Source organism: Tasmannia lanceolata, unplaced genomic scaffold (assembly GCF_043159265.1).
Source record: "Tasmannia lanceolata isolate RefF3 unplaced genomic scaffold, GAP_Taslan_0.1 ptg000023l, whole genome shotgun sequence".
Classification (NCBI taxonomy): domain Eukaryota; kingdom Viridiplantae; phylum Streptophyta; class Magnoliopsida; order Canellales; family Winteraceae; genus Tasmannia; species Tasmannia lanceolata.
Window position 1 is genome coordinate 13,459,574 of NW_027518700.1, and position 136,881 is coordinate 13,596,454.

At 38.4% G+C, this 136,881-nt stretch overlaps 5 protein-coding genes, 1 long non-coding RNA gene and 3 pseudogenes across 7 annotated transcripts; all 9 read right to left on the reverse strand.

The window, feature by feature from the left end:
* Nucleotides 1-5,520: 5,520 nt before the first annotated feature.
* Nucleotides 5,521-63,818, reverse strand: LOC143856410 (disease resistance protein At4g27190-like). Its single transcript, XM_077366611.1, has 2 exons — nt 60,757-63,818; nt 5,521-5,611 (listed from the first exon to the last, which is right to left on the reverse strand). Exon 1 carries the CDS (start codon nt 63,645-63,647, stop codon nt 60,795-60,797), a length of 2,853 nt encoding a protein of 950 aa, XP_077222726.1. The 5' UTR covers nt 63,648-63,818; the 3' UTR covers nt 5,521-5,611; nt 60,757-60,794.
* LOC143855813 (disease resistance protein At4g27190-like) lies at nt 5,617-8,804 on the reverse strand (annotated as a pseudogene).
* LOC143855814 (putative disease resistance protein At1g52660) lies at nt 55,138-55,548 on the reverse strand. Its single transcript, XM_077365876.1, has one exon. It carries the CDS (start codon nt 55,546-55,548, stop codon nt 55,138-55,140), a length of 411 nt encoding a protein of 136 aa, XP_077221991.1.
* Nucleotides 55,569-55,955, reverse strand: LOC143855815 (putative disease resistance protein At3g15700). Its single transcript, XM_077365877.1, has one exon. It carries the CDS (start codon nt 55,953-55,955, stop codon nt 55,569-55,571), a length of 387 nt encoding a protein of 128 aa, XP_077221992.1.
* Nucleotides 63,819-66,623: 2,805 nt separating the features above from the next.
* On the reverse strand, nt 66,624-86,121 carry LOC143855686 (uncharacterized). 2 transcript variants are annotated; one of them, XR_013238057.1, is made up of 4 exons: nt 85,957-86,121; nt 78,103-78,262; nt 77,962-77,998; nt 66,624-66,703 (listed from the first exon to the last, which is right to left on the reverse strand). It is a non-coding gene; the product is annotated as an uncharacterized LOC143855686 (long non-coding RNA). The 2 variants fall into 2 exon arrangements; XR_013238058.1 differs by having other exon boundaries at nt 78,103-78,274.
* A 2,768-nt stretch (nt 86,122-88,889) lies between these two features.
* LOC143855816 (disease resistance protein RPS2 pseudogene) lies at nt 88,890-89,285 on the reverse strand (annotated as a pseudogene).
* Nucleotides 89,286-92,989: 3,704 nt separating this feature from the next.
* LOC143855817 (disease resistance protein At4g27190-like) lies at nt 92,990-94,426 on the reverse strand. Its single transcript, XM_077365878.1, has one exon. It carries the CDS (start codon nt 94,424-94,426, stop codon nt 92,990-92,992), a length of 1,437 nt encoding a protein of 478 aa, XP_077221993.1.
* Nucleotides 94,427-94,610: 184 nt separating this feature from the next.
* LOC143855818 (putative disease resistance protein At1g12290) lies at nt 94,611-95,165 on the reverse strand. The gene has a single exon (XM_077365879.1). It carries the CDS (start codon nt 95,163-95,165, stop codon nt 94,611-94,613), a length of 555 nt encoding a protein of 184 aa, XP_077221994.1.
* Nucleotides 95,166-103,365: 8,200 nt separating this feature from the next.
* On the reverse strand, nt 103,366-112,621 carry LOC143855819 (putative RNA methyltransferase At5g10620; annotated as a pseudogene).
* Nucleotides 112,622-136,881: the final 24,260 nt, after the last annotated feature.

Consider the following 136,881-nt stretch of genomic DNA (forward strand, 5'->3'; position numbering starts at 1 on the left):
AAGGCAGAGTCTGAGTCTGATCACTCCTGGGTGGGCCAATTTGTCTGCCTCTATGTTAGCGGATCCCTAAACATGTCAAAACCTTAGTTTTTTTTTTTAATGGTTCAACACCTTACTTGGTCCTCTTATCTGTTTCAGAATCTCCTCAATGGTATTCGTAGGCTAACCTGCAAGGGAATTTATAACTTTAGCAAACTAATTTCATTTCTATAATCTCTTACAATAAGCTGGTCTAAATTCCCGGTTTCGATTAAGGGCCTGTTTGGATACCTCCCATTTTGTATTTGGATTTGGAATTGAGTTTTGAATGCAAATTGACGAGATCCGGCAGCTCATGTAGAGGGAGACAGAGAGGGAAGGGGGTACTTCCTAGTGGAGGGGAGAGGTTGAGGAGCAAAGACGGTGAAGGAAACTGCCAGATCTGTGGATTTCCAATTTCTTATTTCCACAGCAAATTAGAAATCTAATTTTTCACTATCAGCTGCCAAATTAGAAATCCAAGAATTTGATCCGATCCAAATTACAGAGCAAAAAGGGCTGCAAATGTGAGAAATCCAAATCAAAATCTCAGCATCCAAATGGGCCCTAAGTGAATTTCAGTTAAAGCTACCTGCACCTTAGCATTTGTAGCATGTCACACCAAGTAGACCTAAGTATGCTTTTTTAGGAGGCCTTCTGACCTGAGAAAGAGACTCCCCCCACCCACTCATTTTTGGACGTAGGTTTCCTAAACTGGATCCGCCAAATTTCATCTTGATGAAACTTGAGGGAGGGGCTTCCTTCTAGAGACCTCGTACTTGTATGAATGAAATTTCTTCGACCCAAGATCTTCTCATAGAGGATTAAGACACCCCACTAAAAAAATATAGACAACCCACTTAAGAGCAATCTCCTTAAACTTCCTTTGCAAGGTCAAGACTGATGCAGATGTAATTGCGTGAAAGCACACGCTCTTGAGTTGCGAGATGTGGTTTCAACCACTAGCTCAGTTAATACACAAGTATAGGGAAGGATACGCTTCTTTGAGGAAGTCTATCGAACACCCTATGCAGCATCAATTTTCAATAAGGATTTTATTCTAGAAGATATCAACCGGTAAAAATCGTTTAGGTCTTGGATATTGTTTGAATAAAATCACCGAAACCACTAAGCTCTACAGATAAACTCCAAGGTCAGATTTGAAGAATACAAACTTCCTGGACATTTCACTACCCATAGCTCAATTGGAGACATATCATGTCCAGTTTTGGTTCTGTTACAACCACAAGGCTTCATGTGATGATCTGAATCGTCCAATTCATGCCAAGGGTAAGCCGAATGCCGTATGGAGTGAAATTAATTCACTTTGGGTTCCATACATGAAAAGCTTAATCCCATGACCAACTGTTAGTGGAAATTTGGGTGACCCTTTACAATTCATTTCGTTATATCCAAAGGAGACATTTAAATTAAGGTTGCTTCTCTTAAACAAATGGCTAGGGATTCGGTTATCTTCAAGACAGTTTACATATTTTTGAAGCAAAGTCTTAGCATTAACATGAAGATTCTCTTAAAGCGTAGAGAGATGTGAAACAAAGTGGATGAAATGAAATGAAACTTAGAGTTACAGTGAAATCTAAAAGATACCACATTTGATTATATTGACCAAAAATAGCTTAGAATTTGATTTTCTTTCTTTATTCGCTTCAACTTTAAGATGATCAAATTAAGAGGATCTTGACCATCCATATAGTGGGCCATCAACACTGACCGGATGGGTTAGACATGTTTGATCATTGCAATTTTTGGGCTAAGGGTGGGGCCCTACTAGTATGTACTTTTCAATGATCTGGAAATCATATATATAAGAAAAGAGCCCATACAAGAAGATACAAGACAACCTTGTATATGCTATTTTTTACTATAGACAATCCTGAGTGTTGGGATTGAACGATTGAGATTATCTTTGGATTACAGGCCATAAGTAGACGGTTCAGATCAATTGTTGGTGTGGTCCACTGTTCCTTAGTGAAGGCTCCATAAGTATTTTTCCATTTACATTTTATTGAGATTTTGATAAGATTTATTGAGTATTTTGCGGAGAAAATCAAGGTATTCTTAGTAATCTCACATTACATAGATGGAAAGAGATTGTATAGTCGTATCGCCAGTGTCTCTACATTTTCCTTTTTTTAGAAAGCAAGAACTTTATCGGTCGAAAGGAATTGAGTTGGCGCGGGGACGAACTCGATGGGCTGTCTCTCGAATCGTTCCGAGCTAACTCGTGCCCAAGAGATTGTACTGAGCAAAAAGTTTCCGGAATAAGCGGGGTCGGTTCATTTGCAGCCCTACATGGCTTATGACTTTAGAAAACATATAAATTATTTGTTAAAAGAAGAATGCTGAAGTTAAGGGCGTGGTTTCAAGATCCTTGCGGCAAGTGCATCCCATTGGATTCGTATTACCAAACTGTACTGATCATTCTTTTAATTTTGTATTTTTCAATCGAGTTATGTTGTAGTTGGATGAGATGGATCCAATCGGGCGCCCTTGTGGTCCGGCATTTGCAAGGGCAACCTTCACTTAGCATTATGGGGTCGTGCCCATTATTGGGGCACAAATGGATACTACAAAACATTCCGAGGGTAGGCAAGTGGGCCCAATTATTCCATCAATTGTACTGTGTAATCTTTTAAAAGCTATTATAAGGCTATGAGTGGTGTGAGAGGCTAGAAAGTGTTGGGTTTGGAGAGACTAGAAAGTGTCCCTCGTCCTCTCTCAATACCTTTGAAAAACTATTTTTTCATTAAAAAACATTCATATATGGTTGCCAAATATGACCTAATTCTATATTTTTTTGGCAATAACTAAGAGCATGTTAGGTCATATTTGGCAACAATGGAAAAAAACTCATGGAATCTTGATTTTCCTAGAGAGAGAGAGAGAGAGAGAGAGAGAGAGAGAGAGAGAGAGAGAGAGAGAGAGAGAGTGTGTGTGTGAGTGGTGGTTGAGGAGTGCGTGTGGAGCTGAAAAAAGGAAAAATAAGACACTACTCTAAACAAGGCTCTAATTTCAAGCCTTATATCATGATATCCTAACTCATCTCCTCCTCAAATCTCTCTCTCACCAGCCCTCTACATCCCCCTCTCACTCGATAAGCAAATATCCAAAGTAATTTATTTTCATGGTTGCCAAATATGCACTAATTCTATATTTTTTTTCTTTATCCCAATGGAAAAAGGCACAGAAGTGGCCAAGAGAAACGTTAAAGAAGACAGCCAAAGGAACTTGGTAGTTATTCCTAAACTCAAGACCACATCTTATAGATAAGGTACATGTTTAAATAGAATCAGCTGAACAGGACAACCTACCTGAATTGATAGTTCAAATAGTACTTTCCTTTCTTCCAATTGGTCCCTCCCTGATTGATATATCCCTGATAGCGCACTTGTTTGGTGAGCAGAACCACCTACCAGATAAGCTACTACGGCTTTGGACCATAGCCCATTTATCACGACTGGTTTTAGCTACTCTGTGGCATGCAAACAGACAATCTAAATACCGACCATTGCATACGCAGAAGTTGGACTGATCAGATTGTTCTGATCACGGATATTTTTTTTCCCCTTCTTTTGCTATGGAATATTGGGTCCCGCAAGGAACATGCTTGTAGTCTTAACATCGATCTGGTTGATCACCACATGGGGCCCACGTGTTCGTGTTACCGTTCTCACTTACATAGGGCTGTTGAGGTGAAAAAATAGTAACAGTGACTTTGTGTTGGATTAAAATCCAATGCAAAGGAACTTTAGGGGTTGTTGTAGATGAGGACACAAACACAAAGCGTGGTTGCTATACCGAGGTTCGATACATACAAAAGAAGAGGAAAATCACACCTTGAAAGAGAACCAAACTAGTCTCACATCCAATCTTCGATTGAGGGAAGAAAGACCAACTATGGTCTCTCGTCCAAAAGCCACCCATTTTAATCACAAGTTAAAAAGAGATTCATTTTTCCCATAAAGGCTTGGTTTGTAGGAAAGGCAACTGCCTTGATCGATCATCGGAACAATTAAAATTGCCTTGCTTGCCCATGACCAATCCAAAATTGCTTAAAATGTAAATGTGGCCCCTATGTCTGCCCTCAAATATAAACTGGGGGTTCTAGAGGAATGTTTGGAACCATAAAAAAAATCATGGAATCCATGTTTTTGGACGTCGCGCGATTCCATGGAATTTTGTTTACATGGTTGCCAAACATGATTGGTGTTGTTGTCCTTCAAAAACAAGGAGCACAAATCTACATAGAACTCAAGTGCCTTATGCCCAACTAGCTTATTAGGGAGCTTCCAAAAAGCCATCCCTAATAAGCTACTTAAATACCCTTGTGTATTTGATCAGGGGAGGGTACCCTAGCAAAAATCACCAAAGAGCATTTACTTTTACATTTTTCAGTGCTAAATGTAAAAGGCGCGCTTCAGTTTAGTATTCCTCATTTGAAAAATGATAAACATATCCTTAAAAAGATTGTGGGTTCCAACCGCTCTCACACCCACTGTTTGAGAGAGAGAGAGAGAGAGAGAGCAAAACTCCATTCATTTTATGAGAGAGAACAAAGCTCCATTCATTTTATTTATAAAGACATACATATAAGCTAAGAAACAAGAGCACCCACATCATCTAAATAAAAACAAGCTAATTCCCTTCAAACAAGAGCACCCACATCATCTAATTCCCTTCTTATTTTTTTATTAGTAATTCCCTTCTTATTCTTACCTAAATAAAAACCAGCTAAGAAAGGCTCCTCTATATTTCACTTCACCCTGCAAGCCATATTCAAGAAAAAAACACATATATAGAAATTAGTAAGCTATTCTATTGGAATTAAACAAAATAAAAGAGCTAATAGATGTCAGCTGATAGAAGAAAAAAATTGTGGAAACTATGTCGAAATTCTCCCACCATACTTTATTTAGTTAAGCAATTGATTGGGTCATCCTTATGGCAACAGATCATGCTAATCCAAAAATTCAAAAAAAGAGACACTGACGAATTATGCCCATCTCTCCTACTTTCCCCCTTTAAATAAGATTAATAGGGAAATATCTCTCTTTACACTACCATTTAGGAATTTCCTATTAGAAACCTGCAGTGCCTTACTAATCCACCTAAATTGAAATCCCTAAAGAGCATAAATCTCATTAATACTTTATTTAGGACCTTTGCTTAGAAGACTTAGTTACTAATAACAAAACATCATATATATAAGATTTTGATAATGGCACCCAACTCAGAAAATAACACTTTCAAAACTACCCTATTCTAAAAGCATGGGTTTTGGCAAAGGCATCCATTCCAAGCAGTTAGTTATAAGATAAATTTTGATAATGACACTCATTAGAAAAAAAGTAGCCATAAGTTCAATTTGATAAGGACACCTATTTTAAAAAATTTCACAATGGGCCGGGCATTACAAAACACATCTCAATTTTTTTGGTCTCATGGAAAAATACCCAACTAAATTTATGTATCACAACTAAATTTACAAGCACTAAAATAAAAGAAAACAAAAGGAGCCATTCGAAAAAATAGAAAAAAAAAAGGGAACATACAAAATGAAAGAGCTGTGCACCTGTTCTATAATTCTTCAAACCAAGGTAGCTCTTTGAAAGCATTGGTGAAGAGGGACTTGGTATTCTCGCCATCTTCCCAATTTAATTCTTCAAACCATTCCCTTCCCGCTTTAAATATTTGAATGCTAGGGCAGGAAGGGAGCTTCTCCAATATTGTACATCTTTCTATATGCATCGTTTCCAAGGAAGTGAAAGACACCCTCGGACTACAAATGCTTCTTAATCCCTTTAATTGGTTAAGCTGTAGGCAGCGTAAACTTGGGAGTGCATTGTTGAGAACTAGCATGCTATCCCCCTCTTCTATAATTTCCTCAATTTTATCACAATCACAGATGGTAAGTTTCTCCAACTTATCCAGTTGATGTACAAGGTTAGAGGAGAAGAGAGTACCACTCAACTGTTCACAGCAACCAATAATCAATATTTTCAATTGTCGAAGACTTAGGCTTCCATGTCCCATGATTAGCTTCTTCAAATTTGATAACCCATAGAGATTCATCGACTCAATATTGTGTCCTACGTCTCCGTTGTCTATAATACAATCCACTTGAGGACAATTGGCAATCACAAGGTTTCTTAAGGTCAGAGAATGGCCTGCTATTTCAGAAATTCCTTGTTTTAGACCATTACATGCATAAATACCTATGCCTTCTGCGTACTCTTGTATTATCTTACAGCAAGGAGGGAAATACTCACATGCATAGATGCACAATTTTTTATCGCTGCTACGTAGCTTAATCATAGGTGGAATGTTTTTGCCAAATTGAAAATTGAATTTCCTCAGACTTGAAAGTTGTCGTCGATGAAAAGAATCTTGAGAAAGACAATCAATATCCGTTACTGTGATATCAAGTGAGTACAGGTGTGTTAACGTTGCTAGCTCCGCTAAGCTATAACCAGTGCCTTCATTCACATCTTCTAGCCTTCCTTCCTTTGCCCATTTTATAGGTGTCCCGATCATGCTTAGCTCCTCTTGACTAGATAAACTACATATCGTTGTCCATGGAATTGTTGTCACACGATACAAATATGATAAATCCAAACTCTCAAGGTTAACCAATTCTCCAATGCCTTGAGGTAGTTCTCTAATGCTTTTACATGCTCTGAGATTTAGAAATTGTAGTTGTTTTAGATGTCCCAATGGTGGTACCTCTATCAAATCGCGACAAAATTTTAAAATGAGTGCACGTAGATTCACTAATGAAGATAAGGACATTGGAAGAGATTCAATATTGGTGTCACTAAGATCAAGAACCCTAAGCTGTGGCATAAGTTCAAAGAAGCTACTAGGAATGGTCCTTAAGACATAGTTTTGTTGGAGGAATAAGGACACCAAAGTAGGGCAATTTGGCCCAGTTGGAAGCCTTTCTATTTGGTTTTTCATCAATGAAACCCTCTCAACCCCTTCCCACATATTTTCTTTGGGTGCCTCCTTTAGTCCCATCCCAGCTTTTACCAGGAATTTTGGGCCTTCTTTCATCGACGATGATGTGATCCATATTGCCAAGTCACGGATCAAGTCGTGCATCTTGACATAATTTTCACCCAACACCTCCAAGAGACAAGCGTCGTTTAATCTTTCAATGATGCGGTGCCATTTATTTGATGCATCCTCCAAGTTATCAACATTATTTGCAAATCCTTCCATTGTCCAATATTTTACCAGCTCAGGTACATCTATCTCAGTTTCTTCTGGATATAGTGCACAATACAAGAAGCAGGGTTTGATGTTATCTTCCTCCAAGCAGTCTAACTGAGTTTCAAAGATCGAAAAACTTTAGGCTCCATACCTTCAATTTCTGGGACCGCCGATTCCTTCAATGCCCTTAAAGCATCCAGCCACACCTTTCTCCTTTCCTTTCCTCGCATAGCTCTCCCTACAGTGATAATTGCTAGAGGTAAACCACCACACTCTTTCACAACCTCGACCGCCAAGGCTTGGATGTCCGGCAAAAGCACTACCTCCCCTGTTTTCTCATGGAACAAATTCCAAGCTTCCTCGTCCCCAAGTATTTTAAGTTTAAACTGCATATCAACGTCCATGGCATTAGATACTCAAAGGAAACGGGTACTCAGCACGATTTTGCATTTATTTACTTTATCTGGCTTTGGAATTCCGACATCATCCAAGATAATTTCCTCCCAAAGATCGTCCAACATCAGCACATACCTCGAATTCTTAAACCTTGCAAATATTTTCCTTCCTCTCGACTCTTGATCTTCATCACCACCAAAAAGCAAACCCAATTTGCTTCCAATGGCTAGTTGGGTCCTTTCTATATTCAGATCCTTGGACACAGTTACCCAAATCACCACATCAATGTCTTGGGTTCCAACGAGTTTATTGTTGATGGTTTTCATTAGAGTTGTTTTCCCAACTCCCCCCATGCCGTGCACACAAACCATTGAGTAGTTCTCGTCATGTAAGCAACCCCATAAGGTTTCTTCATATGACTCCTGACCATGTGTTGATGTAGTGGGCATCTCCAACACCCTCGGGGGTGAAGGGCACACAGCAACCTCATCGAAAACACCCCTGCCTTTGAGGTTTACAACAATTTCGGTCATTCTAACGACCTTACCCAATTCGTAGCGAGACTTCAAGTTGAAGCGTGACATGTTGTCGAACTGTGACTTTATGGAATTGATGTCCGCTTCTATGTTGTCCACCTCTGTGACCCAATTCAATACATGATTCTTGGGTCTCAACACTCGTCTTTCAGCTTCCCGTATCCGTGCTTTGATGTCAAGCCACTTGCTCTTTAATTCTTTCATTTCTCTTTTGAGATTCTCAACATTGTCTGAGAGGTCCCTGAACGAACGGACTCTTTGTGCAATAGTCTCGCCAGCAACTTGAGCTACAGCCTCCATGGTAGTGTGGATGAAATGGGCAGCTCCTCTTTGAACGTAAAAGAAGCTTACCAGAGACTCAGAGATCAAGGAAGCTGTGATCTCCAACAAACGTGTTTGGAACTTTAATTTTCCTTCCTCAAACAAAACTCTGAAAACAAGTCAAAAAGGAGATTCCTCAAAGTATGAATTGAGTAAAAAAGATAAAGCATCAGAGTGTTGGTTGGAAGTATTGATCCACATTTTCTTCCTTTTGGGCAACACTTCACATGAAGTGGTGGGGCCCAAACAAGGAATCCCAAGCTGTGATTTTATTTTCAAAGGGCAAATCCAGAAAGTGACATCTCACCAAACCATAATTATTTCTCACAGAAACATTTAAATGGTGATTTTATTCGTTTAGGGCGGAAATACATTTCCCTTTATGAAAATCTTCAGCTTTTTTTGTTTTTTTTTTTAACCAAGAGTCCTTTGTTTGGAATCAATTATAGTTGGGTTCATTACTGGTTTTGTGGCATAATTGATCCGGACCGTCCATTTAATAGTGTCTGTAGTGGATCTCCATTTGTCCGAGGATCACGTTAAATAGAAGGATGTTGGCTCTCAAAATCACACATACGACCATAGATACATCTATCTATAATCTATTTATCTAGGGATTTGTTAGGGAATTTCGCATAGGCATTTGGTGCAGACTATTGCATGGTAGAACAGCCACCTTGGATGAATTAAATGAATAAGACGAAGTCTGTTCATAAGTGAGCATGAGTGGCTGTTCTCTCATGCAAAAGTCAGCCGGCAAAATGCCTTTCTGTAGAATTCCCTAGCAAATCCCATTTATCTATTTATCTATCTATTATACAGGGTAGTGATATTGGAAGTACCATGTTTTAATAATTGAACCAACTCAGCTTGTCTTTTATAATTTGTACAGATATTTGCACTACCATGTTTTAATTAATAATTGCACTAACTCAGCTTGTCTTTTATGATTTAAACAACTCTCAAATGTTATTACAGTTCCCAAAAGCTCTTAAAGGCCAATAAAAAAAAGACAAATTGAGTTTGTGCAATTATAAAAATATGATGGTGCTAATAGAAGTAGCATGATATATACTAAGCATTTCTTTTCATCGTCATTCGCTTTTCTCTTAATAAATATTTTTATTAGAAAATCTTTTCCCCATAAAAAACCATATTCCTAATCCTAACATTCACAATCCTAATAATGAGATAATGCTTCAGTCTCTTTCCTTCCTATGAATTAGGTTTTCCACTCTCTCTCTCTCTCTCTCTTTTGCATAAATTACCTGTTGCTTTTACGAACCACGGTTTTATGGATGCCACCACCATCGTCACCCAAACCATGCATAGGGTAGGGCCCACTATTTTTAACTCATTTTATGGATGGGTCCCTCACTTTAAACCTCATACTTTGATGCGTAACTCATTTTATGGGATGATCCCCAATTTACACCTCATAATTTGAGGGATGGGCCCACCATCTCCATCCTTACGCATGCATTAGGGTGGGGTCAACCATTTTGCAAAAATGTTTTGATGCAGTGGAGCCCACCATCTCCACTCAAATCATTTTTAGGGTAGGGCCCACTAGTTCACACCTTATTCTTTTTTGGGCAAATGATGAGAAAAATGCAATGTTTATTCGAAATTATGAAAAAAGGGTAGTAATTTGTAAATTATTAAAAAAGGGTGTGAGGTGAGAGAAAAAATGTATAAAGACAAAAATACCCTTAGTTTAGGTTTTTACCTTTTACACTGTTTATACTTTTGTTTTTTACTTTTCACACGGTTTTTTTTTTACCTTTCTCTTCTCCGACGAGAACTCTCACCGCCGGTGGAGAAATGACCGTTGTCACCGTTGTACGTCCGCGTGAATCTCGGTGACGCACCACCTACTCGCCAGAAAACATCCCCTCTCGCCGGAAATCTGCTTCGTCCACTATTCAAAGGTAATTTTTAAACATTTGATGTAGGGTTTTCTTAAATTTGGGTTTTTTTCGTGATGGGTTGGATCTCACGTATCTGAGGCTGTTTTAAGTACCTCTTTGGTAGTTTGTGAGAGGGATTTGCATGAGTATGTAGTTTTGAAGCCTTTGAAATGCTTTGCAAGGGGTTTCATTTGTATGGATTTTGAAATTTTTGGATTTTAATGGGTTTTGATATAGGGTTTATATCAAAGGGTTTTGTTGGGCTTTGATTTTGTGTTTGAAAGGGTTTCGTTGAGGGCTTAAAATGGGAATAATGAGTAGAAAAATCATAGGAGATCTAAATCCCAAGGGGCATTGCGAATCTTCCGCCATTTTTCCTTCGCTAACGATTTGGGAGTATTTTTGAGAAGCAATTGCATTTTGAATCTGTGTCCTTGTATGTTCATTCACTTTTGGTAAATGAACTCAACACTAGTTATCTACAAAGCACCTACATGCAAATACACAGATATGTTAAATCAATGGGTTCTGGTTTTTCTATTATTTATACCCAGTTGCTATCTGATATTCTGTAACTTGGGATGGTTTAAGGTTCTCTACAGAAGCACATACATGCAAAAAAAATTTTGCTTTTAGAGTTTCATATTGGAAATGTTATTTTTAAAATGTTAAATCATGAAAGCCCAATATTTAATTGTAGGGATTTATAAGTCAATACAACTTTCCCAGACCTACTTACTTTTAGAAGCATTTACCAAAATTTTCTTGAGAGAGATGTCTTCACTTAATATCAGTTCCAAGATTAGCTTACGCTTCAAGTAAATATAAGAAAAAAAGGAATATTTTCCATCTCAAACTTATGACAACCTATGCAACAATTTAGCACTCTAGCAAATGGAAACTGAAGTAGACAAGAACCATCTCAAAGTTGTTCTATATTGCCCCCTCTCAAACTTGTTCTGTATTACCCCCTTCAATTCCATTAAATGTTTAATCCATGCCATAGTTTCAAAACTCCCCCACATCATCATGGACTCACCCAAGTCAACTCTTTTTAACTTGGCTGTGTTCTTGGCCGAGTCCGCGTTTTATCCTACAAAGTCCATCAAAGCTCCTCTGATTCTCCTGATTTATGTGGGGGAGTCAACCGATTACACAGTCTCATCAACCAAGTACTCAGCCGCATCAACCAAGTCGACTAGGATTCACTTTCGCTGCATTTTCACCCCATCGGCATTTTGAAAAACTGATCCATACTGAGTTACAGAACAACCTGCTAATCATGGAGCAACTTTGCCTGTATTTTTTCCCTTTTAAGATTCCCTCCTGTTCTTGAATTTCTTTTTGTTGGTTAAGGTAATGCTAGTAGACCCCCGCTGTCGACGGTCCGTTAGTTTAACCTGACGGAATGAGTAAAACTAAACATGGTTAATATATTGAGGACAGAAATACCCTTATCACTGGTTTGAAGCCATTTGCAGAGGGATTAGGGTTACGCCATTTGCCACCGCCACCTCCTTCCACCGCCACCTTCGCCATCTCCGGCCACCGCCGTCACCTCCACCACAGACAATGAAACCCCACCCCATGGCTACATTAAACCCACATTTTAAGAAAGAGAACATTGATAAAAACAAAAAAAGCCCTAAAATATTAGGGTTTTTGTGGAAATCATGATATTTGGACGTGCTCATTAACGGGAAGACCACGAGGCTTCAGTGTACATATGCATAACTCGCAACTTCGTGTTGGAGGATGCTATGCCGTTAGGCCTACAATTTGCGAATGACTTTACACCCGTGAAGGTCGTAAACTTGGAGGCCCACCCTAGGGTGGAAAAGGTGTGGATGTAAAGTTCGTAGAGTTCCATCAACCTCACGACAATGCCCTTGTACGACTACCAGGTGATACAAGGAATGGAGTTCTCATGTGCAGCAAAGGTAGGTAGTTCCCATACCTTATCTTGTAGTGGTAAGTACCATGGGCGAGTGGTTCCCATACAAGTTCCCCATTGTACATACGAAGAATGGCAAGGATGGGAGAGTCTCAACCTTACAATTAGTTGAAGGCCCTATGATGGAAAGAGCAATATGGGCAAGAAGGAATGGGCGCTTGGAGTGTCCCAGTCGGTCGAAGACTCGATGGGAGGATCGAGCTCCTCATCGGAAGAATTGATGGAGGAATCGTTGAAGGAGGTGGTATGCTGAAGGAAAGAAAAGGACGTCAACGAGATTTGGTAGGGGAGGATTGTCCTGCGATGACAATTGGTCTCCCTTCATATCATTTTATAGGCCTAAACGAGGCTCAACCAAGGTTTTAAACTTCAGTTTTGAATTCGGTTTCAGTTGTGAGAGAAACAGAAATGTTTCGGTTCGGAATTTTGCTGGAAATCCTGTAAAATCATGAAAACCTATGGAAATGCTGGACATGTAAGATGAGATTTAGGAAGTGCTAGAATAAGCACAAATATCTAATCTCTGCTATTACGTCATCTTGCTTCCAAGGTCCTGACGATTTACTAGCAGCCCAAGCGATGGCGTTAGAGGAGTCCCCTTCGATGATCAGTGGCTCTAGTCTAGCATTTGAATACCATTTCAGCCCCCATAGTAAGGCACGGGCTTCTCTTGTTTTTCTGTCCTTGTAATCTTTGGAGTTTCGACCATCTTGGTCTTCTTCCTTTTAATGAAAGCTTCAACATTCAAAAAAAAAAGAAGAATTAAGGCATGGGTTTCTACTTCATTTGCATCACATATGCCCAGTGGTACAGAAAAAGATAAGATTTTTAAAGATATTTTTTTAATGGCATGGGATTGTTTACCCATCGTAGTTACGGAAGATTACCCCAATCCTTACCCAGCCCGGGCTTCCTTTGTAGCTTCTGTCAAAATTGAATTTGATTGATCCAAGGGGTGGGGTGTACCACTTTAGCGAGGTTTTAGGTTTTTCACTCTTCTCCATGATAATCGTTGTCCGACCCCTTAGAATATCACTCACCGTGTTTGTGGCTTTGAGCTTGTTCCCTCTTCCCCATAGTATAACAATCTTGATATCCAGCAGTATTCTTCCTATTTCTCTCTCGCGCTCCTTCACTATTCAGTTGTTCCTTATTTCCAAAGTTGACATATCAAAACAAATGGGACATTCTTCCATGTGATTCAACCAGCTTCGCCGAAAGGGCCTATACTCCAATTAAGAATGACTTTCTTGATTGATCCTTGAGATACCCTAGCTATGCCAAAACTCTTGATAACGTGCATCCACAGTTGATAGGAGAATTGGTAAGTCAGCAGGAGATGATCTTAGGATTCTTCACTTTTGTTGCATGCCACATACCTGGTGGTGTCGTTGGTAACTTCCAAACCACGAGGTTAAAAGTGGGAAATGGCCAAACCACAGGCTTCTGTCTTAACTCCACCAAAAACAAGAAATGTAACACCAAAATAAGAACTCTTTATGCTCTGTATGGTTGCCAGGTTTTTTTTGTTCCTGGGAGTTATGTGGGAGAAAAAAATACCCTGGGAGATAGGTGGGAAAAAAAAAGTCGTAGAAGTATCCCGGTAAAATAAAAATCCCATGTTTGGTTATGTGGGAGAAAAAAAAACCCTGGGAGATATGGTGGGAAAAAAAAAAAACCTTTGTTTGGTTGGTTGCACTGTTGGGTAGAAAAAAAATCTTCACAAGCTTATTTTTGGTTCCTGAGTTTATTTTTGTTCATGGGGTTATCTTGGGATGGGATGACATTTCAATCATTACAAAAGTGGGATTAAAAATTTCACCCCAGAAGTAATCATTACAAGAGTGGGATTAAAAAAACCCTAGTGCTAAAAGGCAACCAAACATGGGATGGGACCAAAATTTAACTTACTCTCCATAACTGACACCACAATCACTCAAAACCAACTCCAATACATAGATGGGAGTGACCCTACGGGAAAATTAACATAAAGGAAAATAACTAAATAACTGGTACAGATTCTGCACGTAACAAGGATCCTCTATTTCGGCATTTTTCAATAGGTTCATCTGGTTTCTCTTTTTGTATATAGTTCGAACCAATTTTAGTTCCAAAGGATTTCAATAGTTTAATTTTTGGTTTTAAAGGGTTTCAATGGTTTAGGCTCGCATTTATGGTTTCAATGGTTTGCCTGGTTTCATTTAGGGTTTAAATGGTTGCATATAGGTTTTCAATGGTTTCAAGGGTTTCATTTGGGGTTTCCATGGTTTTCAATGCTTTTCAATGGTTGCATTGTTTTGAATTTGTTTGAAGGGTTTCAATTAGGGGTTTGAAAGTTAGAACCGTTATTCCATGGAAGTTGCATCCATGAAACCACTTATTCTGCCGAAGTTGGAACCAGTATTCCATGGACCCTGTATCCAGTATTACTGGTTCAAACTGTGTAATTTGTGGTTCTGTACTTCCTCTATCCAGTTATTGTGGTTTGAACTTTCTAATATGTGGTTCCACTAATCATATTTGTGAACTTTCTAATATGTGGTTCCGTAGTTCCTCTATCCTAACATTGGTTTCAAGTGGTTCGAAGTCTCTAAATAGTGTGTTTGTACAAACTTTCTGAAACATGGTTTTCTTTGAAGTATCTTTAATTTCAACTTTTCAACTATCTCCTGCTTAAAGTATCTTCCCCTCCAAGTTATTCTCCTGCTTTGTGCAGATAAGGACCGGAAGCGGCTCCCCTTTTACTTTGTGAACCCCACTAACCACCTAACCCAAAACCCCTATAGTCATGCATCGCACGAAGCAAAGAAAGAAGAATGTGAATGTAGATGCAGGGTCTTCCACCCGCAAACGGCGTGGGAAGGCTATCCGTGAGCCCTCCCCTAGTCCTCCTGCCTCTGATGAGGATATGGGCAATGAGAATGCAGATGTAGAGGTTGGGTCCCTCGGTCGTATAGAAAGGAAGGGCATACTCCGAGGTAGGAAAGTCATTTTTAAAGATGTCGAAGTTTATAATGTGAAACCCTTATTTCTGGCCTTTCGATGGGTCAATTTTCTCAAAATTCACTGTGACTCGTACCCGACTCTCGTCAAGCAATTCTATGCCAATTACAGATTCGACAGAGATTTGAAGGTCTTCCAATCCAGAGTAAACAACAAAACCATCCATATGACAGTTCAAAAGTTTTGTGAAGTTGTCTTTCTTCCCACCACAGGCGACGAAATCTACTTTTGGCCCGGAACCATGGAGCCTGTATAGATGATCCGGTCGCCGCCTATGGGGAGCTTGGTTGCGAAGGCCCACCTACTGACGGGTCAACCAACGTATCCTACAATTCCCTGACCCCTATGTGCAAAGTCCTACACAAAATTCTGACGAGCAATATCACGCCTCGCGGAGGCAATGCTGACATGGTCCGGCCTTTTGAGGCTTTTATTATGCACCGACTTCTTCGCGGCACGCCCCTTCACCTTGGCTATATCCTCCTTAGGTTCATGGAGGACACGAGGACGAAGGCCTTGGCTAGTCTACCATTCGGGATGCTTCTCACGCATGTCTTCAACCATGAGAAGTTGATACAAGGTGGTGAAGAACGCCTTAGTCCCGCAACTGTGTTCAATGCTAAAACTATAAAGGCCATGCGGCTTGATATACAGGGCCCTGAATATTTCCACAAAATAAGTTTTGTTTACATCGAAAGTGAATTATATATTTTATAAAATTCCTAAGTCGCACGTGCATTTTTTACTAGTAAACCAGATAAAAGACCGAGAAGTGAATCCAATGTAGATGCAAATATTGGCATTGAACCATTTTTTACTAGTAAACCAGATAAAAGAACCATGTTTACAATGTCTGATATTCTGATCGCCATTGTCTCACTTGTAGCAGTTCCTTGACATTGTTACTGATGGAAGCAATGCCACGATCATGTCACTTTAAAACCTTCAATAACAAATAAATCGGGATTCGGGAGAAGGCTCCAGCTCTTCTTCTAGAACATCATTCTATAGAGTAGGTCAAGCATAGAGCGCGTACAAATCTTTAAGATTCCAGAAAGAAAACCACACTTCCAAAGCATCCATTTAAGTTAAGAGAATACTCAGGCACAAAATCTTTTGTACCTAGACACAAGAAGCAAAGCAATTACAGTAGGAATAAAGGAAACTTTTCAGGCAGCATACATATTTTACTTATCACTTTGACAGGCTCAATCAGTTAAGAGAATGCAGAAAGAATCACAATAAATGAACATCAATTAACATAGATATAATTGACAATCCTCTGGACCACATTAGATCGTTCCTCTTCTATATATCGATGTTCTTTATCATCTTTGATATGTTACTCACGCCGAATACTTTGTACGCCTGCTTGAACTCTTCACTCTTATCTGCTGGGAGGTATGGAGCCAATAGGCAATTCAACTCACACTTCTTCCTCTGATGTTTGCATGAGGAACATCATGGCCTATTAGTCAACATCTTAACACAAAGAATTAAACCCACCAAAACCGGTTTTGTTCTCAGTCTATCTAACAATTGTTTATCAAAGAAATCTTTGGAAACAATGAAAAACAAACAGAAAATAAAGAGAGTAGTCTTGTGCACTAGGACGAAAAGGAGGAGAAAGATAAATAAGGGTTTACGAGAAAAGTTTGATATGAGTATGGGCTTTATAGGTACTTCATAATAAACGAAATTCTAAAGAGGATAGGACATTCGAGAAAAGTCTCATCTTTCCTTACGTAAACCAATTTGGTGCCCTTGCTGTGTGATTGATTTATGCATGTCACTTTGCCAAAGATGCCCTTGTTGAGTATCGTTTTATGACAAAATAGCCATATCTCTTTAACAAAATGACAATCATATCCCTATTTTGATACACGAGCTTGTCTTACTGTGTGTTTGGCAACATTGAATATTTTTTCCGTGGAGAGTTAATTTTCCAAGGTTTGGAAAACTGTAATATTTCCAGATGTAAGAGTTGACGGGACTTCACGGTCGGCCACCATATAATTTCTCAAACAAAACGGCCGTTCAACAGGGTAAGCTTTTCGATCCTCCACACCTTTCTCAAGTCCAAAGGAATTTGGCAAAAAGAAAGATTCATCATTTTTCAATGCTTTTCCCGCATGGATGTGATAGGGCAGAAAAGACGAGTTCGTCTTTGAGCTCAGGTACGAGCACACACTTGAAATGAATTTCGGGAAGCGGAATAGATAGCACCTGAAAGAAATCATCGTAGGGTTAATCTAAAGGAAGTACCACCAGCCTTAAAGAAGAGAACACGTATGAAGAAGATCTAATATGCTTTTGGATTGCTTCCACATCCGACTTCTTCAATTCTCAACATGGAACAGGGTTCAAATAGAAACCATTCTCTATCTCTAGTGATAGTGCTACACTTTATTTTCCCTGTTTTTTTAGCCACTTCTCACCCTCTCCTCACTCATACCCTCTCAAGTCTCTCCTTCTTGAGAGGGTATATGTCATACATTCCCAGCATATAATTTCTCAAACAAAACATGATAGACTTGAGACGGTATGAGTGAGGAGAGGGTGAGAAGTGGCTAAAAAACAGGGAAAAATAAAGTGTAGCACTATCATGTTTTGTTTGAGAAATTATATTGTGGCCGACCGTGAAGTCCCGTCTAAAAAAGGAAGAACGAATTTGGGAAGATTTCAGCTCTCACATATTGAGAGGGAGAGAAGCATTGATTCATAGTTATAATAGTTTACAATCCCTGATTTAGGAAACTCAAGAGTCCCTGATTTAGGTAACTCAAAAAAAGAATAAAAGAAAGATTACACTTTGATACATATTGCTAACTGTCCTCAATATAGGAAACTCTTAGTAAAAGAAAGATTACATAGTGGGTGATGATGAATTTGAGGGCTCAGATTTTATATTCTTGGATAGATCTGAACTTTCTATTTTTAAATACATCTTCATTACTCTCCCTCAAAGTGGGCTGCGGAGCTGGCCAAAGTCCTAGTTTGACTCGCAATTTATGAAAAATATCGCAAGCTAGCGGTTTTGTGAAAATATCAGCAACCTGTTGTGGAGAGGAAACAAACTTTGTAACCAACGATCCAAGGGCTACCTTTTCTCTGACGAAATGATAATCAATCTCTTCATGTTTTGTACGACCATGGAAAACAAGATTAACGGTCATGTAGAGCGCACTTAGTTATCACAGAAAAGTGCGGTTGGATGAGAAAAAACAGCACCAAGTTCTCGAAGTATGAATGAAATCCATGTTAGCTCTGCTGTAGTGGATGCCATGGCTCAATACTCGGCCTCAGCACTGGAACGCGAAATTGTTGGTTAACTTACCAACTTCTCCACAAGCTTTAGCTATTGGAGAAAGGCGTTATTTATCTTTTATACTTTAACAGTCCCCCGCACGTGTGGCCCACTTGGCAACACGTGGCACATGTGGTCTCACTTTGGGTCGACCATTGCTTGTGGATTTTTGCTATCTGGGAGGTTTGAACTCGAGACCTTTTGCTCTGATACCATGAAAAAGGAAGAACGAATTGGGAAGATTTTCGCTCTCACATATTGAGAGGGAGAGAAGCATCGATTCATATTTATAATAGTTTACAATCCCTGATTTAGGAAACTCAAGAGTCCCTGATTTAGGTAACTCTAAAAAAGAATAAACGAAAGATTACATTTTGGTACATATTGCTAACTGACCTCAATATAGGAAACTCTTAATAAAAGAAAGATTGCATAGTGGGTGATGATGAATTTGAGGGCTCGGATTTTATATTCTTGGATAGATCTAAACTTTCTATTTTTAAATCTTCATTACCGTCAACTCTTGCATCTAGAAATATTACAGTTTTCCAAACCTTGGAAAATTATCTTTCCATGGAAAAAATATTCAATGTTGCCAAACATACCGTAAGACAAGCTCGTGTATCAAAATAGGGATATGATTGTCATTTGTTAAAGAGATACAGCTATTTTGTCATAAAAGGATACTCGATAAGGGCATCTTTGGCAAAGTGATGTGCGTAAATCAATCACATATCAAGGGCACCAAACTGGTTTACGTAAGGAAAGATGAGACTTTTTTCAAACGTCCTGTCTTCTTTAGAATTTCGTTTACTATGAAGTACCTATAAAGCCCGTACTCATATCAAACTTTTCTCCTAAAACCTTATTTACCTCTCCCCTTCTTTTCACAAGACTACTCACTTTTTTTCCCTTTTTTTTTCACTGTTTCCAAAGATTTCTTTGGTAAACAATTGCTAGATAGATTGAGAACAAAACTTTTGGTGGGTTTAGTTCTTTGTGTCGAGATGTTGACTAATAGGCCATCATGTTCCTCATGCAAACATCAGAGGAAGAAGTGTGAGTTGAATTGCCTATTGGTTCCATACTTCCCAGTATATATATATATATATATATATATATATATATATATATATATATATATATATATATATATATATATCTGTGTGGGCGCGCACGCGCGTACAATGACCAATATACCCTCAATAGTGCATCTAAATCTCCCCCTCAAGCTCAAATGTATTTGTCATACATTCCCAGCTTGTTACAAATGTCGCTGAACTTTGCCCGACTCAACGGTTTAGTAAACATATCAGCTAGTTGATCCCTTGATCGAGTAAACATTGTGAATATCTATCCCTTCTGAATATTTCGACGAATCAGTCCATTTCGATGTGGGCGTGTGGCGCTGTCACAACGGTTCTGATTTGGGGCATGAGACTTTTCCTTTTTAATTGGCTTTTGAGAACTTTTTGGGAACTGTAATAACATTTGACAGTCGTTTAAATTATATAAGACATGCTGAGTTAGTGCAATTATTAAATACATGGTAGTGAAAATATTAGTACCTTGTATAATAAATAGATTGATAGGTAAATGAGATTTGCTCTCGAGAACTCATTTTCTAGAAAATATTTTTCTTAAGAAACCTTTTTCCGCCATATAGATGGCCCCCAAGACTCCATCTGGAAAGTGACCGCCCACAGATAAATCAGGGAGAACAGAGGGATTTCCCCATGCCACGTCCGACCCCATAAACGGTGAGGGGCAGTAGGGATAGTGACCACTGGGTGAGGAGTGTAAAAAAAGGTTTCCCCTTGTCAAAATACAGTTTATTTTGGTAAAAATTACCAATGGGTGACACAAAAATGAAGAAATTGTAACAAGACCCATTTCGTTAAATTTGCTTCATGTATTACATCCCAATTCGTGTATTACAAAAAAATTTAAGTTCATCAAAAAATATGTAGCCGGATATTCATGTATTACATCAGATATTTCTTTTTCTTTTTTGAAATAGCACATCAGATTTTTCTTATACAACCAATTGTCTTACAAAAAGGGAATGAAGTCATCCATACATTATCCCCAGAACACACCCTAATATACAAACTGCTTAAACCGTAAACAAGATAAATAGAAAAACAGGAATGAAAAATGGTGCAAAACCCTAAAAAAAAAGAAAAAAAAAAAGAAAACCTAGGTATAGAGAGATAGACGGTAAGAACTCAAATTTCAAGTTTTCAAGACTTGCCAGCAACAATGGTGGCTGACTGAGGAGGAAGATGACTAGTAGGGTACAAAAGGAAAAGGTGAAAATGGAAAAGTAAAAGAAGAGTGGAGAAGGAAAAATACAAGGTGAAAACGTGTTGTAAATGCCAAAGGGCATTTTCGTCCAGCTAATACTGACAAGACCTCTTTCGTCCCTGGTTGATAATTTCATAAAAGCATGGGTCATGTTGACAATTACGTCATTTTTTGTCCCTCATGGGTAATTGTTCCTTTTTTTTGGTTATAGATATTGGCACTAACTTGTTTGAATAATTGCACAAACTCAACTTGTCTTTTCTTTTTAAAGGGATTCAAGAGCTTTTTGGGAACTGTAATATTTTCCAGAAGCAAGATTTGCGACCAATTAAAGCGGGAGATTCAAGATAGAGGCCTGTAGAGGCTTACCTTTGACAGCTGTTTAAATAATAAAAGACAAGATGAGCTACAGCCGTATCAAAACATGGTAGTGCTAGACTCTATTTTCCCCTTTTTTTAGCCACTTCTCACCCTCTCCTCCTCTCCTCACTCATACCCTCTCAAGTCTCTCCTTCTTCCCCGCCCTCCCTACTACTCTCACCACTTTATAAACTAATATTTTCCTTGAAAAGAAATTCATGGGAGCCAAACATGGCCTTGCTTGCAAATTACTCTCAACACTTGATAAACTAATATTCCTTGAAAAGAAATTCATGGTTGCCAAAGAAATTCACCACTCCACATAGGATTCCTTTTCTTTTCCACTCTATTGACTTCTTTTTTGTCTTGTTGTATCTAAAAATCTCCACTCTCATATGTTGGGTGGAGATGGTAGGGTCCACCGCATCAAAACATTGGTGTAAAATGGTGGGCCCTACACTAATGCATTGGTTTGGATGGAGATGGTGGGCCCCAGGCACCAAAGAATTCAATGCCCCTGATTGCCACAAACATTGACATGGGGTGTTCCTGGTGATCAAAAGAGTAAGATATATCATTTCCCTTTTTTAATAAAATCCATACTTCTTTCCGGGAAATGATATTTACGCCCCTTTCATCACCAGGGACACCCATTTGCCAGTGTACTTTGCAATCAAAGCCACTGGATTTTTTTGACATAAAGTACATCATCTCCCTTTTTGCCATTGATACACTGACGTTGGGTGTCTCTGGTGATCAAAAGGGGTGTAAATATCACTTCCCTTCTTTCCCCGAAGAAAAGAAAATGAACTATTATGGACCTTGATCCGAGGAAAAATTTAAGGGAAAAAACAAGTCAAGGTCTAGCAGGGTTGAAATTTTCTTAAAAATATAGGAAATTTCGATTTTGAAGAAAAGGAAATACATAAAAACTGATTTAGCTGTACACTGGAGACCTCATTTTCTAGGAAATATTTTTCATAAGAAACTTTTTTCCGCCATATAGATGGCCCCTAAGACTCTAGCCAGAAAGAGCTACCTCACTCCGACCCCAACAAACGGTGAAAAACAATGCGAAAAAGTAGGGCTGCAACTCGGGTCGAGCGGGTCGGGTTTTGGAGAACCCAACCCTACCCGAGAAATATCTCGGGTCAGATCGGGTCGGGTTTTTTTTCGGAAAACCCACGATTCCCAAACCCGGCCGTACCCATGATAAATCTCGGGTCGGTTCGGGTCGGGTCGGGTTTTTTCACGTTGACGCAATTTTTTAAGGAAAATTCTTGTTTGGCAAGGCAACTCAACTCATAGAAGCAAAAATTACACTCACATTACACTGGAATCAAACAATGATGTAATTACACTCACATCACACTTGAATCAAACAATGCTGTAATTAAACAATGTTGTAATTACAATCAAACAATGCTGAATCAAACACTTGAATCAACTCAACTCATAGAAGCAGAAATTACACTCACATACACTAACAGTGGGTGCGTGGGTTTTCACTTTTAACTTTTAACTAACAATAGAAAAAAATGTACATACTATAACTTATGTAACTCGGGTCGGGTCGGGCCCCTTGAAACCCGGCTCGACCCGAGATTCATGCGGGCTTTTGAATGCTTAACCCGGCTCGACCCGAAACCCATGAAACCTGAACCCAACCCAGGCTATTTTCGGGTCGGGTCGATGCGGGTCGGGTAAAACCCGGCTCGAGTCGCAGCCCTAGGAAAAAGCTCTAGTCAAAATACAATTTATTTTGGGCACCGATATTGGCACTAACTTGATTTAATAAAATACAAGATAAAGGACTCTGAGAGCTTTTTGCGAACTGTAATATTTCCAAATGCAAGATTTGCGACCGATTAAAAAGAGAGAGATTCAAGATGGAGGCCTGTAGAGGCTTACCTTTGACAGCTGTTTTAATAATAAAAGACAAGATAAATTAGTGCATTCAGTCCCTTTTCCGCGATAAGCGAGATCCATATTCCCACTATTCTAGTCACAAACCAAGCAACCCCTGAAGGAACAAGGAATACGTCCAGCCAACCTCAACGGTAATAGTACAATGAGGCAGGCCACTATTACATAGTGATTCCAACTTATGATCAATCAAAATCGTTCACCTAGCTGGCCCAACCTTCGGTCTTTAACAAATTTAAGAGGATGCCGATCAGATGATCCTAATCGTCCAATCAATAGTTAGACTTAGGATTATCCGATTGGTATCATTTTTGGGCTGTTGGACCCCATACTTGATGCTCATCTATGGATCTACCAAAGGTGGAGCCCACTAATGTATTACAATGAGTTCGATCTCTACTCTAGCATCCTTGATCTACAGTTGAAACATGAAAAACCAAAGAGATAAAATATAGATTAAGTGTAGAAATTAAGGAGAATATACCGCACATATCCTTTTCTGTACATGTAGAAACCTGGGGAGTCTCAGATTTTCCATTCCCATATTGAATTTGCCCAGGCGTTGCATCTCCACTAACCCAAGTTAATCTCATGTGCAGTAATTCTATTAAACTGTCAAAAATTTTTAAAGTGAAGAAACTACAAGCTATAGTGTATGTCCCGTTGGAGCTGTTTGGCAGATAACCCCAGAATGAACCCAATTCATGTATTTCACACTCATATGTTGGGTGGAGATGGTGGGGTCCACCGCATCAAAACATTGGTGCAAAATGGTGGGCCCTACACTAATGCATTGGTTTGGATGGAGATGGTGGGCCCCACCCACCAAAGAATGAGGTGTAAAATGGGGGGCCATCCCATAAAAAGGAAAAAGGAAAATGTTATCAGCACTACTGTATTTTGATGATCGCCCTCCTCAAGTTATTAAAAGTATGGTATGGCCCACACCCATGGTTTTAAATTTCGGCCGAAATCCAAAATTTCGGATTTCGGTGGAAACCGAAACCGAAATTTGCTGTAATTCCAAATTTCGCGAAATACCAAATTTCGGCAGGTCCGAAATTTCGGAATTTCGATAATTTCGGTCTGAAATTACTAGAAAATGTCAATTTCACAAAATTTTGGAATTTCGATAAATTCGGTCCGTAATTTGGAGAAAATGTCAATTTTAAAAAATAAAAATAAAATGTTACAAAATTTCGGTCCAAATTTTCGGAATTTCGGTCCCGACATTTCAAGAAGAAATACCAAATTTCGGATTTCGGTGGGGTCCGAAATAGGTACCGAAACCGAAATTTAAAACCTTGCCCTCACCATAGGATGATCCAAACCGTCCATTAGATGGGCCACAACCTAAATAGGCTGTGCCCTAAAAATCATATCCATAGGTTGAACCTAATCCTCCGATCTGAATGTTAGTGGTTGGTACTAACCCTCTATAGATCGGAGGGTTAGTATCAACCTATGGGAATGATTTTTGGGGCGCAACCTATTTAGGATGTGGCTCATCTAATGGACGGTTTGGATCATCCTATGGTGCTGGCCATACCGTACTTTTAATAAAGGGAGGAGTGCGATCATCAAAATACAGTAGTGATGATAACATTTCCCAAATAATGCTGATGATTTCCATAAAATGGAACAGAGATCTCAACTCAACTCAACTCAACTCAACTCAGCCTTCCATAGGATAGTGGAGAAATAATGGAAGAGAGATAGTAGAGAAATAACGTTTGTGACTTCGTGAGATGTCACTTTCTGGATTTGCTTTTGTAACCTATAGTGTATGTTCCCAGTTATGGTGAGAGTAAAATCGCAGCCTGGGATTCCTTTTTTGGGCCCTACCACTACATGTGAAGTGCTGCACCAAGAATGAGAGATGTGGACCAAAACTCCCCACATTCTGAGTGGGCAGATGCTTTTCTTTTCCACACTTCTTTTTTGTTTTGTTATATTTGTCGAACTACCAATTACTTCACAAGCTTTAGCTGTTAGAGTTTGTGTTATTTGATCATTTATAATTCAACACTTGCTGTGAGGCAATGTGAGGCAATTGCTCTGTTGCCATATCAAACTACCAAATACTCCAAAAGCTTAAGTCGAAAAAAGCTCAAGCTGTTAGAGTTGGTGTTATTTGTGTTGGAGAAAATTGAATAGTGGATCTAGAACAGAAATGATAATAAGATAAAAGATACTTCAAGGTGCGTAAACGCTTCCTTAAGACGATATTTGCACCCCATCACTATTGTGCAAAGGAGACCACGAATTTTCCTCCAAGATACAATGAAGCTCGGCTCCAAACCGAATGCTTGATGACATTCTACACTAAACGGCACCAAACCTAAATCATCTTCAGATTTGTCAAGTATTTGAGACCCAAGTCTTTGTTTCTGCATAAAAACTAAACACTTGACGAGGTTCCAAAAAAGACAGTAGAAAATAATGTAGCCAGGGATTTAAGAGAGTAATATTGCTTAATCGAACTGTGTCTTGGATGGGCATTTTATATTGTTTTTATAGTCTCCCGCAGGTCCATTCAATGGCTAGGACCCAATGCGTAATGGAACAAAGAAGAGATGTGTGTAAAGCTATATAAGCCCATCTTTTTCTTTCTCCACTTCCTATGTGCGACTATCTTTTTGAAACTACACTTCTACAACCTCTACAAAAAGCAAGTTATTCTAAAAGAAAAGTTTTTCTTTTCCAAAACACACTTAGAAAATATTTTCCAAATACTCTATTTTGACTCCAAAATTATGATTTTGAAAATCAAAATCCAACAATTTGATCATTTATAGTTCAACAGCAGTAACTCACTGAGGAAGTGCAAGTTCCAAACAAGTTTATTGGCGACCTTCATTGGTCTCTCCACCTTTCATTCACAATATAGCCAACTATGGCAGATGTGGCTCAAGTTGCTGGCCAGGTCGTGGGTCTAATTCTGAGTTTGTGCACCCCAATGCATGGGTGTAAAATGATGGACCTCACCTTATCAAAACATGTGTTCTAAAATAATGGGCCCCACCAATGCTATGCATAAGGTGTGAAAAAATCTACCGGTGGTGCTCTCTACCGCCCAGCTCCTTCACCTCATTGAGGAAGACCGTAATGAAGTAAAATATGCCTGCATTGTGTCCAGTCTGTGTATTTTTCTTCAGATATGGTGCTGGTGGTGTAAGTGGGAGATTGTTCCCGTACTGTTGGCCTTTGAGCCCCCCTAAAATGTTGATCTCCTTTTTATTTTAATGATATCTGGTGGGGTCCTACGTAACCCCAGCTTACTTATAAAAAATATAAAAAAAATCTACCATAGAAAAAATTCCATTAAAAATTCTCCATAGAAAAGTTTTTGTAATAAAAAAAGGCCAGTGATAAATCGACTCCCTAGATGGATAAATCGACTCCCCATGTGTCTACCTCTCTCCTCTTTCTCTCTCTAACCTAAAGGACAGAGAAAGACACATGGGGAGTCGATTTATCAATTTGAGGAGTCTATTTATCACTCCCCTAAAAAAAGGGAAATGATTTCAGCGCTCAAGTGTTTTGATAAACATGCGCTTCACTTGTTTCTCAAAAAGCTCTTAAAACCCTTTAAATACTACCCGACAAACAAGTGGAGCGCATGTTTATCAAAACACTTGCGCTGAAATCATTTCCCTAAAAACATTTCTTTGAAGATGAGGTACAAAAATAGAGAGCCCCAACCTTTGCATGGGTTTTGCGGAAGATTGTGGGACCCGCCCATCACCACATGAGGTTTGTATTGGTGGCCTAACCGTCAAAAAAAAGAAGGGCAAATGATGAAAAAAATGCAATGTTTATTGGAAATTCTGAAAAAAGGGTAGTAATTTGTAAATTATAAAAAAAGGGTCTGAGGTGAGAGAAAAAATGTATACAGACAAAATTACCCTTAGTTTAGGTTTTTACCTTTTACACTGTTTAAAAAAAGGGTGTGACGTGAGACGAAAATCTCCTTCCCTCCCTCTCTCTCTCGTCCTCACCCCATTGAACAAATTCCCCATCCAGGAACCATCGCATTGCAGATATCCCCTAGTATATAACCTCTTTTGTAAAATAAAGTTTCAGGAAACTCACTCTCACCAATTAATGACTCCCTAGCTACAGCTGATGGAAAACAAACAAATTTCTTTACAAGAAAAAACATTATGCGGGAGAATTCCTTCCTTTCGACTCCCTATTTGCTTTCTCTTGCCATAGAAACAGCACCTCTGCAACATCTTTAAAATACAAGGTGACAGAATCCCTTTCTCTTGACTAGGTTTGTTCCCTTCTTTTATCTCATAATGTTCCAATCATTGAATGGATTGTGGCCGCATATGGGTATCCTATATTCCTTGTAATATTCAGATTGTATCTAGGTTACCTATTGGTGTTTTTGTGGAGTTTATTTGAGATTGTGACCACTTCTTCACTATTTTTGGGTTGTAATGTTTTGAAGTTGAATATGTATGCTTGGGAACTTGATTTCGGACAATATAAGATCTAGTGTCAATCTTTTTTAGTCTTTTTTTTCTGCTTTGCAATGTTTTTATTTGCTATCAGTATCAGTTTCTTGAACTTCAATGGACATGGACAATTACATGTTCTACTTTGATAAAGAAAAGAAATGTATGTTTTTAGCAGCATGCTCTGTTTTTCTGTGCTCTTGTTCTTTAAAACCTTGCCATATTATGCCATACATACATGACAGACTCATAGAGTGATACAGATGAATTCATGCATGAATTTCATTCAAATAAACCCATAAAAATATCCATTAACCACATAATTCATGGTCTTGAAATTTTATTTTTCTAAAAACATGCTACAAGCAGGTTGACATATGTTAGTCATAGCACTGTCAAAGCATCAAACAGATAAGGGAAGCAATGACTCCAGTAGATACAAATACAATCCAAGAAAAGCGCATAACCACAACCAACATAACTTTCCAAATGTGAAGGATATCATGCTGAAAATACAAACCAAACAATAAGAAAGCCAAATAATGCTAGCATATTAAGTGAACATTGATTAAGTTTAAGTTTTAAATATAAAAGGTACAACAATGCAAAAGGCATTCCAAGTTCCGACTGCTGGTTAGTTGTTAAATGTTATTATATGAGTAGCTTTCTTTAATTTCATCACACAGACCAATAAAAAGAACCAACATATTTGGAAGAACTTTTTCAATCTATACAACATTCTCATTCGTAACAGTTAAGATATAGAGCATAAATCTGTAGTACGAGTGGAAATCACCGTAAATTCATGTCAGATACCAATAAAAAAGAAACGAAACAGTTAGGAAGAACATTTTTTCAATCTATATAACACTCATTCCTAACAGATAAAGGTATAAAGCATAAATCAGTAATAAAAGCTGAAATCATCGTAAATTCATGTCAGTTAACCCTCATGCCACATCGTTCACTCAATTAAGGTGAGCATCTTAATTTGGTACACATTAATTTTACAGAAATAAATCCTGAGTACAAAACAAATGATACAGTACGAAGATGATAACTTACAAGCTAACCAAGAACTTTAGTTTGGTAATTGAAGGTGAGAATGTTCCTGAAAAACCATTTGATGCCAAACTCCTGCAAATATCAGTCACAAACTAAAAGTACTGCAAAAGATACACAGATTGAGACCACAGAAGAAAAAAAAGGGGCAAATGATGAAAAAAATGCAAAGTTTATTTGAAATTGTGAATAGAGGGTAGTAATTTGAAAATTAGAAAAAATGTGTAGTGAGGTGAGAGAAGATGGGATGTAGGACAAATATACCCCTCTTCCTCTTTTTTCCCTCCACTATTTCCCCTATCCCTATACGTTCTCACCTACCATCTTCTCCCTCAACCCATCTGTAACGTGGAAAACTCCATGGGAGGGTTTTTTCTTCGTCAAGGCATTTGTAACGTGCAAAACTCCATGAGAGGGTTTTGAAGGTTGCCATTTACCTATCACCTTCTTCTTCCTCAAGGCTTGATGGAAGGTTTTTGAAGCTTGCCATTGCCATTGAAGTTTTGGAAAAAAACTCCATTGCCAACGTTTCCAAGCTCCATTGCCAATGTTTCCAAGCTCCAGTAGCATTTTAGTGTTGAAAAAGAAACTCCATTTGGAACGTGATAAAGGTCCATTGCCATTGTACTTTTCGAAAGAAGGCCATTGCCAACGTGATATAGCTCCAATGGCGCCATTGAAGTTTGGGAAAAAAATCCCCATTGCTTATTTGGGTGGTCAACATAGCTTCGGTTAGGTTTAACATCTTCTGTTAATGTTTTCATGTTTTTTGTGGTTAGGTTTTTTCACCCTATTTATGAGACTCTTTGTTTGGTTGCAATGTTTATCTTGACCTCTCTCTATCTCTCTCTATGCATACAATCATGTTTGGTTACATGTTAGAATGTAGTGGTTCCGGGGTATAAAATGTGGTTCGAAAGGGGTTCCGGAGTAGAAAAGCCCAATTGTTTTGTGTTGAAAAAAACAGAGATATTACCGAAGTTGTTGTAGGTTGTATAATTGTTGTCATTCTTTTCTTGGGTTTTAAAAGAAAGTCAGAACCACCATTTTCTCTGTTGGAAAAAGACCATTACTTGTTTCTACCCAATTTGGTTCGTACTGGTTCTGGGGTAGAAAATGTCGCTTCGTACTGGTTCCGGCGTATAAATGTGGTTCCCAAGTGGTTCCGAGGTATAAAATTTGGTTTCGTACTAGGTTCAAGGGTAAAAAATGTGGTTCCCTAGTGGTTCTGGGGTATGAAATGTGGTTCCCTAGTGGTTCCAGCATATAAAATGTGGTCCCGAAGTGGTTCCAGGGTTGAAAATGTGGTTCCCTAGTGGTTCGAGGGTATAAAATGTCGTTCCCTAGTGGTTACGAGGTATAAAATGTGGTTCCGTAATGGTTCTGGAGTATAACATGTTGTTCCCTAGTGGTTCCGGGGTATAAAATATGGTTCCCTAGTGGTTCCGAGGTATAAAATGTGGTTACCTAGTGGTTCGGAGGTGTAAAATGTGGTTCCGTAGTGCTTCAGGGGTATAAAATATGGTTTCGTAGTGGTTCCGGGGTATGAAATGTGGTTCCGTACTGGTTCCGGTGAATAAAATGTGGTTCCTAAGTGGTTCCGGAGTATAAAATGTTGTTCTATACTAGGTTCAGGGGTATAAAATGTGGTTCCGTGGTGGTTCTAGGGTATGAAATGTGGTTCCCTACTGGGTCTAGCGTATAAAATGTGGTTCCCAAGTGGATCTGGGGTATAAAATGTGGTTCTGAGGTATAAAATGTGGTTCCGTAGTGGTTGTGGGGTATAAAATGTGGTTCCGTAGAGGTTACGTGGTATAAAATGTGGTTCCATAGTGGTAGTGGGGTATAAAATGTGGTTCCGTACTGGTTCCGGGGTATAAAATGTGGTTCCCTTGTGGTTCCGGGGTAGAAAATGTAGTTCCGAGGTATAAAATGTGGTTCCGTAGTGGTTCCGGGTAGAAAATGTGGTTCCGAGGTATAAAATGTGGTTCCGTAGAGGTTATGTGGTATAAAATGTGATTCCATAGTGGTTGTGGGGTATAAAATGTGGTTCCGTAGTGGTTCCGGGGTATAAAATGTGGTTCCCTAGTGCTTCCGGGGTAGGAAATGTGGTTCCGTAGTGGTTCTGAGGTATAAAATGTGGTTCCGTAGTGGTTACGTGGTATAAAATGTGGTTCCATAGTGGTTGTGGGGTATAAAATGTGGTTCCGTAGTGGTTCCGTAGTGGTTCCGGGGTATAAAATGTGGTTCCCTAGTGCTTCCGGGGTAGGAAATGTGGTTCCGTAGTGGTTCTGAGGTATAAAATGTGATTCTGTAGTGGTTATGTGGTATAAAATGTGGTTCCGTAGTGGTTCCGGGGTATAAAATGTGGTTCCGTAGTGGTTCCGAGGTATAAAATGTGGTTCCATAGTGGTTCCGGGGTAGAAAATGTGGTTCCGTAGTGGTTCCAAGGTATAAAATGTGGTTCCGTAGAGGTTACGTGGTATAAAATGTGGTTCCATAGTGGTTGTGGGGTATAAAATGTGGTTCCGTAGTGGTTCCGTGGTATAAAATGTGGTTCCATAGTGGTTGTGGGGTAGAAAATGTGGTTCCGTAGAGGTTACGTGGTATAAAATGTGGTTCCATAGTGGTTGTGGGGTATAAAATGTGGTTCCGTAGTAGTTCCGGGGTAGAAAATGTGGTTCCGTAGTGGTTTCGGGGTAGAAAATGTGGTTCCGTAGTGGTTCCGGGGTATAAAATGTGGTTCTGTAGAGGTTACGTGGTATAAAATGTGGTTCCGTAGAGGTTACGTGGTATAAAATGTGGTTCCGTAGTGGTTCCGGGGTAGAAAATGTGGTTCCGAGGTATAAAATGTGGTTTCGTAGTGGTTCCAAGGTATAAAATGTGGTTCCGTAGTGGTTACGTGGTATAAAATGTGGTTCCCTAGAGGTTCCGGGGTAGAAAATGTGGTTCCGTAGTGGGTCCGAGGTGTAAAATGTGGTTCCGTAGTGGTTCCGGGGTATAAAATGTGGTTCCGTAGTGGTTCCGAGTTATAAAATGTGGTTCCGTAGTGGTTCCAAGGTATAAAATGTGGTTCCGTAGTGGTTACGTGGTATAAAATGTAGTTCCCTAAAGGTTCCGTGGTATAAAATGTGGTTCCCTAAAGGTTCCGGGGTAGAAAATGTGGTTCCGTAGTGGTTCCGGGGTATAAAATGTGGTTCCGTAGTGGTTCCGAGTTATAAAATGTGGTTCCGTAGTGGTTCCAAGGTATAAAATGTGGTTCCGTAGTGGTTATGTGGTATAAAATGTGGTTCCCTAGAGGTTTCGGCGTAGAAAATGTGGTTCCGTAGTGGTTGTGGGGTATAATATGTGGTTCCGTAGTGGTTCGGAGGTATAGAATGTGAATCTGTAATGGTTCCCGAGGTATAAAATGTTGTTCCGAGGTATAAAATGTGGATCCGCTGTGGTTCGAAGGAATAAAAGTGTGCTTCCAAGAGTGTAACTTATTGTTCCAATTGTGGTTGTATCATTGTAAATGGTTGTTCATATATTACTTTGTATTCTAATTTTATGAGGGTTTAATATTGGTTCTTATCCTAATAGGGTTTGCGAAAATGGTGGAAAGAATGGCTTCTTTTATGTTACACGTTGATGGGTACTTGAAAGATAAAGTATCATTTGAGTATATTGGCGGGACGAAGATGTCTTTAATTGTGAATCAGAATATAAAATTTGCAGAATTTGAGTCTCTAGTTCACCAAAAAATCCATACCACAGCAACCGGTATCTCACAATCTATACAATGTCGATATGTCGTGGATCCATATCAAATCGTGTTGTACGACATTCGAAATGACGATGACCTAGCTATGGTGATGATGCTTTTTGAGAATAGCCTCTTCAATTGTATGAGCCTGTACATAACCAAAGAGTACAGAGTAAGAGGAATTAGTTCTGCACCGATCCCCATCCGGAGGTAGAATATTCAGTAAGGTGGAAATTTTCATTCTTTGAACTCTCAATCCATTACACTATTAGGTGATGTGAAATTTGTCATTGCTCAGGAATATGAGGGATCAAATTCAACATTATGAAGATCCTATTTTATATGGAAATATTTGTGAACCTTCTTCTCGTCCTCTTGAACCGCCATTGAACCTCATAAATAAATCCATCCGTGCAGCGTCAGCAACACCTAATCGAAATGACGTTGGTGCTCCGAAGAACATACAAATATTGGGAAGAAACCGAGAAGATACCAATATTCCTCGGAATCCGAAAAGATATTCAGTGGACTTGAACGAAGACTATGAGGACCCTATTTTTAATGTGATAGAGGAAAATACATGGTAACATATGAGCACTGCCATGTAATCTTGTAATTACTAATTACATTTACTTCGCCAGTTCTATGTTTCTCTCATACAATATTCATTCTAACGTACTCCCTACTGTGCAGGCACGATGCAGAGTTCAGCAGGGATTTCCATAGTGATATGCATGTTAGTGATGGCATTGAATGCGAGGATGGTAACAGTATAAAGGGTGATGATTCATTTGGTGATGATGACTTCGTTGAGGACAGTGTGCGCGAAGGTGACTTTGGTAAGGAAGATGAGTGCGAAGCTGTACGCCCCCTCGTTGGTCTACAGAACGTTGTGGGCGACCCGTTGTGTAATACATATAGAAGGGAGCGGTTGGAAGTAGATGAGATGGTTGTAGATGAATTAAATGAGGGACGTATAGGACTTGAGGAGATGAAGGTGGGGGGAATCTTCCCGAATTTGAAAGTATTTAAGAACAAAGTGAAAGAGTACGCAATTGAACAGAAGTTTGTATTCGTCCCAGTAGATTCAAAGCCTACAAAGTATGCTGTTAGATGCAAGGATAAAAGTTGCCCCTTCAGAATCAGTGGGAGAATTTCTTTGGATCATGTTGTGGTAAAAAGGTTTGTGCCAGAGCATACATGCTCAGGTACTATGAGGGGTAATGACCATCCCCTTGTCACAGCAGCTTGGGCAGCAGACACCTGTCTTGGGTTATTTTCCTGCCCAGGAGACGTGAGGCCTACTTTGATAAGAGCATACATCAAGGATAAGTGGGTATAACCATAAGCTATGTGAAGGCTTTCAATGCGAAGGTCATTATACACGAAAAAATGTGTGGAAATGCCGAAGCGTCTTACCGCATCCTTCCTGCATATGCTGAAGAGATGGAGAGATGCAATCCTGGCACCATTATGTGTGTATATCGAAGTCGTCAGCTATGGACGGGTGGAGATAATACATTTTGTCGTTTATTTTGGTCATTCGGCCCTAGCATTCGCGCCTTCTGTCGAACAATTAGACCACTGATACTAATTGATGGGACACATTTGCGAGGCAAGTATAAAGGAATTTTATTAGCTGCCACTGCAGTAGATGGTGACGGTGGATTATTTCCGTTAGCATATGCAGTGGTTGAGAATGAGATGTATGAGAGCTGGCTATGGTTTCTTCGTTTACTCCGCCAAAGGGTGATACCAGCCGAAAAAAACAACAACGAATTCACTATTTCCTCTGATAGGATGAAGGGTTTGCCTAGAGCTATAGACGAAGCATTGCCGGGATCATACCATAGCTACTGTATTCGTCACCTCAATGCCAATTTCCTGAAGACCTTTAAGAGCCAAATACTTTGCAAACTTTTTTCGAGAGCCGCATATGCTTTAAGGGAGAGAGACTATAAGGAGACGATAGAATGTATTAAAGCGAAGAACGCAAAAGCAGAGAAATGGATATCTGAGATTCCTAAAGAAAAGTGAGCTAATGTATACTTTAAAAGGTCTAGGTGGAACATGTTGACAACTAATGCAGCGGAGTACTTCAACAACGTATTAAATGGCGCACGGGAGTTACTCATCGCGGCTCTATTCGATCACACTAGATGGAAAGTACAGGAGTACTTCCACCTTCGCCGCAAGGCTGCTTCTGAATGGAAAACGCATTTGACCCATAATGCAGAAAAATGGTTAGCCAGATCATGTCTGTATGGCAGTAAGTTCACACCCCGGCCGTGTAGTTGGAATGAATATGAAGTGATATCGTCAACTAATACGGATCGTGTGGACTTAGAGCAGAGAACGTGTACGTGTGGTCTGTTCCAAATTATGGGATTGCCGTGTGGGCATGCCATAGCAGCCATGGGAGTCAACAAGCTGGACAAATATAGGTACTGCCAGGATTGGTTTTTGGCTTCAACTTATCGGACTACATATGACGACGTGATTCATCCTACTTTAGATCGCACACAATGGCCGGAGCCATCCCATGTTTTAGAAGTAGTGTTGCCACCACGAGTAAGAAGACAGCCTGGACGACCCAAAAAAGTACGAATGGAAAGAGGGCTACAATTTGGACAACATCACAACTGCAAATCATGTGGGGAACCTGAACACAACAAAAGAACGTGCAAAAATCCCCCCCTTGTAAATCTTCAGTTAAATATGACGCCCATCGGTCCATCCACACCTACAGAAAATACGTATGTTCCATTATTACTCACTTGATATGATTTCTCTATCAAACCCATCATTTTATTGATTGTTGCATGTTTTTCTTGTAGGTCCGGTGTCTCATTCGCACCTCCTTTCTTTGCTTAGGGATGGAGTTGTTGGTTTGTTTGTACAAAGTGGCATTGATTTTGGGACTCTTCATACTGCACATAAATATTTACTCACACAGAATTTGTATAAATTAAACGTTATTATAGACTTATAGTATTACATTGGTTGTACAGCTGACCGTGACTGTTGTAAAACTTATCATTAATGTATCATTGGTGTTGGCAATATCATTGGTTTTTACTCACTACCGAAAAGTCAGTCGGCCCACATTGTTTGGATCATCTAAATCGTTCATTTGATACGCCGTCACATATATTGGGTGTGCTCAAATAATCAGGTCCATCGAATCGAGGTAATCCTTCCATCTGTGGACGAACAAAGTGTACATACGATTACTCGAAAGTCTGAACCTAGCGTTGGACTTCCCAATGACGAGAGCGGAAGCGCAATATCACTTCTTTCCCGTCCGAAGTCCGGAAGTTGGTTCGGAATTCCGACTCGGATTGCCGAACCAACGTCCGGACTTCCGACTGAACTCCGGTATAGTTGCGAAGCTACTGGACTTCCTTCGGACAACCGAATATTGGTTCGGAAATCCGCCTCGGAATTCCGAACCCAGATACGGACTTCCGATGGAACTCCAGTAGAGTTGGGAAGCTACTGGACATCATTCGGAAGTCCGGAAGTAGGTCCGGAATTCCGAGTGGATTTCCGACTCGGAATTCCGATCCAGTACTCGGATTTCCGAAGGAAGTCCAGTACGTTGGCAACTCTACTGGAGTCCCGTCGGAAGTCCGGAAGTTGGTTCGGATTTCTGACTCGGAATTTAGAACCAATACTCGGATTTCCGACGGAAGTCCAGTAGGTTTGCAACTCTACTGGAGTTCCGTCGGAAGTCCGGAAGTAGGTTCGGATTTCCGAATTATGTCCAGTAGGTTGGCAACTCTACTGGAGTTCCGTCGGAAGTCGGGAAGTAGGTTCGGATTTCCGACTCGGAATTCCGATCCAATACTCGGATTTCCGAATGATGTCCAGTAGGGTGGCAACTCTACTGGACATCATTCGGAAGTCCGGAAGTTGGTTCGGAATTTCAACTCGGAATTCCGATCCAATACTCGGATTTTCGAAGGAAGTCCAATAGAGTTGCCAACTCTACTGGACATCATTCGAAAGTCCGCCCCTTCGATCGAAATTCCGAGTCGAAATTCCGAACCAACTTCCGGACTTCCGACGGAACTCCAGTAGAGTTGCCACTCTACTGGAGTTCCGTCGGAAGTCCGAAAATTGGTTCGGATTTCTGACTCGGAAGTCCAAAGTTCAATCGGAAGTCCGAAGGAAGTCCAGTACAACAGCATATATGGTGTAGGACCGGGTTCATGTACGTTACTATACGAGGATCTACCAATTCAATGGGCTTGATCACATGTATACATCATTTGTGGCGCAAGATCATTCAGATTATATATTAATGATGATCATTTGGGTGGTGAACTCGTAATGTTAAGAACTTGATGTTTAAAGCACATATCTTTTGTGTCGGATGGAGAAAAGAGTGGAATTGTGGAACATGTCAGTTTACCGGTCCCCACTACATTTTTCATCTTTACCCCAGTAGAAAGAGCTTTTTCCCGATCCTGGTCACTCAGAAGCTTTTTTGTTTTTGTTGTTTTTTAAATTTTTTTTATGAGTAAGCTGGGGTTAGGCAGGAGGTTGCTATTGAAGGACCAGATGTTGAAGCCATTCCTCATCCACGACTTCTTCAAGTTGCCACAAACGCTGAAGAGAGCCAGGATTTGGAACAAGCCTTACCTGCAAACAAGCACAATTATCATAATGAATAACTAGAACATTTTGGTGTTTCCCAATTGTTTGCAAAATATCCACTCACCCTAGCAGGTTGATTTCCGCCACCTACTTCAGGAACGAGGAGAGCAAGTATCAGATCACCCGCCAAGCAATTGAACTCTAATGCATGTACAACCAACAACAATGACTCCCAGGTAAGAATGTGAACAACTTATAGGGATACTTTCCCATAGACCCCATTCAACATTTCCGAAAGTAGGGAAGCTCGCATAGCCGTAATATCTTTCTGGGTGAAATCGAGGCTAGCGTCACGGGTAATGTATTCCATCCCTTTCAAAACGAACAGCCCACAGTCGTGGCTGCAAAACATGAAGCAAAACTGAGAAGAAGAATTAATCGTTTACGGAGGTATCGTAAACTGAAGTAATTGCACGTAACATACCTGTTACCTTGTAGGAGCCGATCGACCACTACATCAATGGGGAATGCACTTATATCAATGTCTTTGACCATTCTGAACCATTTAACAAAGTAATCGACCTACAAATCAAGAATTCCGTACGTTAGGGCAGTAGTAACAAAAAATTAATTAATAATTGCCATACGAATCAAGTAAAGAGTAGTACTCACAAGGGGTTGCACCTTCCTAGAATCCGTGTGACTGTAAAGAGAATCGTAAAGAAGGAAGGTACGATGCCCCATATCCAACACGAGAAGTACCCAATGAACCATATCAATGTTAATTGGAATGAGTACTTTTCGTATCTCTTGAAGAGGGGTGTTCTCTACACGAGTTACGAATCTGGAACATGCATCGGGACGTTCACATCTTTCGTCAAGAATAACTTGCTGCAACCAAAAAAAGAAATGTTAGAATTGCCCGCAGCTTCAGAAACAAAAACCATTACTTATAAGTTAATTTAATCTCACAGGTAGATGGGTAGCAAGGCAAATGCATGATCCCTTTTTTTTTGTTCGCCAACATTCGTCCCGCAAGTTCAAGTAATCCGTATATACATTAACAATCTACAGAACAGACCATAGGTCAACGAGAAGGAATTTAAGAAGATATGTGTACCAACGCATTATTCACGCTTTACGTTACTAACTGAACCATATAACATCTTACCGGAGATGATATCCACCCTCTACGATCGGTTAGTATAAGCAAGTCTTCTTTACACATGTGGTACCCATCACTGTGAATGACTCTCTCACTGCAAATCGAGTAAAAAGTCAGCTACCTCTATGGACCTTTGGTCATATAATTGTACTGAAACAACCTATGTATGAAATTAATCGGAGATATTAGAATTAAAAAACAATGTAGGTTGTACGAAAATTTACCTAGGTGCTAGCGCTGCCAATGCATCCACCTTCATCGCTGCAGGCCCGGTGATATTGCGAAGAGCATACATGCTTTTCCGGTTGCTTATGACATACGGTGAACTGACTGCTCTACTGGGTTGTAACTTCCTTCGACGTTGCTTCACATTTTTTTCAATGCTCCCAATAAATTTTTCATATTCTTTCTTATTTGATTTCTTACTCTTACTGAGGTTCAAATCAGGACTGTCAAGCAAGATAACCATTTTAGCTGCAGCATCCCTAACATCCCTAGTAATTAGGCTATCAATAGAGATATGTTCTACGCTATCATCAACTATGTGTTTCCCCATATCATCTACAAAAACACCATCCCCTACTTCCCCCTTCGCAGTCACTATCTCGGCTTCCCCATCCATATTGTCGGCCTCTCGTTCCCTCTTTCTCGTTATCTTCGTTGGGATATTATTCCCTGACTCCAAACCTTCCCTCTTTCTAGAATCTCTCCCGAACAAATGAATTTTTACCTCCCTCATTTCACGTTCAACTCTGGTTAACCTCTCCAACAATGAAATATTTGTAACAGATTCATCTACTTCGGACTTCTCATGTGCCCCACTTCCTCTCCTACTCCTCGTCCTTCTTTCCATCCCCTGCTCTGCTGCAGTTGGCGCCATTGAATCCCCCACTACGCGCACAATTGGACCCATGCCATCCCCCAATGACCTCTTTGTAACGGAGTCATGTACCTCAGACTTCCCATGTTCCCCTCTTCCTCTCGTACTTCTCCTCCTTCGTTCCCTCCTCTGACATGTCGCAATTGGCCTCATTGGATCCCTCAGTACAGGCAGAGTTTGACCCATGCAATCCCCCACTGGGACCACAATTGAACCGACTGAATCGCAAGGAATACTACCATCGTCGTGTTGATCATCGAGTCGAAGTAGAGATTCTTCCCTTGCCGTAGCTTCGACCCTCCTAACCACCTGGAATACATTCCATATTACTAATTACAAATACGACTGTAAAAATAATACGAAAGACATACAACGACCAACATGCATTATACTCTCACCTCTGCGGCTTTCACCGTCCTATGAATAATACAGTTAATCAACTGTTGATGCTCCATCTTCTTCGTATTCATCTGAGCGGTCCACTTAAATAGACGCGGATACGCATCAGGAGAATTAGGTGCCCATAACGTGGTATGCTCAAATAGCCATACCTGATATCAAAGTAGATTAGATCCGCATAAGATAGAAAGAAAAAAACTATATGCAATGAATGGAAAATTACCTGTAAAATGATAGAGCAACCCAATATATGTCCCTTTCCACCGAGTGCAGCATGTGAATCTAATGATCTGACCAAGAACTCATGAACGGGATAAGCCCATGCAACATTTCCTATAGTCTGCAGATCAATATACGGGAAGAGGCAAGAACATGCCTTCTGGTCCCTCTGCGCAAACAAGACAGTGCTGCAGAATAACAATATCAAATGCTTCACAGTCGACTTCACGAAGTCTTCTTCGTCTGAATCCATATCGGCATGAATAACCTTGACCACCTCGTGAAAGGTGGCGGTTGGACCCCCAAACCTCCAACCATCCACAGTATCACTGCTAGACCAATCAAATTGCGGCCTTTCCCCAATCATACTTAAACCTAATATTTTAGCTACATCACTAACTAGAAATGGGAGTACGATGCCGCCCAAACAAAAAGCTTTCCGTTTGGGATCCCATTTATTTACCATTGTCGTCAAAATCTTCTTCCGCAACTCAACATCTTCGAGGCCCTCATGCAGAATCAAATCTGTAAATGGGGTATCCTTTATGAAATCCCTATGCACATCCCGTAACCGAATATTTTGTAGGGACTCGTGAAAGCGTGATGGACGGCATCTAGATAAGACATATTTCGCCTGCAAAAATGGCACTATTAAACAGTTGAGCGAGAAACAGCAGGAGATGCAGACGGAAAATATAACAGTTACTCACCATCACGAAAATGGAAACAATTGTTGGGAAAGATCAACAATTTTGTTAACTTCGTCTGTATCTGTCGAAACCACCAACAATCACTTGAAACACAATATTAGTCTATTCAAACACAGTATTACTCCATTGAAACAACAAGGATAAAGAAACCATATGTAATCACTTTAAACAACACAGGGCTCCCCAAATAACAGGAAACAACCAGACGTAAAGATCATGAACAACATATATGACAACCGTAGCTAATCCCTTCAAATTTAAGCAATCAAACATCGGTTCAAACAACATATGGCTCCCCAAGTAATAGCAACCATAACAAACCGTACGAGACTCAAGCAAAACCATTCAAACTTAAACCACCAAAAATCACTTAAAACAACCATAGCTATATAGATACTTGAATCAAATTCATAAGAACCATCAGAAACATACCATGCAAGCAAGACACAGAATATAACGATAATAACATTTAATCCATCCATCCATAATAACATATGAAACCCGTATATAACATAACATCCATGAACCATTAAAAAAATTTTTTTTTAAAGAAACATAACATCCATCTATCCATAAATCAACCACAGCAACGCTCTAATGATCTGGGGGCAACAGATGGCGGACCAAGTTGGTCAGTGAAGAAAGCTGCTCCGTGAGTGAGGTGACCGCTGTGCCGAAGTCATGGCGGAGGGTGGAGATCTCGGTGCGTACCCCAGTCAAAGCTTACTGAGTCGCCAATTGCTCTTGATGATAGGATTGTAAAAGCTGATGAACCGCGGTAAACTGCCCGTCAAGGTGCTGACGATGTGCACGAAGCTCCTGCGCAACAAACTCCTGTGATGCAAAACGCTGAGCCGGCTGACAAGGAGGGGGACATTTTTTTCAACCAATTAAAATGTTGGGGATTGAGCCTCTAGCTAAATGGTCTAAGTCTTTGTTACTCGGCTCAGAGGGACCTACCAAAAAATACAACTTGTGCAACACTGAACAATTTTTTCAAGCAGAAATAGATCATTTTCACAATCGTGTGTACGAAGATAAGTTCATCGTAAAAGTTGCCCACTTCCAACTTTTTGGGATGTTTCAATAATTCTCATATCCAATATGGCGTGTTTAGTCATGAAGCACCGATACCATCTAAAGAGGAACTTTGCCAAGTTATTTTAATTTATCAGGCATGTTTAGTCATGAAGCACCAACACTATCTGACGAGGAACTTTGTGTTATATATTATAAATTATTATATTACTAATAATGTAATTGGTGTTATTAATTATATTATATTACAATAATATATTTTGAAGGGAAACAACAAAGTTTTTGAGACTTGTGCAAGTTCCCTCCATTAATTTGTAGGAAAAAAATTAAAGTCTTGAAAGTTGTGCAAAGTTCCCTCCATCTTTCTCGTTTGGAATATTTTCAAATGCTTTGGTGGGAAGTATTTGAAATTTGGTGAATCCCAAATGGAGATTTGGGTTTCAAACCCCTCACTCCTTCATCTATAAATAAGAGATAGTTTCTCTCATCTCATTCAAGTTCTTTGGAGCTCTTTCTCTTTCAGAGAGCACCATGAAAGAACTTCAAGTAATAATAATTATTAATATATATATATATATATAAATATATATAGAAGAAGAAGAAGAAAGGAAGGAAGAAGAAGAACTAAAAAGACGGTTAAGGCCTAACGGCTATAACTGTCATTTAAACAAAAAACTTTTTAATAGCCGAAACAGTTTTTTGTTAAATGGCTATATTTGAAGATTTACGCCCCTTCTTTAGAAGGGTGCTAATCTCTTCATGAGAGGGTGTCTTTACACCGATTCTGAGTCTCTTCAGAAGGGTGTATTTGCACCTATTCGAAGTCCTTAAAAGGGACTCGATCCGAGTTTGTTAAATTCTTCTTCTTCCAGAATTTCTAAAGTCTTTTCTCTTCTAACTTTCATACTAGTTTTAAATGTATTTTCTGAGTGGGTTCTGGTTCGTGAGAATACAGGAAGTGCAGTCCTGTTAAAATTCTCGGTATTGGGCATTGTATCCTGGAGATAGAATTTCAAGAGTCCATCTGCATCTATACGTGGAAAATTACTATCTTAAAGATAACTTCCTGGAAGTATCTTGCCCAACAAATTTTAATGTTCTGTTTCTGCATTCTGTCTTATTTTCTATAACAATTTTAAGATACTAATTATTCCGAGATGGATTCTGCAATTGTCAAAACACAAGTTCAGAATGTGGAAAGGCTTGAGCAATTAAATGGTCTGAATTACTAACGCTGGAGTTTGAAGATCTTCTATCAACTCACGATTGCAAAGGTTGCCTATGTACTGAGTACGGCATATCCACACAATCAGTCAGGAGAAAATACCAGCGAACTTAATGATGGGCAGAAGAAATGGCTTGAAGATGATTATATCTGTCGATTCACCATTCTGCAGGCTATGACGAATTCGCTCTTCAATGTGTTTCACAAGCACTCTACTGCTTATTAATTGTGGGCAGCAATTCAGCGAAGGCATGTTAATGAAGTTGCTGGAAATAAATCTTTCCTTGTTAACAAATACGTTGAGTTCAAAATGGTTGATTCCAAACCTATCATTGATCAAGTTAATGAACTCAACGATATTGCAACTGAATGTGTTGATGCCGGTGAACCAATTTCAGAAACTTTTCAAGTCTCAACTATTACTATTAAATTGCCTTCTTCTTGGAAGGATTACCAAAAACGTTTAAAACACAAGAGAAAATCTCTGAATTTGGATCAATTGGTTCAACACATTCAAATTGGGAATGAGGCTCACAATAGAGAAATATCTGTTGATCAAGGAAAAAAAGATAAAGTTCTTAATGTTGAAGTTCCTGCATCTTCTTCCTTTAAACCCCAACCCAAGTTTTAGAAAAATGGAGGCTCTTCAAATAAGAGAAAGAGAGGAGGAGACAACAAGAAAATTGAGAAAAATAAGAAGAAGATAGGTCCCTGTTTTGTCTGTGGAAAGATGGGTCACTTGGCTAAAGTTTGTCGCCATCGCAAAGGGCAGAAATCTGTTGAGACAAACATGGTGGCTGAAAATGACATGGTTGCAATGCTCATTGAGGTTCTCATGATCAACATGGAAGATAACTGATGGGTTGATTCCTGTGCAACATGCCATGTGACTCCATTCAAATATGCTTTTAAGAAGTATGATGAAATCAATGAAGACAAGACTGTTTTCATTGGAAATTCCTCCACAAGTGTTGTTGTTGGCAAAGGGACTGTCCAAGTCCCTCTTACTTCTGGAAAAGTGTTAACTCTTCAAGATGTTTATCACATTCCTGGTCTTAGGAAGAGTCTTGTATCTGTTAAGAAACTTGATGATCATGGGTTTAAAGTTGTATTTGATTCCCAAAAAGTGATCATAAGTAAGAAATGATCATTTGTTGGGAAAGGCTATACTAAGGACAATATGTACTTGCTTAATATCAATAAGAATGCTTCTATTTCTACTTATATTATTGATGCAAATGACATGACATATATCTGGTATTATAGATTAGGACATATTGGTAGTAATGCTTTAAATTGTATGGCTTCACATGATTTGATTCCTAAATCTAGTTCTATTTTAACTACTAAAACTTGTGAATGTTGTTCACAAGCAAAAATTGCTAAAGTACCTTTTAAATCTGTCACCAGAACTACATCTTTGTTAGAACTAATACATACAGATTTATGTGACAATAAAGACAAATTAACTAGAGGAGGCAAACGTTATTTTATAACTTTTATAGACGACTTTTCGAAATTTACATATGCGTATTTACTAAAGACTAAAGATGAAGCATTTGATAAATTTATAATCTTTAAAGTGGAGATTGAAAATAAAACTGGAAAGAAAATTAAAAGGATTAGATCAGATAGGGGTGGTGAATTTCTCTCTAATGAATTTATATCCTTTTGTGAGCAAAATGGTATTGTTAGAGAAGTTTTTGCTCCTAATTCTCTCCCTCAAAATGGAGTAGCAGAAAGAAAGAATAGAACCTTACTAGAGATGGTAACTTCTATGTTTTTACATTCTAATCTTCCATTTAGTTTTTGGGGTGAAGCCTTATATACTTCTTATTATATTTATAACAGAATTTTGCATAAAAATAATGATAAGTCACCTTATGAGTTATTATATGGTAGAAAACCAAATACTGATTATTTCAAAATTTGGGGATGTATTGCATATGTATTAGATGCTACTGTTAAAAGACCTAAATTATGTAGTAAAACTGTCAAATCTATTTTCTTGGGTTATGCTATGCATAGTAAAGCTTCTAGATTTCTTAATCTTAAATCTAATAGTGTTATTGAATCTGTTCATGCTATTTACTTTGAACATTTATCTATTAAATATGCTGATAAGTTAGAATTAGAAAAAGAATTATCAAGTGAATTAAAAATTGATACTGATATTATTTACAATGATGCTTCCATAGTACAAAATGATAATCATGATCATATTTCTAAAAATTTACTTGATTCAACTTATGAAAGTGGTTCATCTCATATGCATGATATTGTTAATGGAGAAAACGATTCTGAGCCTGCATTGAGAAGAAGTAAGAGACGCAGGATTGAAAAAGATCTAGGACCTGGAATGTTTACATTCTTATTAGAAGAGGATCCTAGATCATTTCAAGAAGCTATGTCTTTACCCGATTCCAAATTATGGAAAATAGTTATGGATGATGAGATCAAATCCATAAATGATAATAATACATGGACTCTTGTGGATCTTCCTCCTAATACTAAACCCATTGGTTGTAAGTGGGTTTTGAAAAAGAAACTCAAACGTAATGGTAGTATTGAAAAATACAAAGCAAGGTTAGTAGCCAAGGGTTATAGTCAAAAGGAAGGATTAGATTATTTTGAAACATTTTCTCCTGTTACTAAATTTACTTCTATTAGAACTATGTTTGCTATAGCTTCCATCTACAATCTTGAAGTACATCAAATGGATGTCAAGACCGCGTTTCTCAATCGAGATCTTGATGAGAAAATTTATATTCATCAGCCTGAAGGGTATGTTCTCAAAGGTCTGGAAAATAAGGTATGCAAACTAAACAAATATCTTTATGGTCTTAAACAAGCACCTAGACAGTGGTATAAGAAATTTAGAAAAGTGATTAAAAGTTTTGGTTTTAAAAGAAGTAAAGTAGAAAGTTATGTTTTTTCTAAGTGCATAAAAGATTTTAAAGTTTTAATTACTCTATATGTTGATGATTTATTGATTTTTGGTTCCAACATAGATTGCATTAATGAGACTAAGAGATATTTGACTCAAATATTTAACATTAAAGACTTAGGTCCTGTTGATGTTATTTAGGAGTTAAAATAATCAAAAGAGATGGTAAATATATTTTAACTCAGTCTCATTACATTGAAAAATTATTAAGGAAGTTTAATCATTTTGATTGCAAACCTAGTAAGACTCCTTTTGATCCCCACTATAAATTAGTACCCAACACTAGGTCACCTGTAAATCAAAAGAAATATGCTAAAATCATTGGTAGCTTAATGTATGCCATGAATTATACTAGACCAGACATTGTATGTTCAGTTGGTATGTTAAGTAGATTTACTAGTAATTCAAGAATTGAACATTGGAATGAAATTAGTAGAGTTTTGAGATATCTAAAACATACCATGAATTATGGCTTGCATTATAATTGTACAACTTCTGTTTTAGAATGTTATAGTGATGCTAATTGGGCTTCTGATAGACTTACTTCTAAATCAACTAGTGGATGACTTTTTACTATGGGTGGTTGCATAATTGCTTGGTCATCTAAGAAACAAACATGTATAGCATTATCTTCAATGGAATCTGAATTCATTGATATGTCTCTTGCAAGCAAAGAGATACTTTGGATTAAAAGATTTTAAAGGTGCATTCCATTTATAGATTTTACTAAAGGACCAATCACTTTATACTGTGATAATCAAGCAGCAATTTACAACACCATAAATAAAAGAATATCAAATAATAGCAAACATAATGCTATGAGATATAATCACATACGAAGAGTTGTGAAAAAGGGTAAGGTGACACTTCAATACTTACCTACTGATCAAATGTTGGCAGACCCCCTAACTAAACCTTTATCAGGTGATAAGATCAGTAAAACCATGGGAGGTATGGGACTATTACCGGTGGAAAGAGATAATACTAGTTGAAACCCACTCTATCATATTGATGTCAATTGAAGTTTAATACTTTAATTTGAAAAATCATGTGCATAAGAGTTCAATGGCAATTCAATCAAGAATTATCCATGAAATGTGAACGCGAGGTTGCATTTCCAGTGCATTAAATATTTTGAGAAATAGTGGGGGTAAAACGTTTCAATTAAAGTCTCATATCTGGTTAAATGCACTGTGTCTCCACAACAAGATAGGTTGAACTTGTTCTTAACATAACTCATAGCTTTGAAAGTGGAACGATAGAGCGGTTGTGGATGTTCCTTATGGGTATGCCTTTACAAGTAAGAAAGTGAGAGGCCACTTTCTATGAATTTCTCCGAATAAATCCTAGAGTACTTGTTAAACCAGGATCAGCGCAAGGCCCATTAACATGCTGCCATTTGAGAGAACCAAGAACCCGCGTATAGTTTGAATATGTTTCCTTGAGTCTTATATTCAATCCTAAGGTTCAAGCTTAGGCCACCTTTGGACTTACACTATACTTATCCTCAGTTTTGCATTTCGGGCATTCTACATTCATCATTAGTAATAAGTGAGGGATTGTGATATATTATAAATTATTATATTACTAATAATGTAATTGGTGTTATTAATTATATTATATTACAATAATATATTTTGAAGGGAAAAAGCAAAGCTTTTGAGACTTGTGCAAGTTCCCTCCATTAATTTGAAAGAAAAAATCAAAGTTTTGAAAGTTGTGCAAAGTTCCCTTTATCTTTTTCGTTTGGAATCTTTTCAAATGCTTTGGTGGGAAGTATTTGAAATTTGGTGAATCCAAAATGGAGATTTGGGTTTCAAACCCCTCACTCCTTCATCTATAAATAAGAGATAGTTTCTCTCATCTCATTCAAGTTCTTTGGAGCTCTTTCTCTTTGAGAGAGCACCATGAAAGAACTTCAAGTAATAATGATTATTAATATATATATATATATATAAATATATATAGAAGAAGAAGAAATAAAGGAAGGAAGAAGAAGAAATAAAAAGACGGTTAGGGCCTAACGGCTATAACTGTCATTTAAACAAAAAACTTTTTAATAGCCGAAACAGTTTTTTGTTAAATGGCTATATTTGAAGAGTTACGCCCCTTCTTTAGAAGGGTGTTAATCTCTTCATGAGAGGGTGTCTTTACACCGATTCTGAGTCTCTTTAGAAGGGTGTATTTGCACCTATTCGAAGTCCTTCAAAGGGACTCGATCCGAGTTTGTTAAATTCTTCTTCTTCCAGAATTTCTAAAGTCTTTTCTCTTCTAACTTTCATACTAGTTTTAAACGTATTTTCTGAGTGGGTTCTGGTTCGTGAGAATACAGGAAGTGCAGTCCTGTTAAAATTCTCGGTGTTGGGCATTGTATCCTGGAGATAGAATTTCAAGAGTCCATCTGCATCTATACGTGGAAAATTACTATCTTAAAGATAGCTTCCTGGAAGTGCCTTGCCCGACAAATTCTACCGCTCTGTTTCTGCATTCTGTCTTATTTTCTACAACACTTTGTCAAGTATTGAACAAAACAGGATCAATATAAACAAAATTGCATATATTCAATTCCCATATATAAGTATTTAGTAAGGCTTTTATAAACATACAACCATCACACCCCTTTCACTACTCATCTGGACCCAGTCCTTCCATAGTATTCAGAACCTCCATGCACCTGCTAATAGAGTGAGGATCGGTCTCTATATTCGAGGAAGGAGATGTGGATGAAGATCCACTTACCATGGCGGCCACCATCCTAGCTCTCGCCATTTCTATGAGGGCCTTACACGCTTCCAGCTTCAAGGAATTCAGAACTCTTACTCCTATAAAAAGTCCGCACCATCATCACTCTGGTTTTTCGATACATTCACATCATCATTCTGGGATCCAAGATCCTTAGCATGTCCCAAGGCTAGCTCCCCATTGCCAGTGGTGTCACCATTATATCAGTTGGACTTCTACCCAATGAAAGCATCTGACCATCCTAAATTTTGCAGCATATGGGTTTGTTTGAAATTTTCAATTAATTAATCATGTTACCTTCAAGACAATCAAGTTACTAAGTTAATCATTCTCAAATTTAAAGGTTACATATTACATGAATATATGAATATATGCATCCTAGAGTCTTCTGCTTCTGCTGTCATAGAGTCTTAATCATCCGATGCCAAGCAAATCCTATCACCTAACGAGCTTCTTGAACTCCATTCACTCGTTCTTCAACTTTCAAAACGTGTTCCTAAACTGAAGTATAGTTACACCCAATCTGTGTCTGAATGTCTTTCCAAGCCTTCTTTGATAATGTTCTGAATGTCCTTCCAAGCCTTCTTTGAGAATGTCCTTGTGCACCGATTACAACACTCCACCTCTTCCACCATTAGATCTATATAAATACCAATATCTCTCGAACTCCAGCTTGCAAACTCAGTCTCATAAGCACTTTCTTTCAATGCCTTTGCAATATTTGACTTATTTCATTAAGAGCTTAAAGCAATATGCCAAGCAAATAATAAAACAAAGAAGAACTAATAAATTTATACCATCAAGGAAATGCTACCATAATAGCAAAGAGAAATAAAGCAGTATAGCATAAAGAACTTGATTAACAATGTAATGTCACCAACAAGTTGAAAGACGTATCTAATAAGAGGTTCTTTAACAACAGGCAAGTTTTGGTTTGGAGTACACAGTAATTTTTGTGGCATTACCATGAGTAAAGGCAGAGGAGCTTTTTCCAAATGAAAGTTTTGGCAGCATGCATAGTGCTAACAAATACAGGGACCCTTTGTCAACTTTAAAATTTGCAGTTATAGTAAAAGTTGGTGGTTATGGCAGGTAAAATCCCCCTCCCCGGTATTGATTGGATGTGTGGCTGATCAATCATGTGGCCTACAGGTAGGATAGTACGATAGTACCGATCTGCACATCTCCCAAATGAATGGTGGGCAAGCCATGGGGGTCTGAGATCACTAATTACCAAAACATTGAATAGTTAAAAGAAGAAGATGATCTTGCACTTAGATATTTAAATGTTAGAAATGCAGGCATCAAGGGTATAGAACCAAATAATCTTATCTAGAGAAGCATTAGAGGACATGTAAATCTTATCCGACCCCTTGATCATCTCAAAAGAGCTACAAAAAGGTTCATCGAAAGCAAATGAAAACATATGCCAACCCAAACCAATTCTTGGTCATGCAAACTATACAACTAAACCCACATTTAAAAAAAAGAGAATTAAACATGACACATCTATTTTACCTTCCATGGAGACCATTAATCTCTTCGATAAAAGGACACAGGCAGACATTCTACAGATTACAGAATGCACATTTATCTTACGTAGTAAGAAAAAATGTAAATTACGTAGTGCTGCCCGGTAGCATATTCGGTTTTACATGGGATAAGAAATAATACTGTCATTGACTTTATAGAATCTAATGCTTTTTAATATTTCCTATAATCTGATTTCCATATCAGAAACAATAAATTAACTTTTGGCCGAATTCCAATAAAGCAATTCCTAAACCTTACACATCTTTGTTTTCGGCAAAGGGTTTAAATTTTCTTCCTCTCCTCTCCCAATTATGCTAGCCAATCTCACTTTACTTTCTTCCCTTGACCTCACAACCTCACATATCCAAGGTTCCATCACTTCTCATCCTCATCACAAAGAATTGTATCATACTTCCAGACCATAACCCGTCATGCTTTCGGTTGGATATACCAACATTTTGGGACCAATCCCTCTTCGCAATTTCAAACACATCTTACATTGTTCAATTTCGTGGTACTAAATCAGGTTATGATGCAGATAATAGGCCAATAAGTGGCATATTTGCCCATTAGGATTTATATTTCCATGTTATTTAGTTTAGGAATTTATTTTCCATGTTATTTTAGTTTCTAGGAATTTTATTTCAATATTTACTTTTTAGGGATTCTTAAATTAAGCAGTTTCCTTATTTTAAGAACTTCTAATTGCCTATATATAGGCCTTATGTAGTAGAGATTATGAACTTTGATTGATATTGGATAAAGATTCTTCTCCCTCTAATTTTGATTTTTGTCCCTCTTCTGATTTCTTCTCCTCTTCCTAAATTCGTCTATTCTTCTCTTCTTCTTCTACTTCTCCCTAAATTCATCTCTTCTTCAGGTTATTTTCGTCTCTTCTTACCCTATTCTTCTAATTCTCTCCCCTTTCGTCTATTTCTCTTCCCTTTCTTCTCTTTTTCTTCATGGTGCCTACATCAATTTGGTATCAAAGCTTTTTTTTGTGAGATCCTGCATCAATTTGGTATCAGAGCCAAAGATCCAAGCAACTTTCGATCACAACGCAACTTCCGACCAAGCCGCAAATCGCCATCACGTGAAGTCTCCGAATTTTGAGCCATGAATAGCCTGGAAATTACACTCCAGAAATCTGCAATCCGAACCTTTTTTGCAGCCGGTACAATCTGTTTCACCTTTTACCCCTAGTGTTTCATCTTTATTCCCATCAAATCACAGACCCCAATTCTCAACCCAACAACCCCTCATTAACAGACCCACCTTCATACCTTCCCGTAGCCGTTAGAAATCTATATCCATCTCAGCCCCTTCAAAATCAATCCATTGCCTTTTAGTTGCAGGCTTGCAGCCGTCCGTTACCACACGTTCTTTCATCCGATCCAAACCAGTCCCTGTTTTCAGCCTCTCTTCCATTCTTTATCTACAGCCCTAAAATCTACCACCAATCAGTCCCTCCTAGCCCAGTTTTACCCTTTTACTTCGGCCCAAAGACATTTGTCTTCCATCCCAACACCCTCCCAAAAGTCACCTTTAGTCTCAGCAAAACCCCTTTCCTCACAGTAGATTTTCAACCCAGTTTGCCATTAAACCCAATCCTAGGCCTTACCATTGTTTCTCCCATAAACCACAACTTCCAGACCCTCAAAACTGCCCAGAAACCACTACTTTTTCTTGTGTTTCAGCCCCAAAACCCACTTTACATCCCTCTTACAAATACCACCATCACCGTACATCGTACCCCACCACCGCCGCTCCGCATCGTCTCGTCTTCAACTGTGTGAAATTGAGACAGAGGAAAGTAGGGTTTGTGCAGACAACACATTGTGAGGTAGAAGGAGAAAGAAACTGCCCTCTGTTTCGTAATGAAGAAGGAAACCCCACGCGGTTTTGCAATTCCCAGCTCTTTCTATCTCTTTGCCGTATGAAGGGATACTTCCTATATTAAATTCTGTTTCAATAGGTAAGTTACTTGTGATATAAGTAACTTCTAATAAGTAATTTATATCTTTCAATATCACCCCCTGGTTTCTACAATTACCACCCCCTTCTGTCCCTTTCTATTGATAGCGGGTCACGTGACTTGCCATATGTCGGTGACACATAAGGTTACAAATAAAGAAAAAAGGGTAATTTCTTATTTGACCCCATGCTTTCGCCTTGAACACCCTCCTTTTAGTAATTAAGTACCAGTTTTGACGGTATTTGTAGGGGTGGCCAGAACCGAACCAGACCCGAAGAACCCGAAGAACCGAACCGGAACCGACCTGTTTAAAACTACTTTGGGTCCGGTTCGGTTCCACTGATGAAGAACCGAACTTATTCGGTTCGGTTCCGGGTCTAATGTTCTTGGTTCGGTTCTGGAACCGAAGAACCGAACTTTTGAATATATATATATATATATATACTATTTTTTATATTTCTATTATACATATACTTATTAATATAAATTACTTATAATATTAATAAGTAATAGTTAATACTATTTTTATAATAAGAAAGTAACTTATATTATAACTTTAATTAAAAGTTTTTATAAATTATAATTACTAATTACTAATTAGCCATTAGAACCGGAGAACCGGACCGGACCGAACCAATTATGTTCGGTTCGGTCCTACTATGTACTACTGTTCGGTTCGGTTCTTACGGTTCATGGAACAGGGAACCGAGAACCGAAAAAAAAGTAACCAAGGACCAATAAGTGGCATATTTGCCCATTAGGATTTATATTTCCATGTTATTTAGTTTAGGAATTTATTTTCCATGTTATTTTAGTTTCTAGGAATTTTATTTCAATATTTACTTTTTAGAGATTCTTAAATTAGGCAGTTTCCTTATTTTAAGGATTTCTAATTGCCTATATATAGGCCTTATGTAGTAGAGATTATGAACTTTGATTGATATTGAATAAAGATTCTTCTCCCTCTAATCCTGATTTTCTTCTTCCCTCTTCTGATTTCTTCTCCTCTTCCTAAATTCGTCTATTCTTGTCTTCTTCTTCTACTTCTCCCTAAATTCGTCTCTTCTTCAGGTTATTTTCGTCTCTTCTTCCCCTATTCTTCTAATTCTCTCCCCTTTCGGCTATTTCTCTTCCCTTTCTTCTCTTTTTCTTCACGGTGCCTACATCAATTTGGTATCAAAGCTTTTCTTTGTGAGATTCTGCATCAGGTTATCTAGACCCTACTTCAAAACATATTAAGTTACCTTCTAATTTATTATTCCAAGTGCATGGGAGATTTGAAAAGTATGGAACTTGGCTACGAAGAACATGATTGACAGCCATGGTATGCATGAACAAAGAAATTTCCAATTGTTTATTGAGATTGAATAGTCTTCCAAATGTAAATGGTTCTATATATATGGGGCACTGATTATCTAGTTACCAGTTCAGATATTATCAGCCTAGAAAATTTATTTTCTGCTCAAAGTTCAGAGCATTGTGCTTTTGTTTCAACATTTAATACCTATATGATCCAATTGAACTCTCAGGATAAGGTTAATATTAACATGGAAAGAATGACTAGATTGCACACCTCATAAGCAATATTTAGAACAAGCTAATACGGTATACATTATAAAACCATGCACAAAATGTTTTTAATCTTCAAGCTTGGGGAAGTGACTTTGGCACCCAAAAGAGGTCCAAATTATCATTTCGAATCTGATTGAATCATCTATTCTCTCAAAGGTGAGAGTTAGAATCAAATCACCTTCAGAGTGAGAGTTTGAGAAACAATCTTCTATCCTAGATTCTCATGTACCTCTTCCTATTAGAAATGGATTTAGACCCCTATATATTTGGGTATAGATGAACACAATCAATATTGTTAATTGGGCAGTAACTGTTTTTTTTTTGTTTTGTTTTGTTTTGTTTCTGTTTTTGTGTGTCAACAACAGTTCATCAGAAGAGAAAATAAGAATAGTCTCACAACAAATGAAATTAATGTAAACCAATTTAAATTATGTAATTTATTATATGAAAAGCACATTCACTAATAAAGAAGTTCTAAAGTATTACCGTGTTTTACCTGAAATATTGCATCAACCGGACTTTCAAGAATCATCCATGGATAATTCCTCCTGAAACTCCAATTTGCATACTGAGTATCCCTGCTCAAATGATAAAAATTCCTGGTGGAATACATCATGTTAGACCAAAACACATCTGATGTATCATTAATGAAAAACAGTGTTGTGCCTGAAATATTGCATCAACCGGACTTTCTACAATCATCCATGGATAGGAGCTCCTGAAACTCCATTTCGCATAATATTTCCTCTCAGATAACAAAAATTCCTGGCAGAAGAAACCAATTTAAGTTTCAGCATTTTTAGACCATTGTGAAAAGAAAAAACCCTAATCCATCCAAATGGATCTCGTAAGCTTTTTTTCAGTATTATGTACTTGAAGGACGTTAAGCTATTTAAAGGAAAAGGGAATCCTGCTGAAGGCAGATTGTATATTCCAGTCAACACTTGTGTGTTATCGAGGCCCGGTTTTCTCAAATAAACCTATCTCCCAATCATTTTTGTTGTCTTTCTCCCACTTATTTCCTTAGCACAATAGGTACGTCAATGAACAAAAAGACATCTCCTCAGTATCTACCAGAGGGTGACTTAGAAGCTGAAAAGACTATAAAGGCCTAAAAGAATTGACCATAGAGATGAATTGTATGAAAGATCTAAGGTGGTTAGAGATTTAAATGGCAGGACATACAGGGAATTTAAGAGAAAGATGACCATGAATTTTCAATCATTCAGGCTTTTAGAATGGTATAGGATTCTATGGTTTAGTCCCTCATATGTTTGCTAACATATTTGAAAAATGTTTGAAATATATTATTTTATTATGTAATTTGAATAAAACACATCTCATTTTTTTGCCTTATCGAAAATACCCAACTATTTTTATTAGGGGTGTCAACGAATCCACTTCAGATCCGATCCACCTATGTCTCAGTCACGATCCATTCAAATCCCTTCTCGTTCACATTAAATTTGGAGTGTTCTTCAGATCCTACTTCCCATGTATCAGTCACTTACATCTATCACATAAGCTTCAGGATATAGTGCACAATACAAGAAGTAGAGTTTGATGTTATCTTCCTCTAAGCAATCCTAGCTGAGTTTCAAAGATCGAAAAACTTCAGGCTCGATACCTTCAATTTCTGGGACTGCCAATTCTTTCAATGCCCTTAATGCATCCAGCCACACCTCTTTCCTTTCCTTTCCTCGCATAGCTCTCCCCACAGTGATAATTGCTAGAGGTAAACCATCACACTCTTTCACAATCTCCACCGCTAAGGCTTGGATGTCCGGCCAAAGTACTACCTCCCCTGCTTTCTCATGGAACAAATTCCAAGCTTTGTCGCTCCCAAGTGTTTTGACTTTAAACTGCATATCAGCGTCCTCGGCATTAGACACTTGAAGGAAACGAGTACTCAGCACGATTTTGCATTTATTTTCCTTATTTGGCTTTGGAATTCTGACATCGTCCAAGACAATTTCCACCCAAAGATCGTCCAACATCAGCACATACGTCGAGCTCTTCAACCTTGCAAAGATTTTCCTTCCTTTGACTCTTGATCTTCATCACTAGCAAAATACAATCCCAATTTGCTTCCAATGGCTAGTTGGGTCCTTTCTATATTCAGATCCTTGGACACAGTTATCCAAATCACCACATCAAAGTCTTGGGTTCCAACAAGCCGATTGTTGATGGTTTTCATGAGAGTTGTTTTCCCAACTCCCCCCATGCCATGCACACAAACCATTGCGTAGTTATCATCATGCAAGCAACGCCATAAGGTTTCTTCATATGACTCCTCACCATGTGTTGATGTAGTGGGCATCTCCAACACCCTTGGGGGTGAAGAGCACACAGCAACCTCATCGAAATCACCTCTGCCTTTGAGGTTTACAACAATTTCGGTCATTCTAATGACCCCTCTTTCCCAATTCGTAGCGAGACTTCAAGTTGAAGCGCGACATCTGATCGAACTCTGAGTTTAATAAAAATCAGATAATCCTAAACAATTTGACCAATGATTTCCTGTTGAAAATTGGCTACTTCACATGTTTTACTTTCAATAGATCTAAAGGCAGCGCCCAAATGGTGAAGCTTTTCCAGTTAGAGCAAATGTCAGCCACATGGCCCACATCCCACAAGGATCATGATTGAATGCAAACCAAATGAAAATATTGCAACATACTAAACATTTCGAAGAAAGCTTGATGTTCTTCTCATATACAAGGAAATGATTAAGTTATAGAGCCAAAAATTGAATTTGTGAGGTATTCAATCAGTGTGAGCTGGATTCTCTATGTCACCAACAATGTATGAGTTCTGTATCAACCAAAATCCTGGAGGTGAAGAAAGCTTTACTGCTTTAGGGAGCCTTTTTGGTAAGATCTTGGAGGTGAAGATGGAAGGAAGTCACCAACAATGTATGGGTTTTGTATCAACCAAAATCCTAGCTCCCCGATGGAAGCTATCTGGTTCCTTTGTTAAAATCCGGATCTCAGACCATTACTATACGATTGGAATTGAAATTCAAGAGATAGCCGGGGCTTGTCCTGATTGTTCTGATTTACCTAATTATGAGCCCTCCCCTATATTAAATTCGAGGGGGATGGTGCCTTCAGCGATCGAGGCTAATCCGGACCCCCAGGTTTCGAGAAGTTTGCAGGTGACACCTGTTGAGTTCCTCCCGTCTTCTTCAGAGCTTCGGGGCCAGGTTTCCGGTGACCCCTTGGGATCCACTATCCTGAATTCAAATTTTAATTTTGAGCTCTATCAATCAAAATCAAAAGGCGACTATGTGCAGGGTACACTCTCTAAGACTTCTCTGCTCTCGCTTTCCCGAGTGCCAGCTGGCTGCACTTTGGGATCTGTAATCAAGAATTTTGGTCAAATTCGCTCGTTACCTAGTGGGTCTGGTGCTAAGAGGAATGACCTTTCTGCCCCTAAACGAAATCATGGTCTGGTGGATCTCCCCCCAAACAAAGGATCTCAGTCGGTAAAATTTCAAAAGCTAGGAAAATTTTGGAATCTTTTAAACCTAAGGCTTTTGACATGGGCCCCTTTGGATCAAAACTCAAAGCTCGAAAGATTAAGGGCACGTTCAGCAACGCTTCTCATTCTCGCCCAATTAAACGGGCGAGAAACGGAGTGATGAGAAACTTTAGAAATGGCTATTTATCACTTCGTAGAATCCTATTTTTTAGTTGAAAAAGTAGGCGAAATTTTAGAAATAGACCTAAATGGGTCACGCAGCCGAACAAGATTTTAGAAAGTTTTTTGGCTTTCCTCATTTACACCCCTAAAAAAGGGGAAAATCCCGGAAAGGAATAGTTGTCGAACACGCCCTAAGTCTCAAGGAAAATTTTTAAAAGGAAGTTGGAGAATTCCGCAGAATCTATTCCAGTTGGGACGAAGGAGAAACAACTTGGCTGGACTTCAGACTGTCATAACCTTAGAAGCACAAAGCAGGTACGGGGGCGGGAGCGGGGAAGCGTGGGGTCTAGAAGAGTCTAAGGTTGGGAACGAAGCAGATGGGAGTTGTATAGATGAAGCTGTGCATTCTGATAAATTCTCAAACTACCATCTCATATGCTCAACAAAAAGGACTTGGTCTTTTACTGTATGAATGCATGTTTATTTCCATATGTGATAAAATATCTAAATTTATTTCTCCAGATAGGTACATCCAACTTGAGAAATGGGAATCACTGGTAAATTCTCATTATTGCCTGTGTTCTTTCATAAACAGATGATCTGGGCTCACATTGCTCTTGTAACAAATTGAATCAAATGAGAGACAATCGAAAACAAATTGAATCAAATGCTTCATTTTGTTCTTAATTTTTCAAGCATTGGACATTTCTTTTAAGTGAAAACATGTGAATCAGAGTCACGACAACACAGATCAAGATACAGAGTCAACCTCCAAGGCGGTATTTGTATCATTTTTTAAGCTTGACAATGGGAAAATCATGTCAGGAAGAAATCTTGTGCCTCATTTGGGCAATGATTTTTCATTTAGGAACTGTATCTGTTATTGAGTCATGTCGATCATTTGTTATGACTGTGTAGCAAACTTATAGGGTCTGTCTAGTTGCACAATATATGGGTTTGCTAGGCATTTTGGTTGGTTTTGGAGTGCACCTAGTATATAAATATACTAGTGGTGGGTGTTTGGTTGCATGTTTTGATCCAAACTTCTAGGAGACTACTTGCCTTATCTGAGGTGGTCAGCTACAAGTCAAATAAAAGAAAACAAAAAAAATTAAGGGAGAGTCTGAGTCTGGGTGGGCCAATTTGTCTGCCTTTATGTTAGCGAATCTCAAAACACGTCAAAACCTTAGTTTTTTTTTTAATGGTTCAACACCTTACTTGGTCCTCTTATCTGTTTCAAAATCTCCTCAATGGTATTTGTAGGCTAACCTCCAAGGGAATTTATAACTTTAGCAAACTAATTTCATTTCTATAATCTCCTACAATAAGCTGGTCTAAAGTCCCGGTTTCGATTAAGGGCCTGTTTGGATACCTCCCATTTTGTATTTGGATTTGGAATTGAGTTTTGAATGCAAATTGACTAGATCCGGCAGCTCATGTAGAGGGAGACAGAGAGGGAAGGGGGTACTTCCTAGCCGAGGGGAGAGGTTGAGGAGCAAAGAGGGTGAAGGAAACTGCCATATCTGTGGATTTCCAATTTCTTATTTCCACAGCAAATTAGAAATCTAATTTTTTTTCATTGTCAGCTGCCAAATTAGAAATCCAAGAATTTGATCCGATCCAAATGTGAGAAATCCAAATCAAAATCTCCGCATCCAAACGGGCCTTAAGTGAATTTCAGTTAAAGCTACCTGCACCTTAGCATTTGTAGCATGTCACACCAAGTAGACCTAAGTATGCTTTTTTAGGAGGCCTTCTGACCTGAGAATGAGACTCCCCCCACCCGCTCATTTTTGGACGTAGGTTTCCTAAACTGGATCGCCAAATTTTATCTTGATGAAACTTGAGGGAGGGGCTTCCTTCTAGAGACCTCGTACTTGTATGAATGAAATTTCTTCGACCCAAGATCTTCTCATAGAGGATTAAGACACCCCACTAACAAAATATAGACAACCCACTTAAGTGCAATCTCCTTAAACTTCCTTTGCAAGGTCAAGACTGATGCAGATGTAATTGCGTGAAAGCACACGCTCTTGAGTTGAGGGATGTGGTTTCAACCACTAGCTCAGTTAATACAAAAGTCTAGGGAAGGATACGCTTCTTCGAGGAAGTCTATCGAACACCGCCAGTTTATGTTTGCCCTCAAAGATAAACTGGAATGTTTGGAACCATAAAAAAAAATCATGGAATCCATGTTTTTGGACGTCGCCAAACATGCTTTTCTTAAATTGGTGTTGTTGTCCACGTGTCTACATAGAACTCAAAGTGCCTTATGCCCACGTGTCAAAGCTTGTGTTAGAGAACTTCGAACATTGTTACTTTCAAGGAGAGGATCAGCGAGCTTCCAAAAAGCCATCCCTAATAAGCTACTTAAATACCCTTGTGTATTTGATAAGGGGAGGGTACCCTAGCAAAAATCACCAAAGAGCATTTACTTTTACATTTTTCAGTGCTAAATGTAAAAGGCGCGCTTCAGTTTAGTATTCCTCATTTGAAAAATGATAAACATATCCTTAAAAAGATTGTGGGTTCCAACCGCTCTCACACCCACTGTTTGAGAGAGAGAGAGAGAGAGCAAAACTCCATTCATTTTATGAGAGAGAACAAAGCTCCATTCATTTTATTTATAAAGACATACATATAAGCTAAGAAACAAGAGCACCCACATCATCTATATAAAAACAAGCTAATTCCCTTCAAACAAGACCACCCACATCATCTAATTCCCTTCTTTTTTTTTGATTGGTAATTCCCTTCTTATTCTCACCTAAATAAAAACCAGCTAAGAAAGGCTCCTCTATATTTCACTTCACCCTGCAAGCCATATTCAAGAAAAAAACACATATATAGAAATTAGTAAGCTATTCTATTGGAATTAAACAAAATAAAAGAGCTAATAGATGTCAGCTGATAGAAGAAAAAAATTGTGGAAACTATGTAGAAATTCTCCCACCATACTTTATTTAGTTAAACAATTGATTGGGTCATCCTTATGGCAACAGATCATGCTAATCCAAAAATTCAAAAAAAGAGACACTAACGAATTATGCCCATCTCTCCTACTTTCCCCCTCTAAATAAGATTAATAGGGAAATATCTCTCTTTACACTACCATTTAGGAATTTCCTATTAGAAACCTACAGTGCCTTACTAATCCAAGAGCTATCATGGCCTTTTAAAACGACACCCATTCCCTAAACTGGATTTTGATAACGACACCCATTCCAAGCAATTAATCGTAAGTCTAATGTTGGTAACGACACCCATTCTAAGCAGTTAGTTAAATAAGATAAATTTTGATAATGACACTAATTAGAAGAAGAAAAAGTTGCCATAAGTTCAATTTGATAAGGACACCTATTTAAAAAAATTTCAGAACAGGCCGGGCATTACAAAACACATCTCAGTTTTTTTGTCTCATGGAAAAAACCCAACTAAATTTATTGTCTCCCCTTGTATCACAACGTAGCACGGATTTTTTTACAAGTACAAAATGAAAGAGCCATTCGAAAGAATAGAAAAAAAAACAAGGGAACATACAAAATGAAAGAGCTGTGCACCTTTCTAAAGTCAATCAAGGGATAGGTCCACCATCGATCTAGAGCTCTTTGAAAGCATTGGTGAAGAGGGACTTGGTATTCTCGCCATCTTCCCAATTTAACTCTTCAAACCATTCCCTTTCCGCTTTAAATATTTGAATGCTAGGGCAGGAAGGGAGCTTCTTCAATTTTGTACATCTATGTATCCGCATCGTTTCCAAGGAAGTGAAAGACACCCTCGTACTACAAATGCTTCTTAATCCCTTTACTCGCTTAAGCTGTAGGTGGTGTAAACTTGGGAGTGCATTGTTGAGAACTAGCATGTTATCCCCCTCTTCTATAATTTCCTCAATCTTATCACAATCATGGATAAAAAGATACTCCAAATTATCCAGATGATGTACAAGGTTAGAGGAGAAGAGAGTACCACTCAACTGTTCACAGGAACCAATACACAATGATTTCAATTGTCGAAGACTTAGGCTTCCATGTCCCATGATTAGCTTCTTCAAATTTGATAACCCATAGAGATTCATCGACTCAATATTGTGTCCTACGTCTCCGTTGTCTATAATGCAATCCACTTGAGGACAATTGGCAATCACAAGGTTTCTTAAGGTCAGAGAATGGCCTGCTATTTCAGAAATTCCTCGTTTTAGACCGTTGCATGCATAAATACCTATGCCTTCTGCGTACTCTTGTATTATCTTACAGCAAGGAGGAAAATACTCACATCCATAGACGCACAATTTTTTATCGCTGCTACGTAGCTTAATCATAGGTGTATTGTTTTTGCCAAATTCAAAATTGAATTTCCTCAAACTCGACAGTTGTCGCGGATGGAAAGAATCTTGAGAAAGACAATCAATATCCTTTATTGTGATATAAAGTTTGTAAATGTGTGTTAACGTTGCTAGCTCTGCTAAGCTATAACCAGTGCCTTCATTCACATCTTCTAGCCCTCCTTCCTTTGCCCATTTTATAGGTGTCCCGATCATGCTTAGCTTCTCTAGACTAGATAAGCTACATATCGTTCTGCATGGAATTGTTGTCACACAAAGCAAATATGATAAATTCAAACTCTTAAGATTAACCAATTCTTCAATGCCTTGAGGTAGTTCTCCAATGCCCCTACATTCTTTGAGATTTAGAAATTCCAGGTGTTTCAGATGTCCCAATGGTGGTACCTTCATCAAACTGTGACAATTTCTTAAAATGAGTGCACGTAGATTCACCAATGACGATAAAGACATTGGAAGTGATTCAATATGGGTGTAACTAAGATCAAGAACCCTAAGCTGTGGCATAAGTTCAAAGAAGCTACTTGGGATGGTCCTTAATACATCGTTTTGTTGGAGGAATAAGGACACCAAAGTAGGGCAATTTGGCCTAGTTGGAAGCCTTTCTATTTGGTTTCTCATCAATGAAACCCTCTCAACCCCTTCCCACATATTTTCCTTGGGTGCCTCCTTTAGTCCCATCCCAGCTTTTACCAGGAATTTTGGGCCTTCTTTCATCGATGATGACGTGATCCATATTGCCAAGTCACGGATCAAATCGTGCATCTTGACATAATTTCCATACAACTCCTCTAAGAGACATGCGCCCTTCAATCTTTCAATGATGCGGTACCCTTTATTTGATGCATCCTCCAAGTTATCAACATTATTTGCAAATCCTTCCATTGTCCAATATTTTACCAGCTCAGGTACATATATCTCAGTATCTTCTTGATATAGTGCACAGTACAAGAAGTAGAGTTTGATGTTATCTTCCTCTAAGCAGTCATAACTGAGTTTCAAAGATCGAAAAACTTTAGGCTCCATACCTTCAATTTCTGGGACCGCCGATTCCTTCAATGCCCTTAAAGCATCCAGCCACACCTCTTTCCTTTCCTTTCCTCGCATAGCTCTCCCTACAGTGATAATTGCTAGAGGTAAACCACCACACTCTTTCACAACCTCGACCACCAAGGCTTGGATGTCCGGCAAAAGCACTACCTCCCCTGTTTTCTCATGGAACAAATTCCAAGCTTCCTCGCCCCCAAGTGTTTTAACTTTAAACTGCATATCAGCGTCCATGGCATTAGATACTCGAAGGAAACGAGTACTCAGCACGATTTTGCATTTATTTTCCTTATTTGGCTTTGGAATTCCGACATCATCCAAGATAATTTCCTCCCAAAGATCGTCCAACATCAACACATACCTCGAGTTCTTCAACCTTGCGAAGATTTTCCTTCCTCTCGACTCTTGATCTTCATCACCACCGAAAAGCAAACCCAATTTGCTTCCAATGGCTAGTTGGGTCCTTTCTATATTCAGATCCTTGGACACAGTTATCCAAATCACCATATCAAAGTCTTGGGTTCCAACGAGCCGATTGTTGATGGTTTTCATGAGAGTTGTTTTCCCAACTCCCCCCATGCCGTGCACACAAACCATTGAATATTTCTCATCATGTAAGCAACGCCATAAGGTTTCTTCATATGACTCCTGACCATGTGTTGATGTAGTGGGCATCTCCAACACCCTCGGGGGTGAAGGGCACACAGCAACCTCGTCGAAACCACCCCTGCCTTTGAGGTTTACAACAATTTCGGTCATTCTAATGACCTTCTTACCCAATTCGTAGCGAGACTTCAAGTTGAAGCGTGACATGTTGTCGAACTGTGACTTTATGGAATTGATGTCCGCTTCTATGTTGTCCACCTCTGTGACCCAATTCAATACTAGATTCTTGGGTCTCAACACTTGTCTTTCAGCTTCCCGTATCCGTGCTTTGATATCAAGCCACTTGCTCTTTAATTCTTTCATTTCTCTTTTGAGATTCTCAACATTGTCTGAGAGGTCCCTGAACGAACGGACTCTTTGTGCAATAGTCTCGCCAGCAACTTGAGCTACAGCCTGCATGGTAGTGTGGATGAAATGGGTAGCTCCTCTTTGAACGTAAAAGAAGCTTACCAGAGACTCAGAGATCAAGGAAGCTGTGATCTCCAACAAACGTGTTTGGAACTTTAATTTACCTTCCTCAAACAAAACTCTAAAAACAACTCAAAATAAAAAAGATAAAGCATCAGGGTGTTGGTTGGAAGTTTTGATCCACATTTTCTTCCTTTTGGGCAACACTTCACATGGAGTGGTGGGGCCCAAACAAGGAATCCCAAGCTGTGATTTTATTTTCTCTATAAATTAAAACGTAGGTTACAAAGAGCAAATCCATAATTATTTCATTTACCCTGAAGCAGTGAACCATTCTCACAGAAACATTTAAATGGTGATTTTATCCGTTTAGGGGAGAAATACATTTCCCTTTATGAAAATCTTCAGCTCTTTTTTTCTTTTCTTTTTTAACCAAGAGTCCTTTGTTTTGGAATCAATTATAGTTGGGTTCATTACTGGTTTTGTGGCATAATTCTAGGAAGACCCACCTTTGATTGATCCGGACCGTCCATTTAATAGTGTGTGTAGTGGATCTCCATTTGTCCAAAGATCACTTTCAGTCAGGCAATCATATTTTCCAATTAAATAGAAGGATGTTGGCTCCACAAAACAAACATTGTCTCCCTTTACTGAATTTCGGCCGAAATTTCGTGATGAGTTTGCACAATTATAAAAATATGATGGTGCTAATATAAGTAGCATAATATATACTAAGCATTTCTTTTCATCGTCATTCGCTTTTTCTTAATAAATATTTTTATTAGAAAATCTTTTCCCCATAAAAAACCATAAGATAATGCTTCAGTCTCTTGCCTTCCCATGACTTAGGTCTTCCACGGCCTCCACTAGAGACCAAGGAAGGTGTTATCTCCAACAACTCCTTTCTATTAAAAATCCATATGCACCCGCAACCCAAAAAACTAGTGGTAGTTTTTTAGATACAACAAGACAAAGAAGAAGTCAATAGAGTGGAAAAGAAAAGAAATCCCATGTGGAGTTGTGAATTTCTTTGGCAACCATGACTTTCTTTTCAAGGAATATTAGTTTATCAATTGCTGAGAGTAATTTGCAAGCAAGGCCAAGTTTGGCTACTATGAATTTCTTTTCAAGGAAAATATTAGTTTATCAAGTGGTGAGCATGGCAGGGAGGCCGGGAGAAGGAGAGACATGAGAGGGTGTTAGTGAGGAGAGGGTGAGAAATGGCTAAAAAAATAAAGTCCAGCACTACCATGTTTTGATAAAGCACTAACTCATCTTGTCTTTTATTATTAAAACAGCTGTCAAAGGTAAGCCTCTACAGGCCTCTATCTTGAATCTCTCTCTTTAATCGGTCGCAAATCTTGCATCTGGAAATATTACGGTTCCCAAAAAGCTCTCGAAGTCCTTTAAAAAGAAAAGACACGTTGAGTTTGTGCAATAATTAAAACAAGTTAGTGCCAATATCGGTATCCAAAATAAATTGTATTTTGACTAGAGACTTTTCCCATTGTTTTTCACCGTTTATGGGGTCGGACGTGGGGTAGCTCTTTCCGGATGGAGTCTTAGGGGCCATCTATATGGTGGAAAAAAGTTTCTTAGGAGAAGTATTTCCTAGAAAATGAGGTCTCCAGTGTACATCTAAATCATTTTTTATGTATTTCCTTTTCTTCAAAATCGAAATTTTCAACCCTGCTAGACCCTGACTTGTTTTTTCCCTTAAAATTTTCCGCGGATCAAGGTTTATAATAGTTCATTTTCTTTTCTTGGGGTAAGAAGTATGGATTTTATTAAAAAAATGTGAAATGATATCAGCATAACCATGGTTTAATAATTGCACAAACCCAGCTAGTCTTTTCTTTTATAATTGGCTTGTGAGAGCTTTTTGGGAACTAATAACCTTTGAGAGCACTTGAAATAATACAAGACAAGATGAATTCGTGTATATATCAAAGAAAATTTCAACCCTACTAGACCCGGACTTGTTTTTTCCCTTAAATTTTTCCTCGGATCAAGGCCCATAATAGTTCATTTTCTTTTCTTGGGGGTAAGAAGTATGGATTTTATTAAAAAAAGGAAAATGATATCAGCATAACCATGTTTTAATAATTGCAGAAACCCAGCTAGTCTTTTCTTTTATAATTGGCTTCTGAGAGCTTTTTGGGAACTAATAACCTTTAAGAGCTCTTTAAATAATAAAAGACAATATGAATTCGTACATATATCAAAACATGGTTACAAATCCTGACCCATACAAATTCTGGAGGTAACAGAGGCAGTTTAGAAAGTGTTCACATGAATAATCCAGATTGCGCTAACATAGTGTGGTGGACCCAACAATGCCCTAGGAAACAGTACGGTGGTAATATTGACATCACAGATTCAACCCCAAGTTAGCCTAAAAAAATGGGTTGAAAATTCAAATGGGGCATAACTCAGCAGTCCATAACAGTAACAAAAAAATAACCTCAGATAGTCACAGTTGAATCAAAATAATCAATAATTCACAGAGCAAAGACCAGTTTCAGATGAAATTTCAGATGTCGAATGACTTCACGTCAACCTTCTCCTCATCCTTGAACTCCTCCCAGAAAAAGAGAAAAAGTATGGCTAAGGGAAAAAATAAATATAGAATCTCAGATGTCTTGCGGAATGAGCTTTGGGAAGTGATTCGGGCATTTGCAGGTCGAATTGAGTGGCTAATGCTACAGGGGCCGAGGTCCGTGCTGTCCACCAAGGTCTAAAGTTGCTGACTAAAAACCAAATGGATAAAGTGGAAGTAGAAGGGGATTAATGTTATCCGTTGCCTCATAGGGTTCACGAAATCCTCCTTGAAGATTTGATCACCTCTTTGATGAAATGCTTGTATTGTTCTAAAACATATTGGTCGCTCTACCAATGGGGTAGCCGATAACCTTTCTAGGGAAGGTGTCTCTAAAGAAGCTCTTGCACTTTATGAGTCCCCCTTGATTGCTTGTCTTTTCTATCATTATTGTATTTGCTTTTCTGTGTTCTGGCCATCCCGGTCCTTGTTTTTTCAATCAAATTGGCTACCATTCCGAAAAAAAAGATATAGAATTAATATGAGAAATGGCCATAGCAATAACAATTAGACAATCCTAATCAATATGAGAAATGACCATAGCAATAACTTTTCAAGGCGCGATGTCGCTTTCCTTAAGACAATAATCGCCCCCACCAGTTGTGTGCAAAGGGGATCCGCGAATTGCCTCCAAGATACAATGAAGCCTTGTAGGACAATCCTACAATTGTTTGATGACGCTTTGCACAAGCGGAATCAAACCCAAAACACCTTTTACAGAACTTCAAGCCTTTAAGAAAACCACTAAAACTGTTTCTGCAGAAAACAGTTATTAGTGTACTGTTTTAAGAACAAAATATCTAGAATACAAAATGGAGTGAGAGATTGCTTGAGAGAATAAAAGAAAGTACAGCAATAACTATTTTTCGCATTTCGAAAAGACAGATTTCTACTCCTTTATAGAGCATTAGATGTCTATTCATTAAAGGTAAACATCCCTTCAAGACATCTCTTGGATTGGTTTGAATAATGACCATTCGATATCACCTCTTTGTGATTTATGAGTCTTGTGTTCTTTGTGTTTGAAAAACATCAATGATTGTTGGGAAGCAAAAGACATGAAGAAATGTTGAAAAACGGAAGTGAAAAACCATGTCAATTTTCTCCCAACGGATAGCTTTTTGAACGTCCGCGGTCGACCGAGCTTCTGCGGTCACCCGCCGGCATGCTTCTGTCCATTTTATTTTTTATGATCCAAAGAACCGCGACCATACCTTTCTGGAAATTGTTTAAGTTTCCAGGTTACAATCTGCTGTCGCCCGGGATACCCCGGTCGACCGGCCCTGTCTTAAAATTGTTTTCTATTTTATATAAAACTTGTGAAAAATTCACTTGATTTTCCAATATAATTTTGCAAAATCTCTAACAATACCCCACCATTTTCAAAATGAAAATATTTTCCTCATCAGGCTTGGAAATTTATGCATAAATGAAGGTATCTTACAATTTGAACCTTCACTTAGTGATAGCACATCAAAGTTAGCCAGAATTGCATAGTAGATGTATCTTTGGACTAGCTATTCTATTCCGCTAACCGGACATATCTTCACACATAAGATTTCATCTTTATAGGTAGTTTCTAAAAACCGACACATATATTGGCCTTGTGTCTGTATGTCGGTTTCATGAATGCACTAGAGACTAGCCAAGTCTCATAGGAAGCAGCACCACTTCCACATTCACATAGGTAGACTTATTAAGAGTGTCCCTATAACTAAAACACTGCAACATTATGTTCTAAATCCATTAAGAGCCCATTTGCTCTTCTTTACCCTTGTAAACATTACAGGTACCAAGCACTTTACCTTGGGATGATAATACTATATATTATAGTGCTTGCAGTCACTCCATATGTTGTATTTCGAGTCATTGAACTCAAGACTTGATGTCTCTTCAAACGTTGAGTTGAGTTTCCATCGTTGGTGTAAGCCCAATGGTTCTCACCTTCGCATTCCCATCTTCTTTTGATGATTCCAATACACAAGTGATTTAAGATCACTAATGTGTTTGTTTATCCAAGTTGCAGATTATAATTGTGCTAAGACAAGATTGCTTGGATTGAGGCCAAGAAGTTCTCATTGGACCACATTAGGAAGGCCAAAGACATCGGAGATCTAAAACGAATGAAGACTTGAAGAATCGCATTGAAGATCAAAGTCATGTTAGAATGTATAAGATCCAATCCTAGGTTAGGTGTTTAGAGGCATAAATTAAGTTAATCTCACACACCCTAAATGTTTAAAAGATTGTCCTTGTGGTGTTCCAACACTTTGGAACCCTCATAGCAATCCCAACTTGGTGTAGAGTTGGAAGCCCAAGAAACATAATTGAAAATCTGCTGCTGAGAGGCTTCTCGGAACTCCGAGAGATTCCTCGGAGCTCTGAGATTTGGTCCAGTAGAATTTTTCTAACTTCTGTTTATATTCCCGGAACTCCGAGAGAAATTCTCAGAACTCCGAAACCACTATAACTGTAAAAATTATAGCCGTTGGGAATTTTTGCAGGAATTACCACAATGCCCCCAAACGGTCATATTGGTTTTTCTTATTTTTATGGGTATTCTAAACATCCCAATGATCAATCCTAACACTCAAAAACTCTACTTGAATATCCTAAGAGTGAATCAAAGCTTGTTTATGCCTCTCATCCTCTAAGATTAGGATTTGGATCATAGGCTCAAAGTTGTACATCTTATTCAAAGTTTGTAAACCCTTGTGAGGGATTTTTTGCTCTTTCTTTCTTTATCAAGAGATTGTATACCGGCAAGTGTTCGGAGAAGCGGAGCCCACTCTCCGTGGTGAGGATTGCCACCAAGGTTAAAGGCGATTGGAATTTGTAATCTGCACCGATCTTCGCTGAAGTTAAGAAGATCAAATAGTGAAGCCATCAACAGGTTTGGTTGGTGGAGTGGAGTAGGCCTCACGTTTGGAGGACCGAACCACTTTAAATCTCGGGTGCACTCTCTCTTAATCTCTTGCTTTAAATTTGCATTGCACTTAGGATTTAACTTGTGTGCTTAAATTTCATTCTTGATCTCTTAATCTTCAAAATTGGGTTTGAAGTTTTCAAAATGTTAAAACTTGTTGGGAACCTAATTTTACCTCCTCATTGTTGTCAATTAGGCCTACCCTTGGAATTTCACTTGGTATAAGAGCCTTGGCTCTTAAAAGATTTTCTTTTCTTGGTAAATTTTTTTTAAATTTTAACAAGGGAAAGATCATAAGATCATTGGCAACCTTTTAATTGTGAAATGACAAACATAAATGGAACCGGACTTCCGGAAGGTCATTCCACAACTGGACCTCCTTTCTTTGATGGGTCCAACTATGGACATTGGAAGACAAGGATGCGCATCTATCTTCTTTCGATAGATGTGGAACTTTGGCACATTGTAGAAAATGGATACACTTTGCCTTCCAAGCCATTTGAAGAATGGAATGTCGTAGAGAAAAGGCATGCAAATTTAAATTACAAAGCTATAAATTCTTTGTTTTGCGCCCTATCTACGGAGGAGTTTAATAGAGTAGCTCTTTTTTATTCCGCCAAGGTTATTTGGGATACACTTGCCGTTACCTATGAGGGAACATCACAAGTCAAGGATTACAAAATAAACTTGTTAAAGAGCAATATGAAATGTTTAGAATGGGTCAAAATGAAAGTATTTCCGAAATGTATACCCGATTTTCTAAAATTTCAAATGAATTAGCAAATCTTGGTAAATCTTATCCTACTGATGAGCTTGTGAGTAAGTTGCTTAGGTCACTTCCTCCACATTGGGATCCAAAAGTCACCGCCATTCAAGAATCAAAGGATCTCAAGACGCTTACTATGGAGGAGCTTGTAGGATCTCTTATCACTCATGAGATGCTCCTCACTAGCCGTCAAGAAGAGAAGAAGCCGAAAGAGAAAGAAAAAAAAAAGCCGATCTCTAGCTCTAAAGGTCTCAAAGATGGACTCATCATCAAGTGAGGTGGATAGTGATGAAGAAGAAGCTTTAAGAAAATTTAAAAGCTTGTGGAAAAAGAAGCATAAAAAAGATAAAAAGAAGAAGAAAGAAGAAAGTGAAGTAGAAGGAGGAATAAGGTGTTACAATTGCAAGAAGACGGGACACAAAAGACCGGAGTGTCCACTTCTCAAGTCATCTTTCTCAAAGTACAAGGGAAAGAATAAAGATTGGAAGAAGCATAAGGGTCTCGTCGGCGCTTGGGATGCTTTAAGCACGTCGGGCAAAAGCTCAAGTGAAGGGGAAGGTAATAAGGATGATCTTTGCTTCATGGCATTCACCCATGAAGATGAGGTAAATTCAAATCCCTCTTGTAATTCATCAAGTAGTTATAGTGAAAGAATATCTTATGATGAATTATGCATAACCTTGCATTCTCAAATTTCAAAAAATAAAGTTCTTAAAAAATCTATTTCTAAATTAGAAAATGAACTTAATATTTTGAAAAATGAGTCATCCTCTTCCATATCCAAATCTCAAGCACAAATTGAAAATTTTAAACTTGAGATTAAAACCCTTAAGGGTTGTTTGGATGAGAAAACTTGCCAAATTGTTAAACTTTAAAATGTGGCAAGCTCTTCCAAATCTTATGAAGATGACACTAATGATTTCAAAATCAAATAACCCATCTTCATAATGAAAATGAAAGGTTAAGATTATGTCTCCATGGTTTCCTAAATGGAGATAAAATTATTGACATAATCTTGAAGAAGGAGTCATAGACCTAATCATGCATTTTATGATAGGACTAGTCTATCTAACCCTCATGTTAGATGCCATTATTGTGGAATCAATGGTCATTACCAATTTCAATGTGCATCTAAAATAAGGGATTATGGTGGAACCAAGAAAGCTTGGGTTCCCAAAGCCCCCATATGATTCTCTTCATATGTGTTTTTAGATTAGGGGCTTGCTCTTAAACTTGAAAATCTTTTTAAGATTAATTAAAAATCCCCTCTTGTGTTGAATAAAAACTCTAAATAGGGGAGTTCTTTGTTTGTCTTTTTCCTTGAAAAAGGGGGAGCTTAAAATTGAAAATTTTATCCCTTTGATTTTCTTATACCCCATCTTTTTTATAGATGCCAAAGGGGGAGAGAAATCTAGTGTAAGAAAATATATGTGTGCTTTTATTGAAAATCCTCTTATGCTTGTCATCATCAAAAAGGGGGAGATTGTAAGCCCAATGGTTCTCACCTTGGCATTCCCATCTTCTTTTGATGATTCCAATACACAAGTGATTTAAGATCACTATTGTGTTTGTTTATCCAAGTTGCAGATTATAATTGTGCTAAGACAAGATTGCTTGGATTGAGGCCAAGAAGTTCTCATTGGACCACATTAGGAAGGCCAAAGACATCGGAGATCCAAGACGAATGAAGACTTGAAGAATCACATTGAAGATCAAAGTCATGTTAGAATGTATAAGATCCAATCCTAGGTTAGGTGTTTAGAGGCTTAAATTAAGTTAATCTCACACACCCTAAATGTTTAAGAGATTGTTCTTGTGGTGTTCCAACACTTTGGAACCCTCATAGCAATCCCAACTTGGTGTAGAGTTGGAAGCCCAAGAAACAGAATTGAAAATCTGCTGCTGATAGGCTTCTCGGAACTCCGAGAGAATTCTCGGAGCTCCGAGCTCGGAACTCCGAGAGATTCCTCGGAGCTCTGAGATTTAGTCCAGTAGAATTTTTCTAACTTCTGTTTGTATTCCCGGAACTCCGAGAGAAATCCTCAGAACTCCGAGACCACTATAACGATAAGAATTATAGCCGTTGGGAATTTTTGCAGGAATTACCACAATGCCCCCAAACGGTCATATTTGGTTTTTCTTATATATATGGGTATTCTAAACATCCCAATGATCAATCCTAACACTCAAAAACTCTACTTGAATATCCTAAGAGTGAATCAAAGCTTGTTTATGCCTCTCATCCTCTAAGATTAGGATTTAGATCATAGGCTCAAAGTTGTACATCTTATTCAAAGTTTGTAAACCCTTGTGAGAGATTTTTTGTTCTTTCTTTCTTTATCAAGAGATTGTATACGGGCGAGTGTTCGGAGAAGCGGAGCCCACTCTCCGTGGTGAGAATTGCCACAAAGGTTAAAGGCGATTGGAATTTGTAATCGGCACCGATCTTCGCCTAAGTTAAGAAGATCAAATAGTGAAGCCATCAACGGGTTTGGTTGGTGGAGTGGAGTAGGCCTCACGTTTGAAGGACCGAACCACTTTAAATCTCGGGTGCACTCTCTCTTAATCTCTTGCTTTAAATTTGCATTGCACTTAGGATTTAACTTGTGTGCTTAAATTTCATTCTTGATCTCTTAATCTTCAAAACTGGGTTTGAAGTTTTCAAAAGGTTGAAACTTGTTAGGAACCTAGTTTTACCTCCTCATTGTTGTCAATTGGGCCTACCCTTGGAATTTCAGTTGGTGACCATTGGTTATTGGCTTTAGACTCATCCCCATTGATGTCTTTAACACCAAATCTCTTTCAAGTCCTTTTGTTAATGGATCAGCCAAGTTTTGGCTTGATCTTTTATAATCTATAGTTACTACTCCATCAGTAAGTAACTACTTAATAACACTATGCCTAAGTCCAATATGCCTGGACTTACCATTGTACACATGGTTATATGCCCTTGATAGTGTGGCCTGACTATCACAATGCACATATATCGATGGCTTAGGTTTAGGCCAAATATGAATTTTTATTAGCAAATTCCTCAGTCACTCTGCCTCTTTACAACCAGAAACTAATGCAATAAACTCTGCTTCCATGTTGGAAGTAGTTATGCAGGTTTGCTTCTTAGAATCCCAAGAGATAGCTCCCCCACCAAGAGTGAAAATCCATCCACTCATTAATGAATGATCAACATGCTCCGTTAACCAACTGGCATCTATGTATCCTTCTAACACTAAAGGATACCCACTATATGACAATCCAGTCTATAGTGCCTTTTAAATATTTTAATATCCTATTTATAGCATTCCAATGAGCATTACTAGGATTACTAGTAAATCTACTTAATTTTTCAACTGCGAATGCTATGTCAGGTCTAGTACATGTCATAGCATACATCAGACTTCCTATGACATTAGCATACTTTAGTTGAGATATAGACCTACCAGTATTAGGATATAACCTTAGACTTGAATAAAAAAGTGTAGAAACTGGTGTGCATTCAAAGTGATCAAATTTTCTAAGTACTTTTCCAATATAATGAGACTGAGAAAGAATAAAGTTACTACTTTTTCTTATGATTCTAATACCTAGAATCACATCTGCAATACCCATGTCTTTTCATATCAAAATTTAAAGACAAATTCTTTAGTTCTTGTGATAATATCCATATCACTACCAAAGATTAACATATCATCTACATATAAATATATAATGACACATTTTTCATCTTTATACTTGCTATATACACATTTGTGAGATTCGTGTATCTTAAAACCATCTCATATTAACACCTTGTCAAATCTCTCATGCCATTATTTATGAGCTTGTTTAAGTTCATATAAGGACTTAACTAACTTACATACTTTATGTTCTTGACCAGGTAAAATAAAACCTTTTGGTTGATCCATGTATACTTCTTCATCAAATTCACCATTCAAGAACACTGTTTTAACATCCATTTGGTGAATGTGAAGCTTGTATATGGATGCAAGAGCAATTAGGACTCTAATTGTTGAGATCCTAACAACTGGAGCACAAGTATCAAAGTAGTCTATACCTGCCTTTTGTGAAAAGCCTTTAGCTACTAATCTAGCCTTAAACTTTTCTATGGTTCCATCTACTTTCATCTTCTTCCTGAAGATCCACTTACAACCTATGCGTTTTGATCCAGGAGGTAAATAAACTAATTTCCAGGTTTTATTACCCATGATGGAATCCATTTCATCATTGATGGCCTCTTTCCAAAGGGCTGCATCTTGAGATTTAATGGCTTCCTTATAAGTCTTAGGATCAGATTCTACTTTTAGATCTATCATAGTAGAGTTTTAACCTTATTTCTTGATCATTTTACAACATAGACTATAAAGTCAGGACCAAAGCTTTTATCTCTTCTATCTCTTTTACTTCTTCTGATTTCATTTGGTACCTCATTTGTTTCCTCTTGAGGCTCTAATGAAGACTTTATAGGTGGGTATGCATTCATTAATTTAGGAATGGATGAGAACCTGTTTTCAAAGAAGGTGGCATCCCTAGAATCAATAATGGAATTCATATCTACTAAGTCATTAGAATCTATAACTAAGAACCTATAGGTTTTACTATGATTTGCATATCCAAGGAATATGCATCCAATGCCTCTTTCACCCAACTTTCTTTTCGTAGGTTTGGGTACTTGAACAATTGCTCTACAACCCCAAACTTTAAGATAACTTAAGTTAGGTTTTCTCTTTTTTCAAAGTTCATAGGGGGTTACATGAGTCTTCTTATTAGGTATTCTATTTAGGATGTGACAAGCCGTTAATAAGGCTTCACCCCAAAAACCCTTATTTAAACCAGAATTGACTAACATGGAATTAACCATTTCCATTATAGTCCTATTCTTTCTTTCAGCCACACCATTTTGTTGTGGTGTATAAGGGGCTGAATACTCATATATTATCTCAAAATTCAGGGAATTGGTATTCCTCTCCTCTATCAGATCTAATACACTTTATCTTAATTTCACATTAATTTTCTACTTCTATTTTATAAGTCTTAAACTTATTTAAAACTTCATCTTTATGGCCTAACAGATATACATAATAGTATTTTGAGAAATCATCAATGAATGTCACAAAATATCTTTAGCCCCCTCTTATCGGAGTCCCATGTAAATCACACACATTACTATGTATTAATTGTAATAAAGTAGTAGATCTTTCTACACTAGGAAATGGCTTTGTAGTTATTTTAGTTTGCATGGATATCTTACATTTATCTACCATGTTTTCATCATATTTAGGGATTAATTCTAATTTTACCATATCATGCATTTTTCTAAGATTAACATGTCCTAATCTATCATGCCATAAAGAAAGAGAGTCAACCATATAAACTGAAACATTAACTTTATTGATATTCATCTTAAACATACCCTCGTACATATAACCCTTCCCTACAAAAGTCCCACCCTTGGAAAGTACAAACTTGTTGGATTCAAATACAAGTTTAAAGGCATTCTTATTAAGAAGGCTACCATATACAAGATTTCTTCTAACTTCCGGTACATGGTACACATCAGTAAGAGTGAGGATTTTTCCGGAAGTAAATTCGAGATCCACTTTCCCTTTGCCTTTGACTTCAGCAATTGAAGAGTTTCTCATGTAGAGAACACTCCCATCCTCGACCGGTACATAAGTCGAGAATACGCTTCTGTCTTTGCAAACATGCTTTGTAGCACCCGAGTCAATCCACCACGCATCTTCACCTTCGAGGAAATTGGCCTCGGATATCATGGCAACATATTTTTCTTTGTTTCCACCCTTGGTTCCTTGAGTGTTCGACTTTTCTATCGACCCTCCTTTTTGTTGTGACCCATTTTTTCACACTGGAAACAAGCGACTTTGCACTTCTTGTTCTTTTCAGAACCATTGCCTTGATGCGGTTTCCTCTTCTGATTACCTTTCCAAGGTTGAGTAGTAGGAGCAGTAGGGGCATTTACCATATTGACATTTTCCACCACATGTACTTTAGAGAATGTTATATCTTCTTTATTGTCTCGAAGCCTTGATTCTTCCTCAACTTGGAGGGTTTGAATCAAATCTTCAAGAGACATCTCATCTCTTTTATGTTTAAGACTTTTCCTAAAGTCTTTCCAAGATGGCGGCAATTTGTTAATAATTGAGGGTATGATGATTGAATCATCAAGATTTACCCCTTGTTGATGAACTTGACTAATGATATGTTGGATCTCATGGATTTGATCTGCTACAAACTTATCATATGTCATTTTATAATTTACAAACTTCTTGGCGCCGGCATTCTCAGCAAGATATTTCGTCTCCAAAGCCGTCCAAAGTGCACTTGCCGATTCCGTTCCTTGATAGATGTCGAAGAGTTCATCGGTCATGGCATTGAGGATGTGTCCTTCGCAAAGATAATATTCTTGATCCCACTTCCTCCTTCTACGGGTTTGAGCGAGTGTCTCGTTTTCCCCAATCGCCGGTTTAGGTGTAGTTAAGACATACACCACTTTGAGAGTCTCAAAGTGGTCAAAATAAAGTGAACTTTCTTCTGCCATCTTTTGAAATTTCCTTTGTTGAAACGTTCCAGTTTCACAAAGTCTTGCGTAATTTGCTTCGTAGATTGTGCCATGAAGATTTCACAAACAGAATATTGTCTTAAGATTGTTGGAGAATGTACTGATTTGGAGATGAGGAGAATTAGAAAAGAATGAGATGCTTCAAGGCGAGATGTCGCTTTCCATAAGACAATATTCGCCCCCACCAGTTGTGTGCAAAGGGGATCCGCGAATTGCCTCCAAGATACAATGAAGCCTTGTAGGACAATCCTACAATTGTTTGATGACGCTTTGCACAAGCGGAATCAAACCCAAAACACCTTTTACAGAAATTCAAGCCTTTGAGAAAAGCACTAAAACTGTTTCTGCAGAAAATAATTATTAGTGTACTGTTTTAAGAGCGAAATATCTAGAATACAAAATGGAGTGAGAGATTGCTTGAGAGATTAAAAGAAAGTACAGCAATAACTGTTTTTCACATTTTGAAAAGATACATTTTACTCCTTTATAGAGCATTAGATGTCTATTCATTGAAGGTAAACATCCCTTCAAGACATCTCTTGGATTGGTTTGAATAATGACCATTCGATCACACCTTTTTGTGATTTATGAGTCTTGGATCATCCACAAAGTGTCATTTGTATTTGAAAAACATCCATGACTGTTGGGAAGCAAAAGACATGAAGAAATGTTGAAAAACGGAAGTGAAAAGCCAAGTCAATTTTCTCCCAACGGATAGTTTTTCGAACGTTCGCAGTCGCCCGCCGGCTTGCTTCTGTCCATTTTATTTTTCATGATCCAAAGAACCGCGGTCGATCGAGCTTTCCGCAATCGCCCGCCCATACCTTTCTGGAAATTGTTTAAGTTTCCAAGTTACAATCCGCAGTTGCCCGGGATACCCCGGTCGACCGGCCCTGTCTTAAAATTGTTTTCTATTTTAAATAAAACTTGTGAAAAATTCACTTGATTTTCCGATATCATTTTGCAAAATCTCTAACATCTTGGGGGAGTGAGATGCAAACTGTTACAATACAATATACGTTCAACTAATTATCACTATTTCGGCGATGAGCACCATCTGTTATGCTTCTCCAAATGTTACACCTATTTGATCTTTCTATAAGCAGATTGGAGAGATCATTTTATGATACATGACCTTTTCATAAATTACTTAAAGGAAATGCTTACAATTAAAATTGGCTATTGTCATTCTAAATTTTGAAAGTCATCCTGTATTGTAAGAACATGCATGAAAAGCAGCCCCAAACCAAGAAAAGTGAGCGTATAGAACTCATTCGCCTACTTATGAAGAGTATGACACAGAAAGAAAGCTAAGATAAACATGTAAATTAGGCTGAAATGTGTCCAAATATAAATTGGGAGACCGATACAAAGTATTCCTTGGTAAAGTATTCATGTATTTTATAATGCCATCAATGTCATTACATCAACAATGATTACCTGGATCGCAGAAATTACGATATCTGTCTTCAAAAACCTGCATGAAGCATTGAAGCAAAAAAATAAGTTGGTATTCAATTTAATTAATAAAATTATTACAGTGACCCACCCACAATAAATAACAGGTGAAATTATATACACCTTGAATCTTTTCAAATCTAGTGCGCCAATGGGTTTTGAAAGTGAAGCCGGTGAAACACAGAGGCACTGCTTGGCTTGTCAGCGTGAACTCTGATATCAACTTTGATGAAGGTGGGAAAGATTTCAGCTCAAAATGGCATCGCATTAGGACTCCATTTATCTGCACTTTTAACTATAAGACATCCTTAGTGTCTTAAAAAAAAATCAGTTTATAGAACAAATGTTCGGGTGAGAAACAAAAGTGCGTGGATCGGCCTCAAACTGATGTTACGATCAAACTGATTACTTGGGTGAAAGGTCGTATGAAAATTGCATATGGAATTAGGGATATACTGAGAAACTAGAATGTTGTTGTATGGGAGAGAAAGCTTGTGGTTAAAATTACTCCAAAATGGGAGCCTCCACCGACGGGATGGTTAAAATGAAATTTCGATGGGAGTTCTCTAAGTAATCCAGGAAAGGCCAGATTGATGGAGTGGTTAGGCATTCTAGCGGTACGGACTCAGGGCCAGCTGGAATATGAGACGCAAACGAAGCCGAGGTTAGGGTTTGCTATTCGGCTAAAAATGGTGTTAGGGTAAGGTATCTAAGCCACTTATCATTGAGGGGGACTCAGCAAATACAATAGTATGAGCCACGGACAGCACGAAGGATCATGGAGACTTCAAAATTTCATAGCTGAAATTAAGGATCTGGTACGTGTGGCCCAATGTTTAAAAATGCATTGACTCGACTCGGAACTCCACAAACATGTATATAATGTAAGTGTTCGATACAATATGAACACCGGCAACGGATCTTAGCGATTCAACATTGAGAAAATCACATGTAACAATATGGAATAAATTGAAATGAGAAAAAGACATACCGGAAGCCATGAATCTTATTTTTCTTTCTCTTAAGGTTTCTCTTTGCTACACAATAGTCGGTGATGGGGACCGGTTTCCTTTCTCTTCAAGCGTGGATTCTCAAAGTTTGGAAACAAATTCGTTGTGTGCAAATAGGACCCAAGAGTACTTTTTATAAGCGTTTGTGGGAAGAGATGCGACTCCTCATCGTGCCGATCCCTCTCCCCAAACGTCTCTTTACATTTATACCTTTTCACATAAAGTCTTTTCATTAATAACTTTTCACAAAAGTAATTAACTAACCAAATGATCTTGACCGTCGATCTTGCAAAAGCCACATCCACCGTTAGGATTATTTCCTAACATTTTCCCACTTGGCTAGCAAGATCTTTGAGCCAAACATAAGGATCATAACTTTAAATTAGTTAGATAATAAACCCAACATTCCGTTTAGCAAAAACTACCAACAATAAACCATGTAACCATTGGGTCACCAACTCTACCCAATAGCCTACCCCATGATTATATTATTAGTAATTCTTACTAACATGAATGTAAAAGCATACATGCATAAGATGTAAACATGGTCCAAAATAGTCTACAGACATTCTACCTCTTACTCACAATCCATTTACGTAATGTGCACAAAATGGAGCGGTAGAAAATAATATATATCAGAATCATAAAATAAAATGTGATCACAACAGTGTATCTCAATACCTAATGCAGACTCCCACTGTCATAGGCTATCAAAAGTGTCAACCAACCTTATGCGCGCTACATGCTCTCTGAAGAGCTTTGGTGACAAGCCCTCAGTCAAAGGATCTGCCAACATAAGTGCGGTGCTTATGTAATCTTCAGATACACACTGATTCTGAACTTCCTCACGACAATATGTCAATACATTGACCACATTACTTGATTTGTCGTTCTTGGAATTGTAAAACCGCAGCGGAATTATCACAATACATTCCCAGTAACTTGTCGACTATCAAGAAGATAAAACCCTGAGATAAAATTCCGCGACTTCAAGGCATAGTACAAGGCCTTGAAGTACACAATAAACTCCGTACCCAAGGTGGAAGCAACTGAGTGTCAATTTGACATTCTTCCACGATTTAGGACTTTCTGCAAAATATATTAGAGCAGAACTCTAGGTGTTCCGACAACAGTCGGAATTAGATTAACCAATCACACTAGGGTTATCTCATTTACTTTATGTGAGCATTAAACCTTTAGTCCTTTACAGACAATATATAACCTTTTGGCAAATTTCCAATGATCCATACATAAATAACATTGGTACTTTCTAAATTTGCCCACCATATAGGTTATACACAGATAGGTGCAGATTTAAATATTCAATAGACCCCAATTGCGGAACTATTAGGGAACCTCTTTATCTACTCCTATAATGAATCGATCCTGGGACCTTGGAACTGACTGAATATATCACCCTTAACTATAGGAACACTACAAATTGAGTAATTTATCCATGTTCAATACTTAGGACTTTACCAAGATAGACTTTCTGCAATCTCAGCAATCCTCGAGTCCCAACTAGGTGAATCTAAACTCCTATTATGTAGGATGCTTCACCTGAATTCTTTTGTATGAATATCATTGAACATGGCTAAGTACTACTAGCAAGTAGTATACCATCAACACATAACACGAGGAAAATAATATTACTCCTCCGACCTTAAGATATATCCATTATCCAGTGACAATTCCTTAAAACTTAACATAGAGAATACTTGATGAAACTTTATGTACAATTGTCGAGAAGTCTGCTCTAAATCTTAAGCAGAATCTCTAAGTCTACAGACTATGTGCCTCTTTCCTTAGCCTCAAGGATTGTTCGGTAGTTGTCACCACCAAAACATCTATAATGTGGGTTGTTAACTTATATGTGTCTTTTAATGTTCCAATGAGCATTGGTACCACCTTATCTTGGATCACCAGTACCGGTACTACAATCTGGTTCTCCTTAAAGGTGATTTTACTAAAGACACTACACTCCCACTAAGGTCACCATCCTTTAGAAGTCTTGGCACATTTAATCCCGACAATATACGTACTATGGGTCAATCAACAGAACCTAAAACCTTTAAATACTTTAAGATAATCTATGAAATTGTAACTTATGGTCATAGAGCTTAATCATTATATTCGTGGGTTATAAACTTTTGCCTCATGTAAACAACCCAAAGTTGCATGTTTCCCAATTTCAGCTTCCTTATGACCTATAAATCTTAAAGGGTCTTAGGCACAGTCTTACTTGGATCACAAAATACATGGGTGTTTTAAGAGTTTTAACCCACAATCTTAGGCAACAGAGAGTTGCATAAATGACCCTTATTGTTTTGATCGTTTATGTCAAGTTAATTCTCGACTCTTACCTTATAGATCACAAACAAAGATAGGGCCTCTACTTCTGATTAGAGAGACACATTTAAATATGGCTAGAAAATTTAACCAAAAGGGTAACACCTTCCGCCACCAACTGTCAGAGTCCAAAGATCCAAGATGTCATTGTGAATGACCTTTAGTAGATCAATACTCTTGGTAACACCCTAAACCGATTAATCTTTGTATATTTCTCCTTCAATGTACCCCGTATCATTGTTTAAATCGATAAAATCAAGTGAATCTAGAATTCTTCTTTTACCCAACTATCCTCAGATATGTGGTTAAAAAACTTAACCTACTGATTGGATAAATTCTTGTTCACGCGATTTCTAACAATACTGATTATCTTATTCTAATGCAAGGTAGGCCAAGTCTGACCTTGAGAGAAGTGCAATCCAAGACAATAAGGATTGCCCTGAAGAGGACCAAAATCACTAAATGGGAAATGGAAAACTAAAGAGAATCCATTATACTTCCAAACCTTGATTCATAGCCAAAGGAATCAAGTTTTTCTAGAATAAGATTTCTAGTTCATATGAAACCAAAATTTCAGAAAAGAGTGGCGAGTAATAATGGATTCAACAGCCACCTTTATTCTATTTCCCGATATAATGGTATACTCTCCTCTACTAAGCACCTAACTCGCACCAAGACCTCACATAGAATTCTAAATGTACAAATCTTTTTCCGGAGTACTTACGAAATAGAAATCATAATATACAAAGATATGGTATTAATTCCAGGCCATATCAAACTTAAGGGATCCATACTTTAAGTATGTGTCATTTATTATTCAAGATAATGGCACTTGATACAAAGTTCACTCTCTTTAATTGATAATGCTAAGACTAGTCTATATCTTCATGACTCTAATGCTGCCATTTAAAATAACCAAGAGGTGTGTCGAAAGTGAGCACAACCAAGGTTCTGAATCTAAAGCCTTTCAAAGTGTACTCAAAACTACAACTTTGGTGAATATACTTTAAGGTTATCAAAACACATCATAAGGGTATTTACAAGTGCTTCCAATGATCCTCTAAAATATTCACTAACTACATTCAAGAACTCCTTTGCATTTTCGAGTCTTAAAAATATCTCGAATTGCATAAAAAATGGAAGTCTACCATTACTACTAGAGTGATACTAACATTGAACTCCCACTATTCATAAGCATCTTTTAGATGTGGGTTTAGTGAGCCTGTCATTCAATGATACATAGTCTAGCCTTTTGTAGTCTTGAATTATGCAGATCTATTCCATCACTTGCTAAGGTTTCTGACCCACTAAAGTACTCAACATAATCGGTATCTAGAAAAGACACTAAGATACCAACAACTTCAATGTCATAGACACAGACTTGCAGTTCCAAACATGCTCACTTCTTATAACACCTATTCAGTCCAGAAATGGAGTTTAATTAACTCAATCCACGATTTTAATCAATCCAACTGAAAAGAATGACTAAAATGTATAAAATCATGATGATACATAAGTGTGCTTCTAATTAGATACCATATGTGCCATCGTGGGTCGTCCATTGGACCGTGCCATGATGCAGAATTGGTTTCTAGTTTAGAAAACACAATACCATGATTATGAAGAGACACCGGTGTATCACCGTGGTCGTCCGTTGGGCCGTGCCACGGCACACAATTGGTTCTCACATACAATACTCAATCAATCTATCTTAAGGGAAAATTAGTTAGATTGCCCAGAATCACAAAAAAACACAAAAATGTGACCCTGACGAAACATCAGACGTGTCATTGTGGGTCGTCCGTTGGGCCGTGCCACAACACACAAACGATTTTCAATTCAGGAAATCACAATACTGTGATTCTGGCGAGACACCAGGCGTGTCACCGTGGGCCGTCCGTTGGGCCGTGCCACAGCACACAATTGGCTCTCCCATGAGACCAACTAGGGCCTGATAACCCTATACTTGAGGCGCACATCACCGTTGGGCAGAAGTATAACCCCAAACCAGGTTACCCAGGCCTAGTCCTCTCACACCGCCTATTTGTGCAAAACAACAGTCATCCGTTGGGCTAAGTGTTGCTCTTGGACAAATAGTCGCAATTGAAAGTGGTTCATAGTCCATAAATGTGTCATTGTATGCGACACTGTTCTCAAAATTAACCACGTAACCTTAAGCGATTTCGTTTCCCAGTTGGAATCGCAGTTCTTTGTTCATTCATTTAGTGACCAATCATAACAGGATATAATTCAATTTCAACTAAAAATAATGAACAACGTAATAAACTTGTGTATACAAAACCAACTTTCAAGTTCCATGATCAAACATAATTCAATGTTTTAGGATTTGAAAATACACACTATCAGTTTATTATAACCATAAGCTTGGCTTTTAAGCATATCTGGCATGAACTAATGTGTATTCAAGTTAAAAGTTTAGTCCCATATATGATTTCAACTAATCATTTTAACCCTTAAGTTATATGCAAGACATAAAGCATATAAACAACATATAGGGGTGCTTAAGTTAAGAATTAGAAACCAAAGGTGTTCATTGACTGAGTTTTAATCATTAAACAACATCAAAACTTTACATAACTGGGTCTACATGGCATTTAGTTAATTCTTCAAGAGTTTGAAATCAAAATTAAACTCAAGGCCCACTTTAAAAAACCCAAAAGTTATAAAATTACACTGGAATTTTAAAATCCAGACTCCGAACACCAAAACAGACCTTGGAAACGGGTTCATAATGGTCTAAAACCATAGGAATGGTCTAACCCAAGTCCAAAACCCCAAAATATTTGACTTAAAATCAAACTTACAAAACCAAAAGTCTTGATTTTACACTGTAACTATATCATACAGTGCTTAAATACCAAAAATGACCTCAAAAATAGGTCCAGAACGATCTGTAACCTTAGGAACCAATCTAATCCGAGCCCAAAACTCCAAAACTTTTGACTCAAAACCAAATTTATAAAGTCAAAAGTGTTAAAAATACACTATAAGTGTATTATACAGTGCTCAAATGGCAAAATGGATAGCAAAAATGGTTTCAAAGGGTTGCAAAACGTTCGGAACCAGTTTTACTTGGGCTAAAACCCTAAAATATTTGACTCAAAAACCAAGTTGAAAAATCAAAAGTTTTTGAATTAACACTATACCTATATGATACAGATGCCAGATGCCAAAACTGACCCAAAAAATGGATTCAAAATGGTGCAAAACTTTCAGAACCACTATAATCTGGCCAAAAATCTCACAAAAATGGGCCAAACCGAGTCAAACACAGATTTGGGCCGTTTAGGCCTATGGGCCGTTTAGGCCTATGGGCCGGTTCAGGTCAGGTTGGGCCATGCGATCTGGTGGGCTTAGAGGGTCTACTGGGCCCTTTTTAATTGAAAAGCACGTCGCGGCCCGGTTCGGCCCGCCAAGCCCGACACTATTCATCGTCTTCTTCATTAAAATAGTGAAAATTCCAGCAAAATCCGAAAAAACACTCAAAGTTCGATTTATTATTGCGGCTTCGTTTGAAGTCCGATTGAGGCTCACAATACGCCGTTGGACTCGTCTCTCGACGAAATTCGCAACCACTCCGGAAAATCTCCGGTCGGACAAGCCGGTCGCCGGCGGCACACTGTTTTCCGGCAAGGTCCAAAACTTCCCCAAAAGTTAAAATTTTCATCTTTAAATCGCCGCCAAACGCAATCCAGACATCGGATCGACTAACCGTTTGTTGCGTTGGATTCATGGGAACACAAGCAACGTTTCAGTGCCATTTAATCATAGATCCGACTCCAAAATTGATGGCGGCACTCAAAATACAAGTTTTCACAAACCCTATTTCAATTACTTTTAATGCGATTTTCTCGCCATTTTCTCGCCGGAACCGTGGCTCTGATACCACATGTAAGTGTTCGATACAATATGAACACCGGCAACGGATCTTAGCGATTCAACATTGAGAAAATCACATGTAACAATATGGAATAAATTGAAATGAGAAAAAGACATACCGGAAGCCATGAATCTTATTTTTCTTTCTCTTAAGGTTTCTCTTTGCTACACAATAGTCGGTGATGGGGACCGGTTTCCTTTCTCTTCAAGCGTGGATTCTCAAAGTTTGGAAACAAATTCGTTGTGTGCAAATAGGACCCAAGAGTACTTTTTTATAAGCGTTTGTGGGAAGAGATGTGACTCCTCATCGCGCCGATCCCTCTCCCCAAACGTCTCTTTACGTTTATACCTTTTCACATAAAGTCTTTTCATTAATAACTTTTGACAAAAGTAATTAACTAACCAAATGATCTTGACCGTCCAGCCACATCCACCGTTAGGATTATTTCCTAACATATATTACTTCCAGATCTACACCGAAATTCAATTTAACGAAGCAAATAAATGAAAATCATGGGATTCTAAATTCATTGAGCATGTATAATCAGATCCAATTTAACCAAACAAGTTAAGAAGAAGGAGAGGAGAAAACCTAAATGAAGAGAGAATCTACATTGACATTCAATTTAATCAAGCAAATAAAATAAAAGTAATTTTCTTTGAAATTCAATAAAATGAAGCAAATAAACCACAAACAGAGGGAAAGAGAGAATCATACCTTACGGTTTTGGTGTGGTGGCGTTTTGCTGCATGGAGATTGAGGAGAGATTGAGAGAGAAGGGAGGAGGCTCTGTGCTGTTTAGTGCAAGAGGTGATGGTAGAAGAAAACGGTGTGATTGGTAGGCAGTGGAGATAGATAGAGAGAGGACGAGAAAGCTCTCAGAGGAAGGGACAGGATTGGTGCCAAAAGAAGTAAGTTTTGGATGTTTATTGAGGGAAAAATAGTAGAATGGCCAGAATGCCCTAAAAAAGAATCGTAAATTTCGATGGGAAGCAAATCGTGCGACAAAGGAACTATAGTGGGACACATGTGGAATTGTGGGCAAAGAGGGGAACTAAAGAATAAGATTCCCACTCTATATATAGTGTGTAGGTATAGGATCAAAAGCATTGGTGAAGAGGGACTTGGTATTCTCACCATCTTCCCAAAATTGAAGGGAGCTTCTTCAATTTTTGACATTCATCTATCTCCATCTCTTCCATTGAAGTGAAAGATACCCTCGGACTACAAATGCTTCTTAATCCCTTTAACCCAAGAATACATAGTTTGCGTAAACTTGGAAGTGCATTCTTGAGAACCGGCATGTTTTCCCCCTCTTCTATAATTTCCTCAATTTCGTCACATGCATAGATCAAAAGATCCTCCAACTTATCCAGATGATGTACAAGGTTAGAGGAGAAGAGAGTACCACTCAACTATTTACAGCTACCAATATTCAATATTTTCAGTTGTCGAAGACTTAGGCTTCCATGTCCCATGACTAGCTTCTTCAGATTTGGTAAATTAGAGAGTTGCATCCACTCAATATCGTGTCCTACCGCTCCATTGTCTATAATGCAACCCACTTGAGGACAAAAGTCAATCTCAAGGTTTTTGAAGGTCAAAGAATCACCCGCTAATTCAGAAATTCCTTGTGTCAGACCATTACATCTGTGAATATATAAGCCTCCTGCGTACTCTAATATTTTCTTACACCAAAGAGGGAAATACTCACATCTATAGATGCACAAAATTTCATCACTACTCCGGAGATTCCAATATTTAGCTTCGCCAAATTGAAAATTGAATTTCCTCAAACTCGACAGTTGTCGTCGATTGAAAGAATCTTGAGAAAGAAAATCAATATCCTTTACTGTGATATGAAGTAAGCACAGGCGCATTAGCGTTGCAAGCTCCGCTAAGCTACCACTAGTGTTGTCGTTCACATCTTTTAGGCCTCCTTCCTTTGCCCATTTTATAGGTGTCCCGATCATGATTAGCTCCTCTAGATTAGATAAGCTACATATCGTTGTAGGTGGAATTGTTGTCACATTACGCAAATATAGGGGTGTTCATTATTCGGTTTTAACAGAATAATCGAACCAAACTGAACCGAATTGATTCGGTCGGTTCGGTTCAGTTTTTTGCTAATTTGGTTCGGTTTCGGTTTTTATTTTTGGTTAATTCGGTTATTTGGTTTCGGTTCTCTCGGGAAAAAGATTCGGTTAACCGAATAACCGAAATTAACCAAAAATAAACATTATTTTTTCAAAAAATGGTGTATGGGCACTCCGTAGGATGATCCAAACCGTCCATTTGATTGATCACAACTTCAATAGGTTGTGCCTAAAAAACCCTTTCGATAGATTGATCATAGCCCTCCAATCAAACCGTCCAAATATATTTTTTTATCTTTTTCTATCTCTATTCGGTTATTCGATTATAACCGAATAACCGAATTTTTAATCGGTTCAGCTTCAGTTCGGTTTTCATAAAATTCGGTTCGGGTTCGGTTTCGGTTTCTGAAATTTGATAACCGAAATTATTTCGGTTATCAAATTTTGGTTATTTCGGCTCTGTTATAACCGATTGAACACCCAAATATGATAAATCCAAACTCTTAAGATTAACCAATTCTCCAATGCCTTGAGGTAGTTCTCCAATGCCAAGACATCATCTGAGAATAAGAAATTGTAGTTGTTTTTTATGTCCCAATGGTGGTACCTCTATCAAACACTTGCAGTCTCTTAAAATGAGTGCACATAGATTCACCAATGAAGATAAGGACCCCGGAAGCGATTCATTATTGGTGTCACTAAGATCAAGAACCCTAAGCCTTGGCATAAGATCAAAGAAATGGTCCTTAAGTCATAGTTTCCTTGGAGGCATAAGGATACCAAAGTAGGGCAATTTGGCCTAGTTTGAAGCCTTCCTATTTGGTTTCTCATCAATGAAACCCTCTCAACCCCTTCCAACATATTTTCCTTGCATGCTTCCTTTAGTCCCATCCCAGCTTTTACCAGGAATTTTGGGCCTTCTTTGATCGACGATGATGTGATCCATATTGCCAAGTCACAGATCAATTAGTGAAACCCTCTTAGCCCTCGTGGCCCCCTTCTGTATTGTTCCTTTCTTTTATATTTACTTCTGGAAGGGGTCCACCTAACCCCAGCTTGCCTACCAAAAAAAAAAGTCGTGCATCTTGACACGATTACTCTTAAACTCCTCCAAGAGACATGCGCCCTTTAATCTTTCAATGATGTGGTGCCCTTTATTTGATTCATCCTCCAAGTTATCAACATTTTTAACAAATCCTTCCATTGCCCAATATCTTACCAGCTCACTTACATATATGATACAATCTTCTGGATATAGTGCACAATACAAGAAGCAAAGTTTGATGTTATCTTCCTCTAAGTAGTCATAGCTGAGTTTCAAAGATCGAAACACTTTAGGCTCCATATATACCTTCAATTTTTGGGACCGCCGATTCCTTCAATTCCCTTAGTGCATTCAGCCACACCTCTTTCCTCACCACAGTGATAATTGCTAGAGGTAGACCACCACACTCTTTCACAACCTTCACCGCTAAGGCTTGTATGTCTGGCAAAAGTACTACCTCCCCTGCTTTTTCATGGAACAAATTCCAAGCTTCCTCGCCCCCAAGTGTTTCATTTCAACTTAAACTGCATATCAGTGTCCATGTCATTAGACACTAGAAGGAAACGAGTACTCAGCACGAATTTGCATTTATTTTCATTATTTGGCTTTGGATTTCCGACATTGTCCAAGATAATTTCCTCCCAAAGATCGTCCAACATCAGCACATACCTCGAGTTCTTCAACCTTGCAAAGATTTTCCTTCCTCTCGACTCTTGATCTTCATCATCAGCAAAACACAAACCCAATTTGCTTCCAATGGCTAGTTGGGTCCTTTCTATATTCAGATCCTTGGACACAGTTGCCCAAATCACCACATCAAAGTCTCGGGTTCCAACGAGCCGATTGTTGATGGTTTTCATTACAGTTGTTTTCCAAACTCCCCCCATGCCGTGCACACAAACCATTGCGTAGTCTTACTCTCACGATCTACTGAGATTTTCGTTAATAATGAAAAACGAAGTAAATAGTTATATTTATAATGAGTGATACAAATGAGAGATGAGATGATCCCATGAAGGGGCTGTTCAAATCTTCATCTCTGTAAGCTTTCTTGATTTTATTTTTTTTCACTGGTTCGAGCACATTCTCTTCAGGTAATGACACGGTGATGAAGTAATTTGCAAGTAAGGCCATGTTTGGCAACCGGGAATTTCTTTTCAAGGAATATTAGTTTGTCAAGTTCTGAGAGAAATTTGCAAGCAAGTCCATGTTTGGCTCCCATGAATTTCTTTTCAAGGAAAATATTAGTTTATCAAGTGGTGTGAGTAGTAGGGAGGGCGGGGGAAGGAGGGACTTGAGATGGTATGACTGAGGAGAGGGTGAGAAGTGGCTAAAAAATAGGGAAAAAAAGAGTAGCACTACCATGTTTTGGTAAAGCACTAGTTCATCTTCTCTTTCATTATTAAAACAACGGTCACAGGTAAGCCTCTATAGGCCTCTTTCTTGAATCTCTTGCTTTAATCGGTCGCAAATCTTGCATCCGGAAATATTTCAGTTCCCAAAAAAAAGACAAGTTGAGTTTGTGCAATTATTGAAAACTTCACCATGTGGTGACACCATCATGGTGGCACCACATATGAACAATCCAGATTGTGCTAACATAGTGTTTTGGGCCCAATAATGCCCCAGCAGGCAGTTCAACCCCAAGTTAGCATTAAAAAAATGTTCAAAATTGAAATGGGACATAACTCAGCAGTTCATAACAGTTACAAAATAAACTTCAGACAGTCACAGTTGAATCAAATTAATCAATGATTGACAGAGCAAAGACCAGTTTCATATGAACTTTACATCAACCTTCTCCTCATCCTTGAACTCCTCCCCGAAAAAGAGAAAAAGTATGCCTAAGGGAAAAAATACATATAGAACCTCAGATGTCTTGCGGAATGAGCATGGGGAAGTGATTTGGGCATTTGAAGGTTCTATCGGAGTGGCTAATGCTACAGAGACCGAGGTTCGTGCTGTTAAAGTTGCTGCATATAAACCAAATGGATAAAGTGGAAGTAGAAGGGGATTCCCTCAATGTTATCCATTGCCTCAAACGGTTCGCAAAATCCTCCTTGGAGATTTGATCACTTCTTTTGATGAAGTGCTAGATTGGATGGGATCTTTTTATTGTTTTCAAACATATTGGTCGCTCTGCCAATGGGGTGGCTGTTAACCTTGCTAGGGAAGGTCTCTCCAAAGAAGCTCCTGCACTTTATGAGTCTCTTCCCCCTTGATTTCTGGTCTTTTCTCCTAACTTTTCTATGATTATTGTATTTGCTTTTCTGTGCTCTGGCCATCTCGGTCCTTGTTTTTGGAATCAGATTAGCTACCGTTCAAACAAAAAAAAAAGATATAGCATCAATATGAGAAATGGCCATAACATTAACAATTAGACAATCCTAATCAATATGAGAAATGACCATAACAATAAAAACCAGATAATCCTAAACAATTTGACCAATGATTTCCTGTTGAAAATGGGCTACTTCACATGTTTTACTTTCAATAGATCTAAAGGCAGTGCCCAAATGGTTAAGCTTTTCCAGCTAGAGCAAATGTCAGCCAAATCCCACGAGGATCATGATTGAATGAAAACCAAATGAAAATATTGCAACATACTAAACATTCCGATGAAGCTTCTTCCTATGATTCTATGAATCTTGATGTTCTTCTCATATACAAGGAAATGATTCAGTTATAGAGCCAAAAATTGAACTTGTGAAGCATTCAATCAGTGTGAGCTGGATTCTTTATGTTGATACAGAAAATAGGACGGCGAATTCCCAAAAGTGTAATAGAAACATTAGTGGTCAAAGTGAAATGCGTTACATGAAGTTAATAAAATTACAACTAATAAAATGATCGCAGTTAATAACATAGAGCATAGGTATGGAAAATGAGAAATGCTATTGCTTGATGCACACGGTAATCTAGGCCATCAAAACAGTCAAGGTTACATATTGGGGGAGTGAGATGCAAACTGTTACAATAACATATAGGTTCAACTAATTATCATTATTTCGGCGATGAGCACCATCTGTTATGCTTATCCAAATGTTACACCTATTTGATCTTTCTATAAGCAGATTGGAGAGATCATTTTATGATACATGACCTTTTCATAAAATTCTTAAAGGAAATGTTTACAATTAAACTTGGCTATTGTCATTCTAAATTTTTTAAAAGTCATCATGTATTGTAAGAACATGCATGAAAAGCAGCCCCAACCAAGAAAAGTGAGCTTATAGAACTCATTCCCCTAAGACCTCAATCAATAAGAAATTGAGAAAAAAGAAAGGCAAAAGAGAAGCAGATATCAAATCTCAAGGGGAGAGATTACAATCCACTCTGAAGTTTTTTTGTACAAAAATGAATAAATATTATTTTTTAAATTTCTTCAAAGTTTTGAAGTTTTATAGAGTAAAATTTTAGGTGAACTTGCAGAAATAAACGAAAAAGACACAATATTAAGAGAGAGAGAAAAAACTAAGTCCATGTTCATTTTTTATTTTGGGAATCAATTTAAAGTCCAAAACTAATTATTCGACTGAAAATTGTGTTTAATTTGAGTCCAATAATCAGTTTTGGACTAAAAATTGATTCTCAAAATCCAAAACGAACAGGGTCTAAAAGTTAAGAAGAAAGATAAAGTAGTCGAAGAAGGAGAGGAGAAGACCTAAATGAAGACAGAATCTTCATTGACATTCATTTTAATCAAGCAAATAAAATAAAAGTAATTTTATTTGAAATTCAATAAAATGAAGCACATACACACACACACAGAGAGAGAGAGAGAGAGAGAGAGAGAGAATCATACCTTAGGGTTTTGGTGTGGTGGCATTTTGCTGCATGGAGATGTTGTTGATGGTAGAGAAAGAAATCTTGAAATAGAGAGGGACAGAGGGTGCTCAAGAGAATGGTTCTTAAATTTTGATGGGAAGAAAATAGTGCCACAAAGGAAGTGTCTAGAGACTATATCCAAAGCTTGGTATTAACTCAACAAAAGCATTGGTTAAGAGGAACTTTGTATTCTCATCTAATTCTTCAAACCATTTCTTTTCTGCTTTGATTATTTAAATGCTACGGCAGGAAGGGAGCTTCTTCAATTTTGGACAATTAGCTATCTCCATCTCTTGCAAGGAAGTGAAAGATATTCTCGGACTACAAATGCTTCTTAATCCCTTTAATCCAAGAATACGTAGTTTGCGTGACTTTGGGAGTGCATCGTTGAGAACCAGCATGTTATCCCCCTCTTCTATAATCTCCACAATTTTATCACAATTCGCTATCTTAAATTACTCCTAGTTATTCAGATGTTGTACCAGATTAGAGGAGAAGAGAGTACCACTCAATTGTTCACAGGAACCAATATCCAATGTTTTCAATTGTCGAAGACTTAGGCTTCCATCTTCCACAATTAACTTCTTCAGATTTGGTAAATTAGAGAGTTTCATCCACTCAATATTGTGTCCTACCTCTCTATTGTCTATAATGCAATCCACTTTAAGACAAAAGGCAATCTCAAGGTTTCTTAAGGTCAAAGAATCACCTGCTATTTCAGAAATTCCTTGTGTTAGACCTTCACAACTATAAATACCTAAGCCTTCTGTACACCCTTGTATTATCTTACAGCAAAGACGGAAAGACTCACAATCATATACGCACAATTTTTTATTAATATGCAGAGTGGCAGGGTAAATTTATATGCACTGGTTTTGCCAAATTCGGTTTTGCCAAATTCAAGATGGAATTTACTCAAACTCGACAGTTGGAAAGAATCTTGGGCAAGACAATCAATATCCTTTACTGTGATATCAAGTAAGTCCAAGCGTGTTAACTTTGCTAGCTCCGCTAAGCTACAACTAGTGCCTTCATTCTCATCCTTTGCCCATTCTAGATGGGGTCGCCTCTCTTCCTTTGCCCATTCTATAGGTGTCCCGATCGTGATTAGCTGCTCTAGACTAGATAACTTACGTATCGTTCCACATGGAATCGTTGTCACAAGTTGCAAATATGATAAATCCAAACGCTTAAGCTTAACCAATTCTCCAATGTCTTGAGGTAGTTCTCCAATGGCACTACATTTTTTGAGATCTAGAAATTGTAGTTGTGTTAGATGTTCCAATGGTGGTACCTTTGTCAAACTGCGACACTTGCTTAAATTGAGTATACGTAGATTCACCAATGAAGAAAAGGATATTGGAAGCGATTCAATATTGGTGTCACTAAGATCAAGAACCCCAAGTATTGGCATAAGTTCAAAGAAGCTACTAGGAATGGTCCCTAAGAGGTTTTTTTGAAGGAATAAGGACACCAAAGTAGGGCAATTTGGCCTAGTAGGAAGTCTTTTTATATCGTTTACCATCAATGAAACCCTCGCAACCCCTTCCCACATATTTTCCTTGGGTGCCTCCTTTAGTCCCATCCCAGCTTTTACTAGGAATTTTGGACCTTGTTCTACCGATGATGATGATGTGATCCATATTGCCAAGTCACGGATCAAGTCGTGCATCTTGACAAAATATGAATTCGACTCCTCCAAGAGAGACTCCTCCGAGCGACACTCCTCCAAGAGACATGCGTCCTTTAATATTTCAAAGATCTTGTATGCTTTATTTGATGCATTTTCCAAGTCATCAACATTTTTATCAAATCCTTCCATTGTCCAATATCGGACCAGATCACTTACATCTATTTTATAATCGTCTGGATACAGTGCACAATACAAGAAGCATAGTTTGATGTTATATTCCTCTAAGTAGTCATAACTGAGTTTTAAAGACCGAAAAACTTCACTCTCCATACCTTCAATTTCTGGGACCGCCGATTCCTTCAATGCCCTTAGTGCATCCAGCCACACCTGTTTCCTTTCCTTTCCTCGCATAGCTTTCCCCATAGTGATAATTGCTAGAGGTAAACCACCACACTGTTTCACAACATCGACCTCTAAGTCTTGGATGTTAGGCAAAAGCACTACCTTCCCTCCTTTCTCATAGAACAAATTCAAAGCGTCCTCACCTCTTAGTGGTTCAACTTTAAGACACATATCGGCCTCCATGGATCTAGACACACGAAAGAAACGAGTACTCAGCACGATTTTGCACTTATTTTCCGTATTTGGCATTGGAATTCCGACATCGCGCAAGCTTATTCCTTCCCAAAGATTGTCCAACATCAGCACATAACGCTTGTTCGTCAACCTTGCAAAGATTTCCCTGCTTCTCGACTCTTGATCTTCACCATCAGCAAAATGAAAACCCAATCGGCTTGCAATGGCTGTTTGGATCCTTTTTTATATTCAGATCCTTGGACACAGTTTCATAAATCACGACATCAAAGTCTCGGGTTCCAGCAAACCGATTGTTGATGGTTTCCATTAGAGTTGTTTTCTCAACTCCTCCCATGCCGTGCACACAAACCATTGTGTATTTCTCATCTTGTAAGAAACGCCATAATTCTTCTTCATTTGACTTCTGACCATATGTTACTGTTGTGGACATTTTCACCACCCTCGGGGATGAAGGGCACACAGCAACCACTTTAAAATCGCCTTTGCCTTTGAGGTCTACAACAATTTTGGCCTTTCTAATAGCCTTCCTACCCAATTTGTAGCGAGCCTTCAAGTTGAAGTACAACCTCATCTTGTCGAAATCTGACTTTATGGAATTGACTTCCTTTTCGATTTTGGCCACCTCTGTGACCCAATTCTCTACTTCATTCGTCGGTATCTGCAATTGTCTTTTAGCTTCTTGTATGCGTGCTTCGATGTCATGGCACTTGCTCTGTAATTCTTGCATTCCTCTGTTGAGATTGTCAACATGATCGGGGAGGTCCTTGACATAACGGACTTGTTTATCAAGAAAAGTCACTTGCTTTTACCTTTTCCCCGTACAAAATGGTTTTCAAAACATTCCTGTTCCTAATAATTCGGTGTTGGGATAATGATACAAATTCAGATCAACAGGGGACCATAGATCAAGGGATCAAGCAAGGAAGGGAAGGTTGGATTGAAGCTACTGAACAACACAGGACAAACAGGGTCAGGGTCAGGCGACAACCCAAAGGGATGGAGAATTACATCAAGCATTAGTTTAAAGGTCAAGATTAGTTAGTAGATTAGTATCTAAGGATTGTTAGTTTACTTTTAAATTGCAATTCTGTTTTTCTGTAACAAAAAGGGAATATATGACATGTGCAAGATCTGTCAGTGTAACCAACTGAAAGGGACATTCCAATATAAAGGAATGAACCTCATTTGGAAAAGGTAAGAAAAAAGAAATATTCCTTCGTCTCTCTCTTGTTCTTCTCTCCCTCATCTTCTTTTCCCTCTGTTTCGTTCCCTATTTCTTTCTAAATTCCATTTGAGCAGATCTGAAACTTCCAGAACTGTATCAGATAATGCTTCAAAGTCTCTGTTCTTCCTATTAATTAGTTTCCTTCTTATTAGTCAGGTTTACCAAAACCAAGTCTCTTGCTCTTAAATAGTACAAATCATCGCTCTCCTCACTATTAATCCCATTTTGCAATCCAAACACCTGGATTTAATGTTTCGTGCTTCTCATCTCTCTCTCTCTCTCTCTGGGCCCGTTTGGCTGCCATGAACTTTTTTTCATGATAAACTGGCACCTCCAAGAGGTGAGAAGGGTTGGGTGGGTGAAATTAGGGGTGTCAATGGATCCAGACGGTCCGATGGATCGTCCAAATCCGAACGTTAATGAACAAGATCTAAACATATGAATAGGATCCATGGCATATTTCGGATCATCAAATCTGGGATCTGAAAATTTTCGGATTGGGTATGGGCACGGATTAGATAGTCATGATCCGAAATGTTTTGCAAAAATACCCTCCAAATTTTGTTAATGCTAACCATTCTATGAAGGGTATTTTGGTCAAAACCTCTCTTATTACTTAATGAATCAGATGGGAATCCGATTTCACTCATTTCAGTCGTTTCATTTCATACTTTCACGAAGGAAAAGAGAGAGGGGTTTTAGGGTTTTGTTGTTTTGGCTACCCGGCTGCCATTAACAACAACGGCGATCCCAAATCCCAATCTCTCTCAAGAAGACAAGAAACTCAAGAGGACTCTATTCGTGTGTGCAATTTTGATTAGTTTTATTGTTTACAAGCATTATTTACACCTAGATTAAACATAGATAAATTATTAATTTAGTTCAAGAAAATGCATAGAGACACACTAATAGTGGACTGCCATTCTAATTTTTTCTAAAAAAAGTAATTGTTTACTTAGCTTAGTGGGACATAATAGGACACTCCGATGGACGGTCCGAATTAAAATGGATCGTGATGATGATGTGGAAAGTAGGATCCGAAGAGCAATCCGACTCCGACCTGACCGATAAGGAATTTGAATGGATCATGACTGCGACATAGGTGGATCCGACCCGAAGTGGATCCGTTGACACCCCTAGGTGAAATTGCTCAAAATCAAGAAACAAAATACATGAAATCAGCATCTCCAAGTGGTGAGAAGGGGCTAAAAATCATGAAACAAAAAACTCAACCCAAAATCTGATCGACTGTTTCTTGATTTTTTTGCCACTTCTCATCACCGGAGACACTAGTTTCTTGTTTTTTGTTCCTTGATTCTTAGCCGCTTCTCCGACACCGAGTTATCATGGGGAAAAAAAATCATGGGAGCCAAATGTGCCCTTTGCTTTTACAACCCACGTTTTATGGATGCCACCACCATCTTCATCCAAACCATGCATAGGGTAGCGACCACCATTTGTAACTCATTTTATGGGATGGACCCCTCACTGTAAACCTCATACTTTGCTGTGTAACTCATGTTATGCGATGGTCCCCTCACTTTAAATCTCATACTTTGTTGTGTAACTCATGTTTGGGATGCCCCCATTTTTCACCTCATACTTTGATGGGTGGGGCCCACCATCTCCATCCAAACCCACGGATTAGAGTGGGGTCCACCATTTTGCACCGATGTTTTGATGCGGTGGAGTTCACCATTTCCACACAAATCATTTATACGGTAGGGCCCACTAATTCACACCCTTTGGAGTGGGCCCACCATTTCAAACCACATGTTTTGAGTAGTGTGTCCCACCATCTCCAGCAAAACCCATGCATAGGTTGGGGCCGTCTATTTTGCACCACATCTTCCAAGAAATTTTTTTTACTACAAAAGCTTTTCCATGGAGAATTTTTAATAGAATTTTTTCTGTGGTAATTTTTTTTCCATCTTATGCATAGCACTGGTGGGGCCCATCATTTTACAACTCATGTTTCTATAAGGTGAGGTCCATCATTTATTTTACACCTACACATAGCATGGGTGGGCCCACCATTTTACACGTCATGGTAGGGCCCATCATCTCCACCCCAAACCCATGCATATGGTAGGACCCGCCATTTACACCCATGAGTGGGCCCGCCATCTCCACCCAAATCCATGCATAGGGAGGGGCTCATAATTTTTCACGATGTTTTGATAGGTGGATAAGGAACATAACAGAGAACATGACCTTTGGATAGGATAGAATGGAAGAAAATGATCAATGTAGACGAACCCAACTAGTGTCAGGATTAGACTTAGTCAATTTGAGCCGGGTAGATCCTTTCACCTTCTTCATAAAAATTTTCTAAAGGATTCATTAGCCAACCACAACTAGTTTGGGACAAAGGCTTAGTTGAGTTGAGTTGTTTTGATAGGCGGATACCACCAACTCCACTCAAACTCATGCAACGTGTGAAGCCCACGTATTTGAACAGTAACAGCATCAAATCAACATTTCTAGCCATTTCCACAGAACAATTAAACATATTTTCTTCTCTCTTTTCTTTGAACGGTACTAGCATCGGATCAAAACAAATGGAACAAAGAGACCGAGAAGAACTCACAACAAAAGAAAGCATCAAGAGATAAAAAATTAGAAAAAAATCAACTAAAACTGTCATATTTTATTTTTCTAAGCCCCAATTTTCAGGCCATTAAATGGTTTTTTTTCAAATACTGGTATATTTTATAAAAACAAAGGAAAGATAACTAAGGAGGTCGAAATAAGAGAGTAAAAATAGAAAAGCAAAACAAATGTCACAAGCCGAAAAGAATATCAATGTGGAAGGAAGTTCCAAAAAAAAAAAAAAAAAAACTCCAAACTACTACGGTCCTCCCCCGCCCGGGTCAACCGGTCTGCCTCAATATTGTCTAACCTCCAACCGATCATGGATCTCCTCAAAGAAATTCGAAAACCTCTATGGAAAGGACCTTCTCTCATCAAGCCATCTAATGACATTCGGGGAGTCTCTCTCCACCTTTAGCCTCCCCAAGTCGCCTCTCACTAAGAATTTGATATGTTGCAGCACAACCCTGGCATCTAACTCATTAGTCCATAATCTTGATTGGTCCAGAGAAAGACCAACGGGTAATGCCTAACTCATCTCTAAGGAGGCCCCCAATACTAGCCGAACCAAGATTCCCGATGCTCAAGTCATCAAAGTTTAGCATCACCACACCTAGATCAACGGAGCTCCATCGAGGGGAGGGAGAATCCATCCTCTTCTGTACTCCAACAAACCTCTTTCCAATGCCTTACATACGAAGAGGAGACAGAGTCAAAGCACAGGAGGGTTTTGTCCCAAGAGATCACTAACGAAATAATCTTTGCGTACAAGAAGTGGGGCTCTTTCCCAGCATTTTTTAAAGTTCGAGCATTTCTCTCATTCCAAAAATCCCAAAGAGTTGTCTGTAGCACAAAACTCCCTAGAATATTCCATCTTCTTGGCCACTACACGAGGAATCAGGAATCAAGGGTGTCATCCGAGATGGGAATACCCATGAATCCCATATCTCCTCAGAATTCTGCCCCAAATGGCTCTAGCCACCCTGCAAGGAAGGAACATATGGCCAATGGTCTCCCCATCTTCCACTCAGAGAGCATAGTGACCAAGATGAGAATCTTGTGAATTCTTAGATGGTCAACCATTAATATCTTGTCCAGGCGGAGTTGGGATGCCACCAAATCCTGAACACGTGCAATATGGGAGAGCTAGGCACAAGGTGGCAGTAGATGAAATTGATGGGTAAAGTTCCAGACAAGTCCCAAATCCAAACTATCTTGTCTTTGCCCAACCTTTTAACATAAATGGAATCCAATGCCTCCAAGAATGCAACAATCCCATCAAGCACTGTATTGAGGAACTAACGTCTAAAGTTGATCTTCCAAGACCTTTGTCCCTTTGACCAAGTCACACAATCTTGAACCAAAACCTCTTTATACATTGCCACACTAAACAAATCAGGAAATTTGTCCTTAAGATGCACCTCCTGAGACCACCTATGTTTCTGGAAGCTGATCCTATCCCCATTATATACTCGGAACATTATCCCCTTTTGAAACTAATACTTCTGCCTTAGTATGCCAACCACACAGTCAACCCTATACCCCTGTGTAGACGCGTTTTCTGCGGGAAAAAACAAAACCGGGGAGGGCTGCGGCCTAGAACCGAACAATATCTACATGGATGGTCGGGGCGTTACAACTATAACCTAGGAACTTTCTCTTTCCGCTTCTGATGTGGGACTATTATATTTATCGTCAGAAATCCACTGAACGTAATAAGATTCATGCTTGCTCTCGATCACCCTGACCCGTAACTTAAACCTCGACAGCCATTTTTCAAGCAAAGCTTTATTATTGAGTTTTAGGTTTCTTAAGTCTAATCAACTAACCAAGTGAAACTTTTTCTTCGGCTCTGAGTCACCCAAAAAAATTTCTCTGAATCTACTCAATAGGACATCTAAGCAAAGATAAGTAATTGACTGAAATATTGGCTAGCACTGCCTTTATCAGAGTGATCCTGCCCCTAAGAGACACTGGGTCTCGCTCAAGAAGAGTGTTTTTTCTGCACCATCAATATAATTGGGATCCTCTTCTCAGGCCTCCCTTCACATAGAGGCGATCCCCAGTAAATGGTTGGTGTTGGGACCCGGGTAGAACTCGGCCTTAAAAGGTAGCCGCTAAGGGGAGGGTGCCCTAGTTCTTTTAAGTCCTTCCACAGCCATTGACTTTTCTGATGTGGGATCTTTGACTTTCGTGTGAAACCCCCAACAATCTCCTTCCCTCGGAGCAACATGGTAACTACGAGATCTTCCCCAAGGGATTTTCACCGTCCTCTAGGGTACATCGCAGTTACCAAGCCCCGACTCTGATACCACTTGTTGGGACCCGTGTAGAGCTCGCCTTTAAAGCTAGCCGTTAGGGGAGGGTGCCCAAGTCCTTATAAGCCCTTCCACACCCATTCACTTTTCAACTATGAGATCTTTGCTTTTCGCGGGGAACCCCCAACAATTGGTACTGCTCAACCAGGCACCCAAGTAAGACCGTGAATCTAGCTTTCTCGGCGTCTTCTATGTGAATACCCAAGGTTGCCAGAGCGGGAATCGAAACGGGAATCGTAAGCGGGAATCGAAGGCTCCCAGAATGGTCGGAAGCGGGAATCGTGAAGTCGCTGGAGAGTCTCCGGATATTCGTCGGGGAGTCGACGGGAAATCGCCGGGAATCTTTGGGGAGTTTGGAATCTCTAAGCAATCTTCGGGGAATCGCCAGAAAATCACGTTTCACATAACATTAAATTGCGGTTCCCAAAAGTAGGAATCGTGTTTCCTCGGAATCATAAGCCGCGATTCCCAAAAGTGGGAATTGATTTTCCGGCGAATCCAAACCGGGATTCCAATTTTTGGGGATTCGAGAATACTCCCGTTTCATATTCGCAAACAGGAGAATCGCGGTTCCCCACTCCCAGGAAAGAATCCTGCTTCCTTGTGAGTACCAACAACTTGTCTTCCATGTGAATACCCAACTCGGACTTCCAAAGATTAGACCTCTGCTCTGTCACAACCTCATAGTATCGTAGAACTGTTTTTAATTTCAGCACTTTGTCCCCATTCGCCTCGCTGAAGATCAAAGTATCATCCACAAACAGTAAATGAGAGCGTTATCCCCCTGACCTGATACATGGGGAAACCTTCAATCAGGCCATTAAATGGTTGGGACCATCAATTAAGTATGATTGTAGAATATTCAATCTTCCATTGTGATACCCACTGTATAAATGGTGAAATCATGTTGAAATCACAAGGTGGGTCCAATCATGACTGTTCAATGTAGGTGCATCTTATAGTTCATGCCCCTTTCTATTAGGGAGTTGTTAGTTGTAAATTCGATGGATACAATTAGTAGCAAGTTCTCATGATAGTTTTAAGCATTGTTGTAAATTCCGTTTCGTTTCGTCCGGAATGGACGAAACGAACCGGTTTCGTTACAATTCCGGAACGAAATTCCAAAAATTTCGTTTCGGTGGAAATTTCGTTCCATTCCGGACGAAATTTTTCGAAATCCGGAATTTCGTCCAGAATGGACGAAATTCTCCATTCCGGCCGGAATCGTGCATAACAGCTAGTTTGACTGGATTTTGCAGATTTTACAACAATGCCCCTGGAACCTGGTGCGCACCACGCATACCCGGCACGTCCTGCTTCTTCAAGTAAATGTCTTTACTATTTTATTGTCCATTTACTTAAGATTTACATGTAAATAACGGAATACTCCCCTTTTGGATTTATTAAAAATAGTTTCAACACCCAAATCTAAAAGGAAAAAAAGTCAACTCTCCAGTTCTAGTACAAAATTCAAAGAAAAATGGTCGGGTCAAAATTTTAACTTTCTTAACTTCTAAACAGTGGGGTATTTTTCAAATTTTAAAAATTCATAAAATCTATTTTGTCCAAACATTATTAAATCCCAAAAGTCCGGTAAAAAAATCTCATAATTTGGTCTCTAAAAATTATTCATCTTGTCAGGCATTGGTCAACACACTGGTGACAGACTTTTTTTTCTAATGAATGATGTATTAATCACTTAATATATTTTTTGTGTGAACGAAAAGTTTCGACCGAAATGACCGAAATCCCACCGAAATTTCGTTTTGGTGGCCAAAACGAAATGGCGACGGAAACGGAATTTACAACTAAGGTTTTAAGCCATTGTTCATTATTGTCCTTGTCAGACTATGTTACCAAGGCATGGCATCCGCTCTTAAAATTGAAGGGTCTGAGATGGTGTCAATGGATCCAGACAGTCCGGTGGAGCACCCGAATCCGAAGTTTAATGGACCGGACCTAGACACAGGATCCATGGCCATATTTTGGATCCCAGTCATAGGATCCAAAAAAATTACCAATCGGATCCAGACAACAAATAAAAGCCTGTGGGACAATCCGAAATCCGATATTATTATATAATTTTACGAAAATACCCTTCAATTTTTATAACATTAAGTATTATTTCAAGGGTTTTTTAGTAAAAATAAGCCATGTCAATTTTTCGAGCGATTTCTATTTCAGTATTTTGTCATTCATCTGTCCCAACTCTTGAGTCAGCCTCTTCTTTTCCTTCTCTAACCATTGACTTAAAGTCTCTAATCCGTTGTATCGTCGCCATTGCAACTCGCCCTCTCCCTCTTTTGAGGATTTTAACTGTGTACAATGTAAGTAGGACCTACTAGGACACTTTGATGGATGGCCCGATTTGAAATGGATCGTGACTGAGACATAGGCATGGTTTTAAATTTCAGCCGAAATCCGAAATTTCGGTGGAGACCGAAGCCGAAATGGCACTTACCCGAAACGTGTCATTATTTCGGTTGAAATTGCGTGCCAAATTTTAGGGATATCCACCATTTCTTCGATTCTTTAATTATTTTATTATTATCCCAAAATTTCGACCGAAATTACCGAAATTTCAGGGATAATGATAACGAAAAAAATATTCTTTTATTAATCTGTAAGGGATTTCGACCGAGATTTCGAAATTTCAGTCGAAATTTTGGTTTGGGAGGGGTGTGAAACCGGTAGCGAAACCGAAATTTCAATCCATGGACATAGGTGGATCCGATCAGAAGTGGATCCTATGACACCCCTAACAACACCCATTTTGAAGTGCTTGTAACAAGAGTTTTTTCTAACAGATATACAACAAAAAATATTAAAAGTTGACCATGTATTTGCAGTTCATACCAACATTTGCCGGCTTTAATGCTAGCTGTGTACATGGCTTGGTTGTTAGCCTGTGATGAAAACCATTGCTAGTGATGGTATTTCTGTCCCTTGAGTATAGTCCATGCCCTGAAAAATCAAGCCAAACTCATTTATTAATCCATTTATGATACTGAAAAATGATAGGTAATATATGTGTGTGTATGTATGTACTATATATAAAGAAAGAGCACATAGTTTTCCTGTGGTTTTGAATAGACAAGGAGCCATTAGCAGGATCCAAAATTTTCAGTTTTAATGGAAGAATAGACTAGATATCGTCTCATGCGTGTTGCCATTTTGTTCTTAGATATTTGTGACTAGTTTGGACTCGGTTACGCCTCACAGAAGTAAGATGTAGAGAAATTACAATGCATAGAAAACAAGCTATTTTATGACCTGAAGCGCCTAGGTATTACAAGATTCCGAAATGGGAGCAGCAACCTTAAAAAGAAGATTCACGCAAGTATAGGTTGAAAGTCTGAAGACATACCATACGAGTCACAATGAAGGTCATGGTGTTCATGGATCACTCTAATTGAAATTTCTGACTACTTCAATAGATTCACTTCTGTTCAAAGATACACCCATATTCACTAAGTTTCCCATGGTTTTCATGGATCACTCTACTGAAATTTTTTACTACTTCAATAGATTCATTTAGGGTCAAAGATAAACCCATATTCACTAGTTTCTCATGGTGTTCATGGATCACTCTAATTGAAATTTCTGACTACTTCAATAGATTCACTTATGGTCAAAGATACACCTATATTCACTAAGTTTCCAGTGTCGCTTCACTCAAACATGTTTACGGTAAGAAAGTTGAACACCGATGCTGACCATGTTGTAATGAAAACAAGAATCCAACTAAAACATACATTCGACACATACGTGACATGAACATCAGCCCTTCATAATATGATGATCTGACAGCCTATCCATAGATGAATATAGGATTTCTTTGTCTGTGGATTGGTTGTTGATTTTTGAGGATAAACTAGAGATTTGGGATCCTTGACTTTTGAATAATCATAGAAAGTTTCATAAAATCATCAAATTTAATGGACTTGTCCAAGCCAAACTAGGAAATAGAGGGAATGAATTCCTTGTTGACTCTGGCCCTTGCTTCAAACGTCAAAAACTGTATCAAACAGGATTTAGAAGAATATAAATGAGATTTAGAAGAATATAAATGAATGGCCCTTACCTGTAAAGCTGTTCCAATAACACTATTAACGCAAGTTGATGATTTAAGAATGGATGCCCATGACCATAAGGGCCACCAATGCAAAATGCTAATGTTGATGATCCCTGCGCAAATGAAAAACGGAAAAATTCAAGCCAATGAATTGTTTCACAGATAAGTCCTAAAATCTAAATAACCAATAACCACAAACCGATTATTAAATGAGAGAAATTTTATAAAAAAAGCTTTGTACATAACCAGAAAAGTGACGTAAATCTTTTGTGTAACTGAACTTGGCGTTGAGAGTATGATTCTTATTTGGTGAATCTGGAACCTCAACAAGATGGAGAACATCCTGTCATCATTCTCTATGGGAAAAATTTCCCATATCCATTGAGGCTAATTTATGGGCTGACAATAAACGAGCTACACGTGATGCCGAATGTAAGAAACAAGGCACATGACATTGCAAGCAAGGTGTCCAGCATTGTACAGCTTCACCCGGACTTTGTCTTTATGTTTTTTTTTTTTTTTTTGCTTTTATTTATAATAGATAAAAAATAATATACATAATTTTCTTCTCCCTTTTTACAAAGCATCAATTACTAAAGATATTGATCCAGTGACTGGTATGCTTAGTACTGTATCTTGTTCAAATCTAAGGTCAAATGCGTACTGTTTTCCCTGCATCTCCCACCAACTCAGCCATTTGCTCTGATCCAATGTCTAATCCATGCTAATCCAACACCACGACCTAAGAAAACATAATAAAGAGGTAGGGAAGAAAAGTCAAGATGTAAAACTTCAAACAAATGCAAGAAAGCCTTCTTACAGTCATAACAAACACAGAATCATGAAGTTCGGAAATAGATAAAATTCAAATAATACAAAATAATAAACAGAAGACAAATGAGACACTAGTGGAGATGGGGTTAATAGATATAGCCGTGGGGACTCCATCCTCTTCATGACTACCCAGCATACAATGATAGTTGATACCCTCTATGTTTGGCAGGTGTGACAGAATTATCATTATTTGAAGAAATAACCAATGTGTAGATTTTTGACCCATTATATTTGTGGTAGAATTTTAGAAAGTATTCACGGTTTATTTATGTTCAAGGTAATGCCTTTGGATACAGACTTCACAAATCATGGGTCACATAAAATGACCAGAAGAGTGTGAGAGATTAATAATATTAACAAAAATATGACAAGAAGAAATTATTGAAATTCCGTCTATAATGCGGAAGCTATGATTTGTGGAGACCGACACGAATGTCGCGTGTCGACACTGACACGGAGTGTTGGACACGGCAAACCTCCAAAATTTAGAAATGGGGACGCGGCTAAAATAGAAAGCATATATATTCATAATTTGCCGATATGGATTTGTGTGTCGAGTTTCGACACAAATAGTTGTCTGACATGACAATATCTTAACATCTAGAAATTGTGACACGTACATAGTGTACATATACATAAAATTATTAATTATTACACAAATACTTGTCCACACACCCACATTAACTCAACATAGTAATACATTTAAAAGTGTCCAAAGGAGTGTCGACATGTGTGGAAACGCGTGTCGTGTCGGACACGGCAGGACACATGTGTCGGCAATAAATTCAAAGTGTCGGCCAAATCATATTGCACAAGGAACCAACATTAGGGAAAAATTATCTAAGCACAAAATGCAAAACCTATTAACTCACATCAAAACCAAGAGCATGGAAGTGTATGCTATAATATCCTACCGACTCAAGCATTTAAAAAAAAATCTGACATAAAGGGTTCAATCCTAGGTTTGTGGAGCCTCTAGCAATGCCCTAGCCCCATAAGAAAATGACACAAACCGATAATTCCTGCTTGGACTATGCTGGCTGCTTCACTTCCATAAAAGCCAAAAGCATGAAGACTAATAGAACCCACAATATTAGAACCAAAGACTGAAATGGTGTAGAAAAATAATGCTCCTACCAAGAATAGTATAGAGATAAAGAAGGCCTCATGATTAAGTCTTGATCTGACAAGACCATAAGATGTGACTGGTTGAGAGAGCCTCACATAGAGGGAACAGACCTTGCACCTTCCAATTTTGTAGGAGTAGAGAGATGAAAGTTGGTTGTGTGGACCGTGTGTTTAACTTTTGATGAGTATTAGACTTCTGCAGTGTTTTTTTGTGAATTTCCAAAACGCTTGACATTGCTTTCTCTAGGATCTCTGCAGTTCCATCATGGACTTCTTACAGGATTCCTAAAATGGCCTATCCTAGAAAGCAAATGCCTTTCTAATTCCTTTAAGCCAAGCACTCATGAGCCAACCAAGGGAACCTACACAGTGAGGGTCTGAACCAAGTCGATGCAGATACTGATCACTTACAATACATCCAGTTAATGATGGATTTTGTTAGAAGTGTGTGTATGTGTGTAGATGCCCAAGGGCATAGTAGTCATTGTACGTTCTTTCATTTATATAAATACACCAGTGAGGGGGAGTCTTCCCTAACTCACTAATTTCTCTTCTCCAATCTCTTCTACCATGGTGAGGCTGCCCAGTCAGCATCACAAAAACCTTCTAACTTCATATGGCTACCAATCCGGTTTTTCATGAGCGTACCAAACACATCGAGGTGGATTGCCATTTCATTCACCACAGGATCCAACAGGGCGAGTTATGCACTTCACACGATGAGCAGATCAGCTAGCTGATACCTTCACCAAACCCTTGAGTAAAGCAAAAATTGAGTGATATTTGTAACAAGCTAATGTATAATATATACATTCTAGCTTGAGGGGAGTGTTAGAAGTGTGTGTGTGTGTATGTGTGTAGATGCCTAAGGGCATAGTACTCATTGTTCCTTCTTTCATTTATATAAATACACAAGTGAGGGGGAGTCTTCCCTAACTCACTAATTTCTCTTCTCCAATCTCTTCTAACAGATTTAAAACTACAACCATTCCTCTTAAAACTATCCCATAGTAAGAGAGTTGATGCAATAAATTGTGGTCCCTTTTCATCCGATCGAAGCAGAAGTTTTGAGGGTATACCCAGTCTTCAGACCTGATGTGCTGCATGACAACAATGTCTTCACCTTCAATCTGGGCCTTCACATCACTGCATGAATGTTATATCATATAAAATTATCAAAAAAAATGCAGGTTTAAGCCAACTTTTACAAGAAGCCTTCTAATAGCATCAAAATCTGGTATGTAAGTAGCATAAAACAGAAAGTTACATCAACAGTAACTGATCGGGTAACTCCAATTTAAACACTAGCTTGCTTAAATATAACTGAAATAAGATTGTGGACTTTAAGCTGAATCAGATTTGTAGCCAAATATATCACAATTTTCTTAGCCGGCACTGTAGTCCTATTGGTTGGGATTCTACGCAGAATCACATATGCGAAATTAAAGTATTGCTTATGTCACTGTAATTGTGATGGTAGTGTTATTTGATTTTATATATATATATATATATATATATATATATATATATATATATATATAGAGGAAACTGTTGGTGAGCTTAAGCTCACCAAACTTATGGTGAGCTAGCTTGCCCAATCACATGGGTCCCACATTTTGGGGAGTGATCCAAACCATTCATTTGCAAGGCCTCATCATAGATAGGGGGTGTACCAAAAATCAGCTCCATAGGATCATCCTAACCCCTCCATTTGTGGAGGACAAAAATGGGGCAAATTTGGGTCTGTCCATTTTTGTCCTCCACAAATGGAGGGGTTAGGATGATCCTATGGAGCTGATTTTTGGTACACCCCCCATCTATGTAAGGGACTTTCAAATGAATGGTTTGGATCATCCTAACAAAGTGGGCCCCCATGTGATTGGGCAAGCTAGCTCACCATAAGTTTGGTGAGCTTAAGCTCACCAACAGTTTCCTCATATATATATATATATATATATATATATATATAAAGGGACAGAGTTTGTGTTAGGGGCATGGACTAGTTTTTAACTGCTCAGCAAACAAAGTTGCAAAGAATGACAGCTTGAAGAGTTGGACTCTCCCCTTTCTTATTTTGAGTCGCGCAACAGAGGTGCGATGGCATGGAAAGGATTGGCCCGTCAGTGTCAGAAGCATTGCTCAATGGATTTGCTTAAAGCTTTGATCAGTGTAAGAGCAACAACCTTAAATTAATGGGTTGGCATGTTCCTACAACCCACCGATTTGTGAGATCGGAAGTGACAGATGGGAAGTTGGATGTGGTTCACTGCAGTGTTGGCTAAGCAGTTGATGGGTACGCATATGGCCTGAGGGTATGAAATGACAGAGGGTTAGATTGGAGGAAGAGGCCTTCCCTAAGAGATGAGGTGCTGAACGTGTCAGCACCAAAGATGATGCAGAACGTGCGGTGTTGATCGAATCTATGGTTTTTTTATTTTTTATTTTCGTCATTTTATTTTTAGTATTTTTTTGGGGTGTCAAAACTTGTCTATTTAGCTTGATTTTGGTATTATTAGAAAGGTTTTTCGATTACCTATCTAAAGAACCCAAGATTACGCGATTTGGACTTGATTTGAGCAAGTTATGGTCATTTTCAGGTTATGGTAAGGGTCAATTACGAAATTGCTATTTTAGGGTTATTAGTAATATTTCGAAGTTTTGTTTTTGTTGCCTTAGATGGAATTAATTGCTTAGGTCTTAAGTTAGTATTTAATTTTGCTATTCTTAGATTTTGACTCTCTATATTATGTAATGTCATGAGGAAAGAAAGAGATTTGAATAAAGTTTATTTTTGGGACATTACTTGTGAAGAGAGCATTGGCTCTTTCACGTGGCTGAAGGAGCTTGGCTCCTTTCAAGTGTTATATTGGAGTTTTTCTCCAAACCATGGCATGGGTTTTCAAGCCCCCGTGAGATTATTTTAGTTGCTTCTTCTGTTGATCTCAATCTTGGTGTTACCGCTCCCACGCTCCCTGCGTCAAAAGAGCTTACAGAGGCAACTCAGTGTGAAGGCATAATCAGATTGACAAACTAGAAGTATGCTCTTGGGGTGAAGAGGAGGCACTGGCAAACTTGGGTCAAGATGTCTGATTCACTCTAAAAGGAAGAGAGAACAACCCACGAGAAGGGAGGCGATGTCGAGGGCCAGCAGGGTGAAGGTGTTCACGACCTTGAAGGACTAAGGATGAATGCTTTGATAGTAGGTATCAGCTGGGTATCAAGTTGCAAATCATATCGAAATGGTCCGAGTTGAATATGGCCTCTGATACAGTTGGTATTAGAGCAAAGGTCCTGAGTTCAAAACTTCTTGACATTAAAAATCCACATGGAATGGCCAACCCAAAAAGGGAGGCTACATGTTCCACATGTTGGCCAACCCTAAAAAGAGACATGCATGAGGGGGAGTGTTAAAGTATAAAAAGATTAAATAAAGCCATCTCCAACAGCTTAAGCTTTTGGAGTAATTGGTTGTTTGACAAGGACCAAAAACAAATATAAGGAAAAAAAGAAGAAGAAAATCTAACAGAAATCACAAACAAAAAAGGCATCCTATTTCTCATAAAAAGAAAAAGAAAAAAGCAATCATTTAAGCGATATTAAGTTTACTTTCATATGAGAGAATGATTATAAGGGAACTAAGAAAAAAATACCAAAAAATGATTAAAAAAAAGATCTAGCCAAAAACACAAAAACATTTTGGAAAGAGTCAGTGAATCAATCATTGACTCTGCAATTTCAACTACAAAGAAATGATAGAAAACTTAACAGAGCTGCAATAGTTTTTATCTCCATTCATTTTCCAATCAAAATAAGCAACTAGATTAGTTTCAATTCCAAGTAACAAGCATTGAACAGTAGCTATCGGAGTTGTGGTCGGGAACATCATCCACTGAAAATGTGATAGGACGACATCTAGTAATCTGTGTACTTGGGAAATATTCATTGTCATCTATATCATGACTCAGCTTATTGATTAATCGCCTAATAGAAAGTTAGGTTTTCAATCTAAAAACTGATAAACGGAAAGGCATTGAAAATACAAACTTGTATGCAAATTATTTTATACACAGAACTTATTTAAATGTACTATTCGGTAGATCTGTTTGAAAAAAATTGTTTCAAACATCTAAGCAAGAAGCACGAATGTGGGAAGAGTAGATGTGATAGGAAACTATCACTTGTTGAGAAAAATGATATTTATAGCCAGTACTTTTTGGATTGGATCTGATTTGAATGTCATCAATATGGCAATAGTGCTTGAGCTTCTTCTTGTATTCATCAACCAACAGTTGGATTCCACGGGATCTATTTTTGCCTATAGTAAGTATACGTATAGGAAGGGCTCTCTGCAATTGTAATGACATAAATGTATAAATATAATATCGAAATTAGTTTACTGACAAATTTCATGTTGTCAGAAGTTCCTATATAGCAAAATCATGAATTAAGAAAGCTGAGATCTGTAAAAATAACTATATGAATCTATATAACCTAGAAGAAATGTATGTGTGAGTGTGTGTTTTATAATAGGATGGATATGTTTAAAGAAAAAGTCCATAAATACTATATCAAAATTAGTTTACTCCTTTACTGAGAAATTTCATGTTGTCAGAAGTTCCTATCTAGCAAAATCACGAATTAAGAAAGCTGAGATCTGTAAAAATAACTGTAGGAATCTATATAACCTAGAAGAAATGTATGGGTGAGTGTGTGTTTTATAATAGGATGGATATATTTAAAGAAAAAGCCCAGAAGAAGTGTCTTCAGTCAACTTGTTTTACATGAATCAAAAGCATCCAAATGGCATCGTGTAAGGACCAATCATTTCCCTGCATATTGAGGTAAATGTAAGTTTTACACAACTCATTCAGATCCAAGAAATGAGAGAAAGAGAGAGAGCAACAACAACACTTGAGATAAAACAAGGAAACTTTGCCAATGAGGCATGTTGACAGCATGGTATGATGGGATCACTGAATTGCAGAGGTGGGACTCAGCTTTGAGCGATCCAAACCATCCACCTTGTGAGCCCTACCTTGTATTGCCCATAGCTCCAAATCACTCCTAGCAGAAAATATCAATTGCATGCTTAAGAGTTTGCGGATGAATTATATATATGAGGAATGATGAGGTGGAGCCCGGCTCCATTGTATTAGCATGCACCCTATTTTTATTAAGATTTTACTAGTAATGACGTGTTGATGGATATATTAAATGTTTGAAAGGAGAAGACAACAAAAACCTTATAGCGAGTAATCCTTCTTTCACTCCCCTTGCTTTGGGCAAGCGATCCTCCCCTTAGAACAGAGAATGTTTCCACCCCCTCCACATTCTTAAGAAACAAAATATATCCCACCCTCCCTCTCGTGTAAGCTTCTCTCTTAACTCCTTTTCACCTCATCTTCACCAAGTTTATGTTTCATAAACCAAGATTTGATCCAAATTTTTATCTTCCAAGCTTATTTCACATTAGTATTCCATAGTGATCCAGGTATCCTCCTTGGAACAACTTCTCAATTTCATTTAACAGATGGAGAACAACAACAACAAGAAAAGTTGTGCTTGTTCGGTCCTCAACCAAGATTGCACCGATGCTTACATCTTTGTACGGTTTTTCCCGCCTTCGAAAAGCTAGACGTTCATGTTGATTCACAATCTTTTTCGGATGATTAAAATACAAGAACTTATGGTAGGGAAAACCTCTATCACTTGTGACTATATTCGATTCCTTGGGTCATGAGGCCTCTCAACGAGAACATGATTAAACTAATGGGACTTTGGCATTTTAAACTCACTATATGCGAGAGTAATGAATCTCGAGGGCCGAGCCAATGATTTACGCAACCAAATGAATGATTCAGCACCTGAATTGTGTCAACAATTAATGGCACAAGCTGAAACAGCTGAACAAAGTTATCAAGCAAAGCAGCAAGAAACCAATGCTCTACAACAAGAGGCAGATGGACTGCGCAACCAAGTTGCAAATTTGGTGGCCCAATTGAATAGGCCATCAACCAGGCGGATATCTCCAACTAATTTCTTATATGATTCTGGAGCCTCCAACCATATGACTAGTAAGAGTAGTTTGCTTAGTTCTTTTCAGTCTTATTCATCCTCTGTCAAATCTGTCACATTAGCTGATGGAACCACATCTCCCTTTTTTAGAGTAGGGGTTGCCTCTAGTTCTAGCATGTCTCTCTTCTGCTTCCCAGTTTCCTTTTTAATTTACTTTTGGTTAGCCAACTCAGTAAATATCATCACTGTTATGTAACCTTCTTTCCTTATTGTACATGTCAGGATTTGGCAAATAGGAGGAGGATTTGTTCGTACCATGAAGTGGACGGCCTCTATTATCTCGATCGAGAGGTTGCTCATACTGCTTTGCGGAGTTCGGTTGATTTGTTTCAGTGGCATTGTCGTTTGGGCCACCCCCGGTGGAGAAGTTGCAGCTCCTCCATGGTGTCCGGTCTTGTTAGTCAGTTTCAGTGTGAGTCTTGTCAGTTTGGGAAACATTACCGTGCTTCGTTTCCGTCTAAAAGTGTTAGTCGTGTTTCGAGTCCTTTTGAGTTGGTATATTTGGATGTTTGGGATCCATGTCAGAATACTTCATTATTTGGTTTTAAGTATTTCATTATATTTGTGGAAGATTTCTCAAGAGTGACATTAATTTACTTATTAAGATATCGTTCTGAGGTGTTTACTGTATTTCACACTTTTTTATTTTGAACTTTGCAATCAATATACTTCTTCTATTAAATGTTTGCTCCATCAAATTGGGCCATCAAATTTGCAACTTTATTGCGCAGTCCATCCGCCTCTTATTATAAAGCATTGTTTTCTTGCTGCTTTGCCTGTTAACACTGTTCATCTGTTTCATCTTGTGTCATTAGTTATTGATGCAATTCAATATCTTCTTTCTCTTTTTGATATATCTGTCTCTAAATTTCTGTTGAAGTATTCATTTGGTTGTGTAAATCATTGATTTGGCCCTCAAGATTCACCACTCTCGCATATAGTGAGTTTTAAATGCCCAAAGCCCCATTAATCTAATCATGTTCTCGTTGAGAGGCCTCATGACCCAAGGAATCGAACATAGTCATAAGTGATTCAGGGGTTTTCCCTACCATCAGTTCTTGTATTTTATCCATCCGAAAAAAATTGTGAATCAACCTGAACGTCCATCTTTTCGAAGGCGGGAAAAGCTATGCAAAGATGCAAGTATCAGTGCAATCTTGGTTAAGGACCAAACAAACATCACATTTGTTGTTGTTCTTGTTCTCCATTTGGTAAAAGAAATTGAGAAGTTGATATATGCCAAGAAGACACTTAAGTCGTGTTCTAAAGCTTCTATGGATAGATGAAAGAAGGATTTGATCATTCAAAAACAAAATGAAAGAAGGATTTAAGAAGAGTAGAGTTGATTGTTCATAGTTTTTTTTCTGTGAAGAATGGTTTCACGAGAATTATGGTAGTTCTTCCCTAAGTAGATGTAATGTAACAATGGGAAGTGACTTGGTTGCAAGAGAGGATATTGAAAGAAATGAAGAAGCAAAGATTAATTAGTTGAAAAAAAAATAATTTCCCTCTAAAAAATATAAAAAATTTTGAACTGAAGTTGATGGCTTCAAATAAGACTTAGAAACCCCACAGCATTAATTATGAAATGAAAATGGAGAATCAAAAGCGACTTTCCTGAACATATAACCAATTATGGAACCAAAGCGAGATAATTTCAATATCCTACTTTTTTTAGACCTGATAAAACTTTGGTGGCAAATACTCAGCCCCAAAGTAACTCAAAAATACACTAAGGAATGACAAAAGAAGGTTTTCTCCACTCTAATGCATACTAAAACACATACCGAAACCAAAACTTTAAGTACATTTATTGTATACTATATGAGCATCTATTACATAATTATATTTATATGAATTGCATTTGAAATGTGGTATATGTATTATGTATAAATATGTATAGTAATTACATCTGAAATGTGGAATGTATTGAATTATCAGACATGTGCGACAACAAATGTCACTAGGTGTTCGATGTTGTTAAACGATTATAGATGCTTGTCCTGCTTATGTGATGGTTTATAAGTGTGTATGTGTGTTTACTCTAGTATTTCCTGAAGTTTCCGTATTAAAATTCTATCATTTGCATATGTTTCTATAAGTTTCCGTAATTTGACAGGATTTCCAACAAAATTTCCAATTGAAACCGAATTTTTTTTATTCCGTAGCTATCAAAACCAAAATCGAAATTTAAAACCGTGGTAAAAGTAGAATACTATAGTCAGGTGATGCAGGACGATCCATAGAAGGACTAATACTTCGCTTTAATACCAAATCAAATGCAGGACCGATGTAGCTCTACCAACTCTGATGCAGGACTAATCTATAGAAAGGGTGTTAGGCGTGAAAAAGATGGGTAGAAATTAGGGTTTTGTGTCCTAAATTTGAAAAACATTTCTACTAGGTTTAGGGTGGGTCTGGAAGGGTGCAGACATGTGTTGAGAATGTGTAGAACTATGCCGAGAGCCGCAGAGTATGCCATGAAGGTGTAGTCAAGGGTTTTTACGAATAAGGGGTGTAGGGAAAAGAACAATGCATAGGGATTAGGAAGTGAAAATAAAGCATAATAAAGAAAGAAATTAAACAGAAAGATAAGTCTTGGAATGACCCCAGATTTTCCTAGGCATCACACCCAGGTTTTCAAAACTACGCACCTTCAAGAAGAAAGTTGTGCTAGAATCCCACAAGCAGTCCCGAGGCATCACGCCAAGGGATCCCTGGACATCGCACCTCAGGGAAGATCAAGGTATCACACTTTGACGAGGAGCAAACATCACATCCGCACAAGAGAAGAAGCTTTCAAAATTTTTGTTCAATCATCATTCATTCCATCATGGCTAAAAGAGAAGTGCCCCCCGAGGCTACATATATAAGAAAAGAAAGAGAACCAGAAAATCCTACAACTCTCAATAAAAAAAATTAACACTTTCGGACAAAAAATGCCCTCTAATGACTTAAAATCTTCCACCCACTTAAAATTCCCATAATACATGTATGGGGCCTATTTAAAGCACTCATAACTCAAAACTTGAGTGATTTTAATGAGAAAAGACTATGGTTCCCATAGTATAACTTCAGGACCTTAAATTTGGACCTTAGGATGGTCCCCATCACACTCCCCTGCTTGAAAAGATTCAACTTCGTCGAATATAATGATTGACATGGCAAGTGGGATCTCTTCAACTGTAATCTCCACACATGTTGCATATGGTTGTCCTTTCCAACGAACTAGGTACTTCCAATGCACAAGTAGCTTTGGGCAATCATTTCGTTGATTCGAAGTAATATAATCAAAGGGTGAGTCTATGATGTACTCCTTAAATCATGACAGCTTAGGCAGAAAGGAGCTTGGGTCCTCTGCTTCCTTAAGTCTGTAGACTTCTGCTCATGTATCCTTGAGTAAGTAGTAAAAAATCGACAGGGGTCCAAATATTACGATCGGTGACTTTGTTGGTGTGATATAAAGCTCTTGCTGACTATGTCGAACGACTTTCCTCTTCCAGGAGTATTGTATGATAGTTATTCCTCTCTTGATCTTTATATAATGTTGACGAACTAACTTCTATCAAAACAAACTTTGAAGGATGACGGTTACTTTCTGAATCCCCGTGTAGTACTTACGAGCTAAGTATCGTCGAAACCATCTTTGTATAATGATAGTGGCTCTGATCCAATCCTATAATTCCATGCACTCTATGGAAGGAATCAGTAATGATTGTTCCGGCACAAACTCCTTACTCGGTGCAACTTGTGGAGTCTCTAAGGCTAGAAGAGGTGCAAGGAAATCTTGGTAAATATGATCTACACGACCTAGGTGGAATATCAACCCTTCAAATTTGGCATTTGAGCCTCCCAATAAATCAGCTATTCGATTGACACTACATCTAGACATGTTTCCAACCTGAGCTCTGATAAGAAATCTAATGTAGGACGATCGAAATGACTAATAATTTGCTCTGATACCAAATATGATGCAAGAGGATCGAAGGAAGGACTAATTGATGTAGATCGTAGGCCAATAAGTGGCATATTTGCCCATTAGAATATATTTCCATGTTATTTAGTTTCTAGGATCTATATTTTCATGTTTTAGTTTTGGATGATTAATTGAAAAAAGCTGTTGTTTTTTTTCTTCCGTCTGCAAACTCTCACAAACTCTCAGACCAACTTTCGTCGTCCGTCAGATTTGATTCGACCGCTGATCCGAGCTATCCAGGAGTCTAATCTGAGATCCACGAAAAGCAATGTGTTCCTTTTGACATGACAGACAGATCAGACGGTTGATTTTATTTTTTCAACTCCGATCCCAATGGCTCCACCATATGTTCCATATTTTGACGGGTACGACGATAGTTATTTGAAAGGCCAGACTCACTATAGCTATTATGAGGATGCATGTCTACGATGGATCTATGCTTTGGATGCATATTATGTATACTACGACTATGATGAACGCGCAACCATCTACCGACTCAGAAAAACTGTAAGATGACAAGCTCAGTCATTTTGGACACACATGGTGACACAAAGCCGTAACTTAGGCGAACCTCCATGCAGCTAATGGGAGGATGTCCGTTATGATTTTCTAAGAGCTTATGCTCCAATGCCTCTTTATCGGTACAGGCAGATAAAAATACGCAAAGAGGCAGCCCGCCGCGAATGTGAAGCCGCTGCTCGCCTTGAACGAAACGTCGCAGCCCATCGAGCACGAGAGGCCGAAATTAAAGCAGCAAAGGAATTTGCTAACACTATTGACAAGACAGACATAGCTGATGCTATTGGTTCGACAGATGATAGTGTTGATGAGATCATTATAGTTGAATCCTTGATTATGTCAGATACTGAGTCAGAGATGTCAGATATAGAGCCAGAGAGTTCAGTGATTGCTGAGGCCGACGTCGACGAGCATGACGATTCAAAGGTTTCGCCAGCACCGATTGCCGAGCATCTAGAAAGAGATCTTGACACTTCTGTAGTAGAGGAAGATATTGTGACCGAGCCATGTGAGGCTGCTCCATTGACTGAGTCGACCGAGCATCATCTTGAGTTAGAGCCGAGTGACCTGACTTTTGAGTCATTACTTGAGACAGATGATCGAGAGTATATTATGGAGGATTGCCCTATCTTTGAGCCGATTGATCAGCTTGTCGATCTTTGTGCTGACACAGAGGAGCTTGTTGCACAGATTGATCAGGAGGTCTTAGCATTTACAGAGATCGATTCAGCTAGACAAGATCAGACTATTATGGGAAAATTTTGCCTAGGCTTGCAAGAGATTGGCCTTGTAGAGCAACGATTGGTGCTACCCATGGCCATCGCTCCAGTACAGGAGTACGTTGCTATATTCCCTGCCTCATTACTTGTCAGGAGAGGTTCGTTTCTTTATGGTTCTTCATAGATGATGTCTTCTATATTACTACACTCGCGTTCCACACCACTTTCACAAACATAACGAGCGTTGTATAGCATTCCAGAGTTCAACGGATTACGACTCATACTGCTTCAGTGGATCGTCTACGTATTTGATCCAGGTGGACTGAGGTCGAGTTCTTTTCAAGCGGGGGAGAATGATGCAGATCATAGGCCAATAAGTGACATATTTGCCCATTATGATTTATTTCCATGTTATTTAGTTTCTAGGATTTATATTTCCATGTTTTAGTTTTACGATTTTATTTTCCATGGACTTTATTTCAGTTGCCTATAAATAGGCCTCATTGTATTAGAATTATTAAGTTTTGGATGATTAATTGAATTGAAATTCTCCCCTCTAATTTCCTCTCTTTTTCTCCCCTCCAATTCTTCTCCTCATACTTCTAGTTCTATTCTTCTTCTTCTCTTCTTCCCCTATTCGTCTTCGTCTTCTCTTCTATTCTTCTTCTTCTCTTCTTCCTCTATTCTTCTTCTATTCTTCTCTCTCTTCTCTTCTTCTTCTTCTATTTCTCTTACCTTTGTTCTATTTCTCTTCCCTTTCTTCTACTCATGGTTTTAAATTTCGGCCGAAACGTTTCGTTTCAGCAAAAATATTTCTGTTTCGATGGAAAACGAAACGAAATTCACAGTGAGTCGAAAAACTACCAAACTTCGTCGAAAAGTTTAGGAAATTTCAGCCGAAACGTGTCGTTTCGGTTTGGCTGAAACGTTTCGTTGAAGTACAAAATTTCACCCGAAATTTCGTACCGAAACCGAACCGTTTCGGTTTCGCTGATGACCGAAACCGAGATTTAAAACCTTGCTTCTACTTCGCTTCCCAATCCTACATCACTAATACTTCACACTAATACTAAACTGATGTAGGTTTAATTTATAGAAGGGAAATAGAAGGGATGTTAGGAGTGAAAAGGATGGGTTAAGGTTTTGGGTCCTAAAAGTTTGGATTAAATAGGAAAAATAATTCTACTGGGTTTTGGGTAGGTTTCGAAGGGTGCAGAAATATGCTGAGAAAGTACTGACATATATCGGGAAGGCGCAAGCAAGGATTTTTTATGAGAATAAGGGGTGCGAGGAGAAAAGAATAACATGTACAGATCATGAATTGAAAATAAAGAGGATTAAAGCAAGTAACTAAAGAAAAATATCAGGCTTGGAATCATTCCAGATCTTTCCTAAGCATCACAGTTGGGTTTTCAAAGCTTCGCACCTTGAAGAAGAAGGTTGTGCTAGAATCCAACTAGCAATCCTAAGGCCTCACACTAAGGGGTCAAGGCCTCGCACCTTGGAAATTAGGCTTCACATCTATGATTTGGAAGGAAGCAAGAAAAATTGATTTTCATTATTCATCCATTGCAAGATGATCGAAGGAAGGACTAAAACTTTCCTTTGATAACAAATATGATGCAGGCCGATCTAAGGACTAAAACTTCGCCATGATACTAATCTGATGTGGGGCAAATATATGAAATTGATGTTAGGGGTGAAAATTAGGGTTCCAGTTCCTAAAATGTGTTATGAGATTAAAAAAGTATTTCTACTAGGTTTGTGGTAGGTTTAGAATGGTACAGACATGTGCTGAGAATGTACATAAATATGTCAAGAATGTGCAGAATATACGGGAAAGGTGCAGTCAAGGGTTGTTTTGCGAGAGTATGGGGCACAAGGATCAAAGAATAATATGTAGAGATTAAGAACTGAAAATAAAACCGATTAAAGCAAGAAAGTAAAGAGAAAGATCAGACTTGGAATCACTCAATATTCCCACCTTGAAGAAGGTTGTGCTAGAATCTCAGTTGCAGTCTGGAGGCATCGCACCAAGGAGTCAAGGCCTTGCACATTGAAGTAGTAGACTTCAGATCCATGATTTGCAAGAAAGCAAGAAAAATTAATTTCCATTCATTCATCAATTCATCATATCTAAAAGAAAAGTGCCGTGAGGCTTACAATATTTAAAAAGAAGAAGAGAACTAAAAAGTTTTAAAACCCTAAATAAACTTGAACACTTTTGAACTAAAACACCCTCTAATGACTTTTACACTCTCTTGCCACTTAAAATTCCCGTAATACATGTTGGAATAAAACCAACGAGGTTGGAGGGAGAAGATGAGTTTCAAGATAAGAAGATTGTTCTCTTGATATCAAAAGCACAAAGAAAATAACCCAAGTTGTTGTACTACTCAAAACCCTTCCAATTTCACTTAAAGAACTTGCAAATGAAGAAGATACATAGTCTAAAACATAATCTACATTCCAAATCCGAATTTAATAAGACTTAACTAATCTTAGCTTCCCTAAGTACCACTAACACACTATCACATGAAAAGTAAATAACTAGCACAATTCCAAAACACAAAACATAGTCCCTAGGCCATTAAATGCCACAAAGGAGATTTCCAATGTGGTCAAGAATCTTCCAAGCCAAGAAGTCAAGTGGATAGATGATCATGATCTAGTGGTCAAGATTAATTTTCAACAGCCCCCCTTAAGCTAGACCACTACAATACCGAGTTTTGCCTTCATCTTGATGAATGTATCGGTCTTCAAAGCTTTTGTAAAAATATCCGCAACTTGATCTTGAGTCTTGCAAAAACGAACGTTGACAACTCCATCATTTACCAAGTCTCGAATGAAATGATACTTGATCCTTATGTGCTTGCTTTTGCCATGAAAAACTGGATTCTTTGTGAGTGAAATAGCCGAACTATTATCACAAAATAAATGTGTACCACATTCTTGAGGATGTTTGAGTTCTTCTAATATCTATCGTAGCCAAAGACATTGATAACCCGCCGAAGATAATGAAATGTACTCCGCTTCCGCCGTAGAAAGAGCAACAACCGATTGCTTCTTTGATGCCCAAGAAATTGCACCCGAACCAATGTTAAAAACATAGCCGGAAGTACTCTTGCTATCATCAACACTTCCGCCCCAATCACTATCACAATAACCAATCAAACTTGATTCTTTAACTCTTCCATAACGTTTCCCATGATCAACCGTTCCACTTACATACCTTAGGATTCTTTTACCGGCTTCCCAATGACTTCTTTTTGGTGATTCCATAAATCTACTAAACATACTCACCGCAAACATAAGATCCGGTCTTGTAGCCGTCAAGTACATGAGACTACCGACAAGACTTCTATAAAGAGTTGCATCAACTCCTTTCTCATCCTCATTCTTGCATAGTTTCAAACCAACTTCCATAGGTGTGCTAATATGTGTAGCACCTTCCATTCTAAACCTTTTTAGCAAATCCTTTGCATACTTCTTTTGAGAAATAAAAATTCCATCCTCTCTTTGGTTGACCTCAATACCAAGAAAGAAATGGAGAAGACCCATGTCGGTCATCTCAAATTCTTGCATCATATTTCTTTTGAATTCTTCACACATACTTGAACTATTGCCGGTAAAAATTAAATCATCAACATATAAGCAAACAATCAAAAGCTCACCTTTAGTGTTCTCTTTGATGTAGAGGGTGTGTTCATAAGGACACATTTTAAAACCATTCTTCATGAAATATCCGTCAATGCGACTATACCATGCCCTTGGTGCTTGTTTCAAGCCATATAAAGCCTTCTTCAATTGGCACACTTTGCTTTCTTCACCTTTCTTCACATAACCGGGAGGTTGATCAACATACACCTCCTCTTCAAGAAACCCATTTAAGAATGCCGATTTGACATCCATTTGATAAACCTTCCAACTATTTTGTGCCGCCAAAGCTAGAACCATACGAATTGTCTCAAGACGAGCAACGGGAGCAAACACTTCTTTGTAATCAATGACATACCTTTGCTTGTAGCCTTTTACTACTAAGCGAGCTTTATACTTTTCAACTTCACCACTTGCATTCAACTTTGTCTTGTAAACCCACTTCACACCGATAGTCTTTTGCCCATTTGGAAGCTCCGTTAGCTCCCAAGTATTGTTCCTTTGGATTGAACACATTTCTTGATTCATTGCTTGCTTCCACTTTTCTTCTTGACATGCTTCCTCAAAACTAATCGGATCGGCATCGGCAAACAAAGCAAAATTTGCCAACTCTTCATCGGTAATTCTTCTAGACTTTTCATAAATTTCTCTTATGCTTTTCGTCTTCCTTGGAGGAGAGTCAGGGCTTGTTGAAGACGATGAAGATGATGGAGCCGAAGAAGATGGAGAAGAATATGGAGTGATAGTAGGAGCCACATCCTCTTCATTTTCTTCAATTCCACCATCATGAATATCTTTGCTTTCATCCATATCTACCAAAACTTCTTTCTTCTTCTCACTTTGATTCCAATTCCAACATTCTTCTTCATTGAACTTCACATCCCTACTTATGACAATCTTCTTAGTCATGGGATTGAACAACTTGTATGCTTTTGAACTTTCACTATATCCAACAAGGATACATATTTCAGATTTATCATCCAACTTTCTTCTTGTTTCATCCGGCAAATGAGAGTAGGCAATACTACCAAAAATTCTCAAGTGAGAAACACAAGGCTTATGACCACTCCAAGCTTCTTGAGGAGTCATACCTTAAACACTTTTTGATGATGCCCAATTCAAGAGATAAATAGCACATGCAACGGCTTCCGCCCAAAACATATTAGGCATCCCTTTAGCTTTCAACATACTTCTAGCCAATTCCATAATCGTCCGATTCTTCCTTTCGGCAACCCCGTTTTGTTGAGGTGTGTACCGAGTGGTAAGTTGATGCCGAATCCCATTCTCTTTCAAGAAATTCTCAAAGTCATGAGAAACATATTCACCACCTCTATCGGAACGCAAAGTTTTCAACATGAAACCACTTTGCTTTTCAACCAAGCTCTTGAAAGTTTTAAAGCATCCAAAGACTTCCGATTTTTCTTTAAGAAAATAAAGCCATGTCTTTCTACTATAATCATCAATGAAGGTGAGAAAATATCGATTACCTCCAATTGATGTTGTTTGCATAGGCCCGCATAAATCCGAATGCACTAGCTCAAGAGGATTTGATGCCCTCCATGCCTTTCCACTGGGAAAAGAGTCTCTTTGATGCTTTCCAAGTGCACATCCTTCACACACTTGATCTTGGCGGTCGATATTCGGCATGCCTCTCACCATATGCTTCTTGTTCATGAGAGATAAAGTGCTAAAGCTCAAGTGCCCATAGCGAAGATGCCATAGCCATGACATATCTTTGACAATAGTGTTGAAGCAAGGAAAAGCTTCACTTTGAAACTTTAGAGGAAACATCTTGTTTTGAGTCATTCTCACCTTGGCTATGAGAACATGATTCTTGTCTTTGATTTCACATACATCTTCCTTGAAATGAACATCGTGCCCTTTCATTAGAAGTTGCCCAACACTAAAGAGATTGTGCTTTAGACCGGGAACATAAAAAACATTGGAGATGCGCTTGACGCCTTTCTTTGTTTGAACAAGAATATCACCACTTCCCCTTACGGAAAGCCTCTTGTCATCACCCGTTCGAACTTCACTTTGGAGAGATTCATCCAACTTTACAAATACGCCTTTGTTGCCGGTCATGTGGTTACTACAACCACTATCAATATACCACGTCTCTTCAAGAGCCACTTCTTGCACATTACAAGCAAGAAAAAGTATGTCTTCTTCTTTACTTTCTTCTTTCTCATGCATGAAGGTGGAGTCTTTCTTGCTTTCTTCCGCAATCTTCTTTCTACAATACTTCATTGTATGACCAAACTTTTGACAATGATAGCATTGAATTTGGGATAGAGGTCTTCCTCTCCCTCTTCCTCTTGTAGAAGAACCACCTTCATCTTTTTCATATTCTTGATTTCTTTCTCCACCATTTCTCCCCCTTCCACGAAAAGAAATTCTTCCTCTTCCTCTTCCTCTTCCTCTAGAGCCTCCCCTAAAAGAGACTTGAGTTTGAAAAGCTTGTTCTAGAGGAGAAGAATCAAATTGCTTCATTCGTAGTTCATGGGATTGGAGTGATCCCAACAAACTTTCTATGGATAAAGAAGCAAGATCCTTTGATTCTTCAATTGCAACAACAATATACTCAAATTTTCGAGTCAAACTTCTAAGGATTTTCTCTACTATCCTTTGATCTTGAATATCTTCACCGTTTACTCTCAATTGATTCACAAGAGAAATAACACGATTGAAAAAATCTTCAACCGATTCCGAATCTTTCATCCTTAATGCATCAAACTCACATCTAAGGGTTTGTAATCTTACCAACTTTACTTTGTCTTCTCCTTTGTACGATGTATAGAGTGTATCCCATGCTTCTTTTGCCGTAGTCACCGATGAAATTCGTTCAAAGATGACTTCATCTACCGCTTGATAGATAAAGAACAAAGCCTTCTTGTCTTTCTTTCTATTGTCCCTCAACTCATTGAGTTGTTGTGGAGTGAGAGCCGTTTGATCCTCCGGTTCTTCAACGCCGGTCTCAACAATATCCCATAGATCTTGAGATCCATACAAAACTTTCATTTGGATACTCCATTGGTTGTAGTTCTTGCCATTGAATCGAGGAAGTTGAGGTTGCAACATATTGGAAGTCATGATCAACCTTCAACCTATGCTCTGATACCACTTTGTTGGAATAAAACCAACGAGGTTGGAGGGAGAAGATGAGTTTCAAGAGAAGAAGATTGTTCTCTTGATATCAAAAGCACAAAGAAAATAACCCAAGTTGTTGTACTACTCAAAACCCTTCCAATTTCACTTAAAGAACTTGCAAATGAAGAAGATACATAGTCTAAAACATAACCTACATTCCAAATCCGAATTTAATAAGACTTAACTAATCTTAGCTTCCCTAAGTACCACTAACACACTATCACATGAAAAGTAAATAACTAGCACAATTCCAAAACACAAAACATAGTCCCTAGGCCATTAAATGCCACAAAGGAGATTTCCAATGTGGTCAAGAATCTTCCAAGCCAAGAAGTCAAGTGGATAGATGATCATGATCTAGTGGTCAAGATTAATTTTCAACAATACATACATGGGGCCTATTTAAAACCCTCATAACTCAAAGAAACCAAGTTATATTGGTGGGAAAAGACTGTGGTACCCCTTTTATAACTTAGGAGACTTTAAAGACACCAAAAAAACACTTAAAAATTAAAATATGGCCCTAGGATGGTCCCTATCATCATGTCAGCTTTTGAAGCAAATGCATCATAATTGACATCGCCAAGGGACCATTGATTTCCAATTGCCATGAGATTTTAAAAAAGAGGGATTGTTTTGTTGTTGACAGATGTGGGCATTTTTCAGAATTTTCAGAAGGGTTTTGATGGGTTTTATTAAATCCACTTTTGCAACAAAGTGTACGACTGAGATTTTGTATTTTAGAATGGTTTCTAATTTGGGAACTTCCGGTCATGGAGGAAAAAATAAAGTGGAGTAAGATATGACTAGAAAGGAGGAAAACAAGGATTAGATGAATTTCGAAGACTTCTCTAGGAGAATTGTCGGTCAGGTTTTGTACTCTGACAGCAGGTTCAAGCAGCCCTAATGTTAGCCTTTCTTCAATTAACATATCCACTTCAAGGGATTGCAGTAAACATAAGCCAATCTGTTCCCGCTTTCTTATTTCCCTCAATGTGCCACCCTTTCAGTTTGTTTCTACATTAAATAGATTAGGTATCACTGTATCAGCATCCATGCCATCATAACATCAACGCTACCGAGCTAGGAATATAGGAATTGTTCATTCCTTTTTCAAGGGTCTCTCTTCTTTAATAAAATTATATTTTCATATCAACTTGCCTAACAATGAGATGATCCACTAGTTTAAACGCCATGTGGGGAAAAATGGATACTTTGGTGTGCACCATATAATATTTTCGGGGATGAATAATTCCAATACCATACAGTTCTGTCCATGAAGAGTTATCGGAATCTGGCCAACAAGTGTCTTTTTCTTCAGTACTAATAGAGGTTTATTCAAGGCTGTAATCTTCCCCGACAACTCATGGTACCCAATTGTGAAAGTGTAGTATCCCTAAACAATATTAAAAGATGAGAATGCAATAATGGCGTGCACAATATTTGATGAACTGGGGGGGAGAGAGAGAGAGAGAGAGAGATAGAGAGAGAGAGAGCGAGACGAGGGAAGGATCCCTTGCCCAAAGAAAGCGAAGTTAAAGGAGGATCTTACTAAAACTTTTAGTCTATCCATTGACACCTCGCTAACCAATCAAATCTTACTAAAAAATTGGGTGCATGTCATAGTTCTTAGTACCATTTGGTTCGAAGTTTTATTTTGGTCGGTAGGATAGGACATTTCGGTACTTCATCTATGTTGTTGTCTCGTTTCAGAGAAGATGCTACATCCGAAGTATTTTTAAAAAACTAATTTAAAATAAAAAATAGAAAACAGAAAATTATTACAAAAATAAGAAACCATTATTTCAGCTAAATTTAACAAAAAGATACATTTTTACTAATTAAAAAATCTAGCTTAGGCATGATATTGGCTCTTAATGGGCCTAATTGATATCAAACTACTATAAAATACCAATGAAACTAAAGAAACCCTAAAAAGACAAATAAAACCAAAGATATGATCTCTTTCAAATACACCAATTTGACATGGGCAAAGACTCCTCCGTTTACTGTAAATTGCAGAATGCATTGAAGTAGAAGCAGCAAAGAAAATTTGAGAAAATTTTTTATGCAAATGTCTAGTATTATGGAAGTGATTCATCACCCGATCAGACTAATGTGCACAACACTTAAGCTCGTTTAGGGTGTAGGGGTAGCGCCACTGAAGGAAAATTTATTTTTGGATTGCTTGTCTAAATTTAATTTCGAAATTCTTGATGTAGTTGCTATTTCGTGTTGTCTTAACTCTTCCATATGTTTGAGAGGATAAAAAGAAATAAAATACCCTTAGAACAACTATAAACGGAACAAAGACAAGGATAAAATAAAATAAAAAACTTAATTTGGAATTTCTAAAAATTAAAAATATAATTTCAAATGAAGCAGGGTGCTTCACCCTGTTTGCCCAAAACGGACCACAACGGAACAAACCAGACCATTTAAAAAAGGGCAGCCAGTGCACGAGGCTCCCGCCATTGCAGGGTCTGGGGAGGGCTAGATGTCCATCTTAATAACAAAACGGACCATTAAAGAACAAAATTCGGGCTGGTGCATTTTGTTCCTGCTTTACTTTACATATCATTTTTGTTACTGGTACGGAACATTTTGTCCGTTTCAGACAAAACAAAACAGTATTGACAGCTAGGGTGCATACTAATGCATCAGAGCTAGGCTCCATCTGATAATTCCCTGCCGATCTCCCTTTAAGTAGAAGGTCCGGATGGATCAAAGGCGGGGCCTATAACCCACGGCGTACCATATCATAACATGGTGCGGGCACACATTCCTCATAATGAAGTGAAATGGTTTAAAACAATGCAAATGGAACTCTCCATAAGAAGGCAGGATGAAAGTAAGAAATGACTCCTCCCTTGGCGAGAAAACTAATTATGGAGAAATCATAAGAAATAATCTAGGTGGCTTGACTAGGTGTTCTCAGCAAAAGAGTATACATATATCTATGTGGACGTGCTCAAGCTATTAAGACGGCAGTAAAATGTCTCATCAAATGGTCCAAATTGGCATTGGATCAAAATCAACTTCAAATTCGCTGCCCAAATTATGAAAGGAACAAGTCCAATGTCCACGGAAAGCACACAAAATTCTAATTAAGATAAGAGTTTTACCAAGACAAATCTGAAAGATGGAAGCCATCATGAGAAATTCCAAATGAACTGATGATTGCTTGTCTGATGTCTGAACACAATATCGATGCTGATTTGATGATGCATTCTACTTTACAAATACACTCCTCTTCTTCATATTATTGAAGAGGATCGTAAAATAGTAGGAGCAAATTTAAGAATTATTTTGGATAAATGGAATTGGTAGACGTCCCGTAAGCCCAGATTACATACCAACAACAGAAGTTATGGAAACAACCCAGCTTGCAACTATTCTCAAATCATGAAGAACAAAATAAATAAAAAACTGCGAATTTAATCTTATAATAAAAAACAGATTCCAAATTCCACATACAATATATAAGAATTTTCATGGGAAATGATATCAGCACAACCATGTTTTGATATTTGCACTAACCCATCTTGTCTTTTTATTATTTAAAGAGGTGTCAAGGTTATTACAGCTCCCCAAAAGCTCTCACAAGCCAATTAAAAATGAAAGACAAGCTGGGTTTGTGCAGTTATTAAAATACGGTTGTGCTGATATCATTTCCCATTTTCATTTAGTGAAAAGAAGAAGAATATCAGTATACTAAGACGATACTGAATTAAATAGGTGGATTAAAAATCAAACGCACTAGATAAAATAAGTGGATTAAAATTCAAATGTCATTGAATTTAGAACAGTACGATGATACTAAATTAAATAAGTGGATTAAAAATAAAATGTCATTGAATTTAGAATATAAAGCAAGTAGGTCAGATTGTTTATGCGGAAAAAGAAATTTTAGGGTTTAGGGTTTAGGGTATTCATGATTAAAAAAAAATAGTGTGGAAAAGCAGTTATTAATTTGAACGAACTAGACACTAAAGAAAGACAAAATTCCAAAAAAAAAAAAATAAATAAAAATCATAGACAATCAGTCTCAGATACTTACCACGGATTCACCCAAGTATTTCAATTTTCTACCTGCAATTGTAATTTAGCGAAAAATAGGTGAAGCAAATCAAAAGAAAAAATAAATAATAAGATGCAATTTAAAATAGGTCGAGAAATTCAAAACAAAAAATAAATAATAAGATGTGACAGCGGAGAAAACAGAAAGAGATGAAAAATAGATAATTTGCAGCCAAATTAAAACAAGGAAACTACATTAAAACAAGGCAACACCTGGAGAAGGTGTTGCGTTTTTCATGTAGAAAGAAGAAGAGATCGACATTGAGAGAGAGAGTGAGAGTGAATTTGATTTGGCATCAATAAATAAGCGAACCATTTTATTATTTTACCTTTTTCACACTCCCCTATAGGATTATGCACCCCTGTAACTTGATTTGACATCCATAAATAAGCGTTAAAGTCTTCCCACAAGGGCCACAACTGACGTTAATAGAGGGGTGCATAATCCTAGTGGGGGTGAAACAATCATCTCCCTTTTACCTTTACTTTCTTAAGTGCGTAATGCGCACCCCTTTGCATTTTTCCGTGCATTTTTCTAAGGAGATTTTCAACGGTCGTGGTTGGATGGAGGAGCCCACCTAATGGGATCAATGGATGCATTGCAATGCACGGTGGCGATTGGGAGATTCATAATAAGTGTTGGTTAGTTAGGAAGACTAATTCACTTGTACAGGGCTTATAGACCAAACAATTAGTGCGAATGGGTACCAATTTTATCATGATATTCAAGTAATGGAGTGTCTAATTCAAGATTTCATTTTTCCTCTTTTCTTTCAGCTCATTTTCTTTTTTCAAGCTAGGTTATCACACTAGGCTGAGCCATTCCCTTTTATGACACCAAATCTCTATAGATCCGAGGGTTATGATCATCATGTGGAAATGAATTATGGGGGTACAATCTATCTAGGATGTGGCCTAACAAATGAACAAATGAACGGTCTGGATCATCTTATAAAGTGTGCCCTAGTGTAATTTTTGAAAAATACTAGACTTCACATACACACAACATATAAAATCTCTGTCCCTATTTGGTTGCTCAAATATGGAGATCTTTGGCGTTTGAAACACCAATGATCTTCCAAAGATTTGCGCAAAGCATATTTGGTTGCCATTTTGCATTGAAACTCACGTTGGCCACCACATCTTCAACACAGCAATATTGCCTTTTTTCCTACGTAGCGGCAATGCTCTCACATCTAATCTTTTCCCCAAATTGGAATTTGGGTGGAAGAAGAGGAGAAGATTCTTTTCTTTCACTCTCTCTCTTCCCTTGCTCTCTCTCTTCCACTCTCTATTCTAGTAAAGACACCTCTACATCTTCCGCTGATCTTCTCGTGGACTGCCATGCAACCAAACACTACTTAACGCTCTTTAATCTTTGTACATCTTCCATGCTTGTCTTCCCCCTTTTGGCTTTTTCTTCCACTAATCTCGCACGTGGATATAATTGAATATTTACACCCCAAAATTTTTACTTTTTTTTTTTTACGGGTAAGCTGTTGTTAGGCAGGACCCTCGAGCAGACCATATTAAAGAAAAAAAAAGAGATACAAAGAGAGCCCAAAGCAAACATAAGGCGAGGCCACCTCTTTCCAACCAGAAAACTGAGGGATGAGGAAGCATAGGATCCAAGACCCTACCATTAGCAAATACATTCAAGAGACAATGGACATCGACAATACATTACAGTCTTTTGTAAATTTCCTCAGATCTGTCTTTGTGAATAAACTCCAGCAGTTTAGGGGGAGATAGACATGGGTGTATATCGTCTCCTGTGATAGACAGTGGCGCTTAGATAAGTAATCCGATGGGGTGTTTCCTTCTCTCGAACAGTGCGAGATACGCCATTGATCGAAGTGGGCGAGAGCTTCAAAGATTTGGCGAATGAGATTAAATGCCTTCCATGGAGGTGATGTTTTCTTCTCAATTACCCTGACTGCAACTAAGGAATCAAATTCTATCCAAATCTGATGTGCCTTATACTTTTGAGCTAAAAGGATTCCATAGTAGATTGCTTTTAGCTCGAGAGAGTAAGTTTCATCTATGTTGGTTTCCAAGGAGAATGTTGGAATAACCATCCCGTCGCCATCTCTTATGATTCCTCCAATGTTTAAGCCATTCAAATCAAGAGAGGCATCAGAATTAATTTTCAGCTCTGGGTGCTTTGGTCTTTCCCATGTGCAGGTCTTCTCCACTTTCTCCTTCAATCTGAATTTATACTCGAAGTATTGAGTAGCTTTAAGATTATGTGAACTGGAGACGTCCTTGCAATCCAAAGATTTGAGCTCACTTCCTTTAAGATTTCGCGAAGAATTTGGTTCTTATGCTTGTTCTTGTTCTCGAAGATTCTTGAATTGTGCTCTTTCCAACTACAATGAAAGCAGCTAGGAAACTGATCTTGATTGCTATGTCGCACTGACCTTTTCCTTGAAATTTGCTTCGTAGCCACTCTTCTTCCTCTTTAAGTCATCCTCTGGGGTTTCTTCGATAGCCTACCCTCCATAGTATTGATCTCCAAATCCACAAGGTATAAGCACAGTTAAAGAATAAGTAATTGATTGGTTCCGGGTCAGCTTTACAGACAACACATCTTCTGTCTTGAAGATTATGGATTAAAGACAGTCTGTCTTTTGTGAGAAGTCTACCTTGAAGGGCTTTCCATGAAGTGATTGCTTGCTTGGGTATGGCCTTTGAACCAAATGTTCAAGCTGGTTTACGAGAGTAAGTTCGGATTTCATCCCAAGCACTTTTAGAACTGAAGTCTCCATTTGTATTGGGTTTCCAAACTGCTTTGTTTACTGGTTTGTCATTAAAGATACATTTCACAAGTATTTCCTTTACTTCCATAAGAGATCTCTTGTTGATGATCGGGTTCCAATGTCCTCCATGGTGAATTTCATCCAGCGTGCTAATCTGAGAGATGGGGGAGTAAGCGCTTCCTCTAGAGATCAAGTTGTTTCCAAAAATCTATCCTTTCTTCATCTCCGATCAGATAGTAGACATGGTATTTGGCAATGTCCCTATCCTTTAGGATTCTTCTGACAGCCCAGGAGGGCATGGAGGACATATTAATTGACCAAACATTCTGGTTTCTGATGTACTTAGCCCGAAACTAAACTGCGCATAGGGACTTGTTGTTGTTGAGGATAGGGGTGCAAACGAGCCGAGCCGAGTCGAGCTTTGGGGTGTTCGGGCTCGGCTCGTTTAGTTTTCAAGAAGGCTCGTGTTCGGCTCGTTTAGTTTTCGAAAAAGCTTGGCTTGGCTCGACTCAGCAAATATTCGAGAAAGCTTGGTTCGGGCTCGGGTCGTTAAGTGGAACGAACCGAGCTTAAGCTCGGCTCGTCACAAGAATGGTAAAAACATACATCTGTGGGATTTGAACCCAAGCCCCCTCTAAATCCAGCGCCTTAACCACTCAACCAAACCTTCATTTGTGGTAAACAACCAACATTCTTTATTTTATATATAAAAACAAACATAATCCAAGCTTTAAAGCTCGGCTCGGCTCGGCTTGTTAATGAACCAAGCCTAAAAAGCTCACAAGCTTTTTCGAGCCGAACTATACAAAGCTCAAGTTCGGCTCGTTTATTTTGGCGAGCCTAATTTTTGGGCTCGGGTTCGGCTCGTTTAGTAAACGAACGAGCCCGAGCTGAGCTTTTAACGAGCCGAACCCAAACATGTTCGCAAGCCGGCTCGGTTCATTTGCAGCCCTAGTTGAGGAGATTCCATAGAAGCTTGGTCTGAAGAGCCATGTTTGTATCATCCAGCTTCCTCAGCCCGAGCCCTCCTTCATCCTTTGGATTGCAGACTATGTCCCAAGATATCATGTGATTTATTTATTTTATTTTTTGCATTTTCACTACCCTCCAGAGGAAGTCTCTTAAGATCTTCTCAATGGAGTTGAGGATTCCTTTTGGTAAGCAAAATGCAAAGGACCAATAAATCTGAAGTGAGTTTAGAACAGTCTATACCAGTTCTAATCTTCCATCTTCGGAGAGAAATTTGCCTTGCCAACTTTGAATTTTCTTCCCCACCTTTGCTATCAGCGGCTGAGATTCCTGAGTAGAAATCCTTGATGTGAAATGCGGGAGCCCAAGGTACTTTATGGGAAGATTTCGTTCTTTTATCCCAAGGATTTGGATGAATTGAGTCTTCTCCGTCTCAGTTTTACCTGTGAAAAAACATTCGCACTTATCTATGTTTTCTTGGAGACCTGTTGTATCACAGAATTTCTCCACGCAAACATTCAAACCATTAGCACATTCCTTTTTGGCAGTTGCAAAAATCATTAAGTCACCAGCAGAAAGGTCTCATTTCCACGGGCATCTTCAAGGATCAAGGACAAGATTTCCATGACCAGATAGAAGAGGAGAGGGGAGAGAGGGTCTCCTTGCCTAATTCCATTAGAGGAGGTGGATTTTTCTTGAGGGGTGCCATTGACGAGGATGGACAAGGATGGATGAGACATGCATTCAAGAATCCAATCTACCCCCATGTTTGGTTGAAACCCTGCTTAAGCTTGAATGAAGAGAGGCTTTTCCAATTTACATTGTCAAGGCTTTGGCTAGATCAACCTTAAGGCATAAGGTAAGTTTAGAGTTTGGGAGGTGAAAGTTATGCATGAGATCGTAGGCAAGAAGTATATGTTCATGGATTTGCCTACCTTCTATGAAAGCTGAATGGAAGGGGTGGATAAGCTTGTTGATTACAAACTTTAATCTCGTTGCAATATTTTTGTGATCATTTTATAATAAAGTTGCAAAGAGAAATACGTCTGAATTTTGATGGGGGTGAGGCATCCAGTCCTTTATGCTTCGTTTGGTTGCTGGTAAAAAGAAAAAATCCATTGGATTTTTTTTTGGAAAAAGGGAGGTGACATCAACTTTACCTTGGAAGTCTCCCATGTATTTTCTAGGGAATGGTGCTCTATCTTTCCCTCTCTTCCTTCTCTCTCCACTCATGATGACACCCTTGTATATTAAATGTTTGTCCCCTCCCTTGTGTCCTCCCTTTTTCTTTACTAGCAACCAGACGAAGCATTAGGGATTACAAAGCTGAGTTTAAAGATTACAGAGCAGTTCTTAACACAATATCGATGCTGATTTGATGATGCATTCTAGTTTACAAATCCCACTCCTCTTCTTCATATTATCAAAGAGGATCATAAAATAGTGGGAGCAAATTTAAGTATTATTTTGGACGAATGGAATTGGTAGACGTCCCGCTAAGCCCAGATTACATACCAACAACAGAAGTTATGGAAACAACCCAGCTTGCAACTATTCTCAAATCATGAAGAACAAAATAAATAAATAAAACTGTGAATTTAATCTTATAATAAAAAACAGATTCCAAATTCCACATACAATATATAAGAATTTTCATGGGAAATGAAATCAGCACAACCATGTTTTGATATTTGCACTAACCCATCTTGTCTTTTATTATTTAAAGATCTTTCAACGGTTATTACACTTCCCAAAAAGTTCTCACAAGCCAATTAAAAATGAAAGACAAGCTGGGTTTGTGCAATTATTAAAATACGGTTGTACTGATATCATTTCCCATTTTCATTTAGTGAAAAGAACAAGAATATCAGTATACTAAGATGGTACTAAATTAAATAAGTGGATTAAAAATCAAATGTACTAAATTAAATAAGTGGATTAAAAAAATCAAATGTAATTGAATTTAGAAAATAAAGCACGTAGGTCAGATTGTTTACACGATAAAAGAAATTTTAGGGTTTAGGGTTTTGGGCATTCATGATTAAAAAAAAATAGCGCGGGGAAAGCAGTTCTTAATTTAGCACTAAAGAAAGAGAAAATTTTAAAAATAGAAATAAAATAAAATCATAGAAGAAGAGATCGACATTTCTAGAGAGAGAGAGAGAGAGAGAGAGAGAGACCTTTGCATTTTTACGATGCATTTTTCGAAGGAGATTTTCAACAGTCATGTTGGATGGGTGGGGGCCCACCTGATGGGATCATTGGATGCATTGCAATGTACGATGGCGATTGGGAGATTCATAATACGTGTTTGTTAATTGGGAAGACTAATTCACTTATGTAGGGTTTATAGACCATCGTAAGTGTTTGTTAATTAGGTACCAATTTTATCATGATTCAACTAATGGAGTGTCTAATTCAAGTTTTCGTTTTTCCTCTTTTCTTTCAGCTCATTTTCTTTTTTTCTAGCTAGGCTATCACACTACGCCGAGCCATTCCCTTTTATGACACCAAACCTCTGTAGATCCGAGGGTTAGGATCATCATGTGGAAATGAATTATGGGGGTACAATCTATCTAGGATATGGCCTAACAAATGAACGGTTTGGATCATCTTATAAAGCGTGCCATGGGGTAATTTTTGAAAAACACTAGACTTCACATGCACACTATATATAAAATCTCAGTCCCTATTTGGTTGCTCAAATGTGGGAGATCATCGGCGTTTGAAACACCAGTGATCTTTCAAAGATTTGCCGAAAGCATATTTGGTTGCCATTTTGCATTGAAACTCCCTTTGACCACCACAGCTTCCGGACAACAATATTGCCTTTGTTCCTACGCGCGGCCGCAATGCTCATCCTCCCTTTCTCTCTCTTCCCTATCTCTCTCTATTCTGGTAAAGACACTCCTACATCTTCCGCTGATCCTCTCGTGGATTGCCATGCAACCAAACACTACTTACCACTCTTTAATCTTTTATACATCTTCCATGCTTGTCTTCTCCCTTTTGGCTTTTCCTTCCACTAATCTCACACGTGGATATAATTGAATATTTACGCCCCAAAATTTTTACTCTTTTTTTATAGGTAAGCTGTGGTTAGGCAAGACCCCCGACCAGACTATATTAAAGAAAAAAAAGATACAAAGAGAGAGCCCGAAGCAAACATAAGGCAGCCACCTCTTTCCAACGAGGAAAAGGAGGGATGAGGAAGCATATGATCCAAGACCCTACCATTAGCAAATACATTCAAGAGACAATGGACACCGACAAAACATTACAGTCTTTTGTAAATTTCCTAGATCTGTCTTTATGAATAAACTCCAGCAGTTGAGGGGAAGATAGACATGGGTGTCGTCTCCTTTGATAGACAGTGGCACTTAGATAAGTAATCCGCTGGCGTGTTTCCTTCTCTCGAACAGTGAGAGATACGCCATTGATCGAAGTGGGCAAGAGCTTCAAAGATTTGGCTAATGAGATTAAATGTCTTCCATTGAGGTGATGTTTTCTTCTCAATTACCCTGACTGCAAATAAAGAATCAGATTCTATCCAAATCTGATTTGCCTTATACTTTTGAGGTGAGAGGATGCCATGGTAGATTGCTTTTAGTTCGAGAGAGTAAGTTTCATCTATGCTGGTTTCCGAGGAGAACATTGTGATAATCATCCCGTCGCCATCTCTTATGATTTCCCCAATGTTTGCGCCATTCAAATCGAGAGAGGCATCAGAATTAATTTTCAGCTCTGGGTGCTTTGCTTTTTTCCATGTGCAGGTCTTCTCCACATTCTCCTTCAATATGAATTTATACTCGAAGTATTGAGCAGCTTTAAGATTATGTGAGCATCCTTGCAATCCAAAGATTTGAGCTCACTTCCTTTAAGATTTCGTGAAGAATCTGGTTCTTATGCTTGTTCTTGTTCTTGAAGATTCTGGAATTGTGCTCTTTCCAAGTACAATGAAAGCAGCTAGGAAATTGATCTTGATTGCTATATTGCACTGACCTTTTCCTGGAAATTTGCTACTTAGCCACTCTTCTTCCTCTTTAAGTCTTCCTCTGGATTTTCTTCGACAGCCTACCCTCCATAGTATTGATCTCCAAATCCACGAGGTATAAGCATAGTTAAAGAATAAGTAATTGATTGTTTCCGGGTCAGCTTTACAGACAACACATCTTCTGTCTTGAAGATTATGGATGAAATATAGCCTGTCTTTTGTGAGAAGTCTACCTTGAAGAGCTTTCCATGAAGTGATTGCTTGCCTCGGGTATGGCCTTTGAACCAAATGTTTGAATCCAAACTGGTTTACGAGAGTGAGTTCGAATTTCCTCCCAAGCACTTCTAGAACTGAACTCTCCATTTGTATTGGG

Coding starts and splice junctions, on each gene's coding strand:
- LOC143855814 (XM_077365876.1), bottom strand. CDS start 55,548: ATGTTGGACGATCTTTGGGTGGAAATTGTCTTGGACGATGTCAGAATT.
- LOC143855818 (XM_077365879.1), bottom strand. CDS start 95,165: ATGCAAGAATTACAGAGCAAGTGCCATGACATCGAAGCACGCATACAA.
- LOC143856410 (XM_077366611.1), bottom strand. CDS start 63,647: ATGCAGGCTGTAGCTCAAGTTGCTGGCGAGACTATTGCACAAAGAGTC.
- LOC143855815 (XM_077365877.1), bottom strand. CDS start 55,955: ATGACCGAAATTGTTGTAAACCTCAAAGGCAGAGGTGATTTCGATGAG.
- LOC143855817 (XM_077365878.1), bottom strand. CDS start 94,426: ATGGAGGCCGATATGTGTCTTAAAGTTGAACCACTAAGAGGTGAGGAC.